A 142114-nucleotide genomic window follows, 5' to 3' on the forward strand; every position below is an offset into this window, starting at 1 on the left:
GTAATTGGTATTAGCAATTTTATAAATGCCCCTTTAGTTGAGCTGCAGATAGATTTTTTTTTTTTTACTGGTCTTTTATTTTTTTGCTTTACTGTTTAAACGGTATTTCCATATACTTAGTCACTCACTGTGCTGTACTGACAATGTGTCAAAATAAAATACAGCGTGTTTAAAACTTTAAATTCTGCCAATAAAAAAATAAGTCCAGTGTTCGGGTGCCCTCTAGTGGCCTAAAATACAAGAGCTGGTACTTAAAAAATAAAAAAAAAATAAAAAATCTTAGATTATAAACAACACATTCCTTGAGGTGAGGTGGGCGTTTTTGCATGCAGTTAAAACTATACCTCCATCTCATTCATCCGCGTCGCACATAGTCAAAATCTTCACGCTACTTGGATTTCCTGCATTGCACAAAACTGAAATAGTACAAAACACATTAATCTGAAGTGCTGTTTACTATTCTTAAGAGTTTGTTGTTGAAGATAAACCTTTAAAAAGCTGTAGAATTCACTAGCAAGATTTTTTTGGTTTTGTTAATGTGCCAGTGTGCAGTTCATAGAAGGCAGGCACTCAGCTGTTGGTTCCAATGGTAATGTTTGAGCAAGGTGACGATAGAGAGCGGGAAGAGAAAATGCAGTCTATGAAGACCACAAGTGATGGAACTTAAACTCATATTCGACTGATTTATTGATTTCAATGGTTAGGCTAATGCATGCAGCCGCTGCCCATATTCACCAACAGATGGGTATGTTTTGTCTCCATAAAGGATGGCTGTCAGAAAGGCTTGGAATTTCCTCCCATGACTGGGTTTGGAGTGGCAAAGGTTGTTTTGTGGGGAAAAAAAAGAAACATTTTTGATCAAATACAATGAGGTCTAATACAATGTTTCACATTGCACACAAATGGAACTGGCCACATACACACTGCTGTGTAAATCTGCCTTAATCTTTTTTTAAAAAAAAATCTTTTTTTTTTTTAAAAAGTTAAGGCGGCGCTTAATGTGAATTGTTTTTCCAAACCCCACAGTTCTGCCCGAAGTCCTGAATTTAGTCATCTGGTCACACGTGTGCAAAATAACTGTTCTTGACACTGAATGGGGTGGCCTCTGAGGAGCCAAATATACAATATTTGATCTCACTTTAACCACTTTCTCACCACAATGAGTGACCAGTCTTAGCAGTCTCTATTGGATAGGGTTACTAGATGGTCATGTACACTAGCACAGTTTGGAACAGTTTGGGCTTTTCAACACATCGCAATGCGTTCGTGTACGTTTTACCGGTCTCAGTTACCTTTCACACACAGGACTGCACTCACTAGAATGTACTGGGATGTGAATTGAAAAGTGAGTTGAACCCTACCACTGGAGAAAACTTTTTCTAGGACCAATAAAGAACAAATGGCACAACCCTATTGTTCTGGTTTTCTAGAAGGGATAACATTTCGGGGTTCATTTTGTATCATTAAATGTTTTCCAAATACAGCATCTGAAGAGGGCAGTTATCTGTTTTGGAGTATAACAGGGCTTAGTGGCGTAAAGAAGATAACATTTGCTCAATGAGAGAAAAAAAAAAAAAGCAATTAAAATGCGAGTTGTAGTACCACTACGCTTGTGAGGCGTTTTGAACTACAGGGATAACGTCCATTATTGGTGACCATATGATTCCTAGAAGTGCAGTGGACATATACACACGATTAAAAGAATTGTATGCAACCGGCACCAAAACAAATACCAGAATGCTCGGGTACACAAAGGCTTAAGCATTTCAATGGGCTGTACTACTACACTTAAATCTTCTTTTGCATAATTCCTCAGTCTTACTTAGACGTGACAGTTTACATGTATTGGTTATCAATGGCTCATATTGGTTAGGGTTATTCATTAATTCGACAAACAAAGATACGCTGATCAACGTGAATTACTAATATAAACGAGTTTTGTTTCCTCAAAAGAATGCGTGCAGTAGAAATCTTTATCTAACTGAAGCTCCCCAGTCTGGTTCCAGCACAGCACTTTACGTCAGTTTCCTGTTCCCTTGGTGACGTGGCGTCGTATTCTGAGGGACAAGACGCTGAACGAAGGAGTCCAGACTTCATTGCAGTAATTGTATATTACTTTAATTTGACCTTATATAAATATATATAAATCAATTCTGGGTGCACGTTTCGTTGCCGTTGCTTGAGTGTGTCTGTCTTCACTCAGTTATTTCTGATTAAGAACAGACGAGGAAGTCAGGCTCGATTGTATGCGGCGGACTCGTTAAACGAGGTTATTGTATCCTAATAATGTGTTTTTTCTTGGACTGTGAATTTTTACTGTGTCTTGTTTTAGCCACCTCTTGGTTGGTGTGGAACCCGCTCACTGCTTGAACAGAGCCCCCTATTCACTAATTGATTGTGATCTTCTCTTACAGTATAATGATGAAAGCCAACAAGCCACTATTTTTTTTTTATGGTTTTTGTTGTTCTCAAGCTAATTATTAATTTGTCATGTTGTTTTTCATTGAGTTTGGTATAATTGAGTGCACCGTATAGTTCCTGTTTTAGTTTCTTCTGTCTGCAGTCCACCTGACTCAGAAATACAGCCGCAGGTGTGAGGTCTAAGTTCAGCTCTCAGGGTTTTTTTTTTTTTTTTTTTTTTTTCTGTGAAAGTCAGCACTTATGTAATTCTCTCTTTTCTCCTATCACAGTTCCTGCTGGCCTTGTGTCCCCAGAGAACTGAGCAGCTGGAGAAACGTAGCCACAGCACCATGAGGTGACAGAGATTGATAGAGGCTCCCCTTTCATTTCTGCCTGGACAGCCCTGGACATATGGCAAGGTAAGGATAATTCAGATTGGGAAAACTGGATGCTGCCAGAGGAACAAAATGTAAAGATGAAAAAAAAAGTTGTAGGATTGTATTTGACTACAACCCTCTTAATTTCCCCTCCCCGTTTTCCATTCTGTCTTGTTGTTTCAGGTTAAATTTTGCATGTCTCCTGCCAGCCTCATGGCATTTCAGCCTGTCCCTTTCCATGCTGAGCGCCACTCCGAGGCAGCGCGTCATTGGCATAGTCATCTTCTTCACCTGCTTCCTGCTGATCTTCCTGGCCTTGCTGCGACATTGGCCCTGGAGCCAGGCCACCAGGAACAGCCATTTGGATAAGTGAGTGCTGAGCTCAACTAAACTGGGATTTTACAGAGTCTTGCACTTTAAAGTGTAAAAAACAAGTGTGAGCACTACCAAGCATTCAAAATAAGATACAGGAAGATGCTAACATTTTGTAAAAGCCCTCACTTAGGAAATGTAGACAGGCAAAAATTTGAAATTAACTACGTCACCTGTACAAAAGTTCCCTGTACTTTTAGCATCAACAGAAACTGATGAACTGCTTCTTCGTTGTTATTATTTTTTAGTGCCGTAAGAACATGCAAAAGACAGCGCCTACCTCAACACAATGGGCCAGATTGCTGGAGGACTGTCTGGCCCTCTCCTATACTAAATCTAGTTTTATATTGCCCTCTGGTGGAAGTTTGTAGCGTAGTATTGTCTCTTCGCCTTGGCAATGACTAATTATTTCACTTTATAACCTTCCTGAAAAGAGGAGAATTGAAACTTCAGGACCTCTTGATCAATTAGCACTTAAGAAGTCCACCTTCCCATTATTGTATCAGGCAGGGAGGAAATTAGCTGATTTTCTAAAGAGTTAATCACGTTTTGTTCCGGAGCCTCTCCAGTTAATACAATTTGCATCACTATCGCAAAACAGTGGTCTCGAGAAAGATGGTGTTGAATTACTGCCTACTGAGGGGCTGACATGTTCATTTTTGCTTACAATAACAAAATTCTCAGGTCTTAATAGAGTTAATGTCGATCCTTTGCTGTTCTGATAAGCATCTTAAATGAGATATAGTCAGCCTCTGAATGAGCTCAGTTCTTCTTTTCTGATTTAAAGCCTTTTAACCCAGCCGATGAGAAGTGTTGGACCCAGCTGCCGAGAAACCCAATCCCTGTAATTGAGGGCTATTTCATTTTTGTGTCGTGGGACAGCTAAATCGGAGGAAGTCAGAGAATAATGTTTCACTGAATAAGCAAAATGCAAGAAATTTAGCAAGGCTGTGAATTGTTTCAATTAGCTGCCCCCCCACCACCCATGTGTGTGTTAGTTTCTTAAACCTGGCTGCCCATTAGCGATGCCCACTGTTAGTAAGAGGTAAGTATTCATTGTGGGGTTACCTGAGAGAAGGCTTTCTAACATTATCAGGTGCTAGAAGTTGCTTTTAAATACACGCACATACAGAGGGTCCTCTTATAATGCATGCAATTTTCGCTAAAAGAGTGAAAAATGTCAAGAAATGTAAATATTAGAAACAAAGAAAAACTTAAGTTAAGTTGATTTTTTTTTTTTTTTTTTTTTTTTTTTTCTTAAAACACTGACCTTTCTGTCACTTCCCCATTCTCCTCTGTCAGGTACCTAGACATGTTTGAAAACATGGAGGCGACAGACACAGAGGACTCCAGCCTGAATTTCGGGGTGGTGGTGGACTGTGGCAGCAGTGGTTCTCGTGTTTTTGTCTATTACTGGCCTCCCCACAATGGAAACCCCCACTCACTGCTTGACATTCGACAGATGAAGGACCGAAACCGTATACCAGTGGTCAAGAAGATTAAACCAGGTTAGGCACAGCCAGGCTTGTATTTATCCAGAACGGCCCGCTGAAAAGCCCCCTTAATAATCAAGGGGATGGAGCAGGTGTAGAAGGATTGCATGTACCCAGTTCAGAAGCCTATTCCTTAACGGGACAGTCTGGAAAATGAGCTGGTAGTAAAGTCTTAAACTTCATCAGTAATTGTGACCAACTTACACACATGCTTTCTGAGCTAATAAAGGCTAAATTCAAAGGCAAATGTTCCATGTGCAGGAATTTATTAGTGTAAAACTAGCTAGCAACAACTTAGCTGAAGAAGGGGCAATTAAATTATTGTTCTGCCTAGTTTCTTGTTGGGTTTACAATGTTCAAAGCATGTTATGTCTATGCTTTTGTCCTTGCTTCAAAGTAAGTCCCTTTATCTTCAGAACCAAATCCTATGAACTAATGTAAAGGTATGTATCTAGCTTTTCTGTGTTATGTGGAAGTTTTCAGAGAACAGACCTGCAATGTGTTATTGGTCTGGAATATGTATGTTTCTTGCATAGATTATTCTTGTTTTCAGGGATCTCCACGCTAGCATCAACACCAGACAAAGCAAGCGACTACCTCCGGCCTCTTCTGAGCTTCGCCGCCGATCACATCCCTAAGAAGAAGCACAAGGAGACTCTTCTCTACATCCTGTGTACTGCCGGCATGAGGCTTCTACCAGAGAGGTACTCAAGCCACTGTTACGACTAAGCCATTGAAACACATTGCCATTGACACAGTAACCCATTACTATAGCTGAACCTAACTGTTGAGCCACTCTGTCAGTGGTTCCCACTGTTTAAATGCAGATTTGAATGTGGTAGTTGGTGAGATTTGTGCTCCTTTCTTTTCCAGCCAGCAGGTGGCGATCCTGGAGGATTTGAACACTGACATACCCCTTCAGTTTGATTTCCTTTTCTCCGGCTCCCACGCTGAAGTCATCTCTGGGAAACAGGAAGGTAGTTAAGTCTGATGGTGCATTTGTTTTAAAAGATGCTTCTAACCCTGCATTGTACTAAAACTGGGATTGGTTCTTTCCTCAGGAGTGTATGCATGGATTGGTATTAACTTCGTACTTGGCCGCTTTGACCACGCAGAGGAGGGTGAGTTTGCGACTGAGGTGGCAGATTACTCACACCATAACTAGGGCTAATCTGCACGAGATATTCCAATATTTGTTAAATTAACAAACTAACATGTAGCAGTGTGGTCTGGATATATTTAAACAATATACACAGTGTGCCATCTGTGGCCCAATCTAAATCAAGGAGCTTCACCAACTTGTCTGTCTGCTTAATCTTCTTCTTCCATTGCATAAAGTTGGGTATCTGGAGCTGTGAAGGTTAGGGTTTGGATCTCTGCTTATCTCCCATATTGTTGATTTCCAGGAGAGGACACAGTTGTTACTGTGACAACAGATTCCCAGACCCAGCACCCATTCTCCCGCAAACGCACTGTGGGTGTCCTTGACATGGGTGGGGCCTCGCTGCAGATTGCGTATGAGGTGCCCACCACTGTCGGCTTTGCCTCTCCCAAGCAGGTAACTTGATCTCACTGGAGTATGAACTTACTGTCCCACCTGAAGCGACAACAGAAACCACCTAGCTGCATAAATCAATCCCGGTAGTAAACTTGCTGACTCGAATGAGACCTGTTAATGTTGTCCAATGAATTCAGAGCAATTGTAGCAGTGTCCTGAGTGATCAAATTCCTGGCAACTGGTAATTCAGTAATGTAGTGTTTGAAACCCAGGACTGGTTGAGTCAGAGTTTCTAACCCTGCATGTGTATTTTAAATATTTTCTTATCCATACGTAAAAGTCATTGGTTAACAGTTTTCGAAACTATTTACACTAATAGATTTGTGTTTTGTCACAGTTTCTTGTTGAATGTTTTACATGCAAGTTATTCTCAGATGCCTTGAAGGTACATTTTTCTTAAGCCATACTTGGTGGTGAGGTGGATGTGGTGTAATACCAGGCAGTGTGGAAGACGGCTTCTTTCTCTGGACCTAGAGGTGAGGTGTGCTGGTAGTGCACCTTCCTCTTAATTCTGGTACTTTGTCTCCAGGAAGAGGCAGCAAAGAGCGTTTTAGCTGAGTTTAATCTGGGTTGTGACGTTCAGCACACGCAACACGTATACCGAGTGTACGTCAGCACCTTCCTGGGCTTTGGTGGCAACATTGCCAGACAGCGCTATGAGGACCACCTCATCAACAGCACAGTCTACAGGAGCAGGTAGTTAAACTTGACACATTTGAATTACTTCATAGTACACGTCTTCCACCTCCATTTAAAAAATAAATAAATACATAAACAAACCAGTTAATAAATAATAATAATTACATTCGTAATGATGTAATTACAACAGACATTAATGTACATGTATTGTAATGCCCTGATTGTGTTTAGGGTGACTGGAGATGGGACAGGCATGAGTGCCACATCCCCATCCCCGGACCCCTGCCTCCCTGTAGGGCTGACGGACACTGTGCAGCGGGATGGGCAGACAGTGTTCCTGCGGGGCCAGGGGGACTGGTCGAGGTGCCAGGAGGTTGTGAGACCCTTCCTTGGGAAGACAAATGGAAGCACCTCTTCCTTAATTGGAGGAGTCTACCAGGCACCCATCAACTTCCACAATAGTGAGTTCTACGGCTTCTCTGAGTTCTACTACTGCATGGAGGACGTGCTGCGCATTGGGGGTCACTACAGCAGCACCAAATACACCAGGGCAGCCACGGTAACGTCACATTTCAAATCTAATAAGTTACTATCAACTGGGACAGTTCCAAAGTTCTTACATCCAACATGCATTATTTATCCACAGGAAAAGATTATAGAATTTCATAATTTAATTACCCAGTGAACTGCGTGGCAATATAGTCAAAACACTTATATCTTTGTGCGGTTCACATCCTAGGAGAGACATGGGAATAGTCACACATTACTTTCATCTCTCCTGACTTCAAAGAGAGTAAAAGTACAGTTTAAATGGCCCTTACTGGACATCTGTTTTGTACTGTAGTATGACAAATGTGATGAATGAAAGTACGAAACCATTAACGCGGAATGTAGTAAGAAAATCAAGGCCTCTTAGGGAGTGAAAGTGGCTGCTTAAATGGCAGCCCTGTATAATTTCTTCAAAGTAACCCAACTGTACAGAAGATTAATGTCCTTTTCATGTCAATGATATACTTATCTTCATCATCGCTATGTTTTCTATGTAGGATTATTGTGCCACCAAGTGGTCAACTTTAAAACAGCGACTGGACAGCAAGCTTTTCACTTCCCAGACTGACCTCCACAGGCTTAAGTAAGTTACTCCTTATGTTCAAGCAATATTGAATAGCTGTGGGACAGAGGCACCCAGGGGTCACTGCTGGGTCGTATTCTCTCATATTTTCAAACATTACCTCCAGGTCTTACTGAATTAGTGACTAAGAGGTCAATTTGATCAACCTGTAACCCACAAATGGGTTTTGTTAAACCCCGAGAGTAACCCAGTCCTCTAACCAGTACGCTGCTGTTTCTTTTACACTCTCAGGTACCAGTGCTTCAAGTCTGCCTGGATGTATGAGGTGCTACATACAGGTTTTCAGTTCCCAAAGGACTACCCCAACCTGAAAACCGCCCAGCTTGTGTATGACAAGGAGGTGCAGTGGACTCTAGGAGCCATTCTCTTTAAAACCCGATTCCTACCTCTCAGGTAAATGGAAGTATGCTAATGTAATCTTACTCCTTGATTTAGCATCCTGAGTCGGTTTGTGTTTCAGTTCTTTCACATCCAGAAGCAGTGAAAGGCTTGGCAGGAGCTGTAGGATTTGTGCAAAACAGCTGTGATGGGATAAAGGAATGAATTCACCTTAAATAATGTAAAGTTTAAAGTCCAAACAGTAACTAACACTGTAAGCTTATTTAGAAATTATTTTTGGATAAGAGGTGTCTGCACTGAGCTGGCGCTGTATTTGTTTGTGACCAGTGCTTGTATCAATGTTGAGCTGTACTACATGAGCAGGTGCTCGTCTTTCTCTGTCTTGCAGAGACCTTCAGGTGGAAACGTTCCGGCAGTCTCACTCAAGCTGGATTCGCTTCTCCTTTGTCTATAACCACTACCTGATCTTCGCCTGTATCCTGGTGGTGGTGCTTGCAATCCTCCTGTACGTCTTGCGTCTGCGGCGCATTCATCGGCGAGAGCAGCGCTCAGCAGCCACTCTGGATCTGCTGTGGGTGGAGGGGGGTGAGCCGCTCAAAGGCTGAGGGGCCAGCAGGAAAAGAGGGCAGGGCACAAGGAGGGCTGCAGGGGATTGGGGTAGAGGAAAGGGATGAGGGATGGAAAATATTTTAGGGATGTAGTAAGAATGTGTCACTTCTTAATCATCATCTCTCTGCAGGTTTTCCTGAAATTTAATGAGAATTACATTCCGTTTTTTTTTTTTTTTTCCCCCATCCTGGGGATCAATTCTACCTCATGGTAGCATTTTTCTAGAGACTAACTGTAAAATTGTTGGGAATCCATTGTAACTGAACTGTAAGAGATGGGTATATATCTGTGGATTAACTGCATGAAGTGAGAGAATATGGAACTAGACAGGGGACTCTGGGCACTCCTGGACTGTAATGCAGCTGCACTCTGCAAGTCTTCACTGCCTGTGTGTTTGTAAAGGAAATTATAAATATAAATAACTATTTTAGTAATTTAATTTTAAATAAAGTGGCCAATTGTAATGACCCTGTTGTTAGTATGCGTTTGTTTGTTCAGGTGCATGATAGACAGGGTCCAGTAGCTTTCCTCCTTGAGAGATGGGTTCTAGCACAGCGTATCAAACAAAAATCATATGCAGAAATAAACAATTGATCTGATCACACTGTATAATCTTCTGTTTAGAACAATTAACCCTATAGAAACAAAGCAGCTTGCATGTGAAAGAGATAGTTATGAGCAAACACAGTACCATATCATTTTGTAAATTTTTTTGGACAGATACCACACATGGGAGAAATTCATTCTTCAGAGATCAGAGCATTGTTTAGTCATCAAAACCTCAATGCTGACTGCTGGCCAGGTATAGGAAGTCATAACTGGCTTAATTAATATTAAGTACTGCAAAAAAAATGTAAATATATATATATATATATATATATATATATATATATATATATATATATATATATATATATATATTACTAATTACAATAGCTGCTTATAAATATTAAAATCTACATTCTACAAGGTCTACAGTACGTTCACAAAAAATAGGAATAATAAAATTAAGATTTTATATTTGCACGTCACTTCCTTTAAGGTGGGGGCCACAGCAGCATCAAAACTGAGCAAACATAACCGAGTCAGAATTAAATAGGACGTCTTAATGTCCTCCAGTGCTTTCTGGGGCGCAGGGAAGGGGACTTTGTACAGTAGAACTTTATCAACATACAGTACATATGGTGAGGCTGTACTTGATACAGGAGTGCAGCTAGTTTTCAGAGAATGAGATCATGGTTCGGTAAACTTGCCACAACCAGTTTCTTTTTCCAGGTGTGTCAAAAACAACTGGAAATGTCTATCCTAGATCTGTAGACAACTCTGATTAAGGTTTGCTGAAGCTCAGGGTTAACTGTAACATCTGGATTAGTAGGAGCACATGTATTCAAAGAGGGGTGTGCAGAATGGAGATAACTTTAAAAAGAGCAGAGAAATAATGCCACTCCTGGCTGATTTTGTTTCTTTGGGGTAAATCCCTTAGTCTATTTTGCCTGCAAAAGCCAGTAAAACTAAAAGGAACGTGATTATAAAATTAGACAAGCATGAAGTGTCTTTTTTGTTGAAATCTAATTTTAAACTAAGTTTCTGTTTAGTGGTGCAGCAAGTCCATGCTCCCATAAGATCAGACAAACTCCTCTTCCGTAAACAAGTGCAAATAAAATAAAGTGAGACAGCAAAAGGGGCTTGATGTAGATTCAGCTTTAACAGTCTCTGGAAAGGACATTCAGACTTGAGCCAGCAGTGGGGACCCCCTGTCCCTTAACCACCCCCCCACCCAACGGCTCCCCCCTCGCTGCGCTCTCCAGCACTCTCTGAACAAACTCTTTGGAGCATCCTGCCACTTCCGGCCCTGCCAAGGCAAACAAAAGCAGAAGAGCATTAGGCTTCCTGACGAGGAGATGAAGCACTATAATAAAATCACCATTAAGCAAAGGGAAGGACAAAATGCTGTTCTTTTTTCCCCCCACACACACTTCATTAAAAGCGTCTGTTTCCTGGTAGCTAATCCTTTCCTGTGGTATAGGTCAGATTTACTCGGTCAAACTGCATATCCTGAAAAAAGCAGTGGAAGGTCTTGAATGGGGCAGTGAAAACGTTACTCGTGCTACAATTAACAAATGGATAAAAACCTTAATGCTACATTTGAAAAACAGCAGTGTTTTAATTATTTAAATATTTAATGATTGTGACTGCATCTGAATATTTATACCCTTCCATATAATGATCTGGGGTAAGAACTGAAAGAAGAAAAAAAATCCTCTGACATGGAGGCATAATATAAGAAGTACTGAAAATTGCTTTAAACAGTTAAGAAATCCATTTCCATAATGGACAAAATATATATTGCTTGTTGTTCTGATGTACTAACAAAACACCCTAATCTAAACGATGCACCTCACATAATATTGTGTGCAGTTAACCAAACTGACAAACAGATTTCATAAACTGGTTTAATCATGATGAATACCACTCAATTCTTTCATAAGGCACTCCAGTATTTCATTCATTCCTTTTTGGTACGGCTCACTCCTGCTCTCCACTCTCCTCCTGATGGCCTCCTTGATCTGCAGTAGCATACCCAGCAGGCTGTCTGCAGGGAACATGAATTAGAGACACTGGCTGATCAAGTCTATGCAAGTAACTGAATGTCTATGGCTGGTGACCCAAACTGAAAAATACCTTCTGAAACCAGAGAAGCTTAAACAGATTTTACCCCCCCCCAATAAAACACTTAGAATGAGTGTCACAAAGAGGACAGTAAAAAAGACAAACAAAAAAAAACTAATTGAAAATGTAGCAATTTTCTTTTCTGAAAATACTAACTAGTAACACTATAACACTTGATAGCAAAAGGTTGTTTTGTCAAGTGTACACAAAGCTCACAAACAATTGCACACAATTTACTCCAAAGCTTATGTTCAAATACATCTATTGTATACCGTTAATGTCTCTGTGTGAAACCTGTGCAATTCACTGTGATGGAAACATAAATGCACAGTCCTGTGCCATTAGATGTTAAATGAAAACAAGGTAATAAAGCCTTGACAGACCTCTCTGGAATTGTTGCACTCTCCCTGTCTGCCACTCACCATGCTCATGGTTCAGCCCCCACAGCTTGATCTTGTTGGCTTCGTGCTGCGCTTTCTTTTTGAGTCGACAAGCCCTGAGATTGGGGAAGAAGTAAACAGCTGAGCAATACATTCACTCCAACTCCTCTCATCCCTGCCAAACAGGCACTACTGCTACTACTCATGTTACCATTCTCTCCAGTACTGCAATTGTGTTGCATTGTGATGCATCAACACCGCCCCTTCTTTTCCCTCTACTTGGGTCGTTCCCTATTCTGGTTACCTTGAGGCCAGCTTGTTTTTCTCTTTCCTGGAGCGGGCCCTGGCAGTGACAGGCAGGTCGTTGGCAGGTCTCATACCCTCGATGGCTCGGTTCAGCTTGCGCAGTTGCTCCCCGATGCTCAGGAGTTTGCGCGGGTTGGGGGTCAGGTCGCTGGCATCAGTCCGCCGAGCTTTCCTTGACCTATTATTGCCTGAAACAATGTGGGTCCAATGTCAGAGGGTACACAGCCGATACAACCAGCTGCTAGACTGGGTAGTAGCAGGAGCCAAGATACAGTGTTTTATTGCAGTTAGGCAACTAAAACAGTGCTCTTGGGAAAGTGAGGTAGTTAAAACTGAATGAATTCCCAAGTCAGCTCACAGACAATATAATAACTGAATCTGAGCAGAGGCAATCATTAACGGGGGGAGGGGGATTTGTGTCATTTCAAAGGTTTTTTTAGTATTACTTTTTATTTATTAAAAGTAAAACGTGGCATTTAATAAACTGACACAACACTTCTCTATATTTACCCCACTAAAATCAATCTGAGCCTTTCCCCTTTCGGCACTATTGCGGTGCTTACCTGCAGCCGAGGCACTCTCTCTCTGGTAGAGGTTGCTGGGGAGTGTCTGACAGCTCCAGCTGGATGATGGCTCGCTGCACTTTCTTTTGTTAGCGGACTCGCACCCGTGGCTGTACTCCCAGAAACACCTGTGTTTCTCTGTCCTCCCAGCAGGATGATCCTCCAGCTCTGGGCCTGGTGATAAACACAGCAGCCTCTAACATTAAAACAACTCCAGGGATAACGTGTGTACTTGGAACAAGTAACTGAAGAGAGTTCATTTTAGAAAACAGAACAAAAGGCTGCACCTTAAGATGCAGCCCTGTGTGTTACTGTTGTTTATGTGGCATTAGAATATCACAGTTTATGTTTAATGTTTAACAATGTATCCAGGCAGAGTAGTAAGAGTTTCCATAGAAAACAGTGTTTGAGTGAGAGAATTAGTGAGGGTCTGCGTTTGTCCAAGAATGTGTTTGAGATAATGAAATCTTGAATATGTAATTATGTTAAAAACAAAACAAAAAAACAACAAAAAACTGCAAAGTGCCAGCCTGTTGCAGGTTCTCAGAGTACATCTCCTTCTCCCTGACTGGAAATATACAGTCCTAGGGACTCACCTGACTCAGGGGAGCTAGACTCTTCTCTCTCTTCATCCTCATCCTCATCAGAGCCTCCAAGCTTGCTGTCAGACCCCTCACTGGAAGCAGAGTCTGGCCCTGCCTGCATGGAGTAGTTGTGCTCCTCACTGGTGAGCTCCAGGGCTGCCTCCGAGACCACGGCCGTGCAGGGTGGTGTGGTTGGAGAGCTGGCCTCGGCCCCCTGTCCTGCCTCTCTGTCCCAGTCAGCCTCCCCCGTCTGGCTGCCTGACTCTTCTTGGTAGTCACGCTGAGACTTCAGTCTTCTCACATCTTCCCATCCTCTAGCTGACTGTATTGGGGCCTTTGGTTTTTCCACCTGTTTTGACTCATGTGGTCTAGCTTTCCACCTCCTGTACCGAGGCCCTGACTCTTGAGCCCCATCTCCTTCCTGCAGGCTGCCAAACTCCATCTCTGCGTCACACCCTCTCTCAGCAGGGTTGTCCAGCAACCCATCTGCAGTTTTATCCGGTTTGTGGGACATCCCCCGGCGCCCCATGACTTCCTCTCCACTCCCTAGCTCCCCCTCCAGGCTCCCTTTTGTGTAAGCAATGTCCTCCAATGCAGACACATCCCAACGCTCACAGCACTGCTCCTCCCCAAAGCCATCGTCCACCAGGTCACTCAGCAGCTCGAAAGGGCCCTTCGGGGGTGCCCCTGGGTACCCCAACATCAGCACAACCCCCTGAGAGCTGTGGGTGAACTCCGGCTGGGGCACAGAGAGGGAAAGGCAAATGATTTGATTAAACTGCACCCTTTTAATAGCTCCATAGGCTTTGGGCTTGTTGTGACCACACACAGTATTGCAAAAAAAAGATCACAATCAATTATGTCTAAAGTCTAGTATGATATTACATGAATTTCATGTGAATAATTCTGCTTTATGCAACCTGCAGGCTATTAATAAAAAACAAACTTGGCGTTTGTAATCCTGCTGTTGATCCTTCGACAAATAATGTTCTTGTAACTGATATTTACCCCCAGTAGCTAGTACTCTGTGATGCTGCCAGCTATTCTGAAGCAGGTTTCATTTTAGTGTGCCCTCTGGTGAACCACAAAATGTCCTTACCTGATCACACACGTCCATCTCTGTCCTGCAGCCTGACAGGGAAGTTGTAGATTGGTCAAAGGTGGCACGCTGTCTACATATTCCTGGCTGGAGAGAGAAACAAATGAGGGATGTCAGTACAGAGAATCACGTGACCGCACATGAGTGTTTGTTACTGTGAATGATCTACCTGAGGCATGACCAAGGCTGCTGAAAGAAGGCACTTCCTCTGGTTTTTGTCACTGACCCTGGTGGGTAGCAATGTCCAGGCACAGTGAATGAGACAGCTGCAATCGTCCTCGACACCTTGACAGTAGGGTCTGGAGAGGGGAGGGGGTGGGGGGTGGGGGGTGTCAAGACCCCATTCACATCACAGCTGCTTGTTTTCAAACCTTAAAATGATGCAAACAACAAACACCATATGTTATCTTTAACAATGCACCCGCAACACTATGCTTTGTCAAACACTGGCAGAATGCTGATAGAGGCAAGCCTGTCGACAGAGGCGAGCGAAGTGGCTGAATTCGTCATTAACGAAGCGTGTTTATATCTTGCCTTCTTACACACAAATGTATCTGAGTAAAGATCTATCTGTTTGCAGCTTGTATGCTTGTTCTAGATCCCCAAAATAGCTGTCTAATCTCACTGCACCCTGTGTCATTCAGTCTAGGCAGCACAGCCTAAATCTCCAGGGTGACTGTGACGCATTAGGTAGACAGAGGGAGAGACACAGAGAGAAGGGATTGAGAGGAGGAAGAGAGGCATGGAAAGAGTGAGAACACAGGGATACCAGCTCCCAAAATATTTCAAGAAAAGCCAGTCCTAGTTATTAAAGCAGTGTTTGTTACTGGTTATCAATCTAAGACAGCTAGTCTGACCTAGAAGAAAGCAACTCTGCATAGTGGTTTGAATTGGAAATGTGGCACTGGGAGTGCTGATGGAGCAGTAGAGCACACTGGTTACTGCTGAGGGACTAGGAGGTTGTGTGCTCTAGTGTTTAGAGCTGAGGGACGAGAGACAGTACTAGTACCAGATATGAGGGACCGGGCGGCACTAAAGGCTAATGTCTGGATCAGATGGACTGAAACAGTAATAAGCAGGTTCAATAAATTCATATATATATATATATATATATATATATATATATATATATATATATATATATATATATATATATATATATATAATTGCACACACAACATTTGTTTTAAGATTTATGAATATGCAGTACACAAAGCAAGTACAGTTCTATAAATTGATTGACACAACCACCTTTTTAAAATGGCCCAGATTTTAAATCGAGTTTGAACTCATTTGAGTATTTACTTTAGCTGGCACTGCAGCAGAATATACACAGTCCACACCTACCAATTTGCATTAATACGGGATACATGGTTAAAAATAACCGAAATAATAACGTGTGACGCTTTTGACACTGTGCTGGCGCTTCTGACTATTGTAATAATTGGTTTCCATTCTTTCACGTTGCAGCTGACGCCCCATCCACTGCATGAACTACAGGTTAACTAACCTACCTGTTGGTGTTGTACACTAGATCCCGGTCCAGCATCGATGACTCCTGTCTCAGTTTCTCCCGTTACCTACTCTTTCAAACAACCACCTCACTTCTTAAAATCAGGAAACTACGTAAACAGCCCAATTCATGGGTGGAGGGATACAATGTGTGCTCATCTGATAGTGTTTATTTCTATGTAAACAACTTAGCACGTCAAGCTAAGCTGATTAAACTTAAGATGAATTTAAGTAACCGTATGCTTCCTGACTGCATTAAAAAAAAATTAAAAAATCACAGATAAGTCACTCACCTCCGACTACTGATGTCTTGTCCCCTCTTCTCTGTTTCCAGATTTCTTTAAATGGTGACTTTATACAGCAGCTGATCAGCACCGTCCTGTCTATGTGCCTCTGACAGTATCGCCTGTGCAACACTGTTGCCGTTTAAAATGTATTGCACCTTTACTGTAACAATTACAAGTTATGGTATTGTATTAAACTAAAATAAATAAAACAAATAAACAAACCCACGCCAAACGCAAACACATTTTTTTTTTTTTTTTTTTTTTTTTTTTTTTTACTTCAGAATGAAGGAAGTTACTTTCTAACAGCTGGCATTGAGCTGGCCTATGTTAACGAATAGGGGTTTCCTTATTTATGCATGCGTATATTTTCCACTGATAATCTGCATTACTTCGTACCTTCATTTCTAATATGCAGAGTGAGGTTTTTTTTTTTAACTATACAATCTCCACCACAAAAGTCTATTTGATTCTGCCGTTTAGTTCACAGAAAATAGTAATACAAATATCCCCAAGATGGAGTAGATGGTACCTCCTGCTTGACTCATCTCGAGAATTTGCAGAATCTTTAAAAAACAAACAAACAAAAAAAAAAAATACATAATGTGGAGTAAGGCTGGATAAGAAGGAAGAAGGAAAGCGAAACTCTTTTCGCGGTTAAAAATAAAGTTATGTAAAAACGAATCTTCACAGTGCATGATGTGAAATGGAAACTATTTAATCTGTAAACAATACGGTGAAAAGGTGAAGCCATCTCACAGCACATTTAGAAACACGAATATAGAGCCCTATTCGCCTGCTTTTTACACTGGCAACATGCATACAATATGATCTATTTTCATGCTTGGAAACGCCATTGTGACACTCACCAGGCACATATAAAACATGCCTGAGATCTGAGTATGGTTAATGTCTTCACTGCCAATGTGCAAACCTTATAGTTATATAGTTTTGAGTGTAGAAATGATACTATATGTAAAACCTGGAAAGCAATTAGCTGTTTGCCGTGTCCCTCACAGTGGTGGCGTTTATTATTTTTTCCCAGTCCTATCCACAAACTGTGTGGTTAATGTACATGTGGGTGCTTGTACAGCCCTAAACTGGAACACCTCACCTGATAAAATATCACTGGGATACTATCACTGTGGCAATCTAGTAGCAAACCACAACAAGGGCAACACAGTATTGCTCCTCTCTATCCTAATATGGGTTTGTTAGATGCTGCTTTAGTGCTGCGATGGATTAGCACTGTGTGTTGTTTCAAACCACTGTGATGGCTGTTGTGTAAAAATAGTACAAGGTTATCATTGTGGGACCATTTTCCTAGGAGCTATACTGTTATTGCTTCCTTCATGATAGCATTAAAAAAAAAGAACAAATACAAATGAAAATGTTTGTGCAATAATGCCCGATTGGTGGATAAAGGTTCTGAGGTTGCTATAGAATACAGTTGCCATGCAACTGTGAGATACTCAAATTAAAATGGAGTTGAATGATTACTGCAAACTAAATGCTAAACGATTAAATGTATTTTCAGGCAGGGAGCACAAAGGGAAAATGTAAACAATGAGAATACTTAGTAGGGTGAATGTTTGTTTTCTAGCTGTGCCTGTTGGTAAACACGCAGGCTCCTTTAAGCTATGCGTTTGACCTACCGACAGTTGAATCATATTACATAAGTTTTGTATATAAATTCCAAAGGAAAGTTTGAAAAAAATCTCACCGATTTAAAAATGAAAATGAAAGAACAGAAAGCTTTTGGCCTGGCCCAGGGCAGACGCGAGTTCATGGAAGTGTGCTTTATTGACAGGTACCTTTGTGATTTTAACCTTTCGTTAAGGTCCTCTGATCTTCTTGCAGGTCGATAGACCTGTTTACTAATAGGATGCTCCAGGTAGTCTAGACCAGGGCTACTCAATCCTGGTCCTGGAGGGCTGGTGTCCCTCCTGGTTTTTGTTCTAACTGTGCACTAAATTACTTAGTTAGACCAATTAACTACTTATTAAAGCTTAATTGGCAAAATTTATCAATTTAGGAGGACATCCCTGATTTCTGATTACCTCTGTATAAAACCATGACATACTGGACCTTCATCTCAAGCCTTTACATTACACACACTAGATTGGTAGGTGGAAGGATTTCCCCTCCCAAACACGTACTGGAGATGCAAATCTTACAGGGTATTGCAAGGCAGGGACACCAGTCTCGAGGGTAAGTGTGTGATTAAAAAAAAAAAAGCTCATGCCAGCTGACCGAAGTACCTGTGCTTTGATCAGGAAGAAGGCAGTTTCTTTTGCTCAGACAGGATTATAAACAGGAAGACCATGTGACCTACCTGTACCAATAAGTGCAGAGATGAAATCCCTGGGCAGATGACAGGTCAGAACGTGTTTTTTGTTGGCAAGGGAACGACGGGCACCTCTGCTCCTGGTTTGAAGTGTGTTTTGTTATTTTGTGGTTATGAAAATGAAGGACATGTGATTAAACCACCTAGCTTGATCGCGTGTCTCTTCACCTTGTTTTCAAACACAGTACTTAAAGGGATAGAGCTCCTATATACAAAGCTGAGCTAGGGAGAGACTGTGCTTTTATCTTTGTTAAATGGTTATGCTCAGTACGTAATCAATCAGTGAGATAAACACAGGGAAAGTATATAGTCACCTATGTTGGAATTAAGGGTAGATTTTGTTAGTTTACATCTTTACAGGTGAGCAATAATAGAAACATCAGGCTGAACAAAAAATGTGTTGTGACTTTTTTCTTAATTATGATTATCCTTTAAATATTTACTTCTTTTAACTATACATGTAGTTTGACACATGGTAGAAAAAAGTTTGTAAATAATTGTTCTTCTTGTTATTGCTAATAAAACAAAAAAAAACTACTTCTAAAACTGTGACCCACAACAAAGTATTGATACAACAAAGTATAGAAACACCCAAAACTGCAGGAAGAAATATCTTTTTTATATATCTTTATTTCACCATTTTTATCTACCATTTTTGCACATGTAATTGTAAAACAAAACCAGCTACTTCACTGTGTTCAAACATGTAATGCTGACTTACCATAAAACCTAAACTTAGTCCCCACTGCCTCCAACCCAGAGATATGTTTTTAAAGAAATCCTTTCCTCAGAATAGTGCAGCAGAGATTCACAATTGGAGTTTATCTGGATTGGGGCACATATATGGGATACTACTGTGGCTCTCTCTCTCATTTGTGGTTAAGCGGTCCTGTCTCTTAATCATGTTCTTAAACCACTAAGCCACTCTGCCTCCAGAACTAAAAATGTACAGAAAACAAAGAGCACAGGTCAGAGGGTAAGAATGTATTGGAATTGGCCCTGTGGTTTGAACAGCGGGACTGGACGGCCTAGAACAGAAATGAGAAACACAATCTATTGGTTCAGTTTAGTCTAACCCACACTGCCTGGGACACTTAAAACAAGTAACGCTTTTACTAGCAAATCTCGCATAACACAACATAGACATGGGGGGAAAAAAAGACATTTCTGAACTGAAATAAATAAAACACAAACAATTTGATCAGAGGTAATGTGTACAAAAATCCCTGGTCACGAATCCGACAGAAAGAACAGGTTGTAAAATATTCAAAACAGGTAAGCTACCCTAAAATCAATCAATCAATCAATCAATAAATAAATAAATAAATAAATAAAATGTGCTCGTTTAAGTCGATTTCATGTTTCACCCTCTACAAGTGGACTGCAAGGAATCATTATGGAAAGTATGACTCCAGGAATGTCAGAAAATCGAAATACCCATCATTACATGTTAATAAAACCAAAATGTTGGTTCTTTTCTCATGCCGTTCGTCGTTTGTCGGTCGGGAAGGAGGTTGAAATAAAAGCGTGATCTTGGCTGAATGGAATGGAGAGCACTGAGAAAGTGGGGAATCTGCAACTCTGTCAATAAAAGGAAATAGTGACAGGGTTACAATAAAACGATCAATTTCCAATGCAGAACTTTGACAAACACCTTTTGAAAATATACGAACACAGTTACAACCAAGGTAAAATCGAGAGCAGTACCTAAAATGCAAAACTTACGCTATCAAAGGTGTGTATAGGTTTAAATGGGGCTTCCATGACAAGAAACAATAGAAATCTTCACTGCAGTTCAATTTGTCACATCACTGCTTACCTTCAGGGACTCACTCCCAGTAATACCTCAGGTACCAAATCGTCTCATTCTTCAGCTGGGGTCCGAATAGAGGGTTTGCCTGGGCCAGGATTGCCACCAGCCAGCTGGGAAAAGAGGCTCAGTAAATATTGTGCAATGCTATACTGCAATGCAACCAAACCACCAGGACACCAGGACAGACTGCCTCCCAGTCTCTCAGCTCTAACCAACAAGGCATGTTTTCATAATGTAGTGTCAACTTTCTTTTCTCTGAATGAATAATCATACATGCCATACTTACAAGAGATAGCAGCACACAGCAGTTGTTATCAGCATTGTGATGACAACTCTACAAGGAGAAAAAAAAAAGAGAAAAGTAAACAAACTTAATCTGGTGCCAAAGATCAAAGCAATCACAAATGATGGTTGATGCAATATCTGGAAGGCACAGAACAAAGGCTTTTGCCTTTTCATCCTGGAATAATTCTGGTCGCTCTTCTTTACACTCTTTCTAGAGCAGCAATATCCTTTTTGTAGCGAGGTGACCAGAACTGGACATAATATTCTAGATGAGGTCTTACTAATGCATTATGAAGTTTTAACATTACTTCCCTTGATTTAAATTCAACACTTTTCACAATGTATCCACGCATCTTGTTGGCCTTTTTTATAGCTCCACATTGTTTAGATGAAGACATTTCTGAGGCAACAAAAACTCCTAGGTCTTTTTCATAGAGTCCTTCAATTTCAGTGTCTCCTACATGATATTTATAATGCACATTTTTATTGCCTGCGTGCAGTACCTTACATTTCTCTATTAAATGTCATTTGTCACGGTCTGCCCAGTTCTGAATACTGTCTAGATCATTTTGAATGACCTTTGCTGCTGCAACATTGTTTGCTACTTAACCTATTTTTGTGTCCTCTGCAAATCTGCTTACTATACCAGAATCTGTCATTAATGTAGATTAGGAATAGCAGAGGACCTAGTACTGATCCCTGTGGTACTCCACTGGTTGCCTCGCAACACTGAGGTTTCTCCTCTAATCGGTACTTTCTGTTTTCTACATGTTAACCACTTCCTAATCCATGTGCATGCAGTTCCTTGAATCCCAATGAATCGCTTATGTGGGACTTTGTCAGAAGCTTTCTGGAAATCTAAATAAAGCATGTCTTATGGTTTGCAATTATCCATTGTCGATGTTGCATCCTCAAAAAAAATCAAGCAGGTTAGTTGGACACGATCTCCCTTTCCAAAACCACGCTCACTGTCTCCCGGGATGCTGTTACCATATAGTTAATTTTTCATTTTAAGTATCATTATAGTTTCCATAAGTTTACATATAGAAGCAACACTGGTCTCTGGCTTGGTTTCTCTCATGACTGAAACTTGTTATGTAAACTGAACCTGCAGTGCCATAGGTTTTGTATAAAGCTGCCTTTCCCTGTTGCACGTCAGTTTCAAACATGATGAAAATTACAACATGGTCTCTGGCAGACTGATCGCAACTAGTAGACGATCGAGAGCCAGATTTTCAATTAATGGCTGTAATCAACTGAGAAACGTCACACCAAACAATAAAAAAAAAAATGTTGAATGACAATGCTGAAAAAAAAAAAAAAAAGCACAGACGCTTGAGACAGAAGAGACTGCTACCAGATCGCTCCCAATGTTTAGCCTTTATCGACAGGGCGGCTACTGTAACATAATGATACTTTCACAAATTAGAACATTATTTAAATTGAAAAATATATATATATATATTATATATATATATATATATATATATATATATATATATACATACACACACACACACACACACACATCGGACAAAATTGCTGCAGCTGCGTCAGGCCTAGGCACTTACAAAAAAGGTGTATCTGCATCTGTTATTTCTTCAGTACGCAAATAACCAACATGGCAACACATGCATTGCAATATACACTTAAATAAACATGCAGTATCTTGAGTGCATTGCGGTGTCTGAGGTTATTTATTATTATTTGGTCTGGCTATATTTACCCTCGATTGGGTCCCTTCGGCACGAACCAGGGCGCTGCAATGCCAACCAGACCCCACAGAGTCGTGAAAATGATCACCGGCACCGTCAGCGAGTGAGACACCATCTTCTCCAAAAAATAAAATTACAATCTGAAAATAACGTTTTTTTTTTTTTTTTTTTAATCCACAACAAATCTCAACCCTAGCTCCGTTATTTTGCGTAACCTTCAACCAATACTGATGGGCAGGTTCACCGTTTTTATTATTGGACACGCATTAGTCCCACTCGATTTTATTTTCATTGGTCCAAACTGCTGTCTATTGTACAAGACACACTGATTGGTGGCATGGAAGAATGTGCACCCGTTGATTGGTCCAAGACCGTGACAATCAGGAATTGGGACAGACAAGTAAACGCATATGATAGTCAGGGAAGAATACACAGCAAAAAGCTGGGACTGTAAATTATATTTCATCTTGCTGTATGGTATACCTTTTTGTTAATAAAGCATTAAAAAAGCACATCTGACACTTCGTGCCGATTTTCATACACCATAGCAATTACTCCACAGTCAGCATACCTTGGAATGATATTTCGCGGGTGGTACCAATTAAATATACCATATATATAAATTATATATATATATATATATATATATATATATATATATATATATATATATATATATATATATATATATATATAATGCAGCCATAATAGCAGTACATCATTTCATGTTAGATTTCGAAAAAATGTCATATTTTGTTAAGCAGTATGGAAAACTACAAGTAATTCAATATGTTAACGTAAAATTATTCCGCAGATTTAAATTTGACTTCATGAAGCAACATTTGTTAATTTTATAGGGTGATGCAAAACTTTTGGACATAGCTGTACACTCAATGGTAAGCACTTTCTTCCACAGCGGTTCTAATTATGAGAGTCCAAAACCTCCTGTGATTTAATAAACCTGACCAGTTCTGGCTCATAACTTTAGCAGAAATCCAAGGAAGGGTGTGTGGCCAGGAATAGGAGGAGCTATTGAATCACACTTTGACCTGGGTTATAGATTTAAAGCACTGTGGAATTTAAAGTAAACAAGTTACAGTACTTACTCAAAGTTTGCTGGTTCGTAGGATTGTTCCAACTCCAGTTTCCACATAATTATTATTTGGTATATTGTACTGGCTAGAGAGTGGTTGCAGGGGAACCAGACAGGCTGGCAGTGGTGCCCCACGGTCGAAGAGAATTCAGGGAAGGGGGTGAGCTGAGTACCTGGGGGAACAGGCAGTATGGCAGGATCGTGGTGCCGGGCTGGGAAGGCTGTCCCACTGCGGGGCTCTCTAACAAGGGGCAGTCACTCTGCAGTGCCCAAACTGGAGTATGAGGCCCTGGTGATCGGAGCAGGTAATTGAGTTAATTTTGGAGGACGCACCTTTCCAGAGCAGAATCATTATGGAATTTGGTGCCAAATTAGAACCTCTTCTGGCCTTCTTATGTATAGAACAAAATTAAAAACGTTATCAAAGAACATTTGTGTAAATTTATAGAAGCTGCAATGGTGTTAATAATTTAATACATGACTTGAAAGTGTAGAATTTTGTGAAATATATATTACGTTGTACTGTACTGTGTGTTTTTATATTATTTATGATGTGCTGTGTTTTTATATATAGTACTATATGGTAAATAATTTTAATGTATTTCGCCTTGTACAACACCCCGATGCCAAATTTAAAATAAATAATGAATAAATAAAAGATGGCGTCTGCTTTTAAGAGTGAGCGGTAAGAAACAGATTTGTGCAGAGTTGTGAGTGCATCCCATGTAAACCCCTGCAGATTTAGAGAGAGAGAGAGAGAGAGAGAGAGAGAGAGAGAGAGAGAGAGAGAGAGAGAGAGAGAGAGAGAGCTTTACAAACGATTTAGCAGTGCTCTTTGAATGCTAGATGTATAGACATGCAAATAACTGATTCAATAATCCTGTTTGACTTTACTCTGATAGAGAGGTAAAATTACATTGAAGAAAGGCTGACCCAAAATCTCTTTGTGAAATCTCTCAACGTTTTCAAAGGCTTTTCTTCATGAACGTTTAAAATGAGGTGTCTTCCTTCTCACTGTTCGTCAGTCAGAAAGCAAGTGCCTGAGCCAGTGACAAACCCCAGACCAATCGGTGCTGTCAGGAGCGATCAGCGATAGGAACAGAAAGGCTTCTGACAGAATTAAGAAACATGCCACAATGCCAGCCCTATCAACTCTCCCGTATTCACCGGGAGCCTCCCGTGTTTTGGACCCTTCTCTCGAACTAGATTAGATTAGATTTTAGATTAGATTTTCTCTCGTATTCTACTGTTAAACCCCCTTATGTCAGCAAACCTTTAATGTCTTAAAAATACATGGACACTGTGTGATTACTGCAGTTCTCATCTGTACATGGCTGGGTTTAGGACCCAGGGGAGTGCATTCAGTACGCGAGGCAAGTTCACAAACTTAGTAACGCACACTTCACACCCCCCCCCCCCCCCCCCCCCCCCCCCCCCTCCTCGATTTTGTATCTTCAAAGGTTGACAGGTATGAGATTTCAGTTTACAAAAGCTCCAGTATTTTGAATGTTGACAAGTATGCAATATACATTTTATTTTTTCACCAAATGCATATCCTAAAAATGTTCTATGAAAGAGTGAGGATATAGCTTGATATACAAGTGAAATAAATGCACAAGTATATATATTTTTTTAAAAGTCTGTAATAATGTTGATTGCAGAGATTGTATAAGGAGTTCATAATCAGTTCCTAAGGACTTTGCAGTGAGTATGTAGTTACTTTTTTATGTTGTATGTTTGTACTGTAAGTGGTAAAGCTTTGCAACAAAAAAACATTTAAAGAATCCTTATCTGTACCACACTAACTATTGTATCTCCATTTCCTCTCTCTCTCTCTCTCTCTCTCTCTCTGTCTCTCTCTCTCTGCAGGACACAATGGTCTGGTAGCTGTAAGTACACTGATTATTTATAGGTACTGTAGCTGTACAGGTGTCTGTAATAGCATCCCTGTTCTGTGTAGTTGTTTGTGTGTCTGTGTTTGCGTCTGTCTTTGCGCGTGTTCTTCAAAAGTTACAAGTGCTGAGTTCTTGTGGTGACCAGTTTCACTGTATAAAATAAATATTAGTGTTGTATCTGTCTCTGCCATTCTCAGTACCTATGTGTTTGTGTTCAGGCTGCCTACCTCCAGAAGGCGGGGGTAAACACTGCAGTCCTCGAGCGCCGGCACGTGATTGGTGGAGCAGCCGTCACTGAGGAGATCATTCCAGGTGAGACATTTCCATAACAAGGGTGAGAAAGATAATAAAGGAGGGAGAGGGGGATGCAGGGAACAGAGAGCGAGGGACAAGGAGAAGGCAAGATATAAAAAAAAAACTAATTTTCATTGTGGTGAGATTCATTCCTGTTGTCCTTCTCAGGGTTTAAGTTCTCCAGGGCTTCCTACCTGCTCAGTTTGCTGAGACCACACATCTATCAGGACCTGGAGCTAAAGGTAAGGAGTCAGTGACTGGGAATGATGGGTAAAGTTGAGGGTAGCCAAGTGGTTTGATCTGAGGGTCTAGGAGGCAATGTGGCAGAGCAGGGATCCCAAAACTTTCTTGGCTCCTGGCATCAGACGGTTGAACCTCTCTTATGGAACAGAGGCAAACTGAATAAACAGGATCTCCGTGGTAAAATTGGACTGAATGAGCAGGCTAATCGTAGTGTAAAGTTGAACACAACACCGTGACACTGCAGTTTTAAAGATAAAAAATTAAAAGAAAGAAGGTTTTGTTTAGGGCAAAGTGCACATGGAATCCTTGGCAATTCCACTGGTCAGCAGTTATGAACTATATACTGAGTAACTATTAATAACTGCAGCTGCAGCTATGCAGAACAGGTGCGATTCATTAACCCTTTCCCATATCTTCTCCATAGATTTAACTGCTGCTTTATCTGTAATAACCTATAAATACTGACCAAAACACAACAGTATACAATATGCAACATTATTTTTTTGTGAGCAGCCTCTTAGAGGTGTAGGGTGGGCTTGAGCCGTGTCTATAGCATTTAGCTGCTTTGTTTAAGCATATCCCTTAAAAGCATTTACTATATTAAAAGCATGGCAAGCATAGTATTTACTGCAGCATATTTTAGGAAACTGGTGTTTTTGGAAGGTGCGAGAGTATTTCTAAATGCATAAGAATATGATAGAATGGAATTATTTAATTATGCATGCACTGTTTTCTGCTGCAGAGGCACGGCCTGAAGGTATACCTGCGAGATCCCCATGCCTTCACCCCTCTGCTGGAGGAGGGGGTGGGGGGGCAGCCACCGAGATCACTGCTGCTGGGGAGGGACATGTCTGAGAACCAGCGGCAGATCAGCAAGTTCTCAGAGAAGGATGCCCAGGTGAGCTCCTCACGCGCTTTCATTTTGCTGCTGTAATTTTTTTTACATTGGAAAGCCTCGTTTGTGAGAAACGAAGGTAATAGATTAGGAGGGTAATATGTTTCCGCAACTCATAAAACAGATCCTTTTACTTGTACCATTACTGATTCTCCATTTCTGTATTGCTGTCAGCTCTGCCTGCCCAGCTGGTCTATACCATCCTCTCATACAGGGGTGATCTTGTTGTTTTGCAGACCTATGCTGCCTACCAGGCCTGTATGGAGAGGCTGGCCAGCGCCATCGAGCCCTTACTGGACGCCCCTCCAGTCAACATTCCAGGAGTCACCACAGGGTCACTGAGGAAGAGGGTGGCAGCACTGAGAACCCTTAAACCACTGCTACAGATTGGTATAGAGACTGAACATTGTCTTTAACAGTTTTGCTGATTTCATAAGATCTGCTGTTACCACTATGCTGCCCCCTTGTGTTTGATTGTATCTGTCTCCTTTACATCCCTGCTAAGACTCCGCACTTATCAGGAAGCTAAATTTGGATTCACGCGACACAATCAAACTAAATATTCTAATTTTCTACTCCACTTGAATTTATTCTGAAACAAGTGTATGGGGATTAGCGCTGTCATTCCACCTGATAATTGATCTGCTTTTCTGAGAGTTATTCCACCCAGTGGCACGCCACAAGCACGTTCTACATTCTATTCTGAATCTGAACAACATTCCACATTTTTCATATCATGTGTGTTCCATAGAATAGACATTCCCTTCTGCTATAAGTCATACAAAATGACGTTTCTGTACTACCGGACCCCAGTGTCTCAATGGATGGATATGTTTAGATCTTTAGAGTTTATGTATCATATATGAAAAAGGACATGCACAGCAAATTGTGCATTAACTTCACTGCCCTCAATATTTCATTATTTTAATTTCCTTGCAATTTCCTTGCAAAATAAGTCTCTATAAATACTACAGTTTATCTAGTTATAAAAATAAAGGGTGTACACTTGTTTTTGACAATTATCTATTGCAGTATGGAGTGTGACGAGTAACAAAGAGGGGCAGAAATTGAAAATGTAGATAGAAGATTTGAAAGCATAACAATTACAGGGAATTATCAGAGCATAATTCTTACAATTTCAAATTTCTAAAAACTAAAATGCATATTTTTTATTTTAACAGGAATAAAACTCGGGAAGCACATTCCAGAATTCTATGAACTTCTAACTGCGCCTACTACCAAAGTAAGTGTTTAATGTGCCTGTGTCAGGCTGGGTTAGTCTTAGTGTTTTTTTGTAATACAGTAAGTAGTCTGATTCCACGTTTCTCTTGAAACCTGTGCCTGTGGAAAACTCCCTTTGTTTCCAGATCCTGAACCGCTGGTTTGAGTCTGAGCCACTGAAAGCCACGCTGGCCACGGATGCTGTGATTGGGGCCATGATCAGCCCCAGCGCCACCGGCAGTGGGTAAGACACGGGGATGCAGATGATTTTGTGGGATCTCATTTGTAAATATAAACATCACTTACACCTGCAAACATTTCAAAATGAAAAGCTCCACAACAGACCAGAGTTATTATCGTATATAAATGTGGTTCATTCAAATGTGAGCCACCAATGATACCTGCTTCTCATATTGCCAAGGAAGGCAGGTGTTTGTTTTAAGAGCTAATATGTTTGACCAGTCCTAACTGCAGTGGTCCAGTCCAAGTCTCCAAGCTGTGTACTGGCATGTATATTCAACTGAGGTATTCTTCAGTTCTCATTACAGTTATTCATTTGACATTATTTCACTATACTTTGGCTGCCAAGTCAGTTCACTTTATTTGAATAGTGCTTTTTTGGTGTAACCAATTGTAAAATGTTTGCCAAGGTCAAACACACTGCATGTTTTAGATTACAATAACAATAACTCTCTGTGCTGTAATTCTTTTTTGTGTGTGTGTGTTCAGGTATGTGCTCCTGCACCATGTGATGGGGGAGGTGGAGGGAAAGAAGGGGGAATGGGGGTATGCAGAAGGGGGGATGGGCGGAGTGTCGAACTCCATTGCCAATGCTGCCCGGTCCCACGGAGCTGCCATCTTCACTGAGAAGGTAAGGAATCCTCATGGTAAAAAGGTTCAGAGCTGAGAGCACTGGTTTATTTTACAAACGTATGTGTGGTGAGGTAGCTTAGGTAGAGCTGAAGGACTGGGTGACAGTGTGGCCTGTTAGAGATCAGGGACTGAGAGGTAGCGTGGCCTATTGCTTTGATCTAGTCATTCAGGCCCTAACTCCCTGACACTCTCTTCCTTCCTCTCTTAGACAGTGGAGCAGATTTTGGTGGGTAAAGATGGGAGAGCGAGGGGGGTGGCTCTGAAGGATGGAACTGAGATTCGCAGTAAATTGGTTCTGTCCAACGCAACACCACATGTGACCTTCAGACACCTTACTCCTCAGGTAAAGGGCAGATGTTCTGAAAGACAGACACAATTGAAGTTTCAAAGTTTCCATGGCATCGAGGGTTTTAAAACGTGTAGTTCATTAGCCTTTTTAGATACAAGAGGTATAGTTTTAAACCATAAATAATAACTAGTACTTTCTCTTTTCAGTGTTTTTTTTTCCCATTACATTTTGCAGATGGTCTTTTTTTCATTTGGCTGGTTTGATTCTCCTGGTAGATATTGGGCCAGCATGTGGATTGCTTTGGTGTGTAACATGAACCATTGCTGCTGGTTGATTGCAGGACTGTCTACCTCCAGAGTTCATCAAAGCTGTTTCTCAGATCGACTATGCCTCTCCTGTCACCAAGATCAACAGTAAGCACTTTGAATCACTGTCCAGAGACGATGGCTTTTCATGTCGGTCATGGAAACTGAGTTGCTGTGTTTTCATACATTTTACTTTTTGTTCCATGGGAACAGTTTGGGGACTTTTGGCCTCAGAATGCCCATGTTTCCTCTAGTAGTATTTATTTATTTATCTATGTATTGTTTAAACAGGATCACTTAAGATCAAGGCCTCAGAAGTGTACACTACATGTTGGGATTGGTTCAGTGTTTTAATCAAGGTTCTTGGTCCTTAGCCCAGATTATCAAGCATTGTTGGATCGAGTTGGAGAGTAGTAATACTGAAAAGAATAAAGGACATCTACCACTATTCCAACCTCACAGCATCTGAATGAGAAGACTTAATCTGTGTCCTTTCCATGTTACACAGTTGCTGTGGATAGACTTCCCAATTTCCTGGCAGCTCCCAATTCTCCTGATGGGAAACCCGGCCCACACCATCAATGCTCCATCCACCTGAACTGTGAGTCCATGGACTTATTGGACCAGGCATACCGCCAGTCTACAGAGGGGCGCCCATCTACCAGGTCAGTGCTGGAGAGAGTGGGAGATTAGCAACAACCTAAACTGTATATTAGAACATAAGAACCTAAGAAAATGTATGAACAAGATGAGGCTCTTGAAGGATCCAACTGTTTTTGCCTCAACAAAATGACTAGATAGCCCATTCCATACACTCCAGTGTCTCCTTCTCTCTGCCCTAATCTATCTCCACTTAATTTCCAACACTGTCCTGGTTTCTGTATTGCACTTAGGTAGTGGTTAGGGTTAACTATAGCAACTCCTTTTAATATTTTAAAGACTTCAATCATGTACCCTCAGATTCTTCTTTGTTCTAGCCTAAATAGATTCATTTCGTTCAGCCTTTCTTCGTAGCTCAGTTGTTTACACCCTGGGTTTAGTCTGGCTGCTCTTGTGTGAACTCTGTCCAGGGCCACAATGTCCCTTTGGTGTTGTGGTGACCAGTACTGGACTCAGTATTCCAAGTGCAGTCTCACCAGTGCATTATACAACCTCATCACAACCTCCTGGATCTGTGCTCTACACTTTAGGTTATAACTTTGTGCCCGTCGCTGCCGTGACTTCTTCAAAGAAGTCTAAAAGGTTTGTCAGACAGGAGCACTTTCTTCTGAGTTTACATGTTATGGAAATGAGACTGATGGATCTGTTGCTTCCTGGTTCTGCCTTATCTCCCTTTTTAATATGGGTCTCACATTTACAATGTGCCAGTCATCTGGGACAGCCCCCGTCTTGATTTGTGAAAAATCTTTGCCACTGGTTTGGTGATGACCTCCCTTGTGTCTTTAAACACTGTATCTGCCATCTGGACCAGAGGAGTTCTTATTTTTGCAAACATCCAGTCTTCTCAAGTTGGTGAAAACTTGTACAAATATGTTAGATGACTTTTTTTGAAGAAGGCTAGAGTGTCATATGCTGATCTTTAATTTGATGTAGATGTGTGGAGCTTGTTCTGTGTCACCAACCATAGTAAAGTATAATTACTGTATTATATGTTTGAGTTTTGGGAAAGCAGTTCAATAAAATCTGCAAGGATTTAAAAAAAAAAAAAAAAGCCTTCGACTCTTTTAGAGGTATGCAGATTATTCAGGGTTGCCGATCCCTTTGCAGCATCGTATTACATAAGTACAGTAAGTGAACTCATAACTAAAGAATGCAGTATTTGTATTCAGTGCTGGCAACAGGTGATGATAAGAAACAGCTTGGAACAATCCTTTATCTGCTCATTCCTCTAACAGTTTCGTAGTTTGATACTGTTATAGTTATTATACAGTTTGGTTCCTCCAGGAAAATTTGCCTTTGTAAATTTGCTAAGAAAAAGATTTATAAAGAGTGGAGAATCAAAGCCAGAGTATTTTCTCCACATCTCCAAGATTCAAGGTCAAATGCCCCCGTGTTTACAGTGTCCCCTCCCTCTCGACAGACCCATGCTGGAGGTGTGCATTCCCTCAGTGCTGGACCCCACACTGGCTCCGCCCGGCTGCCACGTGCTCTCCATCTTCAGCCAGTTCACCCCATACTGGCTGCAGGGGGGGCGGGCCTGGGAACAGAAGGACCGTGACAGCTACGCAGACACAGGTTGGAGGGCGTGGGTTGGGGCGCTAGAGATTTTGTTGTGTTTTTTTTTTAAATTGCATTTCCTTTGGTGATAAGTGCACGTTCCAATAACATTTGCAATGCAGTCTTTGTGTAAAGTGTCATGTTCTCTATTTCTATATGTATATTTTCCTACGATTCCAGAGCTCTGAGGTTACTACTGCACATTTGGCACATTTCAGTTATTCTTATGTTCTGGTTACTTGTCTACTTGAGTTTTGTTTTCCAGAATTTTTGGTTTGTTCTATTCTGACCCCATATATTTAAATTTTTTGTTGTGTTGCTGTTTAATGATCTTTGCCACCTGCTTCCAGTAGGCTGTGATTTTTGTTTCCTGCCCTGTTTGTACGGTCATTTCATCTGTGTCTTGAATTCCCTCAGTGTTTGAGTGGATTGAACGGTACGCCCCTGGGTTCAAGCAGTCAGTGGTGGGGAAAGAGGTCCTCACCCCTCCAGACCTAGAGAGGATCTTTGGGTTGACAGGAGGGGTATGTAACCAGCTTCTTCCTCTGGTATTATTTACTCTGACCGGCTTAGAAGTGCAGAATCGGTTACAATACTGTATTACAAAGAAATCTCTGAATCTTGAATCTCTCAGGGCACCAACTGGAGTAGTAAATATACAGTACAAAACTGAAACAAGAAGTCATCAACAGCTACATGGGCCATATAGCGGCTTTATCTGTACATTCGTTATTTGGGCATGGTATAGTGTCAGTGTCTGGTTCTCTTCCATTGTAAAATATCTTATTAGCAGGGTGTGCAAGTCAAATGCATTAATTGTTATTAGAAGTTCCAAAAGGATACCACAACTGACATAAAGATGTAATTGTATGGTTATTAATAGGACTGAAATGATATCAAGCTGTACTGGAAAACAGAAACAAAAGAAAGAAAGATGTCATCACAGATTAGGTATAAAAAGGCTTGTTTATCAATTGTTGGACCAGAGGAATGAATGAGGACTGCACACTCTGTCACCCCCCAAATTGGTAATTATGCGTGTGACTGCCTTTCTCACATTGCATGCTGATTTTGATGTTTTAATAAAGTATTAGTATTAAACTAACTACTTGTTGTATTGAGCGAATCACTCTGGGTTAATTCACAAAATAAGACTTGCATCAGTGAGCAGGTAACACCTTGAGCAACTTCACTAGCTCTGTCTATACTATGTTCTAAATAGAATCTATTTTATTTTTTATATAATTTTTCATTTATTTCCTGGTTGATTTAGATGAATTTGACTATTTTTTTTTATTTCTAGAATATTTTTCATGGAGCAATGTCATTGGATCAGCTCTATCTAGCAAGACCTTTGCCCTCCTTCTCAGACTACCGTTCACCAATCAGAGGGCTGTATTTGTGTGGGAGTGGTGCGCATCCAGGTGTGTGACTGGACAGCAATGAACAGCCAAGTCCAAGGAGCACTCTTCATACCAGTCTTGGCAGTCACTTTGCAGAACCTCACATTTTGTTGGTAAAACAAAGTACAACTAAGATATCCTACCCAGCGGTTCTTCATTGATAGTAAATGGATAACATTTGGGATACAACCACTATGCTTGTGAGATGCCTTGCTTATTGAAATCTGTTTTTGAAGAGTATCCCTTTAATGAGATGATGGATCTCCCAGTGAACATACACTTTAATCAATCACTAACATATACTGGTTTGGAAGATTTTAGCCAATCTCATTTTTTTCTCTTTTTCTGCCCCTCAGGTGGGGGTGTGATGGGCTCTGCTGGCTGGAATGCAGCGATGGCTGCCCTTGCTGACCATCGGTAAGGCTGACCCGGGTTCAAATCTGCAGCACTGCACTGCCACTGGAGCCATCTGACCTTAATCTTGATGGCCGAAGGGGCGATGAAACAACAGTTGATACTGGAGCCCATCCAGTATCAACACCCCTATATCACTACAATAAAATGCTTTTTTTAAATTGTGTAATACTGTGTACAATTACACCAATATTGCTGTCTTATCAAGTGTTATCTACACAAAAACACAGTCAATACATACAGAGTAATCCCTGGTATCACTTTATAAGTCTCTGTCTGCCTGAGAAGCTGTGCCTAATGGCAGGAAACAACGTCACAAAGCCACTCTGTTTCCATAATGCTGGGGTCCCTCCTTCCTCTCCAATAAGAGAGTTACTGTATAGTGAAATTATTAGGACAGTTCCCACCATTGGTATTCAAATAACAGCACCACACAACGCCTTCAGGCAAGATTAGAAGTTAAAAGTGGAAACTGGTTTACTTCAAAGGAAGAGAGCGGGCCGAACTAGTGACAGACTATGGTACACTGGTACTATCAATACACATTTAAACAGGTCTCCTTCCATTAGCAATCTCTTACAGAAATGAGGCATTGAGATCTATCTTGCAGCTCCAGTTTGGAAAGTATTTTCTACCAATTCAATAAACACTGGGTGAAACGGAAAACAGGTGGGGGGGACTGGGGAGAACGAAAATACAAAATCTAACGATCCATCATTGTGATGGTAGATTATCACGAAAAACAAAAATGTATAATATATCCTTTTCAATAGTGGATATTAAGAGAAAGCAGATGTGCACCGTTGAATAAGAATATATATATATATATATATATATATATATATTATATCTATATATATATATTATATATATATATATTATATATATAATATTATATAAGTCATAACAGTCATATTGTCAGATCAAATGTTTTCCTTCCAGATCTAGAGGTTTCACATTCCGAGTACATTTTTAATTTTAAAGGATTTTCTAGAGGGTTTTGTTTCTGTCTGGATTTTTTTTTTCTTCCCCCCAAAATGTATTCATAATGGTGCAAGTCCTTTATTAAGATAAAGGATGCTCTGTGACATCATGCCTGTTGGCTGTCATGACCTCTGATCTCTCTAGAATTTCTCCAGACTTTAGATTTACTTTGACTGCCTCATTATAAGATCGCTTCCTGTGAAGCAGGTATTAGGGCCCCTAAACCCACATAAGGGCAACAGGTGGGACCCTGGTACATGTTGCAGATAAAGTTAATTTGGTTGTAATGGCAGAGTGTTGTAATCTCCCAAGCTCACATTCTGCACGTTTTTTTTTTTTTTTTCTTTTTCTTTTTTTTTTTTTTTTTTTTTTAAATGTGGATGGAGTTTCCCTCTGTCATCACGGGTTTGTGTGTTCCGCAGTGCAACGTGTTCCTGTTTAAGCTTTACTGTTTACTGTCAGGGTTAAAAAAAAAAAAAAAAAGATACCCGATATTTATTTCGCGTCTAGTTTTGTTAACATGTAGATTCTAAGTGTCCAAGCGAGTTATTTATTTTCTACTACAATAAAGAGCAAGGAATATCAGAATGCATTATTAAATAAGATTATGATATATACACACAATTACCGATATATATATATATATATATATATATATATATATATATATATATATATATATATATATATATATATATATATATATATATATATATATAGTTGTTATAAAAAGGAGGATTACATGTTAAAACGGTCTGCCATAGAAAGTTGGCATGGGGTGCTGCGTGTATGTGATATGTTGTCCCTTTAAGACGCTGTCCAGGGAGGGGGAGCGCACGCCGACGCTAAATTCTCCCAGGAAGCGAAGAAACCGCTGAGATTACCTGAAACAGTTTGCATCCAGATTTTTTTGTTTTTTTAATTTTTTTTTTTGTTTAGTTGACTTTGAGTTAATAATGCGGGATGGTCGTTCCGATGAGATTCACCAAGGACATATGCAGGCTGTTAGGGATCGGCAGCGGTGAGGAACCCGCCTGGGAAATCACTTTTTCTCACTCTCTCCCTACATTCTCTCGCACTGTCTTGTCCTATCTATCTATGCCTGGTGCGCTGTGATCGGCTAGTCTGTACAGCAGAGAGTTCAGTGCTGTAAAGTCAAGAGTCCACACTTAATCAATTATCAGAATGAGCGCATTTTGATATAATATTTTAAGTATGCGATAGTAATATTATTACTATCGCATACTTAAAACTATAGTACATATGCGTGCGTTGTCAAAACTATGACGTCACTCATTTGTGTTCTGACAAAATAGTATAATTGTTTTGAATTAATTTGAAATCTTATTTTATTTGAAATGCTGGTCTATAATACTATACTGCAACAATACAGCTGTACAATACTGTACATTATATTGACTTTGTGGTTCTGTGCATTTTGTGCATATTTGTGTGTATTTGGATACAGTGATTAAAACTGTACTGCATTGTAAATTGGGAAATGATTTGTATTGAGCAATAAAATATAGTCATAGTGTTGATTGTTGGGTTAGACTTTTTGGATCATGCCCTGTGATATATTTTTCACAGTTTGAAGTGTGGATGTAGGCCATTTGCAGTGTGTAAATAGTGATAAAACATACATTATTTACATGGTTGCTGTATGAAGAAAATGATCTCTATATACACAGCAGTGGTGTAAATATTGTACCATTAGTGTAACACGCCTTGATACAGGAATCCTAGGCTCAACCCTAATTGGGTCATTATTAACAGTTATTACTGGCAAAACCAAGATAATTTCAATTTTGATTTATGCTATAAATAAAGCAGGAATTTGCTTTCATTTACACAGCAGTCTCTGTTCGTGTGGTTTAAGTTTTGCTGTACATTTCAAGTTATTTATTGTTATATTTTGCCAGTGTGTGAGAAAGGTGTGTTACAGCCAGTTGTGCTTTCACAAGCCTAGTCATCACTGTGCAAGGATATGAAACCAGTGCTGATTTAGGGTTAATGTGAGATCAGAATCAAAAGGGGAAATTGTTGGTTATTTTCAACACAGATAAATGAAATGATGTCAGTTTAGGTACTGAAACTCAATCTGCTGCCAAGTACTTCTTTTCTGCTGTTTTGAAAGTGCTCTAGGTTTGTTTTGGAGTTTAATTCTGACTTTGATTCGTTTTTAACTTTTAACTTTGTTTTACAAACTTAGTGAGATTCTGGAGCAGTAGTTTTAGTTACTGTTTGGCTGTTTTTTTTTTTAACTAGTTGGTAGTCGTGTTAATTCAGATCACATGGTCACTGTTGTGTGATTTCTGGACAAGTATTTACACGTGGAACAACAAGCACACACCACTGTTAGTTAGTGAAGGTCTGCAAGCCGGAATCACAGCTCTGGTGACATCCTCATGGGTTGCACAATACAAACCTTTCTTAATGTGTTGTGATTCACTACGCTCAAGTCACTGCATGACTTGCAATGGTTTTTCATGATGGTGCTGCACTGTGACATGGGATCGAAATAATTAATGTGTGCTGTGATTTCAGCCAGTTAAAGTGGCAAAAATATATAAAAAAAAAATTGGTTGTCTGGGTTTTTTTTATACTTACTCTATACTGTGTAAATGTGAGGCAAATTGTATCACTTGGACTGGGGTCAGTAGAGAACTCTTGTATGAGGGATGCTTTTCCTAAACTTTTATTTTGCCAGAAGAAACTGACAGGAATCTGCAGGGCAACAAAGAAATCATTTGTTCACTGATAATTATCAAGTAGATCCAGTACAGTTTTAATTTTTTTTTAAATTTATATATAAAGATTGATGAGAGATTATGTGAGTTCATTGAACATTGCATGCCACCGTGTCACTGCAGAGTGTTCTCTCAAGTCAAGCCTGTAATTACGACATGCTAATTGGAACCTGACAGCTTTGGCTGCAGGCGGGCAATTCCACAGGCAGAGAAAAAGATAGAAATCTCATCAAAAATGAAACTTTGAAAAAAAAGGTTGCAGATCTGAATAATTCATGTTAAATGTTTTATTATTATTATTATTATTATTATTATTATTATTATTATTATTATTATTATTTCACAATCTGAATGTGTTGTACTTGCTTCTTTAGATGTCATATGGTTTAATAAAATTGGTTTACTCTTTTAAAACAACTACAAACAGACAATAAACATGTAAGAGAGAGAGAAGGCAAGTTTGAGAGCTAATCTGATCAGATCTGAACTCAACTCGTCTGGCAGCTCTGATGACACACTTGGGAAAAACACTTTTTTTTTTTTTAATATAAACATTTCTACATTCGGAAAATAATCCAGGCAGGGGAGGCAATGACCTTTCAAAAGCTCTCAGTTAATACTGTAAGTGTTACAGCAGACTCAGTGTAAGTTTGATTTGGTGTCTTTCTCATCGGCTGGTGAAAGGCATGCGAAGGAGAGTGAATACGTCTGTCTTTTAAAATCACTTCTCCAGCTGGATTTCATTGCCATTGTTTGAGTTCATGTGTAGAAATGTTGAAAGTGGGACTGGGCCAAAAGTACTAAATCCTCCTTTAACCTTTTATAACTTCAGAAACACAAAACCAAGTTCAAAGGCTGAAACAAATATATTCTGTATAAAAATAACATTTTCACATATGGCTGTGGTAGGGAAATAACTTGCCACATTATTAAGGTCTTTGATATTAAGCCACTAAAGTGTTCCCCAGTTACAATTACAGCAGAATTGTTTGCTAAATTGAATTACAATTACAGAGCTATTACAGTTAAATTACAGTTATGCTGAATTACAATTATAATTACAAATATTCTAAAAAGCAACATAAACAACTACCCACATTTAACATTTTTATGTTTTCTAAATAACCAAGCAATGATGGCGCCAATACACAACCGTGCTATGTACAGTGGCTTGCGAAAGTATTGACCCCCCTTGGCATTTTTCCTATTTTGTTGCCTTACAACCTGAAATTAAAATTGATTTTTATTTGGATTTCGTGTAATGGACATACACCAAATAGTCCAAATTGGTGAAGTGAAATGAAAAAAATAACTTGTTTAAAAAAATTCTAAAAAATAAATAACGGAAAAGTGGTGCGTGCATATGTATTCACCCCCTTTGCTATTAAGCCTCTAAATAAGATCTGGTGCAACCAATTACCTTCAGAAGTCACATAATTAGTTAAATAAAGTCCACCTGTGTGCAATCTAAGTGTCACATGATCTGTCACATGATCTCAGTATATATACACCTGTTCTGAAAGGCCCCAGAGTCTGCAACACCACTAAGCAAGGGGCACCACCAAGCAAGTGGCACCATGAAGATCAAGGAGCTCTCCAAACAGGTCAGGGACAAAGTTGTGGAGAAGTACAGAGCAGGGTTGGGTTATAAAAAAATATCCGAAACTTTGAACATCCCACGGAGCACCATTAAAGCAATTATTAAAAAATGGAAAGAATATGGCACCACAACAAACCTGGCAAGAGAGGACCGCCCACCAAAACTCACGGACCAGGCAAGGAGGGCATTAATCAGAGAGGCAACAAAGAGACCAAAGATAACCCTGAAGGAGCTGTAAAGCTCCACAGCGGAGATTGGAGTATCTGTCCATAGGACCACTTTAAGCCATACATTCCACAGAGCTGGGCTTTATGGAAGAGTGGCCAGAAAAAAGCCATTGCTTAAAGAAAAAAATAAGCAAACACTTTTGGTGTTCGCCAAAAGGCATGTGGGAGACTCCCCAAACATATGGAAGAAGGTACTCTGGTCAGATGAGACTAAAATTGAGCTTTTTGGCCATCAAGGAAAACGCTATGTCTGGCGCAAACCCAACACCTCTCATCACCCCGAGAACACCATCCCCACAGTGAAGCATGGTGGTGGCAGCATCATGCTGTGGGGATGTTTTTCATCGGCAGGGACTGGGAAACTGGTCAGAATTGAAGGAATGATGGATGGCGCTAAATACAGGGAAATTCTTGAGGGAAACCTGTTTCAGTCTTCCAGAGATTTGAGACTGGGACGGAGGTTCACCTTCCAGCAGGACAATGACCCTAAGCATACTGCTAAAGCAACACTCGAGTGGTTTAAGGGGAAACATTTAAATGTCTTGGTATGGCCTAGTCAAAGCCCAGACCTCAATCCAATTGAGAATCTGTGGTATGACTTAAAGATTGCTGTACACCAGCAGAACCCATCCAACTTGAAGGAGCTGGAGCAGTTTTGCCTTGAAGAATGGGCAAAAATCCCAGTGGCTAGATGTGCCAAGCTTATAGATACATACCCCAAGAGACTTGCAGCTGTAATTGCTGCAAAAGGTGGCTCTACAAAGTATTGACTTTGGGGGGGTGAATACTTATGCACGCTCAAGTTTTCTGTTTTTTTGTCTTATTTCTTGTTTGTTTCACAATAAAAAAATATTTAGCATCTTCAAAGTGGTAGGCATGTTCTGTAAATCAAATGATACAAACCCCCAAAAAATCAATTTTAAATTCCAGGTTGTAAGGCAACAAAATAGGAAAAATGCCAAGGGGGGTCAATACTTTCGCAAGCCACTGTAACTTAATATTCAAACAAATGGGGTCACTAAAAGTGGTTGAAAATACAAGAATAATGATCGTATGAAGGATAAATGCATCATGTGAAATTCATCAAATATATGGTTTCAATACAGTTACGCAGGTTGGCCAAGGATCAACTACTATTGAATGAATTACAAATTACACAAAATCAAATTCACAAGAGTAACAGGAACAGGTTGACTCTCATACAGTGTATATGCATGTAAACATTTCAGTTACTGTGCTGACACTCATGAAGTGTTTGTATGTGCACCTCCCTTTCTGTTGTTTCTGTGAACAGCGTGTGCATGCGCACATTGTGTGATACAGTCACTCACTCACCGTGAATCTCCTTTTTCCCCAGGTGCCCCCACTGAGCGCAGGGAGGAGCAGATGGATTATGGGGAAGGAGCTTTGGACAATAGTGCAGGAGACGTGACACTAATACAGGTGAGCAAGGAAGGAGAGATACATTTAGCAATGGGATTTAAATATAAATAAGTTACTGTCTAAAGATTTGGGTTATACCCAATAAAACCCTGATCTTTTCCTTCAAACTGAATTTTTGAAATTGGAGTTAAATATTATTCAACCCAGAAACGGTGTAAATAAGAAACATATTGACTCAGGCAGGGGCAAAATTACAGGCATTAATTAGGTAGATAGGTTATGTTTACAATTAGGCATGCTTAAAATTCAGAGGTAGCACACTGTCACTTTAAAGAATCAAGAAGTGCAGTGAACCTATTTAATGACTGGTGAAATATAATTCAGAGCTGCTGCAGTATGTCCACTGTTTTGTCATTTCAAAAAACAAACATTCAACTTTAAAGCTACAGTGCGCAGTGCAAAAGCACATCATGAAACACCACGTATTTAGGTGAAAAGCGCTCAAGTAAAAGTCACTACATTTACAAAAATATATAAGTACGTGCAATAAAAGCCTTTACATAATCTTTGTAAGTAAGGAATTGGAGTGTCCAGTGTGAAGACGGAAGAGCTTACATGAGGGGCAGGCGTTAAAAAGACCACATGCACACACAATATACTACGTGGGATAACGGCCTCTTCCCTTAATATAATATTACTGTTATATATACAAGGTGTTGAAAGCGTTCCACAGGGATGCTGGCCCATGTTGAGTCCAATGCTTCCCACAGTGTCAAGTTGGCTGGTAGTGGATCTCTACTCCAAATAGCTCATTTCATCTCATCCCACAGATGCTCAGTTGGGTTGAGATCTGGTGACTGGGCCGGCCACTGCAGTAAGCTGAATTCACACTCATGTTCATGGAACCATTCCTGGACAATTGTAGCATTGTGGTATGGGGCATTATCCTGCTGAAAAAAAATCCATTAGCAGATGGATACACTGCTGCCATGAAGGGATGCACCTGATTGGCAATGATGTTCAGATACCCTGTGGCATTCAAACGTTCACTTTTATCAAGGGGCCCAATGTGTGCCATGAAAACACACCCCACACCATCACACCACCACCACCAGCCTGCAATGTTAACACGCGGCATGATGGATGCATGTACTCATGTGGTTTTCTCCACACCCTAGTCCTCCCATCAGCGTGAAACAGCAGGAACCGGGGTTCATCAGACCAAGCAATGTTTTGCCAATCCTCCAGTGTCCAGTGTTTTTGTTCATTAGCCCACTGCAACCGCAGTTTCTTGTGTTTTGCTGAAAGAAGTGGAACTCTTTGTTAGGTCGTCGGTTGCAATACCCCATTCGTGTCAAGGTACGATGAGTTATGCATTCTTTTAAGGGTCTTTCGGCTCCAATGTTGTACTGGACTGTCAGTTGATTAACTGTAGCCCGTCTGTTGCTCAGCCTCCTTTTGGTCTCTTTCATCAATGAGCCGTTTTCGACCACTGGCCTGCTGTTGGCTGGATGTCCTTTGGGTGGTGGACCATCCTTGATACACACGGGAAACTGCTGAGCGTGAAAAACCCAGCAGCATTGCAGTTCTTGACACACTCAAACCGGCGCCTGGCACCTACTACCATACCCCGTTCAAAGGCACTTAAATCTTTTGTCTTGCCCATTTACCCTCTGAAAGGCACACATACACAATCCATGTCTCAATTGTGTCAAGGCTTAAAAATCCTTATTTAACCTGTCTCCCCTTCATCTACACTGATTGAAGTGGATTTAACAGGTTACATCAATAAGGGATCATAGCTTTCGCCTGGATTCACCTCATCAGTCTATTTCATGGAAAGAGCAGGTGTTCCTAATGTCTTGTAGTGAGTGTGTGTGTGTGTGTGTGTGTGTGTGTGTATATGTATATATATATATATATATAACAGTATAATATATATATATATATATATATATATAGATATATATATACTAAATAATAATGTAAGAAAATAGACACTGTAGGCTATAAATGAGGGTCACAGATTACTGTACTGTACTGTTATTTGCTGTGCAGATGTGCACTCACCAGTAATAATATTATGTGTGTGTCTGTAGTAGGCAATAAATAAATACAATTCACAAAATTAACCCACCGATGTCAAAGCAACTGGAGCAAGAACTCCATATAGTGCTGAGGATTCTGGATTAAGTCAGCACCCCTGATGAAATGGGTAACTGGATTGCTTGTGCTTCTTTAAAAGTCTTGAATATGGAAAAAGTTAGCACGGCACAGTAGAACTGGTTGAGTGAGAACTACACTACAAGTAAACTGCCAGTAACTGTCGTGGCTTATTAGTCGTTTAGATCTCTAAGAGAGTTTGGAACCTCAGTGTAGAGAATGGGGTTGGGCTGGGTTATAATGGGATTGTGTTTCTATAATGGGATTGTGTTCTGTGGCTCAGGATGAAGGGATGAGCCTGGAAGTGAGTCTCGGTGTGGAGGAGCGAGCCAGGCGGAAAGCAGAAAAACGGCGGGCCAAAAAAAAGGTGAGTGTGTGTGAGCTGGGTCTCTGTACTGCACACCTGTCAGGTGCAGCGATGCTGATCTGACATGATAACCAAAGAAGCTCTCCTGCTCCAGGTCCTCTGCTAGTGGAGGCCTCAAGACATCATTAGGCTTTCCGGTCAAAGTTAAAAGCAAGACTGTTGGATCCCGTTATCCAGGATTGAAGTTTAGTGCAAACATCACCTTTTTTTAATACTTTGCTTTTCATTAACTTTTGTTTAGTGCACTGGAGTAAAAAATTAAATAAATAATAAGGTACAGTTCTAAATTGTAAATATTTAGGTGACATCCCCTGGTTTTCAAATTGTATTTTTGATCACTCTTTATGACCTTACCCACTATGCACAGCCTGTAAGGTTTCTCTGCCTCCCTGTACAGATTAACACAGGGTTTCTGAGTGGACGTACTTTGTGTACATAGTTGCAGTTGTGATGAATGCAAACAGATAAACAGAGCAGCTGCAGCACAGGGCACCCTGCAGTCCTGCAGTTCCTGCTTTGCTTTGGTAGCGAGGCAAGGAGAAGTGGAAACTGAATAATCCACATTGGAGCAGATGCGTGCTTTGAGTTCAAAGTGTGTGGAAGGGGTACTACACCAATTCACTCCCTTCAAACTCCCTCCTAACGTTAGCCTCAACATTGAGGAACTATTCTAGTAGTTTTATCTCAGAATTCAGTGGTTGCCGTCTCCATTAATAGCAGGGGATGGGAATCCTCATTGTACCACTGTGAGGGCTTGGTTGCTTCTGCTTAGGATAGGCTTCTCAGTACAACTGAAACATTGTATTCGTTTTTGTTTTCAGCGACAGAGGGAAAGAAAGAAACTGGAAAAGGTAAAAGACAACGAGCAGGTAAATATACCTTGCCAAATACATGCATATAAAGATCTAAATAAATAAAAAAAAAAAAAAAACAGGCATGATCAGGAAAGTATTTAAAAAACTGTCCCTTTGACAGTTTCACCACTGTGACCAGTGTTCTCAGCTTGGCCCTGAATCCATGTTACACAGATTTAAATGTGAGGCAAGGTCAGCTGTAATATTGAGTCTGTTTAGTGGCTGAGGCAGGAGCACTAAGTTCCACCACCTCTCACTCTGAGACAGTGTTCTCTCTGGAGCATGATTGTTGCATTGGCGCAGTAGGGGGAAGCCGACAGCGCTAGCTGTCCTATACCTCTGTGCTAACAACACTGTGTGTGTTTGTGTGTTTGCAGGAGGAAGAAGAGGAAGACGAGGATTTGGAGAGTGAGAGTGAGGAGGAGGCTGAGGTGAGCGAGCCGGTCTCGCACAGCATGGGGAGAGCCACACAGCCACTGGCTGCCACAGGGAACAGGAACAACGACCAATCCAACCCCAGCTCCACCGAGGAGGTAAGCTGGAGGGGTCGTGCTTCTGCCAGACCCAGAATTCAGGGTTTATAAAACAGGAAGCTGCACAGGAGATAACTTTTGTAGAATTGTACATATAAACATACATGCATATCTGGTTGTGTTTATAGAGAGCTGTTATTTTATAGTTATTTGTTTTAGAACTTTTTTCTTCATGAATTTAGTTTTGTAGTATATTATTGTGATCTGTATTACATGTATAGAGAATTCAATAATGTGTTAATAATTCTGTTATTTATGTATAATATTTTGCTTCAGTTTAATTCAAGTTGAAACCGTGCTTACTGTATGTGTTCCGTCTTTCTCCCAGGAGCTGGAGTGGGATGTAAACAGTGCCTTTGTAGCCAACGCTGCCAGTCACATCAAACCAAAGAGCCGAACCAAAGCGAGTCACAAGTCCAAAGAAAACAAAGAGAATGAGGCTAAAACTGGAGAGGTTTGTCCAGGGGCAACTGATATTCTCTTCACTTTGCATTTACCTGTTTTCTTTTTAGCAAATATTTGTAGTACCATGTTATAAAAAAATATTTAAGTAATTGCAGGTTTCTAAAAATTGTTCAAAGCAATATTAGAAAAAAGTGAACGAGAGCTCTGGCAGTGGAAGCCTTTCAGAAATTGAGCGCGGCAGCCTTAGGGGGTTAATCCAAACTGACATGTTGCATCTGTTTCAGGTGAATGGTACAGATGCTGATGTGAAGAGGAGCACACCATTGGCAGGTAATAGAGTTTAACGTTTATTGTTATTATTTGGTCATTAGCAGATGCTTTTATCCAAAGTGAATGACAGAGACTGAGGGGGAACTATGCATCAGCAACTGCTGCTGCAGGGTCACTTACAAAAGGACTTTGGTTTTACATCTCATCCAAAGGACAGAGCACAAGGAGGTTAAGTGACTTGCTCAGGGTCACACACAATGAGTCAGTCTCTGGGATTGAACCAGGAACCTCCTGGTAACAAGCCCTTTTCGTTACCCACTGGACCACCAAGCCTCCATTTCCTTTCTGTCTATTGCACCTCAGTGTTTACAGGATGCTCTGTTGTCATGTGGCACAGTAGTGGTGTTTAAATAGTCTACTGCTGTATTTACTGTACAAAGGACACAAATGATATCCAGCAGATCTCATAAAATGACCTGTGTGAAAGATGCACACATTCTGGAAACGTGTATAAGGGTTTTTTTTTTTTCATAGCTCTTAGTGAACAAAACAAGAAACACCTTTTGGTCTCTCTTCAATGCTGCACCTCATAAAGGCATGCAGTCGATGTGTTTTCAATGTCAATAACACACTCGTGGAGTTGACTGCAAGTTTAGCGTTCAAGTATTTGCAAAAAGAACTCGATGCATGTCCTTCACTTATAGCTTAAAATGAAAACCCATTATATTGTCAGCTTGATGTACTTTATGTTCTGAATTATGTATGGGGACAATAGGGCACAGTTACCTACAGTACCTACTCCATAACAGTCTCTACCAACAAACCCCTTGATTAGAGGAAATCCATTAGCCGTTTCAAAAGCTCGTTCTTGGTGCAATGCTGTCAAAAGAAAAAGCAGATTTTTAAAGAAATGTTTGCGCTCTAGGTATGTTTTTTTTTTCCTGTGTTGTAATATGACTCTCCTGTAAGAGAGCTAGCCATGCATCTGGCCTTTCTCACCTCACAGAAGGCCCTTTCTGTAACGTATGTCTTTGTCTCTAGCTGTTTACCAGGAAGGACCATCTCAACGTCTTGCTCTGCCACGACCATGGGCTGGCTTTATGTAGACTAGCCTTTTAAAAATTGCACCTGCTTTCAAGATTCCCTCTGTCGTGACCACCTAATGACTTACTAAAATGGTCTTACTGGGTTGCCAAAGATTTTCAAAATGTCTTTAAATTAAAAGAGCGACAGAGTAGGCCAAGGAGGGAGCCTAACGTTATTATTAGATGGTGTTCATTATGTCTTTTTCTTTTATCTCAGAAAAAGGGATCAAATTGGTGGAGCAAGGGCAGTATTCTCAGGCAGTCGCTATGTTTACAGAAGCAATCAAATATGATCCAAAGGATTACAGGTATGATGCTACTGGTGTTTCTGCTGCTGTATTTGATGCTGTAAAGCACAATGCCATCCGTTTGAGTAATGGTGTAGTATTTAATCATTCCCGCACTGCTCTCTTTCTCTCTGGACAGGTTTTTCGGGAATCGCTCGTACTGTTATGAATGTGTGGAGCAGTACAACTCTGCACTCGCTGATGCTGAAATATCAATTCAGCTCGCTGCTGATTGGCCAAAGGGCTATTTCCGGAAAGGCAGAGCGTTAATGGGAATGAAGGTCCGTTTGACTTATCTTTTATTGTCGGTTGTGAAAAAAAAAAAAAGCAACGCTTAACTTCCGAGCAGATCTTCTGTCTGCTCCCAGTGTCCGTCTGTGAAGGCTGTTAAACATGATTGCAGTTTTGTCACTGGAGCAGTGACAGTGAGGATTGCTTGAGAGCAGAGGACAGTGCTGACCCGCTTTGTGTGTGGGGCTATTTTAGAGGTACGGCGAGGCAGTGAAAGCCTTGAGCGAGGTGCTGAAGCTGGACCAGAACTGCGAGGATGCTGTGAATGAGATCTTTAACTGCAGAGTCCTTCATCTCATGGTACGTCTTCATTTAGTTATCCCGTTAAGACCGGGGTCAGGGTCCATACTACACTTACCAGATTAAACTTGCCAGTTAAAAAGGCTGGCAGTTATATGCTCTATGAAGTACTGTTTGTGTATGAAAAGTAAATTTCTCTTTTTTAAAAAAAAAATTTCCTCTGTGTGTCTCTTAGGAGTTAGGGTTTAATCCACAGCAGAGCGTTCTCCTGTTAGACAGGTTCACCACAGTGCAGGGAGTCCTGACCTCTCCCGAAGCTGCCAAAGGTAAGCACTACTCTCCATTGCCACAGGAGGGAGCCAGAGATTGGTGCTAAAATAAAGCCTCTTGTTTCATTTTTTTTTTTTTTTTGACAAACAATTTTTATAAGTTTTTGCTTTTTAACCCTCATTAAGGATACTTGCCATTATCCTGACATTTACTTTCTTGTGACTTCTCTATTTAAATGACTATTTTTCTTATTTTCCTTTCTTAATATGTATTGAAAAATCAAGACTGACGAGGTTGTCTAAAGACACTGCAAGAGAAAGCAGTCTTGCACAGACTGTACAATGCTTTTCTCCTTGTCAATATCTGGCTAATTGAAATTCCCATTGATCAGTGCCTTCTGTGGAGGCCTTCATTAACTGCAAAAAACAGAGTTATTTTGTACTGAGTCGTTTTATTTGTATTGTGCTGGTTTCCTTATTTAAACAACAGTGCTACGCTGCTTCATCCCAGTGCGCTTTCATGATATCACAGTGTTTACCCTGTTTTGTTTTTAATTGCTGAGTGGGAGGCCACTGTTTACAATTCTTTACATTTCTAAAGATGTGTGGAATTTGTTTTTATTTCTTGGGGAAGGAGGGATATGCTTTGCTGAACAAAGTGCATCCCATAACTTTTGCAGGGATAGAAATAAGACTCCTATTGCATAGCAGTTTCACTTATTCCAGGTTGTAATACAAGCTTGGTTAGCCACAGTGTACAGGCAACAAGCTCAGGTGTCTCATCTTAAACTCATAGTGAAATTGGGAATGGATCAAACAGCTATGCAATGGGAGTCTAATTTGCATGCCTACGTTTGTACTGATTCTTGAAAGGTTATTGTATTCACATTAATTGCCATGGCTGCACAAAGAACATTTGATTGTATTTGATGGTAGTAAAATTATGAGGAAAAATGTGCAGGGGTAAGATATGTTGGACAGGTTACCTACAGCAAATCAACTTTCCAAGTTTTTAAATTTGTTATTTTTTTTTTTATATGGACTTAGGCATTGAGTAAACAGTCTGAGTGCAATCCTGCCTCGCCCTTCTGCACGTTGTGTCTGCTGTATGAACATGGCACAGATCTCTTACACCTTTTTTTTTATTTTTGTCTGAAGTTGTGACTGACCTGGACTCTTTGCTGGACCAGTCTGGGTAAGAACTGTTTTCATATTTAGCATCGAATCATGAGCAATCAGTAAATCTTTATTTTATTTTATGTAAAAACAATCCACGAACACAAATTATGTGATACTAAGTAACTAAATCTAAATGTACATTAACTGTGGGGTGTTTTTCTAAAAAGTAGTGTTGTACACTTGACTCCCTTATGGTACGATAGCATATTGTTGTGGGCACTTTGGGTGTCAAAACTGCTCACTTGCTGCTTTGTCTTTAACAGTATCTGTTCAGTTAAGTAAGTTGATTTCTGGAGTAGGTAAGAGACTCCTGTCTGTTTTCTCCCAGAAACCCTTGTGCCTCTCTCTGGGTGGGGAACGTGACTGTTGATGTAAAGGAGAAACAGCTGCGAGACCTGTTCAAAAGGTAGGGGGCGCTCCACGCCGTTTTTTATTCCGTTTTACAGCTAACCTTTATCCTTCTATAGAACTGTCCCATTCCTGTGTGGCATTTCTTAATTTTGCTGTCTGGGACGCCCTTTACAGCACGCTCCCCTGATACCTGTTCCTTCCTCTCTGCAGTTATGGTGAGATTGACAGTATTCGTGTTCTCCACGAGAGATTCTGTGCCTTTGTGAATTTCGTAAGCGCGACAGCAGCGGCCACAGCGATGGAGAAGCTGCAGGTCAGTCCCTGGACCAAACACTCTTTACTAAAGTGAAATTGTAAACATACATTTAGTTTTTCACATAAAACATTTCAACAGACAGAAAGCAAGCCACAAAGTTAATCTTTAAACGAAATGGAATTGTGGTGGTCTTTCTGCTTTTCCAGGGCAAGGAGATTGAGAGCACCAGGCTGGTGATCCGCTACCCAGACAGACGACCCCAGCGAGACCCGGCTTCACCACAGAGGCCAGCAGTCTTGCCGATACCAGTGCCTGCACAACCTGCCAAACCCCAGTCAGCAGCCACTTCTACCACTGGGTAACCTACCCAGCATGCACTGCATCAAATCTTACTCTAGCCAGGGCTCTGTGCCTCCACTTACACTCCATCACCACTGGAGCGATCACCAATTGTGTTTAATGTCAAGCACATTGTGTAAATGCTTAATGAGATTCTTAATTCTTAGCACTTTTTTTTCAAAGGAGCCTATTGATCTCCCTAAAAGCCGGTACTATAATCTACTTTGAATTTATTGTTGTCTGGTTTTTAAATAAGGGGATCTAGAACCAAGGTATTTTGCATTACTAGTTGTATCTGTCGTGTTGTTTTTCTAGGGGTCTGATTTATTTACCTTTCTCTCTGCTCAGGCCCAGGCGAAGAGGCCCTGTTCACAGAGATGAGTGTTACTTTTGGAGAACCACCGGCTGCCATTTTGGTGACAAGTGCCGCTTCAAACACATTCCTGATCACCGCGGGAGGGACAAGAAGCCTTGGCAGACCTGAGAATCTGTGCTGTGCACACTGCCACAGGGCGGGTGGGACAGAGGGTGGGAGAAGGGTAAAAGAGTGATAGTTGAAGTGTGTGTGGTAGGTGGACACTAATGTGTTTGGAATGGTGTTTAGGGGGGGGTACCCCTAAATCACAATTGTCAGTTTTTAACCCAGCAGCACACTCACCAGCCCATTCTTCCATAATAATAATGTGCCTAAATGATTTTAGAAAGACTTCCTGTTATCAAGACCTCAGTCGCACGGTACAGTATTTAAATTGCAAAGCGAGGTCTTGAAAGACTCTCAAAGGGTTTTAATCTCAAATAGATCTTTTGAGGATCTCTGTTTTTAGAGGCATACAAGACAAGCCCACAGACACACAACAGAGTTGAGTTAGAGTTTGTGGTTGGGAGATCATGGGCAGTAAAGGTATTGACTACCGGAGCAGTAATATTGCACTTTCATTTCAAAAATGTGCTTAGACTTCATGTGGATTCCACAGAACAAGTGCCTTCCTTTATCTGTCTCTGTCTGTCTGTCTGTCTGTTTATCTGTCTGTCTCTATCTGTGTGTGACTGAATGCGTGTGTTTTGGTGTACTGTTTAAGTCTTCTTACGTTATAAAGATGAACTTTATTTTAACCTTGCACTGCTGCAGACTTAGAAAATGTTCTTAAGTTACCATAACTGGTATAAGAACATACTTCCAAACGTTCAAAGACCCAAGTCCTCTAACCACCCCTCCCCTTAAAGGTACAGCAACGTTTGCAGAGTAATAACAATCCCTTTACTAATGGTGGAACTGTAGACTGTTTCATAACTTTGTCACTAGATTTATTTGGCATGTTTTTATCAATATATCAACCGTAGATTTTTCTCTGCACATGGTGTGTTCGTTAATGGCCTTTATTCATCCCAAAACCAATTGGTGACTACCTCAGAGAAGTTCATTTACAGTGTTTGTTGTTTTCTTACTGTTTATGAGGTATTACACAAACGTTTTTGCAAGCAGAGTTTTTCTGAATTCCTGGTGTGTTCCTTCTTTAAAGGGCGGTGGGGGTGATCTGACACTGAGCATGCTGTGTCTAGCTTAGCTAGGTCAGTTACTTTACTTTGTGTTTGCTTCTTGGAGACATGCTAAGAAATCAGATTCAACTTTCCCCACTCTTTGGAAGTAAAAACGCAGTTAATGCAATTTAAAAAAAAACGTTTTTTGCACATGCCTGTTGATTTTTTTTCCCTTTTTATTTATGTATTTATTTTCATGCTTGAAGCCCTAGTTGCCCATCCCATACTGCTGTGGGGTTGTATTGGGGGCTAACAGACCAATCTAGTGGGACGAGCTGCAGTGCAGTCAGAACTGTACCATTACCTCCCACATCTACAGCGGTTCAAAAGACGTTAGACTTCAGCAGTTCACAGAGAGGTGGGACAGTAAGAGCAATTAAGCAAAGGCACACTGCAGGTTCAACAGGAGACCGTGGGAAGGGAATGGTATGTTTGGGCACATATCAAAAAGGGGTCAGTTATGCCACACTTTTGCAGCTGTAAACTAGTCAAGTGAATTTTGAATTGTCCTGTAGACAGAGCTGTAATTAGTGTTTTTTTTTTTTATAGTAACATTGCTACATTTTAGGACCCCCCCTTCCCCCCCTCCCTTTTTTTTTTAGCACAAGCTTTTAGCAGCTGCATTAAAGCTTTGTGGGTTGACTGGAATGCGGGCACTGGCACTGAGTGTTGCATTGTGGGATGGCTCATGGCTGAGTGAAAGCAGATGTCAAAATGGCTGAAAAAAATGAATCAAGCAATGAATTCACCACAGAATAAGAAGCAGACCATGTCAATTGTAGAACATCTTGTAAATTTCATTTTACAGTAGTATTTTTTAAATATAATTTATGAAATAAAACTATGTGAACATTTATATTTTAAAGATACATATTGATTTATTAATTGTTATCAAATTGAAGAAAAACAAGTCTGGGATAGAACTAATGAAGAAAGCACACTTCTCAGCAATGGGTATTCATTTCAGTGTGTTATTATGGAAAATCTAACTTTAAACAATTTCTGGTGCTATTCTTTTTGAAGTTTCAAATTCAAAAATATTTAAAACTCTTTAATTTTCTTCAAAATGATATTGATACTGTGATTGTACTTGAACACAAACAATCAAAACCTAATTTTTTGCTCATGTAAAATTATGAAAATTTTCTGGTTCTTAGCCCATGATTATTGAAGAACAGATTACAGTGATATTTCTCAAACCCCCACCCAGGGGTTTACTATCATGAAGGTTTCTGGACAAACACTGTTTTATGTTTTGTTTTTTATGGTGAAGCTGATATTTATAAGTGGTTTGTTGTGGTAAATTGAGAAGAGAAGAACTCTTCAAACACTGTAAACAGTCAGGCTGCATCGGTTCAGATAGGTACATTCGAGAGTGTTTTTGTCATTCTGTTTTACTGTGTTATTTCATGTGTGTGACTGCACTGCAGCCAAAATGTAAATAGTGCATAAAATGTATTTTTTGTTTTGTATGCTTGTGAATGGTTTGTTTGTTTGTTTGTTTGTTTGTTTGTTTTAAATGCCCAAGCCATCACAAACATGCTGTTCCTGTTAGGCATCTACTAGGCTGAAGGATTTTTTTTTTAAGTCTAGGAATAATAGTAAGGTTTGGAGAGGGATGTTATACTGTCTTTAGGGTTATTATGTGGTCAGCTTGTTGCCAGGGATAGAGAAAAATAGTGTACAGGGATGGCAATGACTCCCATTGCATAGCAGTCTGATGCATATTCTCGGTTTTACTACTAGTTTAATAAGACATACCTGAGCTTGGTACGGATACATTGTGGCAAATCAAACTAATAAAAAATTAATAAAACCTGCAGTGGATATGGTATGCAATAGGAGTCTTACTTCTGTCCCTGCTGTGTATGTATGTGTGTGTGTGTGTGTGTGTGTGTGTGTATATATATATATATATTATATATATATATAGCTAATATATATATATCATATATATATATATAATATGGTATTGCATACATGTCCAGCAGGTTTATCATTTTATATAAATTACTATTGTTTTATATTTTCACTACATTTTTTCACCCAAATTGAAGCCATCAGTTACCTAACATATCCCACTGTTGATTAGATTACATTGTAGGTTATTGCACTGAATTCTACTCTGTGCGGTTTCAGCCTTTACAAGAAAAGATCCATTGTAACTGGTTCAGTTTCTGAGTGGTAATTTAATCACTATTTCAGCTCCACGCTGCTTACTTGCTTTACACTGGGAGCCACACTGGAATCTATTGTGAAATACAAATTTAAATCAAATTTCTAATTAGATGTGTTGTTTTAAAACTGAGTTTCAGCAAGTCTCTACTTGGTTTGAAATGCCTCTAAATAACTTTTAAGTACCTGCCTTGACCGAAATTACCTTCATTATCTGTACCTTCACTTACCTGACTGCTGAAGAAGTTTAATTATTGTATCTGTTTTAGGGGTCCAAGGTCCAAATCACAGGTTCCCTTTAAATATCCTTTATAACACTGACTCTTCATCTTTGAACCCTGGAGAGAGGGATGCTAGCCACTCTACAAACTCCTGAACTGGGGATGACACGAACACTCTGTCATTTGGCAAATTGTTATTTTCCCCATTCTCTTTAACTTGTGAAAGAAAGCTGCAGCTGGATATGTCATAAAATGCTTCTTTTTCAAGTTAAGGAGGTGAAAAGGCTGCTGTTTATCATTGGAAACTACCTATTTATTACATGCAGCCACAAATTGTGGGTGGTGGAAGAGCCAGTACTGCACTGTGTAATTTAGAAAGAGAGGTGGAGTAACCACTGAGCAACAACAGCAGGTCTTAAAGGGACTTTACTTCAAATCAGCCAGCACTGCCTTCCTGCACCTTAATAATGAACACTAAACACTCCATTCTCAGCTCTCCAGCACTGTCCCCTTGCACCTTAATAAAGAGCACTAAACACTCCATTCTCAGCTCTCCAGCACTGTCCCTCTGCACCTTAATAAAGAGCACTAAACACTCCATTCTCAGCTCTCCAGCACTGTCCCTCTGCACCTTAATAAAGAGCACTAAACACTCCATTCTCAGCTCTCCAGCACTGTCCCCCTGCACCTTAATAAAGAGCACTAAACACTCCATTCTCAGCTCTCCAGCACTGTCCCTCTGGACCTTAAGAAAAAGCACTAAACACTCCATTCTTAGCTACAGCACTGTCCCCTCTGCACCTTAATAAAGAGCACTAAACACTTCATTCTCAGCTCTCCAGCACTGTCCCCTTGCACCTTAATAAAGAGCACTAAACACTCCATTCTCAGCTCTCCAGCACTGTCCCCTTGCACCTTAATAAAGAGCACTAAACACTCCATTCTCAGCTCTCTAATACTGTCCCTCTGCACCTTAATAATGAGCACTAAAGATTCCATTCTCAGCTCTCCAGCACTGCCCCACTGCACCTTAATAAAGAGCATTAAACACTCCATTCTCAGCTCTCTAGCACTGTCCCTCTGCACCTTAATAAAGAGCACTAAACACTCCATTCTCAGCTCTCCAGCACTGTCCCCTCTGGACCTTAATAAAAAGCACTAAACACTCCATTCTCAGCTCTCCAGCACTGTCCCTCTGGACCTTAATAAAGAGCACTAAACACTCCATTCTCAGCTCTCCAGCACTGTCCCCTCTGCACCTTAATAAAGAGCACTAAACACTCCATTCTCAGCTCTCCAGCACTGTCCCTTCCTGCACCTTAATAAAAGAGCACTAAACACTCCATTCTTAGCTACTCCAGCACTGTCCCCTCTGCACCTTAATAAAGAGCACTAAACACTTCATTCTCAGCTCTCCAGCACTGTCCCCTTGCACCTTAATAAAGAGCACTAAACACTCCATTCTCAGCTCTCCAATACCGTCCCTCTGGACCTTAAGAAAAAGCACTAAACACTCCATTCTTAGCTACAGCACTGTCCCCTCTGCACCTTAATAAAGAGCACTAAACACTTCATTCTCAGCTCTCCAGCACTGTCCCCTTGCACCTTAATAAAGAGCACTAAACACTCCATTCTCACTCTCCAGCACTTACCCCTTGCACCTTAATAATGAACACTAAACACTCCATTCTCAGCTCTCCAGCACTGTCCCCTTGCACCTTAATAAAGAGCACTAAACACTCCATTCTCAGCTCTCTAGCACTGTCCCCCTGCACCTTAATAATGAGCACTAAACATTCCATTCTCAGCTCTCCAGCACTGTCCCCTTGCACCTTAATAAAGAGCACTAAACACTCCATTCTCAGCTCTCCAATACCGTCCCTCTGGACCTTAAGAAAAAGCACTAAACACTCCATTCTTAGCTACAGCACTGTCCCCTCTGCGCCTTAATAAAGAGCACTAAACACTCCATTCTCAGCTCTCTAATACTGTCCCTCTGGATCTTAATAATGAGCACTAAACACTCCATTCTCAGCTCTCCAATACCGTCCCTCTGGACCTTAAGAAAAAGCACTAAACACTCCATTCTTAGCTACAGCACTGTCCCTCTGCGCCTTAATAAAGAGCACTAAACACTCCATTCTCAGCTCTCTAATACTGTCCCTCTGGATCTTAATAATGAGCATTAAACACTCCATTCTCAGCTCTCCAGCACTGTCTCACTGCACCTTAATAAAGAGCATTAAACACTCCATTCTCAGCTCTCCAGCACTGTCACCTTGCACCTTAATAATCAGCACTGACTAAAACACACCACCCGGATCTGTTTCTGCTTGGCTTTCATAGATGCTGTAGGAAAAGTGAACATGGCTAAAATTACCTGCTGTATAATGTGTGCTTTGCTGCTGTGATGTCACAGGGAGATGTTTTTGGTGTTTGCCAGGTATCCAGGGAAGCTCGAATCAGATCCTGTCAAGGGCTCAGTCACACAGCCTGACACAAACAAGAAAATTGCTGGTTGTACACAAAAAAAAAAAAGTTTAGGTGTATTTTTTCCCAGAACTTCAACAGTTATTTGCTAGCTCCTACAGTATATGAAAAATACTTTCTTACAGACACATTCACCTCTCTGTTATAGTATTCATTGAATGGCTTGACAAGATATTAATAAAGCAGACCCCCTTAGGAGAAATCAGTCACTCTGGAACATTTTGGTCACAATTGGTTGCAATCCCCCACCTGCAAGTAAAAAGAGTTTAGATCTATTAATTCAGACAGATTTAACATCAGTATAGTTTTGAGGCTGTGGTTCATCTAGTGGACCCGATATACAAAACTTCAACTCATTAGTTATATAAAGAATGGATTTTTAAATTCTGTTTATTGGAATAAATGTTACGAATTTATGTTTTTGATGGCTGTTGGCTTGTTTAAAAACAGTTTCACTGATACAGAACTGTATTCAATCGGTCAAAACAGACCTTCTTCAAAACCTAATGAAGAGGGCCCGATGTCCAAGGATTGGATGGGGAAGCTGGCATTGCCACTGCATGTGTGGTACACATTCTGTGGATAAATAAAGAGCTTCCCTTTCCAGGGCCATTGATCCAACAGCTTTCAACAGCTTCCTCTCAGAACAGAAAACAATTTTCAAAGGTATTGGTTAGTGAGTGCTAGAGTTTGTTTAAATAGCGCCCCCTGGTAAGAAGCCAGAGAACTGCTTTGTTCCCAGCTGCACATCTATTACTGACACTCTCCTAGGTGAGACACAACAGCTGGGGAGAGGACACAGAGCCAGGATGTTAGTACTGAGGCTAAGCCTTAACAGACCATAAGGAGGGAGATTTGTTCAGAAAGGTCAATATTACAAGACAGACAGGAGGGGATACAAGCCTGGAGGTAAAACATACACATTGTAATGATATTGACCCAAAACATAAATCATAAAAAGAGTGAATCCAGGAGGGGTAGCAAAAAGGAAATAAAATGGGGGTAAGATTAAAGGTTTTCAGAGAAGCTTCAAAGTCAAATGAGTCCATCAGGAAAGAGGGTGGGAAGGAGGGAGGGAGAGAAAGGGAGGCAGAAAAAGAGAGATAGAGAGCAGAAAGGTTAGCTCACTCCCTCAATCCACACTCTCCTCTCTCACATGCAGTCACAGTGAGGCTGCTCTCTGCATCACTCATCTCAGGTGAGTACTCATTCACTAGCGTGATAGGGGGCTTCATATTCACAGCTTTGAACATTTCTGTTATAATCTTAATTTTTAAGCTTTTTTTTTTAGCTTTTGGGGTTTGTTTATTTTTTACTTCAGTTTCAAAACTGAAATTATTTTTTATTATTGTTGCCTATTTTCAATTAAATGATGGTTTTACATTTTTCAACATTTTTGTTGCTGTTTTTCCAAACTTCGGTTGCTTTCTTAGCAGGATCATTATACATAGATTGTTAATTGCAAAGGATGCTTTTCACAATGCTAGAGTAATACTGATTATTTATATATTTTTAAAATCTTTGTTATACCCTTTTCAATTTCAGGTAATGTATTTTTTTTAAAGAATTTACTTTATAATGCTTTCGTACAGTAATACACTAGTTGTCTGAGACTGGTGATATACCCTGCAATCCACGAGTCAATACATATAGCCGTGTTATGTGGTATGTCTTAAATATTTAATATGTGTTTGATATACATGTTTGTAAAGGACTTTGGTTAATATGAATACTATGTAAATAGAAATATCTTTTACACCGGGATTTGATGTTTTATGTAGTTTATGCTCATTTTATGTAATAGTTTTGTAATTGAAATAAATGAAGGGTGCAGAGAGAGATGGAGACAGAGACAAATCTACTGTTGTGTTAGTGTTCCACAGCTCAGAGAATATATAACATGCACTCTCAGCTGTTGTTATAACTTTTGTGTTGGCTTTTGTATTCTTGTTCTTTAATATGGCAAGCCTCCAATATGCAAACCTCTATTTTTTATATCAAACATTTTAATTGAAATGCTGATATCAGAAATGAAGGATTAAATGTTAGAACTGCTTGCCATACTTTGGGAATTTTCAACACAAAAGCCCAGCTTCAATTTGAGTTGCAGTTTCTTGTCTTCACCAGTAGGTGTCGGTGTTTCCCTCTAGGAGCACTCCCTTTCCCAGTGAGCCTCTCATAGACAGAGAGCCGGGTTCGCTTAACCTAGAGACCCTTCTCTATTGTGGCTGCAATTAGAGTAAAGGGTAACGACTTTCTTTTTGTGCTAATGTGTACCATAGGCTTTGCAGATTACTTTGCATGCACTGTGGGTAATTTATAATTTTTCAACATTCTCATGCTGTAACGTATATATTCTTCAGAAGAAGGTTGGCATGTGGATCTCTTTGGAGTTACTACCTAATAGAGAACTCCAGTCCTCCAGGGCTGCAGGGTCGTCTGGTTTTCATTCCAACTTAAGCTCAAAGTCAAAGCAGTGAAAGCGCAATAAATTGCGAAGCCTCATTGTGAATTGCAGACTGAAATTAAGCTGCACTGTAAAATATTCAAATTTTACAACACAGAAAAGGCTACTTGAATTACAAGTCTAGAAGTTTTGTCTCATAATTTTACATACATTCACCACACAGATGTTTAAATGTTGCTTTTGTACTTGATACATAATGGGGCTCCCCCAATATATTTCTGCGTTCTCTTCCAGGATTCTGTCAGGCCCCTTTGTCGAGATGTTGGGGTTCCTCCTATCTGTGACCCCCCTACTACTTCTGTCTGCCCTGACCTCCCCTGCTGCAGGACAGTCTCGGAACCGTCGCGCACCCCTCATCAAGCTGCGGCTGAACGGGGACACGCGCAAGCCCAACGAGGGTCGGCTGGAGGTCTATTATAACCGAACCTGGGGCACCGTCTGTGATGACGAGGTGGATATCAACCTTGCGAACGTAGCTTGCAGAGAGCTCGGCTTCGAGAATGCACAAACCTGGGCTCACAGCGCCAGGTACGGGGTTGGCAAAGGTGAGTTGCGGTGGCTGAACCAGATCAGGCCACTTTATTTATAACGCAAGTAGATAAATGAAATGCATGCAGTTTTTGGTGAAGACGATTTAGTTAAACGTTTTAAACAAACATCAGAAGCACCCCCTTGCGTTTTATAGACTTTAGTAAAGTATTACAGAAGTTTCCTGATTGAGGCATTCAGTTGAAGAGTTTCTGTTGGGGTGTGTGCATTCCTGTAGAGGCTCAATGCAGTTCAGACTCATTAGAGAGCTACAGACAGCAGTTTGGGACACATGCTTTGACAGGGTCAGCTAAAGCAAGCATTCTGCGACCTGGCCATTTGATCAATACATACAGGTTATTATTAACACTAAAGTGAGGAGTGGAGTTTGTGTCAGACGGGATTGAAACAAGACTCATATTGCATAGCACAGTGTGTATGTGTCAAGCTCAGGTGACATTAAACATAGCAAAACCAGGAATGGATCAGGCTGCTGTGCAATCGGAGTCTTATTTCCATGGTGCCGGGTAATTTCAACTTAGACATTCAGTGTCGTCTTCTACTCTACTGATTTGTTCCCCAAAAGAAGGTACTTTTTGTCAAAGAATTATAGAATGTGTCAAGTGCTGTACACTTCGTTTCTGAAAAATAAACTGTTTCTGTTGAACCAAATAAGGCAACATACTGGTACTGTATGACAAATATGGTGAAATATTGTCGGCTTTCAATTTCAAGAAGAAAAACACATTTTGAACCACTGACACTAAAATAAACCAAAGCAATTTTAGTTTTAACATAGCGGGCCCATTCACTCACGAGTAATTAAGAGTCGATTAAATGCAGTTTATTGAACTTAAACTCTCAAGCTGAATAGGGCACAGTCATCATTCAGTGTTGTACTTTTTCACTTCACTAGTGTTTACCTAATATTTTATTTTAAAATACATTATAAGAAAGTGGGGTGGAAGAGAAACTGATATGCACGTGTAATATAAATAATTCGATAAGTGTTTTACATTTATAGCTTTGGTGATTTCCCTTATAAAAATGGACCACTGTATTTTTTGCATGGTATTTATGCAGTTTTCCCATGCCTTTTCCATAGTTTACCCCAGTTTGCTGTTTTTTTTTTAAATATGCCTCAACCTTTGTTGCTGGTGTTTACAATGCTTAACTATGCTTTATCATGTTTTCACTGTGCTTTATCACACTTTGCTATGCTTTTACTATGGGTAGCTTGTATAAGGGTTAGTATTGCTTTTAGTTGATGCTTAACCTCAAACTGGCATTTTAGGAACACAAACCCTGTGCCTCTAGCTTTGCACCACTGTTTTTCTGCTGCTTCTTCCTTTGCCCTCTAATTTAAACGGAGAATGGCAATAAAATGCACTATAAACATAATGGCAATATAAATCATTAAACTGGAAGGAGCCATCTCAGTGAGGGTACCATAGCTTATTACACACTCAGCAGCCAAGCAGGGCATAATCTGCATACTGAAAAATACCAATTTTGTACACTTCCCTTCATGTGTTCACTTAATTTAATTGGCGTTTTCCATGGAGCACCACAGTAAATGTTTTGAGGAGCTAGAAGCTGGAAAGCTGGAGGTGGAAGCTAGTTTCGGCAATTAGGGAATTCCAAGATGGTGGCACTTCAACAGCAAAAGGTCTCAAGACTTTGGTGACCTAAGACTGTTGTTAATGTTGTGTACTACATGGACATAAGGCTGGTTTTGGTTGTGCATAATGTGCAGTGCAGTGTGGGTCCTAAAATAATAATGCTACTGTTGTTTCCTGCATGCTCCCCGCCTAGGTCCAATCTGGCTGGATAACGTGCGCTGCAAGGGCACGGAGAAGTCGTTGGCGGAGTGCAGCGCCAACGACTGGGGGATCAGCGACTGCCAACACACCGAGGACTTGGGCGTGATATGCAGCGAGGAAAAGCGCCGCGTGATTGGTCAACAAGGGAGTCGTCCTGTCAACACTGCTAACCAGGTAACCAGTCAGAGAGCATTACCACCTGTAGTTGTTAATCTTAGACTAGGTTACAGCATGGCTTAATTGTTCCAGCTGAAGAACAATTCAGACTTATTCTCAGAACTTCAGCTGTTATAAATGCAGCCAGTTCAGATTTCTGAGAAATGAAAGGCATCAAAGCAAGCCTTTCCCATCCAGGAAGTGTTTGTTTATTGAGTGATGGTAGTTGCTGTGATCTCCACCTCCCCTGAAAAAAATCACCTGGAGAGTACTGCTGCCAGGCACCGCCTTGCTGAACTCTGTGTGACACAGAGCCTCCCAGTTAGCATGTCAAGGTGTCTGGTAGCGGGGCAGGACAGAAGCTCTGAGGCATGATTCAAGAAAACCCAAACCAAACTCAAACAGGAGCTCCTGCCAGACAGGAAATGTACAACAAGGCACAGGTCTGCACTAAGAAAACCGCTTTATGAGGCATTTCCCAAATTTAGATTTTAACTGGCAACAGAATGTCTTCTTTAGCGCTGAGTCCTCTGTTCTAGCTTCTGGGCAACATTGCCTCTCTAGTCCTCAGTTCTAATTACAAGACCACGCTGCCTTCTAGTCCACGGTCGCACTTATCTAGACCAAGAGAGTGATTTTCTTGCTAAACAGCCCATGTTCTCTATGTTACTCAGGGTGGCAGCAAGGTGAAGATCGAGGAGGTCCGTCTCCGTCCACTTATGACTAGTGCTAAGGGCCGCGCGCCCATCAGAGAGGGCGTGGTGGAGGTGAAGCATGCTGGGAGGTGGCGGCAGGTGTGTGATGTGGGCTGGACACTCAACAACAGCAGGGTGGTGTGTGGCATGCTGGGATTCCCTTTGGAGACTCAGCACAACACCAAGATGTACAAGTAAGTCTTTAAAAAAAAATGCTGATTACATCTTCAGCTGTACTGGGCGTGTTTGTCCGTTTCACTGCCACATGGACGGACGCTCTATTTCTAGAGGGTTCTGGGCAGAGCTCTGAAGTGTAAATATAGCTGTGCTAGTCTGCTGAAGCTTTCTTCATCAATCTCCATGAGGCCCTGCATGCTTACTGCACTAGTCTCTTTAAAAAGCCTTTGTGGTATCCTTCTGTTACAATGCACCACACACAAAAGCACACACAACTCATGACTGCGGGAGAGTTTAACACACATTCTCCAGGTCTGATCTTCAAGCTCTCTCTGTGAGCTGTGAAATATGGATGGACTCGTGTTGCAAAGTTTTAGCTAGTCCAGGTTTTCCACACCTGAACATGAAACTACTGTTTGTCTAAAGCTCAGGTGTTCTGCGATGGAAGTTTATATCCAACCTCAAAGCAAACTATACACAATGTTTCTGGTTATCTAGTAAAAGGTACAATATGTTTTATTTGGCCAAACTGTGAACGTTTTCTTGGGGTTTTATTCAACTGCTAAAATCAACAGAGGTCAATTAAGTATACTAAAAAAGAAAAGCGAGTGCTTTCAGTAATGACTTTAGGTCAATTTCAAATGTATGAATGCATTTACTTAAACACTGCATTTACTTGGACTACCTTACCAAAAATAACATTAGGTAGTCCAAGATTAGTGAAACCAGCCCATATAATATCCAATATCCAATGAAACGATCATTTACAGCCATGATTAAAACATACATACTCACACACACACTCACACACACACACACACACACACACATGTTTGCATTCCTATACTTGTGGGTGCTTCTCATTGACTCTCATTATATTATTATTAACTATTTCTAACTCCAGTCAGACAAAACTAAACTAAATATTTTTGCATTTTTAGTTTTTTTTAAGGCATATTTAGTTCTTAAAAAGGTGTTTTACAAAGTGGGGATGTCCCCACATCGTCTTTTTTTCAGGAGTTACTATCTTTGTGGGGACATTTTCTCAAATTTTGTCCTGACATTGATAGTAAGACCTGCCCACACACACACACACACATATACCTACACTTGGTCCATTATGTACTTGTCCTCGAGTGTCCATTGCCACAGTAGCAATTAATACAATATAGTGTAGATGCCAGTCTTTAGGGCTGCTTCTTAGGAAATTGCTATTCCTTTGACCAGAGATGTTAAACAATTTTGTGTTTCATAAGGATGTGTAGAAAACAGCTTTCCAAAAAGAATGTATTGTCTGTGAAGGTAAATGATATTGTCTAGCAATGCACATAGTTAGTCAAGCAGGTGCTTGCGCTGTTTTTTTAAAAATAGTTTAGTAACAATATAATTAATGCCAGACAGAAATTTGTTAAAAGCCATTATATATTTTGTGACTGATTTTTTTAAATGTTTTTTTCAGACAGCACAGACATCTCATGTAATTTTCCACAATTACCTTGGCTATACAGAACTGCACAATCCCATCTCAGAGTCTACAGTTTTATAAGGGCCAAGGCCAATTGTCTCAGTTCTAGCGCAGTACTTCTTTACAGTATTTCGAGTGTGGTCTGGCTGCTTTCTGAAAAAGAAACTCCGATGAACAAGCCCTGCCCTGCAGTCACACAGCTGAGCTGCAGCTAACCCAAGACTGTCAGTCTGACGGTCTAATCACCAGCCATACTGCCTCCCATTGATCCTCTCGATGATGGTCCTATTGGAAGTCAGGGAAGCAATACTGTGGCTGTTCAAGAATGGGGTAAAACCTCTATCATGGTCAGCCTTATTTTCGTTAAACTTTCATTAGCTTGCTGAAGATCTTGAACATTAAAACAAAAAGTATGTCTTCTGTAAAATGATGTTACACCTCCCAGAAAATTCCATTCCATTGAAATGGATCGATAGAAACAAAGAAAATGTGGCTGCATTCATTTAAACTCTACCTGCATCAGCTGCATTCTCAAGCATACAAAGAGCTTGGAGTCTTTGAGCATTGTTAATAAATGAATAAGAGTAGGGGTAGAGGGCTGCATTTTAAAGAGAGCTGTTTGTCTGGGTGCAGTCAGTGTGAAATAAAAGGACATGGTTTAGTCTGTAACAAACTATAAAACAAAGGACTACATAAGGACCTCACAAAAAATTTTAATTAAGAGGGAGTTTACATTTAAGCGGTTAAGTTTACCACTGGAAAAGCTGGAGGTCAGTGATAGAAATTGAGGCTTTCTGTATCTGATTGAACCAGAGACATCATGAGTTATTTAGGAGCTATCCACTGGTCTATATAACAGCAACTAAGTAATGATTTTCACATGTTCTACTACCTTTGTATGTATGTTTCATGTATAATATATTATATTATAGATATATATATATATATATATATATATATATATATATATAATATATATATATATATATATATATATATATATATATTATATATATATATACACATACATATGTTATATACATATGTTTTGAAACATAGGGAGATTTCTTAAACCTGGACCACATATAGCGTTCATTTGTCACAAATAGTAAAAACACATTTTTTGTACATATGAAAGTACATGCCCAAGGCAGTACTGACCATATCAGTTACCCTGGTTGGGTGTTACCCCCAGATATTCTTAGACTAGGCATGGATGCAGTCTGGGTCTTTTTTACACAGAGTCACGTCTGCGGAGTTGCGTAAGCATGCAGGCCTGAGAGAGACTTGTCTATCTGTTGAAGGCACACTGCTAGATTGTTTAGCATCAACTCCTCCTATAATTTAACAACCTCTGTCTCTTGGCAGCCTCCTAGAGCTGCTGTAATTAGACATTGAAAAGGGCTGAGCATTTTTCTGTGTTTTTAATTTTTCCCTAAACAGGGTGCAATTACAGCTGCGCCCTGCTCCTGCCTGCTGTGTCAGCAGAACCCCCTGACTCGAACGCTGTACACATGAAGACAGGCCGGGGAGCAGGAAGGCTCTGGTGTGGAACTGACTTGCACACTGCCTGCATTTCACAGCCTAGTGCTGCTTTAGAAGTCACTTCTGTGCTATGCTGTAGGATTGGGATATGGGGTGGGATTGGTCCTGGTTCAGTCTCGACTTGGGGAGTAGCACTTGTTTTGAGTGCTTTTGGAAATGTAGTGACCTTACTGTTTATTTTAACTTGCCAGAAGAGTACAACACTCAGGCGCCTGTAGGGCTTTTGTCACAAGCATGCATCCTGCAATAATAGTAGATTTACATTTGAAGTAAATGCATACAGCCTTTGACATTTAAGGTAGCTTGTGTTATTTATTGCACACATGCTGTCTTGCTGGTTATACCCGGCATAGGTTTGCACACGTTACAAAACCTGTATACAACTGGTGCCCTCCTCAATGAATGCGTCTCGTGTGAGTCAAACCTTCACTCCGGCAGTCCTGGACAGATCAGGGGAGGTACTGCCTGAACCTGCAACTCACTTTCAGACTGACTAATTGATGGCCCTGCATCACTGAATCTACTGACAGGTGCTAAACAAATATATTGAAAAGACACAATATTAAGAATCTATGCTAGTTCCCTGCCCAGCTAGTGTTATTGGATGAAATTGGACATTCGAAAACTCATTTCATAGTGAATGCTGCAAAACAAGTGAGTAGGCACAGAGGGGCCTCTTTTTTGCTCAGATGGCTTTATATGTGTCAAAATATAAATGTTCTAAAATGATTCTACTAGTGCCAAGTGCTTTTATTTTATAGCTTGCAAATGTATATGGCATGCATAGTTTTGAGAGGTTAGTTATGTTGCATAGTATAGGGCTACACAGCTGGCAGCCATTTAAGTTTGATGCAAAATGATCAAAAATGAAACGCCAATATAACAATTATTTTTCAGATTATATGTGAGCTGGTGTTTCAGTGTTGGTGTAATAAATGATCTGGCTCAACAAGGTCACAGTCGCCACAATGAAAGTGCCCTTCTCTCAACGACACGCCCTCTCACAGAACTGCCTGAAATTGATAGCTGACAGGTGCAGATTAAGTAACCTCTAATGAGAGTGATCCCAACCCTGCACTTGGGTGATAGTTAGGAGGCTGAGGAGAAGGGAAGCCTTGCATTGGAGCCAAGAAAACAATTTTTTTTGGCTACCGTTGCCAGGGAAAGCAGCTACAGAAGCAGCCTGAAATGTATCATTTCTCTGAGGTTTGTAAACTTGGGGTGGAACTCAAGCTATAATGACAGAGGCAGGTGGTACTTAGAGAAAAGATTCTCAGAACAAATTAAAAACACATTGCTTTCACAGTTTGTGTATTCTAAAAGCGTGGATATGTACGAATCATTATTGCGAGGTTAGGGAACTAACCCCACATGCCTATCCCTAACCTCTATATATGCATTGCATAATAGGCTCTAATTTTCTGCAAGTAATGGAAAGTTTTTAACTGCAGTTTTTAAGGAGGAAGAGGTGTACATGTGTGTGTATATACATATATATATATAGATAGATAGATAGATAGATAGATATAGATAGATTGTATGTTTGTTTTTGTTTTTGTATGTAAGGGTAGTATTATTGGATGCAGTTAGCTGTAAATTCCTCCCAAATTGGTCAAATTAAGGTGATAAACAAGTGCTGTCTAGTGGCTGGTGCAATGTTAGCAATCATTTTGCAATTGGAGGCACATTGAAATACCTCTCATGGTGTACCCAACCATATTTTCTTGCTTTGAAAAACGGTTTCATCCAGAACTGTCTGTTAAAGGAAGCCCCGTTTGCATGCCAGAGGCCACTGCCTGCTTCTTAAGTTTAGAAATGATTTTCCAAAAGGAGATGTACTGGATGGAAGTTGGGGTGCAATCCTACTGGTTTTACTCAGGGTTGAGTGATTGGCCTTGTTATGGTTAGACTGTGCCGAGGCTAGGGTTTGAACCCAGGGCGTTGTTTCTCTATTACCTCACCACAAGACAGCGTTGTCTCTGTGGGGTGGATGCTTACATAGATATACCAGTCTGGCGGTCCGGTTTAAAACTAGGGGACATTAGAATGTGGAGTGACCACATTGAAACAGCTGAGGGAAAACCTCTCCGCTATAAACAGACTTTTCCAGTAAATAAAATCAAAGTTGAATGCAACTGTAGGAAATTAAAAGCATGAGGTTTAACCAGACAGACAAGCATTTCCTCTTCCAACCCTTTACTTCTAGTTATATGTCAAGGACATTGAGCTTGTCTGTAAACTGTATAGTAACCTGAAGACAGCAACAACAGGATAAATCACGACACGGGCTGGGGACAAGTGCTTCCAGTTGTTTCATTTTGGTAGTCTGTGTGCTGTTGTTCTGTTATGAATATTCAGTGCATGTAAATAACTTTTGTAAAATGCAAAGATTATTATTGTTTTCATCGTTAAATTATTCATAAGCTACGAATAGAATTACCTACAGCAATAACAAAAAACTGACACTTCTCTGTTACAGAAAACTTTGGGATACCAAGGTCAACAATCCAACTACCAGGTAACTTCTACTATACAGTATTTGCAACGCAAACAAGTGTATCACCTCTATTAAAATGATCGCAGGTGTAAACTTTATACTGTGTTACTGTGCAGTTCTATCTAATCATAGTCAATCTAAATTAATTTACAATGTACAGCTGAAAGGTATAGTGCTGTTGAACTCTTAACTCTGTCTAATTCAGTTTGGGGAGGGAATAAGCTGATGGGGTATTCAATATGAGGCCTTATATACCTTTCAGTTCATCTTGCCTAATTTAAATTAGAAATTAAGATTCCTTAATGATACCATGTGCCCTATTAACAAAAACAAAAACAAAAAAAAACATCATCAATTAATAAGGTTACATTCATGAAGCTGTTCTAGCCCATTGATGATCTTATAACCAATCTTTGTCACTCATGAAAACAACCACTAAAAGTAAGTATTTTTTTTTTATCTTAGCGGGTCAAAATGTATACCCTGAGTAAAATGATATAGCAATCAATTACTTACTAAATAAAGAATTCTTGTCGAGTGCATGAATGTCCCCTCTTCCCAGACTCAGCACAATGTCCCGGAAGAAGAGTTTCTGGGTGGAGAAGGTGAGCTGCCATGGCAACGAGCCCAGCCTGTCAGACTGCCGGGTCCAGCTCTCTATTTCCCGCAACAGCCCCCCCTGCAGGAAAGGCATGCACGCCATCACGCGCTGCGTCCTGGGAGCAGAGCTCAGCAACACCCTGAACACCGGCCGCCAGACACACTCCCACAGAGAGGTGAGAGGGGGAGGAGGGGATGGGGGGGTGCAGCAGAAGGAAGATGGAGGAGTGGGGAGAGTGACAGGGAGGGAGGCAGTGAAGGCAGTAGATGAGAGGCTAACAGAGGTACCACAACCATAAAAAGCTCTAACAATCAATAGTGGACACACAGGGTATTGTATCTTTACTAAAGAGGAACCCTGACTCTGATATCTAAAGCAAATAATAAATGATCATATATTCATGTTTTGTGTCACTGACTCAAGTTCTCTACAGTGTGGGCCATATTTTCAAAGCGTTTACTCCAGTCTTGAATTCTTATTTTTTGAAAGTTGAAAACCCAAGAGCAATGTACAAAACTGAGAAACAAACAACTTGAGAGTACTTAAGAGACCTTATTTAGATGTTTGATACTAATTAAAGACTGGAGTAAGCTCTTCGATAACATGGCCCGGTGTGTCTGGGAGGGGATGCTTCATTATCAAAATCTAAACTGAGATTTAATGAACTGTAATTAATGACTTTATCATAACCTCATTCCATTTCTCCACCTCTGTCTTCGTGTCTTCCCTGCAGCCCTCAGTTCGGTTGAAGGCGGGCTCTCGGTTGGGCGAGGGCCGCGTGGAGATGCTGCGTGAAGGGAAGTGGGGCACGGTGTGTGATCACCAATGGGACCTGGTCTCTGCCAGCGTGGTGTGCCGGGAGCTGGGTGAGCCGGGCGCGGTGCAAGACTCATCCGCTAGTACGGCACAGCAAAGGAGGCCCTGAGAGGAGCGTACATGGGGCAAGGTCAGCCAGCTTCTCTGTGGGAGATATGTATTACCAGCTTAAGCGACATAGCAGTTGCTCCAACTGAAGTAGATTTCTAATTTACAAGCAATTTATACAGCGGGGTAATTAGAGTTGATAGTTTGTGTGATTCAGTATCAAGCACAACGCTGTGTTTTACTGACTTGATTCAGCCGGAATTGCTGACATGGCCTGTGGGCATGTGAATTGTTTTTATAACATCTCACTCCATTAAAAAACGGGACATGTTTTACATACACACACATTTGCCTCTCTCTCTCTCTCTCTCTCTCTCTCTCTCTCTCCTCTCTCTCTCTCTCTCTCTCTCTCTCTCCTCTCTCTCTCTCTCTCTCTCTCTCTCTCTCTCTCTCTTCTGAGAAGTCTGAACGTGTTGAGATAATCCTGAACTTACGACACGTTTATGCCTCTGAATACTTGAGATTTGCTCAACTTTTATGCTTTGAATGCTGAAATATTTACTAAATGACTCTATTAACTTGTTGTCCTTATCACAGACTCTAAATGCTCACATTTGAATCACGTTTAAATCAAAAAGGGGGTTGTTTAAATTTTTTTCTAGTAAGATCCCTGTGTTTAAAATGCCCCTCCCTCAGGTGCTCATCTACCCCCTGTACCTCACTGAATCTGAGTCCCTAACTCTCCTTATATCTTTTCCTTACTGTTAAAGAGCCCCAACTCTCCCTCGAACATTAAGTCTCTGTATTCCTGTAACAGATTCCCCAACTATTTCCTAAATATCAAAAGAAGCATAGCAGATGGAATCATAGCCAGGTTACCATTGAAGCCGATCTCTATCGACCTGTTTTGATTGCTATCTTTATTGTTGTGAAGTGGAAAGGAACGGTAATCCTTCACTGCCTAGGATGCCCACCCAGTGGACCACAGCACGCTGTGGGGGGTGCTAGTGTGATTGGAAACTGTGTCCTTGATCTGGAGCTGCTGTAAAAGATCAAAGTTTCTTGTCTGTGTAGAAAACCATATCCAGTTCAGAAGCAGTTCCACTTTATGTTTTGAATCCTCAAGTCCAAAGGCAGCACTAAAAACACATTAGCTTGAGTAAGCAGGAGTGGCTGCAAAGAGTCACGTCATAGCGGAAATCGCTCTGCCATTTTAGAGATGTTCATTCACACTATTATAGGGGAGTCCAATTTCACTTACTACACTTTTTCTTTCATTAATTTTTTTTAATGTGGCTGCTATGCTTGCAGGATTGGGCCCCATCCACATGAACGCAGTGCAGTGCAGTGGGCATGAGCGCTCCATCACTCAGTGCTACTTCCAGGACCTGGCCACCAGGGAGTGCACTCACTACAATGATGCATCTGTCAGATGCAACGTGCCTAAGATGGGACTTGACAGCAAGGTAAGGCCATTTAAGCATTTTCCTGACAGTATCTGAATTGGTTCACACCCACTCCATCCTTCCCCATTGACGTGGCTTTCTCATCCTTTTCATTCCCGCAACAAGCTATAATTTTAAGCCTTTAAATCATGGCAATTGTTTTAAAAATAAAGTTTGGTTCTCTTCTCATTTATCCCAGAGCTGCATATCCTTGTATGACCTTCCAATGGCTCTACAAACTGCCATAAGCCGTGTTTAAAGTTAATCTAAACAATTCTTTACCTAAGTAGTGGAACTATTTTTATTCCAGACCCTGTTTGGGAATATGCATTGGAAATGTAATGTGCAATGCGATTCTTGTTTTCTCTCCTCTGTGCTGCTGTGCAGATTCGCCTGGCAGGGGGGCACAGTCCTGGGGAGGGTCGTGTGGAGGTGCTGATGGAGGTCAGAGGTCGGCAGCAGTGGGGTGCGGTGTGCAGCGAGTCCTGGGGTCTCAACGAGGCCATGGTGGTGTGTCGACAGGCGGGCTTTGGATTTGCCTCACGTGCCCTACAGGTGGGTGTCGGCAAAAATAATGTTTTGTGCCCTAGTTGTACCGATTAGACTACCTAGGTCTGAGAGAATGTGATAACCACTTATGAAATAAAGCTTTAAAATCAACAATTAGGACCTAGCTGTAACATTGGGACTGCCTCAAGAGATAAGTTTGATCTGCAGAACTGATATGCGGATGTACGTCAGGCAGATCTGCTTTTGAATTTAATCTCTGTTCTCACTGGGAGGTTTTAAAGGGTCAGTTGGATCCAATCTCATTTTGTACTGTGAAAAGTAAATGGAAACAATTGGCATCACACTCAAGAAATAAACCTTGTGATGCAATAAGAAATAAGAACGTTACGATACAGTGATATGAAACACCTCATTGAGACGTGACTGGAAACAGCAAACTGCCCTGTTTACTGTGTTAACCCTGGCAGCTGTAACTAATGGGCAAGCTGGTAGCTGTAATGAATGGGTAACACCCGACTGTGGAGACAGCAAGTTTTTGGAAAGCTCTTGTTCTTTAAAATAAATAAAATAAACATGGTTTTATATATACCACTGCTGGACGAAAGCCTCCCTAAGATTCTTGCACAAAAGCCTTGCTGCTGCATCCCTCATCCACATTGCTCTTGCATTTTTCTCTAATTTCATCTTGCCATCTTCCTGGAGGTCTTCTTCTTGGTTGCTTTATATCTCTTGGGATCCAGTTTAATATCTCCTTGGTCCAGTGATGGTCTGTTCTTCTTGCTACATGTCCGGCTCACTGCCATTTCAGTTTTTAGCGTTGCATGCTTTTGTTTGTGCTGCTATCTATTCCTTCCTTTTCCTGTCGTCTCTTGTTATTCCCAGCATGCATCTTTCCATACTCTGTTGAGTCATTTGTAATTTTGGAGTCATTTTTGCAATGAGGTTCCAGGTCACTCATTGGTCGAAGACTTTCCTCTTCAGGTATAAGAGTAGTTTCCCTTTTAGAACCATGCTTAATCTTCCAAAGGCACTCCAGCCCATTTTTGCTTTTCTGTTGATTTCGCACATTTGGTTCTCCGTTGCCAAAACTAACTGGCCTAAGTATACATAGTTATTGACTTCTTCAAGCTTGATCCCGTTGACTTCAATTGCCTGTGGAATGGTATTTTACTGAACATGACTTGAGTCTTCCTCAGGTTCATTTTCATACCCGCTTTGATGCTACCCTTGTGTAGTTCTTGTATTCTTGTTTGTAATTCTTCTGAGCACATTGTAAATATGAGGATGTTGTCAGCAAATCATAGGTGATTCAAGTAGGCTCTATTGATCATCAGCCCCTTATTTTCCCAATCCAGTGTTTTGAAAATGTCTTCTAAGGTGGCCGTGAAGAGCTATGGGGAAATTGTATCTCCTAGACGAATTCCTTTTTTAATCTTGATTTTGTCGCTGTTTTTATGGAGTCTTACTGTGGATGTTAGAAATCTTTATCAACCACGTTGACGTCATCAATTCAATGCACTAAAAGACACCGATCTGTAGTGCTGTCTGGAGATAATTTGTCCCACAGTGATCTGCATGAATCTTTAAAGTTTCCCTTTAAAGTTAAAAACTAGATTTTATCTGGTTTAGGCAGTGTGAACTGATGCAAGAATCTTTTTTATAAAGATACAGCACAGAACTGCATATTTCATTATGCAATGCTTGTGGCTTTGACAGTGACGCCCGTGTTTGTCCTTCCAGGAGACGTGGTACTGGCAGGGGGACCCGAGTGCCAGTGAGGTGGTGCTAAGTGGGACGACATGCTCCGGGACGGAGCTCTCGATCCAGCAGTGCCAGAAGCACGGGCAGGTACACTGCCCTCAAGGGGGCGGCTGGCATGCTGCAGGGGTCACCTGTAGTGAGAGTGAGTATCCAGCAGGAGAGTGAGAGGGAGAGGGGATTGGATGACTGTGTGGTCTTGGAATAGGGGAATGGGAAAGACGTGCATCTTTGTTTCCAGTTTTGCTGTTCGATTGTTGGTTTGAGGGAGTGGTTTCCCTCTTCCCCCAGCGGCCCCAGACCTGATTCTGAACGCTCAGATGGTCCAGGAGTCTGCGTACCTGGAGGACCGGCCGCTGCACCTGCTCACCTGTGCCCACGAGGAGAAATGCCTCTCCTCCTCCGCGGACCACATGAACTGGCCCTATGGGCAGCGGCGCCTGCTTCGCTTCTCCTCGCGCATCCACAACCTGGGCAGGGCTGACTTCCGCCCACGGGCAACTCGAGAGTCCTGGATCTGGCACCAGTGCCACAGGTAGGGCTGCACACCTTGACAATGACATGCATTCAATATCCCTTAATTTCACCTCTGAACCTTAAAATCGACTTGTCTCCTGATTCCTAACCTCTTCTATAGAGAAATAAAATCACCACAACTGAATGCTCCCATTCTTTTTCTTTGCAGTTGTTCATGATCAGTTTTTTTCATCCCCATGTTGAATACAAATGTGATCATGTCTTTCTGACCTCCTTAGTGCAGACCATTCAGCAGTTGTCCTTGCCATGCCCTGTATCCCCAAACCCCAGGTCTTACAGCTCCAAATGAGTTTCCTGAACTCATTACAGCAACACTCTTTGGGAACAAGGCAGTGCCTTGTGCCACTGGCAGCCTTCTGAATAATTGAGTTCCAGTCCCTTTGTTGATCTCTGCAATAACTGTGGCCTGTTAAGATGTATTTCAAAGTGTTTAATTGAACAGTTAAATAAACGGCTTCCCAAATCGACCTGCCTAGAAACAAGAGGTTATTGTCAAAGGTTTTCACTAAAATGAAACACACCTTACTTACTGCGTGCCCCATGAATGAGATCATCTCTTTTAATCCCCTAGTGACTTTCTGGGCCAACCAGTTGCAGTTGGGGGGGGGGGGAGTGTTGTTTTATATGGTAACAAGCTGTTTATTATAGACTGCTACTGGAAAAAGCCTGGAATATAGCTGGTTACAACTAAAGCTCTTTGTGCACAACCCCCCCCCCCCACCACCACCTTGCAGGCACTACCACAGTATCGAGGTGTTCACACACTACGACCTCCTCACCCTCAATGGGAGCAAAGTTGCAGAAGGTCACAAGGCCAGCTTCTGTCTGGAAGACACCCACTGCCCGGATGGTAAGCCCTGAGCAAGACTTACTGTCTACATTCATAGTGAGGCATTGAAAGGAAAGAGGGTGCTAAATTAAATTCTATGCACCCTACAACAACTTCTTAAATTCAGTACCCTCAGTCTAAGAATAACCTGCTGAAGAAATGTTGCTTCTACTGGCTTGCTAACCACTTCTATAAATCACTATTGTCTAGAAACTATTTCATTTGACCACAAGGGAATAGACAAAAATCTCTACCGACGGTAGTTTTACAGGCAAATATCAGAGCCAATATTTGTTAGTAACCATCTGGGTAAGTGCATGTGTTCATTCCTCTTATTTAAATGGGCAGGGCTGCAGAAACAGTACGCTTGTGTCAACATGGGACAGCAGGGCATCTCTATGGGCTGCTGGGATACCTATCGACACGACATTGACTGTCAGTGGATCGACATCACGGATGTTATTCCAGGGGACTACATCTTCCAGGTAGGAGAGTTCAGCTGTGCAAAAGCAAGTTTGAATGATTTACAGTGTTCATGTTGGGGACAGCATGCAATGTGTCAGAACGAAGTGGGACCAAACAATCAAAGCACTCTATTAAGGGATATTCTCTCTCAAACAGGTCATCGATATACACTCACTGACACAATTGATTCTAGCTTATATGTTGTACGCTATTAACATTTGCTATTCTAATTAACTGAATGAATTCTACTGTACAATTAGTTTACAGTTTGAAATGACAGCTACAATTCAAAATTACAGTTAGAGATAAACAATGCAACTCAGCAGCAGGCAGATGAAAGTAGGTGTTGAACACATCAAATCCATTGGAGACAGAAAGACAATGGAGCAGGTCAAATTTGATCTGTCCCGTTGCTAAGGATTAATCTATTTCAATTCCTTGAAACAGCTTTTACATGCATCGTCTCATTCAAAAGCACGTCCTCTTGGCAGCTAAAGTAACCGACAGAGATAAAAACATGTTCTACACTGTAATAAAAAACTAAAATTGGCAAGTCAGAGCGTTTACAAGAGTTGTTTAGTTTGATGTTGGGAAAGTTTTGGAACATATTTTTTTTGTCAGTGATGAACTAGTAGTTAAACAGAAGGTATAATTTTGTGAACTGCCATTAAGAGCGCAGTGAAACAGCATGATAAACAACCTGGCATTTCTAAAGAATGACATCACCACTTATGCAATGCATTTTAACCATTTATTTCCTGTTTTAGCACTGCTAGAGATTAAAAAATGAGAAAAAAAAAAAAAAACATTACTATGCAAAAACAAAATTAGGGCCATTATAGACCACCACGGAAATACAATTGAAGGTATTTAACGCCTTTTAATAAAATTAAGATCTGTACATTTTATAAAACAGAAGTTCGGTGCTGGGCACACAATTTCCTCACTAATCCATCCTCCTGGTCTGTCCAGGTTGAAGTAAATCCCCACTTCGACATGGTGGAGTCTGATTTCACAAACAACGTAATGCGCTGCCGATGTAAATACGATGGGAGTCGGATCTGGATGTACGGCTGTCACACAGGTACAGTATTGAACTCACACACTGCAAACCACATATGGAGTGGCTGTACACTGCAAAACAATAAAATAAATAAAAAATGTATTTCTGTAACTTGGGCAATCAAGCTGCAAAAGGAAAATGGTTTTGGCTATAGCCCTCCTATACAATGATGCTTACTATTCCATTCTTGAAGCCTATACATTGCCAACTAATTTTAAACTTTGTTTCTTTTAAAAATCCCCTTATTGTTAAATCGCATCTAGCCCAATGTTAAATTTCATTCTTCTCTAATCCCCCCATATTCATCTATCAGGAGACGCATACAGTGATGAAATTGAGGATCTGTTTGAGCACCAGAATCGGATCTCCAATAACCTGATCTAAATTTTCACCCTGGAAATTCCTGGCAGAACTTGGAATCAGGAAATGGAAGAACTGGAGCTTGAATTCGGGGCCTCGGACAAGTACTTACCTCACGCGTGCAACACTAACACAAAGCACAGCAGTCTTCTTGAGATCAGTGGGGAAGTCAAGTGGATTTAGTGACAAAGGTTGCTCCTTTGGGTTATAAAAATCCATTTGAATCCCTTCTGTAGGATTTGTAAATCTTTATGCCAGCATCTTTCAACTTGAGTATTCTTTATTTTTATTTTTGAATGCATACAATCCTTTAGGACAGAGTAACTATATATATATATATATATATATATTATACTTGTTGAAGTATTTTATTTAAATGTTGTCTTGTACAGAACACAAGGAACAGGAAATAGACATATTGAATGAAAATCTGGATTTTCTTTTTGATTTATTGGATCAGAGGACATGTGTAAAGAACACACTTTATACTCAAAATGTAAGTGTTCACCTAATTCCATTGTTTCAGTTAAAAGCTTTTATGCCCAGATTGGTGGTGAAACAAAAACACATATTGTATATAGTGCAAGTATTATTTTAATATTTTCTCAATATGAGCTATTGCTTTACTCAGAGCACCATGATGTCAGTACAGCCTAAAGCTTCTACAGTATCTTGAAACAAACTACTTTTATGTGTCACTGTGAATTCCCTAACAAAGTCTCTTCACACAAGTGTAGCAAGAAGTGGGGGACATTTTCAGGAATTATACTCTCAGGAAGTGATGTCATACTTAAATCACTAAAGCACTAGAATGGCAACATTTTGCAGTTCCTCATGGAGGCAAAGCAGAGAATTGAGGGAAACAAATGAGTATAGCCTGTTTTGTAAAAAGGAAAGCTAACCATACTTTTTATTTCAATGAGAACTATTTTACTTTACTTGATCGGCAGACACTTTCAGTACCTGGACTTGCTTTATAAGAAATAACATTTGTTTAAAAGAGCTAAATTGCTGTTAAAACAATAAAATGTGCATTTTATGAAACCACAAACAGCCTGGTTGTAAAACAAACAAAATAAAATCCGATTCTACACCAGTGTGGAAACTCTCTAAAAGCATATTATGATTTATATGCACTGCACATCCAGGCATCCTGGTAATATTAAATTATACAGACTTGGATAAGGCAACATCAAAACAATTTTCTATTATAATTTTTACCTTTTTTTAGTTGATAATCTGTAGCAGGAATCCCACAAAATGTTTTCTGTTTTAAGAGAACCATGTTTTTAACTTAAATACACTTTCTAATTTGTACTTGCTTTTGCTTCTTAATCTGTGCAAACATACTTTAGTACAGCATAAACACTTGACAGTTTTATAACATTCCTCGACTTGAAACCCAGCTAACTTGTTTACAGTTTTGTTTATTATATCAACCTTTTGAATGATACAATTTTCACTGTAGCTTAAGACATCATATTTTATTGATTTTAATCAAAATACATTCTGGCAATATGTTGGTCCATTTATGGCAAATAGCGTCTACAGATTTAAGTTTAGGCAAATCCTTTTTTTTTTTTTTTTTCATTGGCTATTACCTTACAGAAAACCTATATAGTGTATTTTTTTTTAAACGACTCGACCTCGCCGTTGAAAGTTATTTTCAGAAGTACATATTGCAGCGTAAAACAAAACAAAAAAGTAAACTCTTGATTTGTCCTTCCCTGATGTTTCTGAAAAGCAGTAATGTTTATGTTAAGCACCACAGTTCCGCACTTAAAAATCACTTCTGCGCTGTAGATTAGACAGAGATGTCCAGTACTTTATGCAGGTCCGTGGATGAACCACAACACCTCCAGGTCAGTGATGACTTATCCACAAGAAGTGATGCAATCCTTTCTAGAACAGATTACACTGGTACTCGTGCAATAAAATAGCTTGCTTGACATGAATGCCAAATTTTTTTGTTTTTCCTTTACACAAAGCTTGCTTAATGCTTAAAATTTTATTATTATTATTATTATTATTATTATATAAAGTTTGGTACTAAATCAATGTGATTGTTTTTGTACTGTATTAAGGACTTTTTTTTTTTAAATATGACTTCAACTAAATACTTTCTAAAGTGCTACTTAATGCAAATAAATAAGTGTTTTTATTTTTTAAAAAAAGCTCAGTGTTTGCTCTTTAGTATATTTTAGACTGTGTTCAACAACACTTGGGGAAAATGCTAAGCACTAACTCTACAGTACAATAATCTCCTAAACTCCATTTCCACTGCCCAGTGTTGCCCTGTACAGGTGCATTCATGTAGAACCCACAATTAAAAGGTAAGAATTTACGCTATTAGGAATATTTAATTTGTGTTAAAAATACCAAAAACAACTACCAGAACTAAGTCTGGACAGTGGAAACGCAGCTTCAGATTCTTACCTGTTGTAGAATAATCTTCCAGTAATGATGTCCCTACAAAAACCTACTTTAACAATGACTTGTAATCAATAAAATAATCTGAAGCACTTGGAAAGTCTGTGTACTTTTGTTTAATCATTCAAAGTGTCCTGGTTAGCGTGATGTGTGAAATGCATAGAACCATCTTCAAACTAACAATCCCCCTTTTTTCACAAACTGATATGTGTACCCAGCCACTCAATGAACGTTATGTGTATACTGTAGTGTAGACTGTGTATAATCAGCCAGCTATATGGATTGATATGGTGATCAAGTAGGAGTCAGTGTGGCTTAGTTTTTATTCGGTATGGCCTGGTGACTGGAGAGAAGTCTTTGAGGAAATGTAAGATGCAGTATGACCTTAAAGGGAGCTGAAAGACAGAAGCAACTTGGACCAGAGTCTAGAGCAAAGTGATTGGTTGGGAAGTGGGTAAAACTGGACTGTGCTTCAGGATAAAACATGTGCAAATCCCACCTAACTTAATATTGGATACATGCAACCCACAACTAACCAACCTCCCCCCATGAAAAGAAAAAGGAGTCATCTGAGTTCCAGCAAACCAACGTGTATCTGGAAATCCTTTCCCTAGAAAGAAAAGCAAAATTAAATTTCAAAGACTTAAAAGCAGTTCTTGACTTACCGATAATAACTTTCCAAAAAAAAAAAAGTACCAAAATATCCACAAGTGTAAACAACCAGCCTCTGTATTCTCATTTGATCTAGGGAGGCCTTCCTGTTTACAAGCTCACCTTTTTATTTGTGGGTTAGTCTACTTGCTCCCGTGCCCCACAATGCCAGCTATGTGGGCTGACATGAATCATAGCTCTGTCTTGGCTCCAAAACTCAGGTCACACCTCTTACTTTATACATGGCTACTATTCAGGGGAACAGCAGGCCCACTTCCTCTGGGAGATCAGTGTTCTGTAAGTTCTAGAAGTCTATGTTCAGTTGGCAATGGACCAGTGAAAAACTTTGTATACCCCACATTTTTAGCTTTATGGCAGCTTTGTGCTGGATAAGCGAAGTTAGTAATCTGAGATGGGGAAACATTGTAAGACTCAAGTACACATGAACAGTGTTAAGAAGCTAATATTACAGATATTAACAAAAACATTTCAGGCACCACACAGTACCCCTGGGTAGCACTGTACCCTGGTCTCTCTCATTCATATTACATCATGAGAATATTACTCATGTAGACTGTGGCATAATAAATCCAACAATTTACTCCTAGTGTTAGTATACATTTAATGATTTTGCTATAGCTCTGTGCCATCAATAAATAATTAGATAAACATGGCAAATTTGCATGGGGTACCGTGTTCAGTCTCCTTTGCCTACTTGGCTTAGTCTACTGTTTAATGCAGGTGCATGTAATTGTCAAAGCCAAAAAGGACAGCTGAAAAATGAAAAGCATATTAAAAAAATTATACTTATCAAGAGGCCAAGACATAAAAATGGTGCTAACTTTGCCATTTTTATTGCAACAGGAACTTCTGGTAACAAATACAGTTTTTATAATTTCTACAACTTGTTCTTGTATATGCAAAATGTTTTGGGTCAGATCATAGTTATAGTACTGACAATTAACGACTCCAGTCCTGACCCTCTCTTGTGGTTTTCACAACTAAAACAAGACTTTCTGTAATATACAGATCTACCGCTGTAAATACAAAATTAGAACTACAGTAATCCGTTGCGAATCTCCCCATACATATCTGCCATGATCAAGCTCTTCAGCAACGTTAGTTTATTTTTGAACAGAGAAGATTAGCTCAAATATTGTAGATCCTAACAAAGATTTTGTATGTGCGCCATGCATTGCCATTGCTGGTAGTGTCACGTGAGCTGTTCAGTATGTTGATACGTAAATAAAATGTGTTCGCCTGCGGGCTGTATCAACTGCAACCTCAGTCTCGATCACCTGCCTGTCACTCAGCAGCGAATGATCACATCTATCCACATGGCAGATGGCTACCCTGTCACAAGTACTAATACCCTGTACCTTTCTAAACAAGGGATTTAGTCAAGCTCCCTAATAAAAGCTGTATCTCAAAACAATAATTGTGTGAATACAGTAACTGTTACAGCTGTGTATAATGGTATTTAAAACGGGATTCACTTTTCCACCTTTTTACGTATTCGCCCTTACTCTGGACCCACCACAGTCGGAAATGATTAGGATTACTGTATCAGTAACGTGAAAAAGCTGGATTACGATGACCCACATTTAAAGGACACGCCACATGCTTTATAACGCTGTAGTTGAGAGCCAGAGCTAAGGGGCCATGCATTTGTGTTCTACCTTACAATGAGAATACAAGTGCCAGTGTAATCGCATCAAGGGGCAAAAGGGAGCCTTGACTACAGCGACTTATAAACTGTTCTGTAACGAGGGAGCACACTATGCATGTAAAAATGTAGATATGACGTAAGTATGTATGCAGTACACAGGGACAGATGGGCTCCATCAAACATGAATGGATGGAGTTTTAATTCTGCCCATTAAAAAAAAAGTAGAGATATTAAAATCAAACGCAACTTTATTTCTGTCGATTACTTTTTAGTAACTTTATCAGGTTGATTTTAGTTAACTTTGAAAATCGAAAGACTACTGCATATATAATTCCCAGCATTACAGACCTGTCAGCAAACACATGTCTACTTAAAGACATATAAAAACATTCAGTTGAACACCCCGGCTTTCGAAAAGACGCTACCTTGTGTGAATATCTTCAGTTCCACACAGCATCAGACTACTAATTTCTTATCAAACTCAGGTCTTGCAGAGAATGTTATATATCCTCTGTTACTGGCTCAGATATTTATGGCAGTGTCCAAGACAAATTCCCAGCATGGAAACTGGGCCGCTCTAGAAGACAGCATGCCTGCTCAATATGGCTGCCCTGTTATATATCTTCAAATACAGCATATCCAACTGAATTCAATGCACCATGTATAATACTGCTGATCTCTCACCAACAATCAGCCATGTACAAAAAAACTGGTCATTTTCCCTCCCAAGCATCCTCACGCTGTTTGGCCGCCAATCGCTTTTGTTCTGGGAAAAAAAAAATAAGCAAGGGTGGCGTTATAGTGTGGGTCAACCAAAAAAAAAAAAAAAAAAAACACACACACACACACACAACCTTCTTTGTTTGCAATAAATTCAAAACGTCTTAATTTTTTTGTTATACAATTACAGTATCTCCAGGCCACTTTAATAAAATAGTCTTTTTTAAAAAAAAAAAACAAAAAAAAAACACAGTACTAATTCTTAACACAAAAGTAGGTCTACTAGTGAAGTTGTACCACCTTTTCCCATCTGTATGAAACATACATGGCTACTTTTGAGGAACTGTTTATAATAATAAAAATAAAATAAAAAAACACTATTATTTAGTTTCAAATCACCCAAACAACAATTCCATGAAAACAAAAACGCTGGTGTTAAATGTAGTGGGAGTGTTGATGACATTGGTATGAACGTTCAGACCCCCAGTTCACACCCCCAGTGTCACGACCATTCAGGAATAGCGTTTACATTAATATTTGTAAGCGCAAGAGAAGCAAGACTATTTCATTATTTTATCAATAGGTAGCATGTTGTAAGAATTGATGTAATTTAGATTACTACACTGTTTAGAATCAATATGTTTCTGATAACACTGAGCCCTTGTTTCGGACATCAATCCATGCCAGAAGTGGCAGGGGACAATGCCTGGTTAATAAGCTGTGTGCCGCTTTTAAACTTTCATCATGATGGGCCACTGCATTATTTTTTGGGGGGGGGGGGGAATCCGTACCATTAAGAATACGCAGACACTTGGAAATGAAAGCTGTTAATCCACATGATTAATGAATTGTACAGAACGAATGATTCTGCTGCATCAAAGATTGCCCTTATATGTATCATTCTGATTTACTGTTTTTGTATACTTGTGTTTTGTAAATCACTGGAAAATACAAAAAAATAAATGAAGAAACCAGAGAGAAGAAGTCACAAGGGAAGGTCTGGGTTGGAGGGGACTTTAAATAGCCCCTGGGGGATGCCCTAATAGTCTCACCTCTACGCTGGTATTTAGTAAGTCCTTTTCATACATGCTTGCATGTTATTATTTACCACAGTATAGCCTCTGTTGAACCACACAACATCAGGGCTACCCTTGTGTGCACACAATCTACCTTTTTATTCTACTGGTGAATTTAATGACTGTGGGAGACGACAGCCTGAAAGGTAGAGCACAGGCACAGAGGACATGAGGAATGTATTGCCAGTGGAAAGACTGGCAATATATACCCACTGTCTGTCCTTCTGTCTACAGTGCTAGTACAGACCAGGGATCCATCATCCACAGAGCAGGAACAACTCAGGAATTGTGCTTGTTCGTGGTGATGGCTTCCAGCTCTAGGAACTGATCACTTTTTCTGTCACCAGGAATTATAAGAATACCCTGAAGCCAAAGTTTAAGAAATAACTTTGTTTTTAATTTGTATCTTATTGTATCTTTGACAAACACAAATCTTCTAAACACACCATCCTTTTTAAATCAATGTAAATTAAAACAAACCCATATAACAGTGCAAGTGCTTTCCTTAATGTAAAACAGGTGAAAATTGCTTGGAATGTAAAGGGTTAGTATCTAAACTCTGCTAGAGAACATACAAGCATTACTTGAAGTACATCCTCATCTAGTGGTAGAAATAGGAAACTACACGAGTGACATTTAATATAGGAATATATACTGTGTTCTCACCATGGGCCTCCTGCAGTTTCTTCTTCTCTGCATCCTTATGCTCTCGGCTCTGGGGGCTCCGGATGCCCAGCGCCCCAATAACCAACCTTCTGGCCAGAGCCGCACTTGTCTTGGGGCGCTCCTTTGCAGGCAGGAGGTAATCTGAATGAGGGAACAAAAAAAGATTAAAAAAAACCACAGACAATACTCAATTACTTATTTTATCATGCAGTTGCCAAAGAAATAACGTTCCGAAAACATGACCTGGAGTAGGCCTAATGTGGGTTTGTAACACTGTTTTACACTGATTCTAACAAACCAACACTGCAAGTGCACTTTTGAATTTGTCTTCAACGCCAACAGACACTCAGCTAATTGCATCCTGATAATAACATCCCTCAGTCCAGATTAGACAGACTATATGCCACAGGAGGTCTTTAAATGAGAATGACCTAGCAGACCGATAATAGAAATACTGGCCAAAATACTGAATGAATCACAAAGGTCTCTTCTCCTGTCACTAACAGGAGTTTCTGTCTCCAAGAAGAAAAAAGTGATACTGCTTTATTACTGTAAATTGTTGACTAAGCTGTTTAGAACCTACCTGAACATCCCCTGGCCTTAGCTTTGGTCACAGCAGACGCCTGTGACAGCGGGCGGACCTTCAGCATCGGGTGTTTTGTTCTCAGGGCGTCTCGTGCTGGATTAACAAAGCAGGGTTAGAGGTGTGAGTGTGTATGTATGTTACTCTTTCCTGTTGAGGAAGAATCACTAGTGTGGCATAGTTCTCACTGTGCCAAATTTTTTCAAAGATGGACTTTGAAGGAAGGACTGCGTTTAATATGTGATGAATTTTTTATGGCACAGGAACAGGAAAGCACATTGGTACATTACTGCACAATGTAAATGTAAACATTGTTTATGTTGCATGTATTACTTAAACTACTAAATACAAATACAGGTACAATGTTATGCAAGAATTTAACCCTGCATGGTTCCGCATCAATATTGAATAAACAAAAATACAAATCTATGCAAGTGACAGTAAAAGAGGTGTAAAAGCATATGGACATTTTTTAATATCACTAGACAACTCACCGGCTATGGGGCTAGAAAAGAGTCCCAGTGCGTGAGTGTCATCCACCCATTGAATATCAAAACCCTTTTGCCTGCATATGAAACCAAAATTAGTGCTCAATACAAAGGTGATATTTACTCCAGTTTTGCACTAAAAGTATCTTCTTCTATATTAGGCTATTAACCACTATGCTACACCATAATAAAACCCTGCTATCTAGTCACACTCTTATTCCTGGGAATAAGAGTGTGAACCTGCAAAGAACACGGGCATCTATTTGAATTAACTAAACAGCAGCAGGTACACATACCAGAATCCTAGAACTCATATTTATGTCAGCCACTACTTGGATCATTAGAATAGATACCACATCTCTAATGCAAGGCTTCAACAATCTCTCTTTGAAGCTGCTGTTTCTTATACTGTCCACCTCAGCCTCTCTGCCCTACTACTGTCTCAGACAGAATGCTCCTTTTACTGCAGCCTCAAACTGAGGCTCTCTGCTTACAATTAATACCCACTGGAAGCTGTTGAAAGAACGGAGCAGATCCTCAGTTTTGAACTCTGAAGGAAACTCGTAGATCTCAACAATGTGGGACAACTCATCCTCTCTGAGCTCCACCTCAGATTCAACTTCCCAGTTGTAATAATCAAATCGGGGCTCCTGGACGGATTTCTTTACCTTCCCCTGATTTTGTGATATCTGAAAGAAAGACTGCAACCAGACAGGACACACCATCAGAAACTAGACAACATCCCATCATGAAAATCCAGCTCCTTCTTAGAACAGACTATTAAGTTTTTAAAAAGGAGGTAGTATGTTTCTGAATGCTACTTTAGAGTCAAGAGCAAGGGTTTTAACTGTACAACTGGTTCTGTTTTTATCTGGATAATTCAAGTGTTTTTGGAATTATAAAAAGGTTTCTTGCCCCCTTCCACCCATTCATCAATCTGAAGAGGAAAACAAACGTTTGTCACAGAAACTTGGATGAACGGAGGACCTAATTTTTATGTACAAAACTGACAGAAAAAAACTTAAGACATTTAACCTTCCAAGTTGTTGTTCTAATTGTGTATCATTCACTACGAACACAGACAGTTACCTCCTCTAGTAGATGGGGGTCCAGGCAATCTCCCTCATCGTTAAATAGTGTGTCCCAGCTGTCTGACTCCTGGTCACTGGGCTCCTCCCTCAATGCTGTACTGATAGAATGTGAACTTTGTTCCAAAGTTCCCGAGTCTCCATTCAGTATCTTCTCAACAAACCAAGTCTCCTCAGTCTGCAAACCTGTCCCTTCTGTGCTGGAACAATCTGGAGTACCTTGGGAAGGCTTTGTGTGTATGTTACTCTTCCCCCCTTCATCTTGTCCTTCTTCCAGCCCTGTCCCAGGGCAGACACCCTCTTCCTTACCTGTACTCACTGCTAAGGGCTCCTTCACTGTCAAACCCATACCAGAGTCTCTCTCTCCTAGCGGGCTAACTACAGCTTCACCAAGTGAAAGTTTAGAAATACAGAGTTCAGTTTGGATGTCCTGCATGTTTTCCTTATGAGAACAGCTCTGAGGTCTGTCCAAGACAAGGTATTCCAAAGGATCAAAATAATTTCCCTTCTTATTTCCTGCCTCTCCCTCTTTCAATGCCATCCCTTGATTGCTTGTTTGTTTTTTTTCTCCCCATCACTAATCCCCTGACTCACCTCTCTCTCACCGTCCAGTTGCTTCTGACTTTCACTACCTTCCCTGTCCCTTTTCATTTTGCTTCCCCCAGTACCCTTACCCTTCTTTCCCTTATCCTTGACCTGCCTCCCTTTCCTCTCACTCTGCTTTTCCGCCCTCCCTGACCCATCAACCTCAAGGGGACTTGCTCTACCTTGCCCTGAGCCTGCCTCTTGGGCTCCTCGCTAGTAAAGGGGCATAGGGCCACTTCCTTCACCGGCTCTCCTTTCTTGTCCTGCTCCCCATTCACTTGCTGCCTTCTAGGGAGTGCCCTGCCCCTGTCTGGCTTTTTGGAGTTAATTCGCTTCCTCTCCCCCTCCTGGTCCATTACCAATCACGGCTCAGCCTGCAGAAAAAAAATCATTATTTATTACCACCATTTAAAAAGACGACTTTCATCATGAATCTTAACTCTCAATGACTAGCTTGTTGGGAGAAAACACCTCAATGTAGGGAAATTTGATGAACACCAGACACTGGCAAGGCTCTGATGATCAAACTTCTGTGTATTAGTAAAAATCCATCACAACAAAAATCTGTTAATCCTAAATATGCAATTCCTGTGCAACAAACTATATAAATGGAATGGGTAGTATTCTCTGCTCCAGCAACTCCCTTAAGGAACAGGTAATTGCTTCCAATGACAAAACACTTTATTTCTGAAATAGTCTGTGACTAATTTAATGTTAAAGTTTTTTATTTGGAAAATGAGACTTGAAAAGGGTGGAATAACTTGCTAGCAATTGTGTACAGTGTGAGCGAGGGTCTGCGTCGATAGTCAGCAGTCAATTTGAACGCACTGTTTTATATTCTACAGGAAAACAAGCCAAGCATAAAGGTAACAATTGGCCAAAATACCTCACAATAACCTATGTTTTTTCCTGAATTGCATTTAATGCAAAATATTTTAATATACTTTGTTTAAAGAAAATCTAGATTTATTTTTTTCTCTGTCAAATTTATGGCTGGCTGTAGGGAGATCAATCCAACCAGGAAAGCGCAGTAATTAATAGAGAGAGATGAGGGATGGGGCTCTACTCTCTTCCTCCCCCCTTTCTCTCTGTCTTCTCTTTTATTTATAACCCTTGTCAGTCTGTTGTTGTGATTATGGATGTCATAAGGCAATAAACTGCTCTGGGATCAATAAACCTGAAATTAAAAAAATGTACTTCCGCAGCTAACTTTCATCTTCAAGAAAGCAAGTGCCCCATGTCTGTAACATCACTGGAAACAAAACCAATAAAGAATAAGGAAAAATAAAAAAAATGACATGGGCAACAGCACAAAACACATCAACTTCTTTAAGCAAACACTCTGCATAACTATGATACAAAACTGTATTATATTATCCACATTTATGTGTAACACTGGATGTATTACATGTTGACACAGAAATGATCTATTTTAGGTTATAGGTCAGTTACACGGTTCGGAAATCCAAATCAATCTGAAGGGGGGGGGGGGGGGGGGGGGGGGAATTAAATTAATAATTAGCATTATCAGTTTTTTGGGTTTTTTTTTTCACATTAGCCTATTACTTCATATTATCTGCTTCATTTGACCAGCTGAAGATCTCTTGTTATTGTTGGTGAGGTGGGATGAGGAGGGCAGGGTTGATGAATCACCTTGCACACACACCCCATCTCAGACAGAGCCTGCACTTCCCTCAGCACCCCACCCCAGAGAACAGATTCATTGTTTATCTCTCATTTTACTCAGGGAGTAGAATCAGTCAGAAATTCATTTTTGTACTCTATGGGTCTGCCACTGAGCACAATGATACGAGGGAAGATCTGGCTCCACAGTTGTTTCAGCACTATTTGACCAACACATTTTCCCTGCATCACTTTGAGATACTAAACAGTCACCTGGAAAATCAGGGTACAGTGGCCTTAGCACCCACTCCGTCCTGTATGGGCCTCATCTATAGAAAGACGTTGACGTTAATAACAACACTTACTTAAAGTCCCTGAATAAATCTACAAATCTGAGTTCAATGGCAGACCAGCCTGTGAAGCTGCTACTTATTACGTCCAGACAGGGGTCTAGGAAGGCTAATGAAAGGGCTTGACACCATTTTACAAGTACCTAGTTTAAAATGTTTACTTTTTATGTTTGTTTCTACATATTTTTTCAATTAAATTTCATTTTGAACCGCTACAGGCCTATAAACAGACAAATGAAGAGTTTCAGACAGAACCAAAAACCAGGAAGCGCAAACAAAACGATACAGAAATAAACACAAATAAATAAATAAATAAAAACCTCCTTCGCTGTTTTGTTTTTAGGAAACATTCAGCATGTTAAAAGTTTTTAAGAGTACCTTGTCCGTTGTTATTTTTTCTGTCCACACTCAACTCGTGAACAAGTACGGCACAACCGATGTTTGGCATGACGCGTTCGTGGGGCGTCATCACGCACTTCCAAAATAGGAATTCTGGGAGATGTAGTTTTTTGTTTCCTCCAACACGTACAATAGCATTTTAGGTCTCTAAACTGTGGGCCCACCAGCATTTTACCAGGAACCCAAGCAGCCTATTTACTGGATTCCAAATTAAAATGGAAACCCAACCAGTCGTGTTTTGTTACAGGGAAACATGTACCCTAAATCGGCTTGTTTACTGACAATACAAGCCAAGCATATTGGCTAATCTGCCCTATCATGTGGAGGACAATCTCTACAAGAAACAAGACCAGTCTTTTCATTGGAAGTCACTGTAAATGTACTCCCTTGTGAGTTTAAAGGAATATGCTAGTCTACTAATCAGAAAGTCATATATTGATGAATTAAGTAGACCCTCCAATGGGAACCAAAAAGATATTGGCTATAAAGTAGCCTTTTCACTGATTAAACAATAAAGAGCCTTTACTGGGAAACAAAAAGTCCCTTACTGGCAACCCGCTGGGGACTCAAAAGTCATAAGAATAAGCATTACATACAGACTACATAAGATTCATAATGAACTCCAAGATATAATTTGTATGGTTATGCTAACTGTACATAATTTAATGTACTGAATATTAACATTAATTCACAAATTTAATTAAAAAACAAACAAAAAAAAAAAAAACCTTCTGTGAATCAGTGCATTTAAATGTATTTGTCTGGGTTTATTCTCTGAGGTCAGCTATAAAACACAAGACTGTTATACCAGCCAATCAATACGTGAACATCAGATTTTTTCTTTACAGTCTAGATGTATTGTTATAGCCAGAAGAGCATAAATCAGATGTTCATATGCTAAATTAAAAAATGATTTATAGCAGTTAAAAACACATTGATATTCCAGGGTTATTAAAAGAGTAAATATTTGTTGAACTGTTTGCCGGAGACATCTAATACTAATTTCTTATGCCTTTTATGTTTAACCAGCTATGATTTTTAAAGCTTCCGATAGTGTGTAAGGTGACAGCAGCGCTGGAAAGACGAGCACGGAGTAAAGTTTGAGTAATTATTGTTGCAAGCACTGGAGAGCTGCATGTAGAGGATGATAGTGCTCATTGTTAAGATGTGTTCTCTAACACTCAGAAAAGGAGTGACTTTATTTCATTCACAGTTCCATTATTGTGTGACCCCTCGCTGGTCGATCTCTGGTTTTGTTCCACCTGTACATGTCATTGGGTTAAAAAGTGCTCAGGCTTCCTTCTATTTTACTTGAATTTCAGAATTTTTGAGGGCAGATCTCTGTCTTATACAATTAAACATCTTTCACATTAAGGATGTATGGCGCAATTTCAAATCAGATTTTTGGTGAGTACAATTTCACTGATATTTAATGCAGCCTCACTCTCCCTCTCTGCTACTCCCCTGCAGAGAGGCCATGCAGGCAGCAGCATTGCAGGGGATGGGAGGAGATTCGACTTGCTAAAAATATGTATTCATATAAAATAAATATTGTGTTCCTCTTAAGTTTTTTATTAAATATGCAGTGTTCCCATGCAGTACAAGAGATATGCCATTCAGATAATATTTATCATTTGATGCAATTATTTATTTATCTAAAAACTGACCAAGATAATATTTGCAGCATGGTTATATGAGGGAATTGGAACATCAAGGTCATCAAAAACTGTGGGAAACTGGTGCCCCTACCTTTCTTTTAAAAAATAATCTGAGGACTGTAAACAAACTGGACTGCCAATAATCTGTTTTTTGAAGGATTAATTATGGATTGAAGAATTAGTTAACACACATCACATATTTTTATCTGAGGGTAAAACTGATCTTGGCAAATTAAGCCATAACAAAGTTAGAAGACAATTTCAACCAACCCTTAATCAATTTGAAGGCTGAAAAAGTCTGTCAATTTGAATAAAGTTTCACCATTTCTTTATGTTGTGTGTCATTTTACACTTGAGGATGTAACAGTACAGTCCCATTGAGGTTCACATGTGGGCTGTGTAACTGGGTAACTCAATGACAGTCTATTTTGTTATTAGGTAAAACATCAATGTGGTTTAATGGAACATGCATTCACTGCAATAAATCTGATTTATTCATCAGGCAAGAAGTACTTGAAGATTTGAAGAGGTGCCATGATGCATAAACTTTCGATGAAGTGGCATAATTCACCAATAAACAATAAATCTTTCACCATGATGATAAGGAGGCAAAGAGGTTGAAGGAGTACTTCTTTGAGTTCACTGAGCAGGGACTCCACGCAGTATCTTGAACTGTGGATTACCGCAAAGGTCACAGATCAGGTCCCCAGAGCTGTGCTTTTACATTCTCCAGAGGAGAACATTATGGATACTGCATGATGGAACTGCAGAACAATACACTTAAACCCCAACATGGGGCAATAGATTGTTAAGTTTTTATGGCTATTATTTTAACTTTGACTTGCATGAAAGTGATTTATCCTAATTCCTGCTGCACATGAAGTGAATTTATAGTGTGGTGTCAGGATACCTCAACTTCATCTGATACAAAGCAAAAATAAAATCTGGAAAACTTGCAAAGTACAAGGAACTTGTGAGAAAGCTGCAACAGACAACTCATGAAATGTAAAATCATTTTGAAACCTTCTTGCTACTATACTACAGCAGTAGGGAGTTATAATTTATAAATAGTGTTTTACATGAAACACATACAGAGCTGATAGCATTATGTTATTAAACTTAGTGGACTTTTAAAATGATAAATTCAATTCAGAAATGACAAAAATATAGATTTTCATTATAAAAATGAAAATTCCCTTAATTTTTGTGTGACCTTCAGCCATTGAAAGGAGGTCAGCTGGAGTATCCTTTGTGGTTGATTAACCAGAGAAATGCTAATCTGGGAATAAAAATGAATTGATGAAGGACTTATATTTACGACTGAGGCTGTGCTGTGCCTCACACATACTCTTTATATGCTAATACAGGTGCTCCCAATCCACCAACCAAATCACAAAAAAAAAGCAATGGAGACCGTTGCGGTTTTGAAAATTTGAATTCATCCAATAAGTTGAAAGTATAAAATATTACTATTTACAAATGGTCGATATTATGTGCCAATTGCATAAATATTGGGCCACATTTTCAAACCATTTAAATCAAAAAGATAAACAAAGAACTAAGTTATATGTATCAGGTTCTCTTCAACACTGTGTTTTGTTTTTCATTTTATAACATTAACATGATTTTTTTTCTTCTTTAAAAAAAAGAGTTCATTAAAGAATAGAGGAAAGGCTTTGAAAATATGATCTATTGTATCATGGTTCATCAGCAAAACTTCTTGGCATTGTGTTATGTGCATGTATCGATGCAGCTGCTGAAACACATGGCGCCTGTTTTGTAGTGCTCTGCCACACATTGCTTAAGGATGAAGTCCTAGAAGAGAAACCTTTGGTAACCCCATTCTGGAGGTTTACTCAAAACAGACACTGCTTGTAATCCCGTCCTGGAGGTTTACTCAAAATATCTAGTATTTCTAACAATAGGCTTTCATTTTCCTTTCAAGCTAAAATGTAATTTATGAATAACACCCTCTTGGGTGGAAACTTATTTTGTAAGGGGTCCAGGGAGGAAATAAAGTAGCAGTGTGCAGTGAACAACGAATAAAACCTAATGCAAACAAGACATCATGCCAGATAAACAGGCAACAATTACACTGGGGATGAAGTGAGGAGCTTTGTTTCGAAGAAACAGCTGCCCTTTGGGAGAATGTCAAAACACCAGACCTATTGGGGTTTCATTTTCCTGGTGTATTATTTAAAAGGGGACAGCAGACAATCATTTAGCATTTCAGGCTCCATTAATTCATACACGTCATATGCTTGATTCACATATAGTTACCACAAATAGACCATCTTTGTGTTTACTCCGGTTTTTAATTAACTCTCTGTTACAAAGCAGTGAAACCATGAAAGAAAGCGGACATAACAAAAGCTACATTACTTGATTATGTATATTTAGAATGGCTACAAACCTTTAAATAATTGGAACTACTACCAGAAAAGACCAAATACTGTTACATAATTATAATAATAATCCCTTCATAAACAATACAAGTACAGCTATCCATCTACAGTACAAAGAGTAACTGTAGGCTGTTACTGTCAATTTAGAATGTTATACTGAGCTGAAATTGCAGGTATGGTGTAGTTAAAAGCACCAAAAACGTTTAAACTACAGTTAAACTAGTTGGATGTAGTTGGGTGTATTATCTGAATGCACTTTCAGTTCCACTGCAGCTTAATAGAAGCAGGACAACCCTTATTAGTCTACTACATTATCTTATAACAAGTTATAGATATGGATCTGGGAGGTGAAATCAAATCCACCTATAGTCAGCAGAGGACTAGACAGCATGAAGCTGAAATATACTGAAAACATCCATCTGTTGTGATTATATTGATCTCTCCCTCTGTCTGTCAATCCCTCACTCTATCAAGCTTTCTTGTGTGCTGTACTGTACTAGAAAAACACCAGCATCAATCAGAATGCCCCAGGCAGGATAAGCCCATAAAACCTCCTCATTGGTCAAACCAACTCATTAATATTCACTGTTCCCTACTACGATTGGCTAGGCTGTTACACAAGAGCTTGCATGACACAGTAAGTCCTGAGAAGTTGTATAAAAACTAGAGAATTTTAGTGGCTAGAAAAACACAAAGCTGAAATTTTGGCAGCAGGCTGGTAGAAGACTGATCTTTCAAATCTGTAAGTATCAGAGCTCTTTATTGCTCTTAGACCACTGCTGGCAGGGCTGTTACAACTACTGTAGATAGAGAGGAGCGTGGACTGGGCTGGGGGCTCACTCCAATGCAGGTGCACTCTATTGCAAAGTTCTCATTCCATTTTAAAATGTAAGCAGCAGTATACTTTCAAAGCATGTTTAAGCCTGTACAAATCATGTGTGTAATTTATTTATCTATTTATTTGAACCCTTTTTTTTATCCTGCTGTCCACCCCCAGTGATTGTAGTGGGTTTGTTATTCTCTATTTGCTGTTTTGACTGCATGACTACCAAGAGTCTCCTACAGCGGGTTTTAACTCCAGAAAAGGGTTAGGTACAATATTAGAACCATGTAAATTGATTTATTCTGTGCTCTATACAAATAAACTGCTCTTCATGTAAGGGGTAATGTGGGGTTACCCCTAAGTATTATGTTATTAATTGAAATATTTCTGGTATCTGTACTGCACATCACTGGATTTTAAAATGGTCTCGGTAACACTGAATTTGTGATCTATGTTAGGTTATGAAACTCTTGAGCCATTCGGGTGTTTTCAGTTGCATTGCTGTGTTGTCTTTTGATTCTAAGCAATCCTTAAAAACTATAAGCACACGTTTCTTGGTGTATTATTGGCACAGTGTTTTAAAATGAACTATTATCTCACAGTTTGCAGGCTCTTTCTGGGTCATTTGTAATAGAAATTACTAGTATAGGTTTGAAATTATAGCCATAATTTTAAAATCTGCTACAAGTAAAAATCCACAGTTCAAATTAGGAAATGTTATTATCAGCCCATGCAGGAGTGATGATATTCTTTGTTGTGTGTGTGTGTGTGTGTGTGTGTGTGTGTGTGTGTGTGTATATGAGTATAACACACACATTACCCAATGACTAAAACTGGGACATCATTAGAAAGTAGTATCTATTTTAAGTAATATCTATTTTAATGATCCAAAACAGGGTTCTCAAGGTCAGTTTTACAATGACTATATTCTTGAAATTTCATATAGATTCTGAGGCCAGAAAAAAAGATGCAATATATCAAGCGCATATTACTGTACATATTGTGTAAATGTGCACTGTAATTGCTTGCAATGTGTTTTCCATGCTTAGACCGTACCGTGCCTTTACTATGCTCTGCAGTGGTAACCTTGGTGTTTTCCAATGCTTTATCATACTTACCTCAGATGTAGCTTGATCACCTATGCCATGATTTCACTATGTTTTTGTTTTACTGCACTTTGCAATGCTTTCACCTTGGTGTACAGCATTAATAAGGTTAAGCTATAGTGCTTGGAGGGGCGTATAAACCTACATTGGTTCTGATTCTGCCCAAAAGGTCTTAGACTCCTATTTAAACGGAATCAGATCTAAATACCTTCACCAAACCCCATGACAAAATTAGCCTTGCCATTGAAGAGAACATAGCTTCAAATGACACTTTCAGATATGTCTCTACTGTCATCTTATCTCTTTATGATGGTTACGTTCAATCTGAGTGCTTCTTGTTTCTTAAACTTCTCCAGCTCTAGTTGTCAGTCTTTCACCATACACACATACAATGCAGGTATTGTGTATCGGTACTTTGCATTGACAGCAATCCAAAAGTTCCACTGGCTGGCTCTGGCTTTTTAGCAGATACGTTCCTGATCTAGCCTGTGTTACTTACATATGATCAACTGTTATAACCCTGCTGTCCACCTCAATCTTCATTCTTATGCTCCCTGCGTTATAAGCACGTTCCAGTTCATCAGCCATTATATACTCAGTCAATAGGCCATTTTGAATATAAATGGAAAACGACTGCAATACGGTAGATCTATTAATTATTATATTTCCATGTGGGTTTGTCATCCTTTTCTTGTTGTAAATAAGCTGTCTCATTAAAGGAGTAGAGATAGGTGGTTTGGGAATATGTGCTTAATAATTATTACTTATCGACAAAATAAAAGTCCAACAATTTAACAAAATGATAGATAGTGAGCTATTATTATATCATATCAACCCTATGCATTTAGTACATTTTACTGTGGTTTACTGCACACTGGTGTTAATCCATATTCTTTTCTTGATTATTTTTATGGCCTTTTTATATTATTTGTATATTGTGTCAGTTCTAACAAAGAGGCCGCACAGCCTCCCAGTGCCTCAATTCTGACCACTAGACCACACTGCCTCCCAGTCCTTTCAGCTCTAATCACTATACCACACTGCCTCCCAGTCCCTCAGTTCTAAACACTATACCATACTGCCTCCCAGTCCCTCAGTTCTAACCACTATACTACACTGCCTCCCAGTCCCTCAGTTCTAACCACATAGACCACACTGCCTCCCAGTCTCTCAGCTCTAATCACTATACCACACTGCCTCCCAGTCTCTCAGCTCTAATCACTATACCACACTGCCTCCCAGTAACTCAGTTCTAACCACTATACCACACTGCCTCCCAGTCCCTCAGTTCTAACCACTATACCACACTGCCTCCCAGTCCCTCAGTTCTAACCACACAGACCACACTGCCTCCCAATCCCTCAGTTCTAACCACACAGACCACACTGCCTCCCAGTACCTCAATTCTAACCACTATACCACACTGCCTCCCATCTCCTCAGCTCTAATCACTATAAGAACATAAGAACATAAGAAAGTTTACAAACGAGAGGAGGCCATTCGGCCCATCTTGCTCGTTTGGTTGTTAGTAGCTTATTGATCCCCAAATCTCATCAAGCAGCTTCTTGAAGGATCCCAGGGTGTCAGCTTCAACAACATTACTGGGGAGTTATACCACACTGCCTATACCACACTGCCTTCCAGTCTCTCAGCTTTAACCACACAGACCACACTGCCTCCCAGTCCCTCAGTTCTAACCAGTATACCACACTGCCTCCCAGCCTCTCAGTTCTAACCACTATACCACACTGCCTCCCAGTCCCTCAATTCTAACCACACAGACCACACTGCCTCCCAGTGCCTCAATTCTAACCACTATACCACACTGCCTCCCAGTCCCTCAGTTCTAACCACTATACCACACTGCCTCCCAGTCCCTCAGTTCTAACCACACAGACCACACTGCCTCCCAGTCCCTCAGTTTTAACCATAAGGCCAGTCCCTCACCTCTAACAACCAGACAACACTGCCCAACTGGGCTACACAGCCACAAAGATTCTCAACTATAACCAGAATGTTTCCTTTTTTTATTCAAGTCCATGCAGCTTTAGAGAAACCAAAATCTTTCATTTTTGACATTTTTTTTTCAGTCTGTGTTTGAAATCGAATGACAGCGGTCTTTTGCCTCAGATTTTCTTCTTTGTGATTATTTCCTCTCCCTGCAGATTGCTTTAGCTTGCACCTTTCTGTCTTGTTCTGCTGCTAACCCTGTCTGCCGTGGCACTATTTATGTTCTGTTTCAGTTTAAATGTTTTTCTTTACAGGTAATTACTTTTGCAAAAGAAAGAGAGACAACAGCAGTGCCGTTTGTTTAAACATCAGGGAGTATCTGCTGGTTTAGTGGAGCCACTGTTTATTACTGGAATAATCTTCTTGCTCAGCCCCATACCTTGCTTGCTAGACAGAGGTGGGTCCTCTAGCAATATTATAACTTGGGATTCTCTGGTTGAGGAACATTTACTTGAACAGCCCCTATAGAATACTTGTCTGAATGACTGCACAAATCAGAAAAGGGAATTCAAATCCAATGCCATGAGAAGCGCAGATCTCACACTCTATGCCAATTGTTGTATAGTTTTCTAGTGGAGGGGCAGTGTCAGTACACTTTAGTGATTGCAGGCAAGCTTGATGCACTGTTCTTGTAATGCACCTCATGCATCATTGACAGTGATCTCCTTGACAGATTCTGTTTGTGTATGCAGGTGAGGATGATGCAGACCTGGTTGCTGGTTTCTCTCCTGCTTTCTCTCTCCTGGGCCCAACGTTCAGAGCCCATGTTCAGGGCAATGACCAAGATGGTGCTGCCCCCAGACTATGAGAACAACCCCACCCAGCTCAACTATGGGCTGGCAGTGACGGACGTGGATGGAGACGGGGACCTAGAGGTGCTGGTGGCAGGGTATGTACTGGACCTGTCTTGTCTGTCTAGTTTAGTCTTCTATGTGAAATATATACGTATTATATATTTTCTGTGATACATGTGTAATTTGTATAGTGTGTAGGACCAGTCATTATTTAAGATTACCAAGATTAATTTGTTGTAATTTGTATATTGTACAGTACAAACCCAGTCCATATAAACATTTGATGTAAAAAGACTTTCATCAGTACACACTGAGGAGATAAAATGACTGAAATATGAATTTGTTTCAAATATTGGGAACCACCCTTGGGGGGTGATGTTGTAAAGGGTTGGGGGAGGGGAGCAAGGTCTTGATTGGCTGAATGCCATTTCTTCTTTCTAAACATTTTTTATTGTACATATAATTTGTGGTATCTCAACGTGCCTTACCTGGTGTAAATAGTGTGTGCGTGTTGGGATGTAAGGTTGGCAGGGATGGGGTTAAATATGTCCCTGCCAGCAATCACAGGTGTGGCCATTCCCCAATAAGCACCAATTACCTAATTGGGCAACGGCCACACCTGTGATTGCAGGCAGGGACAGATTTAACCCCATCCCTGCCAACCTTACATCCCACACACACTATTTACAGCAGCATGGCCTCTGCCCTGCCGTACCTGGGTACAGTGCTTCGGAGAGAGAGAGACTGTTTCCACAAAAGCCTGATTGGCTTTATTCAGGCCAGCTGTGATGTAAATCAAGGTAATTAGACAGCACTCTCTAAGTCGTGCAAAAAAGGCAGGTCTGCTTTAAAAGATCTCCCCAGGGACTGAGACTTTGACGGGATGAGACTGTTGTGGTGTCTCTCAGTCCCCTGGGTCCTCTGTTTGGTGGCTGCCAGGATGGAGCAAGAAGCCTGGGCCCTCACAGCTTGAAAATTCACCACCCCTCCATCAGTGTCAGTAGTACAGCGAAATTGCTATACAATTAGGATTACTATGGGATGTAAAGTAATTAGATTGTAGTTCACCTGCTCTGTAATAACATTGTGTAGCAATACTAAAGGTAGCTTCAATGGCAAACTTTTCAACTACAAGCGTTTCTCTCATCTTCAATTGAAGCCATTGCGAAAGACTTAGAGTTGAAACATTTGTCATTGAATTTGATAGTTTTCTTTTAGTATTACTACAATAATAATTGTAGTATGTTTTGCAGTTATGGGTTAAACTCTAATAAACTATTTAAGTATCTTTGTTGATGTTACACTTCACTATTATTGAAATAAGATCCCCACACAGTTTCCCCTGTGATCCTTGCTCAGATAATGGCACTCGTTAAATTTAAAGAGATAACATTAAGGTAGAGTCACAGACTGTATGACTACATTTTTGTGCCACTGACATGGTAATTAAAAGTGAGTGCAGTGCTGCATTGCTGTATGAATATAGTGCAGTTTTTTGGCAAGTTGTCAGGTTACACAAGTATCAGCATTATATATGGAGAGTTCGATATGGTGTTTGCTCATACTTGGTGGTGAATAAGAATGCAGATGAATATCAGCAATGACAACTCTTTTTTGTGACTTAGCTTGGCTTACTGTAAATGTACTTTTAACTGAAACAAATATCTTTGCCAGGCTTTTTTTTAAAAGCAACTACTGAGTTTATCTTCATCTTAATTTTTAAGATAGGAAGAAAACTATAGCAAGAATCAATATTTATCTGCTTCTGCATGCATTAAGTTCTTTTGGGTTTCATGATATCATTGAGTTGGGGGCAAAAGTTCCAGTTTAAAGAAAGCATGTATGAGATGTCTAATTTATTTTGTTTTTCATAAACACATTTTTGCAGTGTAACTTCTGCTACTATGTGTGGGTTGCAGGTATAATGGGCCCAATCTGGTGCTGAAGTATGACAAGAGGCGAGAGGTGCTCTATAACATTGCTGTAAACAACAAGAGCTCGCCGTTCTATGCGCTACGTGATCGCCAAGGCAACGCCATCGGAGTGGCAGCCTGCGACATTGATGGGGATGGCAGGGAGGAGATTTACTTCTTGAACACCAACAACGCCTTCTCAGGTAGAGAGGGGGAGGGTAGGGTGTGGTGTGGTGGGGTGGGGAAAGGATAAGGAAAAGATAGCGGAGAGTCAAAAGAGAAATTGGTGGATGAGAGAGAAGTGGGAGAGATATTCAGTAACAAGGGGAGAGAACATATCTATTGGGCAGCTTACTGGAATGTTAGTTCCTTGTAACCACTTATAGTGCTGAAGTGGATCAGTGCCAGTACACAAAGCAAATTTTGTGCAGGAAATATCTGCATCCATAGACTTGAAGATATGTACAGTATCAATTTCCGATTTGCTCACTTCTGCAGTTCCCTAATAGTCAGATAGAGAGAAAGATAAGAGGAAACCACTCACTTCAACAACTGATGTTTTTTACTGATGTAGCCGAGACAATCAGAGTCACAAACTGCTGGCTCGGGGCTTTGTCTCTCTCTCCAGCTGTCTCTACACCTTCTTTCCTTTCTTCATCTCACACGATGTCCTGTTCACAAAGCTTTCACTTGAAAATGTGAACCCTTAGGCACTGACCGTGACAGCCTGTATGTCTGTCTGTCGCACTGTACATGGTGAAAATGAGGATCCCCTTTAATTATCTCCAAACTTTTCAGTTATGTTTTAATTCTTTAAATAAACTCTTGTATTCATGAACCTTCTACTGCTGTTAAGAAAAACAACCTAGTTCTTGAAATGCTTCCTGAATATCAAACTCAATTGAACTTGGTTTAGCCAAACACTTTGCATAGAGCCTACTTTTCTTATTATCACTTCTATTTCCTTTTATCCCTCCCTCGCACTCCCTTTCTTGAGAAGGTTAACACAAAGAGAGGGTTGAGAAAAACACAACAGGGATCTGACGGTTGCTGTTGCAGTTGAGCTATTGAAGTTTGTTATTAATGAAACTATTTTCGACATTAAAAAAACAAAACAAAACAAAAAAAAACAACGAAACAAAAAAAAAAAAAAAACTTTATTTTATGAAACCTTGAGCCATATTTTCAAAGTTGTTCAGTTCTAGCTTCGTCAAATTAAAAGATATTTGTCTCCATTTAAAAAAATAGGGGTTTAAAGACTAAATACTCTAAATATGAATAAAAGCTATGGGAAAGTACTGAACTTCAATTAAGTGTCTTAAATCTGTTTCTGATGGTTTTGTTGACCCTGATTAGGACCTTGGACTACTTTTACCTCAGTTCTCTCTCTCTCTCTCTCTCTCTCTCTCTCTCTCTCTCTCTCTCTCTCTCTCTCTCTCTCTCTCTCTCTCTCTCTCCTCTCTCTCTCTCTCTCTCTCCCAGGTCTGGCCACATACTCTGACAAGCTCTTTAAATTCCGGAACGGTCGCTTTGAGGACCTCCTGAGTGATGATATCAATGTGCGCCAAGGAGTGGCCAATCGCATGGCTGGGCGCTCTGTGGCCTGCTTAGACAGAAAGGTACCCACAATCCTTCATTGCTAGTGAAATGTGCTAGTTTGCTTGTTTATTAACTCTGCCTTCTCTATGCACTACCAAGATGAGAGAATTGTGGGACAGGTGTGCCTATTAGGGTTACCACTGAGTTCAGGATCATAAGACACACATGAAAAATGTACTAAAACTACAGTTGCTGTTATACATTTACAGAAACTAGAGCTTCGTTACATAATTGTATAATGTTTGACAGAACTAGTAGTCACTTTTCACTGTTTGAATATGAATTTGGGGGAAATAAACAAACATCGTTGCCTAGCAGACCAATGTTATGACAAAATATCAAAGATGTTTAGTTTTGCTGAGTCTTGCTGCATTACTTTATATTGTGAAGTGGTTGTCAGTGTTTTATTAGTTCTATAGCACTTAATAAAGGGATTATATTATTCTAATATGATAGTTTCAGGTTTCATAATCTAGTCCGCTATTAGATTTTTCTATAATTACATTTCATGCAGGATAGTACATTGGATATTTCTGAAATAATTTATCAAGCCTCCATGTCGTTGTAGAACTGATCTAAATCCATTTTGTTTTGGATTAAAAATAATATATTTGCGACTGCAGTTATTTAGTAGAAAATCTTTAAAAATGGATTAGGCTCTTTGAAGCACAATGGGTGGACAGTGTTATTATTCACAGGGTCATCCCACACTGGGTGTGAGTGTGTAATGGACTGGATTTTCAGTAGATTTAAAGGGTTTTTACTGTGCTTTTCCAGTCCTTAACCATACATGTCTATGACTGATTTCACTGTAGGTTTACTCTGTTTCACAACACTTTTCTATGCATTTACCGCACAAACTGTTTTAAAAGGGTATATGTTAACCATGACAAAAAAGGATTCCCTGCAAAATGGAAAAACTGCCAGTGTACCTATATAGAACATATGTGTCAACAGTCTCCAGCACAAGACCACCAGAAAATTTGGCAAAATTCTTTGAATGACAGGGAGCGTTCAGTTGAAGGATGAGGAGCTGTGTAATCACCTAAAAAAAAAATCACAGCAAAATAATACAGACGTTAATGTTGAGCCATGGTTGGTTTTAGTTATGAATATCCTTATTCAGAGAGAACAATTGTGAGGCACAGCGCCTGTTGAAAGGCAATTGCACACCTCGAACAACACTCTAACATCAGTTTGCTAAATTATAGGCATCAAGAAATGTGCAAAATGCTTGTACAGGTGAGGGTCAGCCTGTGCTTTCTGGATTGAGCACTGTGTGCAGCCTGGCAGGTAAACCAACTCGTTGTCAGATTCCACATTCGGGCTGCAATTTAACAGTGGTATGCACCAAAGATTTTGCTGACAAGGCGGTAAAATAGTTCTGAGTGGAGGTTCACCACACAGATTGTCGGTAGCTACTGACTTTTACATGTTGGCTGGATGCAGGGTGCAGCAGAACATCCTCATTGGACTGAGGGGTGGCATGAACCTAAACATGAAACGATCAATGAGACCCTCATCCCCCGAGCCCCAGTCTTACAGTATTTACACAGGTGAGACATACAACAGGGTCCCCGTCCCCACACTGTCACTGTATCTGTAATACAACTGTTAGAATGCCAATCTTTCTTTCTCTCTCTCTCTCTCTCTCTCTCTCTCTCTCTCTCTCTCTCTCTCTCTCTCTCTCTCTCTCTCTCTCTCTCTCACTCTCTTTCTCTCTCTCTAGGGCACTGGTCGCTACTCTATCTACATTGCTAACTATGCCAGTGGTAAAGTAGGTGCCCATGCGCTGATTGAGATGGACGAGGCTGCCAGTGACTTGTCCACAGGGATCATCGCTCTTTCTGATGTGGCTGAGCAGGCTGGAGTCAACAAGTTAACAGGTAGGTCCTTTCTTCACCTCTCCCTGAGGCTCTAATGCCAGACCTGCTGCTGTTTAAAATTGCAAGACCTCAGTATGATCGAATTAAAATGAACGTTATGTATCATACTGTATACCTAGGGCTTGAAGTTTTCGGTTTTAAGCGATAATAAACGAAGACATATTTAGATGTTTAGAAGACATATTTAGGATTTTTATTTTTCTAAATGATAAATCTGGGTTTGGCAATAATGACAATCATGCACTACTGTCTTTCTACATAAAGAAAATGGCTTTCAGAAAGCAAGCAGTGTGCCAAGACATTACAACTGACCAATCATCAATTTTGTGCACTATGTAATAAGTGGAATTTGAGTCAATCAGTCGTTTGTTAACAAAAGGCTTAGAGACCATCCAGAAAAACCAGCAACGTGGCGTTAGCTAGTTTTTTGGCTTTAAGGTTTTATTCAGTGATGAACTGAAAATGTTGTTGTAAATATAAAACTGCTGTACAGTTTTGCTTCTACTAATGCATATTAAAGGTTTTTTTTTTGTGTACAACGACTGCCTAATTATTATTATTATTATTATTATTATTATTATTATTATTATTATTATTATTATTGTTATTATAGCTACATAAATATCAAATCTTAATCAGAGTACCATGATGAATGTTTAATGTTTAAAAAAATGTAAATGACTTCTTGTATGCTATAGTACACTATAGTCATACAATGGGGTAAGCAGGAAAAAAAAAGTGTCTGTAGTGGGATAGATACGCAGACGGAACAATGAAATCTGTTACTTCTCACAAATCTCCAAAATGCATGCAGAGTTCCCTTTCAATTCGAAGACAACCACCAAAACTTTACTTATGGGACATGCCAACCTATTGGTAGGTATTCACTGAGTTCTCTGTATCAGAGCTGCTGATAGGCCCCTTCCTGGAAGACACGCCACAGACACACCTATTTAGAGGATAAAACCTTCATTCCATGGTAGCCATTTCTCTTTTTGCCTCTCAATGGTAAGATAAGATCTTTGTGTTGATACTGAGCATTTTGTGAAAAAGACCTGCTCTGATTCGACTGCAGTTCCCCTGCATTTGTGCTGAAAGCTGGCTTGTCACATTTCTGGAATCAATGGTTCCGTGCCTCAGTTCTGTTTGGGATTTCCTCCCTTCGAGTGGTCGGGAATACTTTCATGACAGACCCTCTCCAGGTCTTGGTACTTCAGAATGAAGTGGCATCATTGCTGTGCCAGTGAGCCATTCGTCTTGTAGGCCCCACCTCCCATGGAGAGGGGTTCTACTCAAGGTATTTCTGGTGCCCAAGAATGGGCCTTCACCCCATCTTAGACCTGAGTTTCCTAAATGGGTTTTTGACTGGTTCACCACCATGAACTTACGGGACGCGTATTTTCACATTCCCATTTGTCCAGAGCACAGGAAGTCCCTCTTGTTAGCTCCTCATACGTTTTCAAAGTGCATAGACACTATCCAGGCCGCCTTGTGGTTGCAGGGGACCAGAGTAATCTCCACAACTGGTTGATCTGTTCCCAGTCGTGAGAGGGAGCACTGGCTCACATGACGGTTGTGAAAGAACACCTGGCTGGGCCTCACCATCAACAATGTGTTTCGCTCACATCCGAAGCAGAACAGACATCCTCGGCTGACAATGTCTTGCACGTGCTTGGCAGCCCGATGCTGGTGCAGGACGACCTCACATCTGAGCGAAGTTGTGCGGATGGGAGTGGTGTTATACCGTCAAATGGAGACGACGGCAGAACAAAAAATAAAACCTGAAAAATTCAAGCCCTAAGTATCATTTACCTATAAAACATGTTGAATTATTTTGGACTCCACATATCAAACATATTTAAATTACATTTTTGTCAATGTAGCACCCGGGAGGGGCACTCGTTCTTTTTGATCAGGGTGGGATCAGTCAGAATACCAGAAGGAAATAAATTCAGACCACAACAATATACAAGGTAATGAACATTGTTCTATAAAATACAGATGTTTAACTCTATTTAACAAATAGGACAGAATACACAGTCATGGCATGGGTTTTGCTCTGTTCAATAAAAACAATACATGGTTAATTATAATTAAAAAAACTAAGGGCAGAGCTGCTCAATACCTCGCTCTAAATGTCGGTGGCTGTTTCTTTCATTTCTCTTATTTCCCCAACCCACCGCAGAACAAAAACCAGTCCAATTCCTTTTCTGTGCCTGCTGGCTGTGCGTCCAACCTCCACTCCAGACAAACTCGGGTTCACCCATGCTTTATAAACTTGTTAAAATAAAGCAAACTAACTAACATTAAATCAAATCTGACAAATGAAAACATAAATGTACTACAATAACAAAATCAGACGTTCCTAAATAAAGTGACATGAGTTACCCCGTACATCAGCCCGAGGATCTGTTTTATATCTATATTAAAAAAAGAGATGCTTTATGCACAAAATATAAAAAAAACCCTACGATTTAGAGATACAGAGGTGTTATAGTATGCGTGACAGGTGTTCCAGCAGGTTTAGTGTGTCCGAGGAGATGTGATTTTCTCTTTGTATTTACATGTGTGTGTTTCAGAGTATGAATATGGATGTGTATGTTTATAGTCCTCAGTCCCACTCCCTTTCCCAGTGAGCAACGGCAGGCGAGATTTACACCACACTCGGCACATTCGATTCAGGAATCAGCTGATTTATTGAAAGTCTTTATTGGAGACAGCCACCTCTAATGGGTAGATGCCAATCCAGAGTGCAGCGAGTGTAGGTTTTGACCCTGTCAGCTGCTTATACAGCTGAAAGTCACTGTGAAATGCAAGGACAATAAAGCCATATTTCAGCTCTGACTTGTTCAATGGGCCAAACAGTCAATTAATCAGTGGATTCTTAGGCTCTGGCATGTCTCTTCGGCAGCGGTTGCCTTCACTTCCTTCATTGGGTCTCAATGAGACAGTGGAGTACACGGTGGCTAGAGCTGAGGAACTAACAGGCAATATGGCCTTGGGGTCTGAGCTAAGGGACTGGGAGGCAGTGTGCCCTAGCGTTTAGAGCTGAAAGGCTGGGAAATGTGTTGTGTTCATAACTGGGTGAGGCAGTGTGCCCTGGTGGTTTAACTGGGAGGCAGTATTGTTGTTATTGGGATGGATTAGAATAAATAATTAATAACCTTTCCTTTAAAAGCAAAGGCTCTGTGTTTTTTTTTTTTAATTAAAGAGACATTAACATTAAACATTTAGGACTTTAAAAGCAGAGTGTTCTCTTTATTCAAAAAAACAAAATGTCTTGACTTTGAAAGATTTGTGGGAACAGAAATCTCTCGTGTGAATGGGTGATTTATTTTTCCCAATAATGCTCAGGCCCTGGAGTCAGGAACAGCGCCAGTCTGAATCCAAGAGAATTCACTCTCAATGCAACACTTGCCAGCAGTGCTAAAGTTCAGTAGATGGCACCCTGTGAGGCAAAAATGGTGAAAGAATGGATAAATAACATGATTCCAGTGATGCCCATCTTATTGGACTTTCAGAACTGAATGATCAGTGGACGTCTTCCGATCCAATGGGCGATGAACAAGACATTTTCCTTTTTTACACCCAGGAACTCGAGCATGGATGTAAACTACTGGCCTCTGGAGGGCAAAGGTCAGCCCTGCAGGTGTTTGCCTGAGCCTGGCTGGTAGGGTGTGATATAACGGGATGATGAGAAACAGTCCCCGCTGGTTTTGCCTTACTAACCTGTGGAAGTGCCAGATCCAATGCAATGCCCCCTCTGGAATGCCCTGCAAAGACTGTTGGCTTTGCACAGCCAGGGATAGGGTTAGGTTTAGGTTTCTTAAGGCGCCTATGTCAGTTCTCAAGAGGAGAGTTGTAACCCAAAGCAGGTAGTTGGTGCCTGTGTCTCTTGCTTGAGCTATGTGGTACTGGAGGATGCAATGGGAACAGAACACAAGCTCTGGTCAAGGATTAGCATGTTATCTGTTCATTCACTCATGCTTTTAACTTACAGGTCTTGCTTGATTCTCACATGGTCCTAGAGTTCGTATCCTTAGAAGTAAGGAGTTCACAGTTTAGATTCTCCATATCTCTGCCACTTTTGTCATCTTTGACAAAAACAGTGACCTTTCAAGGCAATTGGCAAAGAGATAAACCAAATCAAATGTGTGAACTAGACACACCTTGTTCTGTGTTAGATAAAACCGTGAATGGTTTAATTAAAAAATAACACTGTAACTAGGGTTGCCACTTGTCCCTGTTTTCCCTGGACTTCAATATACCTTCCCAGGACACTAAATTCCATTAACATAAATTGAGCAGAGTTAGAGAAATCAGGATACAATATTACTACAATAGATGCACAATATTAATTGGTTGTCAGTACTACAGTAGTAATATTATCAATGTATCCAATTGGAGGAATATTGGATTTCTAAAAAGAGTTTAAACTTTGAACAACCCCGTTCTGGTCGGAGGTCCCTGGTTTTTGTACCTCAGAGGTGGCAACCCTAACTGTAACTGAGCCAGCTGCAGTGGCTCTCGGGAACGTTGGCAAGAGATTTAACCCCTGTCCTGTTGCGCAGGCGGCCGTGGTGTGGTGGTGGGGCCCATCGTGAGCCAGATGCAGTCCGATATCTTCTGTGACAACGAGTACGGACCCAACTTCCTGTTCAAGAACAACGGAGATGGCACCTTTACTGACATTGCTGCACAGGCGGGTGAGTGCAGGGCTCGGGAACATGGGCAAGATGATCATGCAGAACTGTTAGAATGCTTACATTATTGTCTTCTTACAACAAGACTTCAAACTGAGGTGTGCGGTAATCACTTCTCATGCTCACTGCTGTGTTCATTAAAGTCAGCCCCCAGGATATACTCTGTGTTGAGCGCGGCCAGTAATTGCCACAATAAGCATCGTCATCTAGGATGTCGGGACAGGAGAACACACGCTGTTCAGGAAGTCTACTTGAACGATGGTTAAACACACACGACCACAGAGGTGTTAACATGTCAACCCAGCGCTCGTCTGAGAGAGAGAAGCCTGAGCACAAAACACCAATCCGGGGAGCTCTCAGATTCACTTCCATTGAGCACATTCTACAGGCTTCTTCTTTAGACGCATTGCTTTTGTCGAGCCATACTTTATGAGTGGACATGCTTTAACCACATTATCAAACCACATTTCTGTTTCAGGCTCAGAATTAAATGACAGGGGGTGTTCGGGTCATTCACCTTATACAAGTTCTAAATCTGATATGTTTTCCTGGCTGTGTTTTGGTCAGGTGTTGACGACCCCTATCAGCACGGCCGGGGGGTGGCGCTAGCTGACTTCAACCGGGACGGCAAGACAGACATTGTGTACGGCAACTGGAATGGGCCACACCGGCTCTTCCTGCAGACCAGTGCCAACCGCAAACTGAGATTCAAGGTATGGGTCAGGGGCTTGGATCCACTGGGGGAGGGAGTCTGTCTCACACAATTCAATTTAGCTCAATTCGATCCAGTAATACATCTCCCTTTCTTGTATTGCCACACACTTTTTTTTACTATTTTACCATTGTTTACCATGCTTTCATTTACAGTACCTTTTTGCACCTCCCACAGATTCATATTCAGACTCATTCATTTCTCTCCCAGACACACTCATTTGTCCTCTCCCTCAGGTTCTCTCTCTGTTTCTCTAGCCCCCTTGCATTTTTTCACCTTGAAAGATGCAGCTCAGACATTTCAATTCCTTTCCTTTCCTTGAGTACTGATTGTTGGGGGGGGGGATGATGCTTTGGGAGCTTGGGAGCAGGGCCTCCCTCGTTTCTCCCCTCATTAACTCAGCCTCTGAAGTAGAGGAAACAGTAATTACAGGAGGATGAGAATGTGCTGACAGGGAGTGTGTCGTCCTCATCACACTGCCTGACCTCTCCAGAGACTCAAGCACACTGGATTGTGCCTGCACCTCAGCATGCACAGGTTCTGTTTTTGTTTTTAACTAGTACAGCAGCCCATCAGTCTCCATGCATCTGACAAAGAGGTTTCACATTGTTTACCAAAGCTATGGGACCGAGGCGCTACCGATACAGTTACACCTGCACTCCTATAGCTATTAAACCAATGGAGGCCCCCTCCTCAACTCTCAGGAATTGGGGAGATACTTTATGGAACATAGTGGCTGGTGTGAGTTTCTGGGTTGTATTGCATTAGGAACCCATCTTCTCTCTTCTCTCTCCAACAGAAGCTCTGTCTGTGAGGCAAAGTCTTTCTTAAATATAGAGGTAAAATTACTGCTTCGACTAATGCCTTAAAAAGTCCTATTGCAGACAGTGACAGGTCAAAGGATTTTTGATTGTTGGCAAATTAAATCTGGAAAGCGCAGGTGTGGGTTAATTTCACTGTTAAGTATTTGGCAATATGTTTATAATAATACAATTAATTAATAGCGTGAACCTGCCACCTATAATTAGATTGTAATGTCTCCCTAGATAAATTGGCAATTAAGTTTTGGCTCATTGGTTGACTGATAGCACATGTACATAATTAAAGCCACCACAATGTAGCAAGGGAGGAAATCTTTGGGATTTTAATTAAAAGTAATGGATCATCACCTCCTCGAAAGATGTAGCAGAGAGACCAGTGTGTGTGTGCATAGCTACGTGTGCATCAGTGAATGGATGCACAGGTCTGCCTTAGGGGTAGTCCTGAATATTTGAATAGAAAAGTGACAGTCACAATAGTCAACTAATCACGTTACATGATTGTGAAGTAATTGTGAAACATACGATTTCATATGGACAGAAGTGCAGTTGCAACTGCAATCCATTAACATTACAGATCACGTTTCAGAACATCAACAAGCAGTTTTAAAATATAGTACAAACAGTACATTCACAAATAGAGACCTATATTTTAGAATTTTAGCCTTAACTGTTCGACTCTGTCAAATCAGTGGATGTCTCTTTGTAATCATGCTGTGTTCAATTTTTTAAATGCAATGTTCATGGTGTTAAACATTTCAACCCTCATATCTTGTTTGAAAGGACACATGTATAAAGTAATAACTAATATGTTTGATGCCTGTAACTGAAGCTGGTAAATATGAGAACACTAGAGCAGCAAATAAACTGATTACTTAGTGCAAGTATCCATGGGTGATTATGTTCCCTCAATGATTCCAAATCCCTTATGACTCCTTTCTCAGTAACGCTGTCTGTCCAGTTCCCTTAACTGGTCATGCCCTGGCGTCCCCTCAGGTATTTTCAGTGCTGTCCCAGTAAGACCGACCCCACCTCTCCCCTAAACCCATTGAACGTCACTGTGGCAGCAGATTTAATGAGGCTTGTAATTAAAAGCTGGAGTAAACAGCGAGAAACATCCTATAGCCCTCATTGCAGTGCTGCTGCAACACATAAATATAGGTGACATACATAAAAGTTATGCCCTGTTTGATCACAAAATGCTGAGATGTACCTGGGGAAGTCAGCCGTGTCCCAAGAAACTGCGTCAGGCAACTAACAAAGGTGAGCCTCTGAATCTTATTAATATCAAACATGGAGAGTGATGGCTTTATCACAGTATATACTGGCACGGGACCTGTAAATGGTAACTTTTCACAGTGTAAAATCTGTTTGTCAATGCCTTAAGTATAGGTCAACGTATAAGGCAGATGACAACAATTTTTAGTTTTTTTGTACTTCAAAATAAGGACCATAATAAGGATCTCTCTCTCTCTCTCTCTCTCTCTCTCTCTCTCTCTCTCTCTCTCTCTCTCTCTCTCTCTCTCTCCCCCTCTCTCTCAGGACATAGCCACTCAGAAATTCGCCATGCCCTCTCCTGTCCGTACCGTCATCGTGGCTGACTTTGACAACGACCTGGAACTTGAGGTTTTCTTCAACAACATTGCGTATCGCGACTCGTCTGCCAACCGCATCTTCAGGTAATACAGCCTGGCTCCACCAACTTTGCTCACATCATCGCTGTTTCTTTCTCTTCCCTCACCTTCTTCTCCTCTACCACCCATCCCTCTCCTCTCCCCAGACACACAGCAGGTGGAAGGTTTATGCGAACCAGTTCAGAGTGAGCCTCTCAATTAAATACATATCATTTGCAGTGTTAAATTGGTTTAAAGGTTTGATTAAACTGGTTGTAGACATATAACTCAAAATATACAGTATTTATTCCCCAAAACTGTTCATGTAGGTAACTAAACAATAGGTTACAGAAATATATAGCATTTCAGTAAAAAAAAAAAAAAAAAAAAGCATTTGTAAAATGAAAGAAAATAACTTCTAAAAACATTTAAGTAGCAACATATTTGAGCCACTATAAAGAAAAGAGAGTTAACAGATGTTAACAGATGTTACCCTGCCTGGCCATGATGAGACTCCCGAGTCTGTTAACAAAGGCAGCTTTTTGGAGTTGCGAGATCTTCTTCTGAAATATGACACAGAGTTTAAGTAAAAAGAATGTACTCTGAAGAACAGACAGAAATATGTGGCTGGTCATGTACAACAAGGACTGTGCAAGTGTGCTTTTACAGGAACTGGTTCAGGATGTCTAGACTGGTGCTGTTACAATCTTGGCTGATGTGCCTCACCATAATGTGTGATGAATCTCAAGAGCTGAACCGCTTAGTTTGTGCATTAGATATGTTTCTAAGGAATTGAAGATTTGTGAGGCGTTTCTAGGTTTTGTGCACCTGGAGGGTTTAGATGCATATTCCTTCTGTAACTGCATCATAAAGGAGCTCAAACTGTTTGGCCTATGATACTGCAGTCCTGAAGCAGCCTGTAATCACTGTTATGCACACCGACTAAACCTTGTTTTAGTTAACACCTGCCATGAAGTAAGACCTGTAACAACTTGGTTTTCAAAAGACTCAGAAGACTATTGTCATTCCTCAGCCCCGTGATCTGAAAAGGCTTTGTGACACAGTGGTGTTGCAGATATGAGGCAGTTGAAGCTATTTACCAGACACTGCCTGCAGTGATTGATCTTCTGGGAGAACTTGCCTCTGCTCATAATGCTAATGTATCGGTTGAAGCAGAAGGTTTACTTTACACAATATGTTCCATCAGCTTTATCTCCAGTCTCCAAATTTTGTTGATTCTCCTAGCAACTGAGCAAAATCTCAGCACCCATCTACAGAACCAAAGCACAACCATTGGAGCTGCTGTTTTCCATATGCAAGCAGTGAAGGATACATTGAGGGAGTTGCGTACGCAAGGTTGGGAACAGATCTGGGACACAATTACATCAAAATGAAGAAGTAATGGAAACAGCAGGCCAGTAGGGTTGGTCTTCTGAAAAGCCAGAAGAGGCTGTGCGAGCTGACTTTTTTTTCTGTGTTGGACACTGCTATTGCAGAAATGGAGAGATGTTTCTCCCAGGAAAACTTGGCAGTTGCACAGACAGCAGCAGTCCTGATTTTTTTGTGTTTTTATGCTGTCAAACTGCTTCTATCTAGATACAAAAATAACATACCTGTGGGTACAGCCATGCTCCAAGCTGAAATGAAGGCATGTGCCTATATACCAAGAAAATACCAGAGAATGAGAAATGTCATTGAAAAGGTGAAGGATGTGTCACCAAATTTAATTAAGTGTCTATGCTTAGCTCTGACTCTACCTGTCTCAACAGCTGCTTGCGAAAGATCATTCTCTGCAATGAAGTACATTAAAAATTATCTCCGTTGAACAATGGGAGATCACTATTAGTCAGGTCTTAGTGTACTTTACTGCAACCAAGAACGGAGCAAATAACTGGATGCTGACAAAGTTATTGATGCTTTTGGCCAACACAAACACCCTCGTTTGGCATTTCATTGAATAATAACACTGCATTAAAGTGCTTTCCCTAGCTGTACAAGCCAGGGTCAAACTCTCCAAGTTTTCATTTTCATTTAGTATTTTTAGTATTATTTAAGGCTTCTTCCTACCACCAGCCAGTGTGTGAACAGTCACTGTGTATTTATAGAGGTTCAGAAGTGATCTTGTATTCGTATTATTTTTGATATCTAGCAGTGGTGGAAGGGATGACCTGGGCTGCTTTTGCAAAGAGCTGCCCCTTGAGTGGGCGGGTTATTGAGGATATAATTTATTTTTTATCTGATCATTTCTGGCAGTACCCACAAGCCATGTGTCAGATCTATGTTTAAGAGCTGATCAAACCATATTAATCAACATTCATTTCAAAATTACAGACCTTTGGCTTGCCTGTTGTAAGGACCGTACCATCTTCCTGGGTGGGAGGGTCAAGTTGGCCCTTTTCACAAAGAGATCCAGCTTTTAATAGCAGACAAGTGAAAGGTTTTACTTACCTGCTTTATCTGTTTCCTTAAAAACTCTGCACCTCGCTTTGAGTAGTATCTATACATTATGAAGTATTCATATAATAACAGAAGCATGTGAACAGAGCACTGCCTTATTTCTGAGTCCCGATACATAAGAATACACCATTTTGTTTGCCTAAGCAGCTTTTTTCTAATGGATTTGGTGGACACTGTATTGGTTGAGCCCAAACAGAACTTATTTTTGGATAAAGGGTAGGTTAAAGACTAATCGAAACAACAGTGTGAAAGCATCGCTGTTCAAACATGCAGCGCTGAGGTTTCTCCTGCTAGTCTCCAGTATAAACCTGGTCTGGGGTTAAAAGACACTTTCTGCTCATATCCTGCCAGTGGCTAGCATTGAGGAAACACTTTGTCTTTAATCATTATTAACCCATTTGTGTTTAGATTTCTAAGCAGTTTTCATGGTTTTATAAACTATTGACCCTGAAAGAATAAGCGCAACAACGTTCTCACCACGCCCTTGTAGTTTAGCTGTTGAGTTTATGTCCAGACTTTCATTTCAGTTGAACACAGCGCAATGAGTTCACCTCCTGTGTTACATGTAATAGGGTCCCACCTGAGCCTGACACCTGCTTCCAAAGGAAAATATGAGTGATCAGGTACGGTATTATCTGTAACACAGGAAGTGAACTTCTAACAACTTATAACACACTTATAACAAAATGAGCTATGATCACCTGTGTAAATAAAGAGAAAAAAAATATTGACAGCAAAATAATTTGAGGTAATGGTTTATAAAGCCTTGGTTATCGCTGTGCTAGTTATTTTGTCATTGCTGCGTGATTACTTCCCCCTCTAATTAGATGAATACACATTAAGGTATAACACAAGGATAATGTTTTGTTTGAAACCAGCAACTCCAGGGCCACAATACTTCTGAAAATAGCATTTACTCAATAATCTACACCCGATAGCAGTCTGTATTGATGGGTCAGGAGTCAGGACACAGATAAATAGCTGTGAAGGAAGCATTCCACACTTACAAATACCTTTGGTCTCTGTTACTTGACCCCTTGGTTTGCATTCAGTGCTCATATTGATCAGATTGCTCAGAACTGGAGATTAAAAACCTGGGGAAATAGTGTACTGAAATAGGAGGCAATTTGTTTCTAAGGACATTGCTGGCAGTTCAAATAATGGATGCACAGTATATCACATACTAGTTTATTTAATAAAAGATGCCCTCTAGAGGCAGACTGTAGTACTGCACTGATCTGACTGGATTGGTACTTTGCCTTTCAGATTAACTGGCCTTTGTCAAGTTTTGAAAAAAATGTAAAATAAAATACGCTTTTTGAACGTGTAAAAAAAAAACAAAAAAAACAAAAACGAAACAAACAAAAAAAATTCAACAAAAACATGCAAGAGGCAAATAACTTGAAATAAGTCTCCACTAAAACGCATAGCACAGCATGGAGCCAATTGAAGAAACATGAGCTTTCCTTGCATTGGTAACACATGCTTGAATCTAGCCTCTGAACTCCTGTAGTGTTAAAATAGCTTTTTAAATGAAGTACTGCATTACCAAATAATTAGTATGTTTAAAGCATCAGGCATTATTTAGAACCGCTAGTTTACTGTTTGGCCATTCTAGGCCATGTCCCAGCACCCCTATACTGTACGCTGCCTGTCATTGTAGACAGCACACCCGTTCAGACCCTCATTCCGTGCTCTTGTTTCAGGGTGTCTCGACGGGACCACGGCGACCCCCTGATCGAGGAGCTCAATGTGGGGGAGGCAGCCGAGGTTGACGGCCGCGGGACAGGTAAGCTGGATTGGGGAGGCGGGGGGGGTGGGGAGTTTGGGAGTTAATGAAAAGACTAGCAAGCAGGCAGACAGACAGACAGACAGATCTGTTTTCCACAGAGCGTGACTTCAATGCATTTCAAGAAGAAGCTGCTGAGTGCAGTGACTAGAAAGGCAGACTTTTACACATGATATCATTTAATACAGTTGTGATACAGCATTTGACTCAAATTCGATTTGAGGGGGTGCAAGTTAAAACGTAATACTTTATAGTCATACCACAGAAGATCATCCACAGGTTGGCATCTGACACCTCTGTGTACTGCATATAGGGGGTACTGGTCTGGTCCCATTGGTGCATCTTAATGTCATTCCAATAACCTCCACATGGTGGCTCTAGAGATCCACAGTAAATATTGATTTGAAATCCCTGTGATGAACTCACTCCTGCTTTTGACTTGAGTACAATATAAAGTCATGTCTCAGTGCTGTGCAAAGCTGGATCTTTTGGTACAGAAGAGAGCACTATGATCACTGAACATGGGGGCTCAACCACTACCTCAATATTGTGTCAAGGATGTTGATGCATTAGTTGCTTACACTATCTGGTGCTAAAATCTCCAAACCTGCCACCTTGGAGCTCCTTTCATCCTTGTCTCTCATTCATGCTCTGGAGCGGATGCAGGCTCCCCACAGGCTCTGTCCTTGTGTCAGTCTCACTGTGTGGCTGTCTGACCTGGCTACGTTGTTTCCTAGGAGCTGCAGTGACGGATTTCGATGGGGATGGAAAGCTGGATCTGATAGTGTCTCATGGGGAGAGTGTGGCTCAGCCCATCTCGATTTACAAAGTGAACCAGGTAAGAAAGGGAGCCAAGCTGCCTAGCTTTTATTCAGTTCATGGCAACCGTGACATTCCCAGCCATTCATCTCAGGAGACCTTGGCAGTGGGTAGTTCACACTACACCACATAAGTCTCCAAAATCCATTTCAGTTTGCTATGTTATATGTTTTAATTCTGACTGCCTGGCTTACTCTGGATACGAGATGCTAGCCCTCAGTAGAATTTACCTGCTCAAAACTGAACCTATGTTCACATCCTTTCCTTTCTTTTTTCTCTCTCTGTCTCCAAAGGGCTCTGCCAATAACTGGTTGCGTGTGATCCCTCGCACCCGGTTCGGATCTTTTGCACGAGGAGCGAAGGTGGTCATCTACACAAAGAAAAGCGGGCCCCACACACGCATCATCGACGGGGGGTCCGGCTACCTGTGTGAGATGGAGCCTGTCGCTCACTTTGGACTTGGTACTGCTGCCGTTTACTCATTAAAACCATACTGTGTTTGAGTGTGTATTTCTGGACCAGCTTAGCCCCTGTAATACAGTCAATTGAAAAGTGTTTAAAAGCACCTGTATAATAGGACCACCTATCTAGTTACCACTCTGATGGATCCCTTGTATCATATTTCATGTTAAATCACCTGGATATAAAGACTATAAGGTCCGTATCGACTATATTGAATTTTCACTGTATTATGTGTAATTTTTCCGGCTAGAATTCTGATATATGTGCTAAATTCTCACTGTGGCAGGTGCGCAGGTTTGTGTGTTTTGGTACAGCGGGAAGGTTTCCATGATGGCCCGCTGGTTAATCCTCAGGTTTCTAGAGCTGTGCTAGCTGTATATACCGTGCCGTGCCATGGATTTGCAGTGCACTTAGAGGAACAGACGGGATCATGATTACTGTTAATTCACCTGGAAAAACAAAAGCCTTTTGTGTAGAGCGACTGCAACACTCTTTTCCAAATGAGCACAGGCCCACTCTGCTAGGGCTGGCATGCACAGGTTATTATTAGGCAGAAGTTAAATGTTTTGATGACAAGTCTTTGCCAATGGCTTTCGTGTTATAATAAGCTATAACATTACCAATAGGTTTGAATTATGAGTCAGGTATTGGGGAGACAGCCACTTCACTGCCTCTTTAATCACAGTGCTGCTGGGCCTCCTTGGTTACTTCCTTGCCCCTCTGCTGGAAACACATAAGGATCTGTTTACCTTGGAAAGGGCGATTTAATTAAGAGCAGGAGACCCTTCAAAGGGTTTTCACGCTTGATAAAAATGTTTAATTTCAGGAAAGACGAGCCGCTCTGGGGCAGAATCAGCCCTCTGTTTCTCAGAATTTATTAAGAGAAGAGATCCTTGCAGCAGAGATTTGTTTTGCTTGGAGCGACATCCTCTTTTCATCTTCTGAACAACGGCAGGAATCAGGATTAACCAATCCCTCTGTCCATCTGCCTGGTTTGGTGTATGGCGAGGGACTGACAGCAGAGCCAACTGTCTGTCCCTCTGTTCGCAGGATACAGCATAGTGGTGTAATTCAACATTGTGGTCCTTAAACTGAAGTTTCAGTGACATGATAAAATCAAGAGAGGATGATTTGTCTGGTTAACGCAATTTATTGACTTCTTTAACCAAGAATAATACTTCTTACAAAGTTTTTTTATTCCAGGACATGTTATAACAAAAAATAATGTTAAAGAAATAATAGACATAATCTTTGTTCATTTCGAACAAAAGCTAAAACGGCTGAAAATAGGTCAGTTATTTTTATTTGGAACAAAACATATAGGGAAATTCTAATATGTAGCAACATTTCTATGGATTCAATTAGAACTTTATTGATGAAGTGATATCTGAGTTCAAATATTGATGTTCAAAGATTTGTTAGTCATTGGTCCATACTTGCTCTGTTAAAGGCACGATTTTATGTCCTAATGCAAATCTATCTGATTTTGATCAGCTTCTGGTGAAAACAAACAGTAGGTAATTCCAAGGGGACAGTGTTAATGATCTGAACACTTCAACAGCTGTCCCGTTCTGCACTGATGAGTACTGTCACTCCTTTTGGGTCTGCAGCGTCGACCTTCCTCTCTGATTGGTTCACAGGCAAGGACTCAGTCACCACTGTAGAAGTGAGGTGGCCTGACGGAAGCTCAGTGGCTCGCCCCCTAGTGGCCAGCGAGATGAACTCAGTCCTGGAAATCGCCTACCCACAGACTGAGGGCAAGGAGCAGCCTGCAGAAATTGAGGTAGGACAACCACCCTTTCAATCAAATATACTATCTGATTGAAAATATACAGAGAAGGGAGAAATGAAAGAGGTGAGGATAACTAACATTACAAATATCAATAATTAACAGTCTTACCCTCAAATTAGAACTACACCTGAGAGTAAGAGCTTTCGTGACTTACTGTACTCAACCCTAACATCTCCTCATTTTATTTATCGTAACATACGTGTGCTGTTTTTCAGTGTGGACAAGGATTTGCTGCTAATGAAAAAGGCCTCTGTACAGGTAAGATAGCTCTTTATAGCACGGAACTGGTTTTAAGGCAGTGTGGTCATGGCTAGTTGTAAGACTAGAGCATCATAAAGGAAGCACTGTATATTGCTCATTATTAGGCAGGGATGCTGCTGCACAATTCTGAAAAGCACTGTACCACTCTGGCATCCTTCCAGGCCCCTCTTCCCTGTTGTATCCATGACTGTTCTATGTTATCCGAATCTGTACTGTACCCTATGTTGTGTTTTGTCCCGTACCTTGCACTGTTCGCTGTTGTACCCCATCTCCTATTTTATTTGTTGCTCTCCTCTCTTGTAATGTGCTGTAAAGCTTTGTTATCCTGTGATACAACCTCTATCCTGTGATATACCTCCTGTCTTAATATGTGCTACAGACCCTGTCTGTGTACACCCGGTCCTGTCCTGTGTTGTAACACCCCGACCCTGCTGCCTTCTCTCCCTCAGACAAAGACGAATGCACCGAATTTCCCTCTGTGTGTTCTGGGGACAAGCCGGTGTGTATCAACACCTTTGGAGGGTACAAGTGCAGGCCCAACAAAAGGTGTGGCCATGGCTTTGAGCCCAATGAAGACGGCACAGCCTGTGTGGGTGAGTGCGAACAGAACTGGGGTCACCGTGGGGTAAGGATTAGAGCAAGTCTTCCACATTCTCACCCAGTAATTAATAATGAACATGAGCATATTCTCAGCTCTCCAGTGCTGCCCCCTCCATTAGCACTAGAATGCTACGTTATCACTCAGTGCTAAAGGCTGTTCTGGTAGATTTGTAATAAACTCTTGCCTGTTCTTTGTTGCTCTGCTTACAGCTCAAGTCGCTTACTTTGGGGGGAATCGTTCCTCGTCTTCCAGGCCCTCAGCTGGTCTCCCCCAGGTCTGTGTGGCTCTGCTTGGCCTCGTTCACTGGCTGCAGGCTTGATCCTCCTGTCTCCTCTAATTTTTTCTCACCAAACTTTGGGACTCTCGGACAAACTCCATCCAACAGTGAAAGACCATTAAAGACAGCTAATCTTAGTCCAGCAAAAATGGCTTCACTGTTTCTGAAGGGCGAGATTCTTTCATTTCTCTTTCTGTCACTCACTTTTTCTCTCACTCTCTCTAACTCTCTCTCTGTCTCACTGTTTCAACTGAGCATGCCAGCTGTCTGCAGGGATCTCTGTGTTTTTTGGGGGTGATCGAATAATGCAAAATCATATCACCTTGACCTGCCTTACCTCTCAATTTAGACAGACTGTACCTCCCAACTGTCAGGTCAGTGAGGGACACACACACTGTACCTCTCAGTGAGTGAGTGAGTGAGGGACACAGGATTTCTCTCAGTGAGTGAGTGAGTGAAGGACACAGGATTTCTCTAAATAATTGAGTGAGTGAGTGAGGGACACACAGGATTTCCCTTAGTGAGTGAGTGAGTGAGTGAGTGAGTGAGTGAGGGACACGCATGATTTCTCTTAGTGAGTGAGTGAGTGAGTGAGGGACACACAGGATTTCTCTCAGTGAGTGAGTGAGGGAGGGACACACAGGATTTCTCTCAATGAGTGAGCGAGGGACACACATGATTTCTCTCAGTGAGTGAGTGAGTGAGGGACACACAGGATTTCTCTCAATGAGTGAGCAAGGGACACACAGGATTTCTCTCAGTGAGTGAGTGAGTGAGGGACACACTGGATTTCCCTCAGTGAGTGAGGGACACACATGATTTCTCTCAGTGAGTGAATGAGTGAGGGACACACAGGATTTCTCTCAGTGAGTGAGTGAAGGACACAAACTTTAAAGCCCCCCCCCCCCAAAAAAAACCCCCCAAAAAAACAAAGTGATGCAATATACCTGCTTTGCTGTATAAATGAAAGTTTACAACATTATGATTTGTAGAACTGCAGTGTTTGAAGTTAATTTGTAAAGCTTGGTAGTGAGTTAGATTATATGTTGAGTAAAATTACTTAAACAAAGTGACACAATAAAACCAAAAAGTAGACTTGCAAAACTGAACCTTTACTCTAAACTGACCTTACTCATTTGATGCCCAGGCCTAAAATATATTGGAGTACTTCAAAATTCAGATAAATGTTTACAAAAAAAAACCCATCTCCCAATAAAGCTTAGTTGGTTTTAGCCTTGGACTGTTTGTGGGGTGCAATAGTTGTTCAGTGCGTTATTATAAATATTGCCTGTGATGTGTCCCTGACTAACCAGACTGTACAGGAGTATTGGACATTTTTCCATAGCTGAAGGAGTGAAAGGGACCCAGCTGGCATAGTGACAGCGTAATTGAGGCATTGGACCCAGTAGAGTAAATGCAAGGCCCTGGATAGACTCCAGTTTAACTGCAGTACAGATACTGAACTTTGTATCTGCGATTCTTAACATTATAATTACAGTTACTGTACAGTGCAAAACTATAGTTTAGCAATTGTGGTGTTTGTAGTGATTCACTGTGCTTCATTACAGATATGCTTTGCATGCAAGACAGCAGGGACAGCGGGTCACCCTGCTGGCTAGACACAGCTTTCAGGAAATACTGTAAATCATGTTCTGTAAATATTCTGGATCTGTCTTTCCAATTCATCTTATTATTATTTATTATTTTTATGTTTATTTGGTATACATTTCAAAATTGAATTTAGCAAACAGCTGTGTTTTTGCTGAAGCTTGTGGTATGTGGTGTCTATGTGTAAAATAAAGTGGGAAATCTCCATGGGCTGCCTCTTTACTGCTCAGAGGGTTCCTCTCTCTTCACTGTCACCCGCCTCGCTAGATACTAACCAGTCTGCCTAATGCCCTATGGTTTAATATGTTCACTTTTACACTCCAGCAATGTGGTGGTTAGCCCATCGAAATACTGCCACTCAAATCTATTTCAGTATATTTTTCAATGTCAAATATGGCAATATTGAGAGGAACGGCAGTTCCTCGCGCCAAGTTATCACAGAGAACTGCCAGAGACTCTCTATACAGCAAGGATAGTTTACAGGTGTTTTTCAGGGTATCAGCCAAGAGCACCATTTCACTTTTAATTTGTAGTTCCCAACACTCTCAGCTGAAATGTAGAAAAATAAGTCTGTCGTACAGTAAGAGAAATAAATAGCCAAAGTAAGGTATAAATGTGCTCCTTTTTTTTAACAGATTTTTGCAGACCTCAGGCACTTTTATCCATGCATATGTATATTACAGGGCATCAGAGTTTAATGACAATTAACTTAGTTTGTCAAAATGGAAATATACTAGGGAACACACTTATTGTGACTTCTATATCATTTATCTTAAATGATTTATTTCGGTTTTAAAATGGAACATTTGACTTTTTTTTTTTTATAGAATATAAAGGTTTCATGCACTGGATTTGAAACTATAGTTACTTTTTTTCGAGTCATCTCATCATTCTGAGATTCTGATCCTGATCTCTGACAAATGTTGGTTTCCGGTCAATGTAACTCACATTATGGTCCCTATTGGCTCAAGGAAGTACAGTTTCCTCGCGATACTGGTTGATGAGAGTAACGCTATTTGTGGTCCCACTGGACAAAAAGGAACATTAATTTCCGAGAACTAGCTATATGAAGGATAGCCTATATATTTGGTAAAAGTAAAACATAAAAAAAAATGCATTAATAAATATTGAAATAAATTAATACATAAATCAAATGTGTGTTGTTGTTTTCGGGGGTTGCAGAGCATGGATGTGACTGGTTGATGAGCCGGACAGCAACGGGAAATGACGGGAGGTTATATAAGGGGATGCATAAGCCTGTGGACTGGAGACAGTCCAGCGCTGAACTTGAATGAGAAACTGTGTGCGATTGAGTGAACGTGTGAGCTGTGATCTGAAAGAATATGCAGTAAAAGTGCCAAGACTAAAACATAGGGTTATTATTTTGTTGCCGTGAATTCCAGCACCTGACAGGAATACTCTGTAGGTTTTCGAAGAAAACAAACATTTTTAGAATTCAACACCATCTCCCTGAGTAATACTTCCTAAACATGAACGCGTTACAATGAACTAAATGAACAGGTCAAGCTTATTATGATAGTCTGCAGAATAAGATGAAAGCTTTCGATATAATCGGGATAATACATAATCATTATTTACAAAATGTACAAAATTGTTGTTGTTTGTCTCGTTACTTGTTAAAAACTGTAACTTTACTGCTATACTACTTGCAAATGTTGTAAAATGGAAGGACAATCTAGGGTGTCTGCATAGCAAACTGCATGTCTTGAGTTCGATTCCCACACAGGGTTTATATTGCAAACTTGTTGAACATGCATACTTTTGCACACATAACTTTAACTTGCATATATATATATATATATATATATATATATGTGCATAGATTTGAACCCTAACTAGTCATGCTTTCACTCCAACTACATAACCGCTACGCTACACAGATTCACATCTTAACCCTTTCAACAGACTAGGCTACTATTTACATTTACCCTATCCAAATGGCAATACATTGCCTGAACATAGATTGAACAATTTTGCTATTCCTGTAATGTGTGTGTGTGTGTGTTATTATGTTTCACATCATTTATCAAGTGTGCTTGAGAATGCTATTTTACCAGACATAACATGAAACTTCTTTGTACTGTTGTTATGTTTAGTTTTGTTGGCTTTTATGTAAATACCAGCTGTTGTTTTAAGATTCATTCAGTCTATCACCAATCTGTCCTTTGGATTATATTACAATTGATCATTGGTTCTTCTATGGGATTAATGCACGCTTTGCAAAGTTCTGAATTGCACACAAATTCAACGAGGAATGGCCCTCAGAACCAATTGGGCCAGTCGTACAGTAAGTACAAATAATTATACGTTTTTACTTTGCTGCATTCCAATCTGATATTGCAATGTCGTGTTATACAACATTTTGTTAAATATACTGTAACAGTACAGGACAGTGCTTAAAGAAAGGGGCTTTATACCAGGAGCCTGGTTCAAAGCTCAGCTCAGCCATTGATTCACTGTGTGTGTTCCTCATGAGCAAGTCTCTTAACCTCCTTGTGCTCTGTCCTTCGGATGAGACGTAAAACACAGGTCCTATTGTAAGTGACTCTGCAGCAGCAGTTTCTGATGCATCGTTCATCCACCCTAATATCTGTAAGTCATTGGATAAAAACACCTGGTAAATGATTAATTATCATTCTATTGAAACAAACCAAAGCTCCAAAGTTTTTCAATTATATATTATTATTTCTTCTTCTTCTTCTTCTTCTTCTTCTTCTTCTTCTTCTTCTTCTTCTTCTTCTTCTTCTTCTTCTTCTTCATTTGCTTAGCAGACACCCTTATCCATCATTATTGATGAGGTTTTATGATTTCCAATGTCATGTTTTTATATATCTTCACCTATGTGAGATTTTCCACTACCAACAAAGACAATGGCTGGTTTGGAAAAATCAACATCTTGTTTGGAAAAATCAACATCTTACTTCTGGGAGATTTGCGCAGCTTCCATCTGTGCATGAGAAACCACCTTTTATGCCACTAACTCAAGAGGAATTGTACAAATTGACTGGCTCTATGGGATCTGTGGACCTGTGGAAATTGGTCATGTATGATGAACTTACAATTAATATGCACCAGAAGCAGGGCTGGGTTTATGCCAATCTGCTTAACCATGCCAGACTCGGGGGCACCAAAAAAACTGATCACATTTTGTTGAGTAAATGACTGATACCAATCAAGCGAGGAGATATTTACAGCTGCAAATAAGACATTATCCAACACATGAAAGATTTAGATGGACAAAGATGGAAGTTCAACCTGTCTCATACCTACAGTAGACACCAGTAACCAGATACAGACCACTGTGCTTGATAGTATGCCTAGGGAGGACATTAATCTTGTGGAAATGGATACTGTAGGCTGCATTCCTTCCCTCTGGAAAAATGTGCTGAAAAATTAAAAGCTTATAAGGCTGACTGCAGTCATACAGTTTGACTGCAAACTAGCATATGAGTGAAAATAGGCTGTAAGCTGATGCCTTAGAAAAATATTCACATTGTCAGTGGTCTCATTAATGGTGCAATAGGGAAACTTCAAGCAGTTTCCTATTATCTAGAAAACCCATGATGGTGAAAACCATAACCATTCATTTTAACAAAGGACACACACATAACTTTTAATGCTCAAGGTCAACATTTGAAGTCATAGACAGAGAGCAGTTTCCAGTCATCGGTGCTCACACAATCACCATTCATAAATGCCAGGGCATGAAAGTCTAAGCAGTGGTGATGGACCTGGTAACTCCATTTTTTCCTGTGGCCAAAGTTTTTTGGCACTTTCTAGAGTCACTTCCTTAAGTGGCATCCACCTTATAAACTTTGACCCCACCAAAGAACAGCAGGCTGAGAAGTCTTTACTGCCATGAGTTGATAAGCTTGAAGGAGACCAACATGCACAAGTGAGCCACAAGTGATCCGCAAGGATTGTGTGTATTTCATACAACAAAAGCTAATGTTCAATCAGAGGCTTGAGCAACACTCATCACACCTCCTGCTATGCAAACACCATGTTGCAATGTCTTCTTCATTGCCAACTTCTGAAAGAGTCATTAAAACAGAGTTAACAGCAAGTCCTCAGGACTTTTGATTCCAACTATGATCAGTTGTCATCCATTACATCTCTCAGTACTGTGGACATTTGTCACTTCTTAGGAGAACCCTTCAGTAGAATTCAGCAGGAAGATGTTGTTGAGTTTCTCACCAAAGTGTGTCAAACTTGTCCATAAATACATGATCTGGCTTCGCAAGGCACAACATGCTATGTACACAATGTTGGTACTGCACATCAAATCAAGAGCTGGGGCATGTTTACTCTCTGTATGTACCTGATGGTACACATTCGATGTGTTTGGAAGAACTAATTATGTAGCACATGTGGGCACACATTGATGATGGCAGATGTGACCACTGCCAGAAATCTACACTACTTAAAGGCTAAGTCCTTCAGTCAGCAGGGAGAATGCTTGCAGTACAGCTTATGCTTTGGCAAACCAAACCAAAAGCCAAAAGATGTGAAGTTTAGTGGTGTGCACATGAGTAAAATGAATATGGACAACTGCAATTACAAATTATCTTCCATTATTATACACAAAGGAGGAGATGTCACTTCAGGACACTACGTGTGTGTCCTCTCAGTTCTTGGCACTACAAAGTGGGTGCATGCAAATGATACACTTATTGAAGTCAAACCATGGCCAAGAAATGAAAAAAACACATGCATGGCTTTTTATGAACAGATGGAATGCTTTAAGATTGGACTACATTGGACTAAGTTGATCAAATCACAAGATTAGGAGGAAAAAAACAGAATAATTTATACTATTAATATGTTCATGTAATTCACTTTAGCATTCGTATGTATTTGTAAGTTTGTAACAAATTAGTAGAATGTTGAAACATTTGAGAAATGTACATCATTTTTTTTACCATTGCTGTGCTTTTGTACTTTTGTGCCAAAGTAAAGATCAGTAACTAGCAAGAAAGACATGGATTTCAATACTTTTTTACTACCCATTTGTATAGGTACACACACTCACACACTATATACATATCCATTAAGTGAAAAAATAAGTGATATCTGAAACAAAAACACATTGGAAATGTGAAAAAATGCCAAGTTATCAAAAGTGTCCAACCATTTAAAGTGGAGATATCAAAAACACAAGCCAAGTTTCAAGAAATCATTAGGGTAACTTTGGCCAGCACCAAGCAAATAGGCACAAATGCAAAAGCAGTGGGGGTTAAGGTTGCCCAAATTGTTTCTACTAACTTGGCTCAGGCATAATAAAAGCAGATCCAACTTGCATCAAAAACAATATGTGCATCCCTGGCACCACAATCAGCCTTTCTAAAAAGTTTTATAGCAAGTGAAGTTGAATCAAAACATATGTACTGGTGTGATAAGAACATTACTTATTGAATAAAGAGGATTCGGGGTGCAATAATGATTTGTAAAGGCTATTTAGCTCCAGAAGTAGGTAGGTCTTTATGTATAGTGGAATATAGTGCCTGGCAGTTTTGTATTCTGTAAGAGTAGCTCAAGATTCAGCACAACAACCATATTGAATTCCAGAGTTTTCTGGTGCTGTCAATCCTAATAGCTTGCAGAGCTGACCTGTTGTGTGCAGTTCTGATGAAGAGCAGATTAAAGAGACAGGGTGCTCATTAATGCAAGACTGGCCTGTGTAGCCTCAGGGTCCCGTGTGACTGACTGACTGAGAGACTGAAGAACAGAAAGGATTCTCTTATCTGATCTATCACAAACATGCAACAAAGACAAACATGTCTCTTTTAGTAACGTCACTTCTTAAGAGAGACGAGAGATGTGGAGACAGTTTGTAGAGAGACAGAGAGGCCCATACAAGTTGATCTTTAGTGGCACTACTATACTCAGGGGTGATTGTAGCAAAAGGACAGCAAAAATGATCAATGAGTCACTGTTAGAATGGTACCACAATGTTAACATTTCCATTGTTTGACATACCAACTCTTTGAAAAGTTAATTTGCAGTTTTTCCATTGTTATACTTAGTTGGTTATAGTTTGTAATGTTTTTTAATGTGCTTAACTATATCTCTCTGGGCTTTGCAATACTCCCCAATGCTTTCACTATGCTTTATTACACTTTGCTACGCTTTTACTACAGTAAACTTTTTCTAAGGGACTGTTACCACAATGGTGAATGTACACTGATTATCCATCGCCATACCATGGTAAAGTATCTTCGTGAAAGACGAGAGAGATTAAACCAGAAGCACGATCCAAACAGAGGCTGTGTTGCCGTGTGATGCAAAGCTGTTGTCTGTTTGTAGCCTTTGAACATACAACATTACAACATTAGTTTCCAATGGCCGGCTCCCAGTGTATGAAGCATCTGTGGTTAGGAAAGAGATTTTCTGGTAAAATGTTTGATTCTCAGCCTCTGGGCTGTTCTCTCAATGGGTCAGTGGAACCAGAACAAGGGAGCACACGGTCTATTTATACAGGTGCACTCTGGTCTTGTCTAATCGCAAGGCTGCACTAGAATGGGGTTCAGGCACAGCCAGCAGAGAAACATATTATTATAGCACTCAGATGCTTGTTGTGCAACACCTACCTATGAAAATTACTTACAACAATAACATATTGCCTTATATTAAGGTACATTCATTCAGTGGGATGTCATACAGTGTACTAAATGTCTGACACATATTTGTGTATATCCTTATTATCAAGGTTTGGTTAAATGAAGAGTAAAACAGAAAGAGCTGATGGGAGCAATTCATTACACATGGCTGGTCACTGTTTATTTGCGTCCACAGCATTTCTCTGTATAGTTTATAGTTTATAGTTTATGGGTATTTCCTTGGCTACGCCCTCATTCAATATGTTACTTCAGGGTTGTTAGGTTACACTATTGTTCAGGTGTATCACAGCAGAGCATTGGATCAAATGCTGGCAGCAAACGGACCACACTACCCAAATAGATGTTGTTTCTAACAGGGACTTAAAACCTTTTTAGGAACTGACCACAGATGCGGTACTGTATAGGGAAGGCAAACGAGAAAGTGAGAGTGAGTGATAGAAAGGATAGGGAATTATACTATGACTTCCAGTGAGGGCTGTAATCATATCTAGCTTTAAAGCTGCCAGTTGTTTGATCAGAGCGGGATCAGAGCATGCTGATTGATTGGCAGTGACCCTGGAGCTGTGGTGAGACCCAGCATGTATGAAGCCGCTCTCTCCACCCACCCAAGACATAACCTCCCAGAGAGTGCAGCTTTCAGCATCTCTCTTCCATGAAAAACTACACGGGGAGTGCCCAACAAAAGGGATATTACATGCCAGGACATATGTTTTATCAGTGATATCAGTGATGAAGGTGAAAAAAGAGAGCTCATTTAATATCAAACCCAGAGTTTAAGGGCTTCAGTTTAAAAGTAGAACGCAGCTAAACATGTATTGGAATGTATGTAGTCATGTCAGTTGGAACAATGATGACCACCTCTTTTTCTCATGTGCTCCTTAAACTCTTGTTTAACGTGTATATATAAAATAGACCCAGAAAGATGGCATTGCCAACTGTACTATCATGATAAAGGTTCTTGGTTGGCCCAGGCACTGGTATGTGGGCAGAGTATCTCTCTGCTGACACTGTGTCCTGTCTCTCAGACATTGACGAGTGCTCTCTTGGGCTCAGTGAGTGCATTCAGCAGTGTGTCAACTTAGAGGGCTCCTTCCCCTGCCAGTGCTACTCTGGGTACCCGCTCTCCAGCTCTGGGGAGTGTGCTGGTGAGTTGACCCCACATGCCCTGAGACATGCTCAATGATAGTCCTTGAGAATCTAAATGCCAGACATATAATTAAAGCTCAGAGGTCTGATTGGGATGAGCTTCACAGTGAATTCACTGACATTCTGCAAAATATATTGGACTGTACTGAAGTTAATCATGAAACATACTCAAACATATTCGTCAGCCTCAAATCAAAATAAGGCAAATCTGAATCTGCTTTAACAAAAATCACTTGAAAAACTGTTCCTTTTTTCTGAAAGCCTTTAACAAGCTTAAAGTTAATACAATCTAATCTCTCTACTTTAGCTGAACACAGACTGTGTGTGCGCTGCTCCATAATTTATACCTCTTCTGGGTTCAACAAATCTTGCTTGAACTGCATTGAAAAAATCAAACTCTCTTGTATTAAGCAGATAGATAGAATACCGTGGAGAGGCAGTAACACCAATTTACCATACACACCTATAAAAGTGGTAATAAAACAAGGAACTATACAAGCACTTCCAAATTCATAAACTTCATAGTATAGAACCTCACTGTGTGTCTTTTTATTTCACTGTTTCTGGACCCTAGCAGGCCATGATTACCTGACGTTTCCAGCAGTGAAAGTCCCATACCCCCTAAAGGAGGGGATCCCAGCCCAGTTCTGGTTTAAAGCTGCTCTATCTTTTCATCGTGTGTTTTATCTCCACAGCTGCAGAAAGGCAATGGCAGGTGATGCGTTCAGAGCACGAAGCTGAGCTCTGAGGCTGATAATGCAAACAAAACTTTCCTTGTGGAACAAAAAGACGCCATGCAGAGAGAGAACTCCAAACAAATACCCTCAGACAGTCTGACCTTTCCACACAGGTGTTTTATCATTAGTGTTGCGTTTGGTGTTTTCTTAAACACTCCTAGTTTATAAAGTTCCCCAGTAAGCGATGGCCTATCTTTGTCGGGGATATGAAAAGGCTTTGATTGATATATGGGTTGTATTTTCTCTTCTTATAATCCTGCAATAACAAGACCTTTTTTTCTTTGATGAATTAAGCACTTGTAAAAGGTATGGTATAAGCATTCCTTCATACTAAAGTCCTCAATTTAGCCAGAGCAGCCACAGAGCAAACCTTTCCCTTGTGCTGGAGACAGTGTTGTTTGTTTCATGGACCCCAAGCTATCCACCGCCTTCAAAACCTTCACAGTTCTCCCCTGGAATCCTTCTTTTGCTTTATATCCCCCTTCACCCCTCTTCAACTCCTTCCCCCTCTCTCTCTCCTCACCCCTCTCCATTTCTTATCTTTACCCCTATCTCTTAACCTTACCCTCTCCACCCATCGCTCTCTTCACTATACTATTCCCCCCTCTCTTTCTCTCTCCCTTTCTGCCTTCGGTGAACCTGTTTGACGTCAGCAAAAGAGAAAATAATTAAATGCCGTCAAAGTGAGAAGCAGTTTAATTAAATAGCAACACTGAGAATCCATTGTCTGTTGACATTAACTCCTTCCTTGTCCAATTCTTTGATGAGAGCTTTTGAAATAACTCATAACAGCAGCAGCTATTCATGAGTCACAACATGTCAAAGCAATCAGAATAGAATGTCTCTATGAATTGAAACCGGGGGAGGTTGGGTTGGCGCATAAAGAAAGGCAATGGAAAATGAATCCCACAGCTGATCTATTATACTGCCAATGCTATAATTGAAATCAACTTCAACATTAATTCATTTTTCTGTTGAACCCCTGGTGGCTAAATGTTGTGACTGTGCTTTCCTTCATTGGGGTTCCAATTTTCTTTTCCATAAGATGTGAATTAAAAAAAAAGCCCTATCCAGATGTTCCCCACAACGAGGATGAAGATACTGCTGTTGTTTCAAAGGCAACTCTAATCCTGGTTGAATAAGTATGATATTTTCGGTTGGTTTCACAGACCGTGATTAGTGCTAATCAGGGTTTCTGAAACTAGCCCTAAGTTTTTTTTGGATTGTATTGGTTTTTAATAGATTCAGTTTAATATTTAACATGGCATAGGGTCCTTCCTGGTGTTTTACTTACAGACAAATATTGTATAAAAGATACACATGTGCTGTGATGCTATATTCCTAACCTTAGTACAATAGTTTTCAATAACAAGCTATGACTCAAACCCAGATATTCCTGAAAGCTGTTATTCTTATGAGGGAGTTTAGTTTTTGATGAATAGTTTTAAAAGATAAAATGGTAGACCTGGGTTCCCAGTCGGAATATCCTCCCACCAGGATTTACACATTAACACTTAAAAACTGAACAAGTGATGACAGACTTATCCGATCTGACACACAAAAGATCTGCTGGCTTTCAGCAGCCAAGCACAACATACTCAGGCTTTTAAACTTGAAGATGCCAGGGCGTGTTTAGGCTGAAATGCAGCAGATTCACCACAGAGTTTGCCTGCTATAGAAAGGTGAAGCATTTCAAATGTACTGGAATCAATTCAGCTTTCAGTCACAGAGTGATATAGTTTGTTTGTCCCTCAGTCATTTACTGAGCAGTTTGTGTGTCCCTAACTCACACACTGAGAAGTCCAGTCAATGTGTCCCTAACTTGCAGACTGAGAGTCACAGTGTGTTTTCCCTCACTGATGTTATTGAAGCTCAGGACACCTGTCAGTTATTGTCGAGAAATAGCTCTCAGTAAACTACACCTGCCCAGTTCTCCATCATTAATCTCCCACCGCTGGAAAATCAATAACTGTTATCTACAGTACCGGAGCTGTGCACAAAGCTGAGAGATCAAAGATGGTTTAATTTCTCTTAAAACAGAGGAGCAATTTTTACCGCCCAATAAAGACACCTTTGTTCGTGTGCACGTCTCCCTATCGCTGCCTTCTCACCACTTTGTGATTTGGCCCAGAGTTGAGCCTGGCTTCAACTGTGAAGTGTCCTGGTCTGAAAGACTGCAGGTGGAGAGAAACAGGGATGCAGCTGGGGATTAGAGCAATAGCATTAAAGCCCATTCTTAATCAGTGACACAGAGAGAGAGAGACAGCAAGAGAAAGGGAGAGGTTGTTTTTGCTTTCAAATTATTTGAAATCTAATGTTAAAGGGGTCTGCAAACTGTTTTCAGTGCCGAGGGTATTCCTGCACTTGTTATAAGAAACTGTCTGTTTTAATACTAAAGACCAGTTGGCTATATAAAAAAAATAAAAAATACTTTTGTTGTGGTACAGAAAAAAATATTTGCCAAACATCCATCAGTATTCTGTGCTTTAGTAATCAGATCACTTATACTATTTGAGTACAGTACCTATATGGAATGCCCCTGGAAAAGTTAGCCTTTAAGCCTCTTTAAATTCTTTGGCACGAGATCAAGACACATTTTAGACTACTGTAATGGAATTCCAGTAAGGTTAGGCTGTACTATACACTTTCTGTATAGCTATACACTTGTGTGGTGTTAAGATGTAACTAGTGTTGAAACTGGCTACTTCACAGTAAGCATCTTACTGGCTCTTGTATCCTGTCCCATTGCCTTCTATCACCCACAGGGGCAAAATCTGCATTTCCACTTGAGGTCTTTGTCCCAGCCATGTACTTATTTATGAAATTGTATCAAATAAAACCCCAGATCAGGTCAATTATTTATATAATTTAGTTGTACTTTTGTAATATACAATATAATTTCCATCTGAGTCAAAGACATTTCAGAGAGTCATATCACATGATTATTAGCATCTACCATATATTATAAATATAAAAATAACATAGAGTATTCCAATATGAATCTGTTCAGTGGAATGATGGTTGTGTATGATAGATGGTAAGATGTAGCTACACACAAAATGAGTTATTTGAACAAATCCTCAGAGAGTTAAATATTGGGAGTGAAGAGTCTGGATTCTCCTTTCCAGTGAACATCTGGCTACTAGAACCTCGTTAATGAAAGAGGGGGTGGAGGGGTGGAATGGATTCCATTAGAGGACACGCACCCTGACAGTGAAATCTGCAAGGGAGAAAGACTGCCTGCTTCCGTTCCAGGAGCTATTATAAAAGATGAGTCATTCAAACTAAAAATAAGAGAGAACAGCCTTATCTTACATGAATCTGAATAAACTAATAAACACTCATGAACTACAATCTAGATTTAACTTATCAGAATGGGCTTTATCAACATGTTCATTTAAACAGTCCCTACAGTTTTTGTGAATAGAGCCCATTGTAACTTTTGTTTCAGTTTTGCTTAAAATGGGAAGTTCCATCTGTTGTGTACTGTGCTGGTGCTCTTGCGATAAATAGAATACAGTTCAAAGAAAAATGATATAATGTACACAAATATAGTGGTAGGTAAAGCCAAGAAAATATCAGGATTTATTTTTAAACATGCTCATATCACAAACAGATGCATAGCTGTTGAAAATGTTACTGAATAAGGCTTGAAACTGTATCACAATCCATTTTTTTTATCCCTATAGTATATACAAAACCAATGGGGGGTGGGGGGGGTGGGGGGGGTGTACAATTCTGGAGGGCTTTCCTGTGTGATGCTATGATATTCATATCTGGCATAGGCAGTATAAAGGCAGAGTAACTTTACTATAAAATAAGCACATATCTAAATATCTAATCAGCCATGGTGTGAACAAATAGACATGCAGTCACCAATGTCACCATACCACAATGTTGTTTGAGTATTCACAGTCAGTCCAGATCAATGAAAGCAATGTAAAAAGCTTGCTCTTTTCACCCATGGAAACTGATTCTTGCAAAAGGCAGACAACTGCCTGTCTCATTCATAAAGCTGTCCTCAATCAATGTGTCCTGGGGCTCTATTAAGCATAGAGATTTCTCCCTCTTGAAAACAATGTTGACATCTGATTTCAAGAACTGCTTAGAACAGTCTGTCTACCTGACATGCAGACGAGACAGTACTTACACTGACGGCGTAATTTTCATTTTCATCTCTCCAGATTGGTGTTAGTCAGTATTTTGAGATTAAAACACAACATTTATCCCGTTGGGAACATGCTCCTCGGATAGCTGAGTTGACGCCGCTCATGTAACTAACTTTCAGGCATTAAGAGCACATGTCACTCATTTAACAGCTATTATCCGAGACCAGGCTCTTGGGATTTGTCACTTAATTGGCGAATGACTGTGTGCTTTATAGACACTGTATAAACTCCATTAAGAGTTGACATTGGTTCAAATGAACAGTCAAGTTATATCTAACCTTTTTCTGCTCCACTTGACACATGTGCAGAGGACAGATTTTCACATGTCGTTTTCTGGTGAAACATAAATCTTGGAACTTCTTACAGTCTGCTTCAGCACCTAATACCTATTATCTATTCTCATCATCCATATGAACCAGTCACTACCGAAACAAAAAAATCAGGAGCGAAAGCGAGCAAGGGATGGAGCTCATCACAGCATGATGCCATAAACTGACTTCCTAATACGATTCAGTCTGTTTACTAAAACCCTCGCCTAGTTCTTCTAAAATGGCCCACCATGACAACTTTCAACAGACAGAAGTTGCAGCATAAAAAACCTCAAAGACAGCTTGACATTGATGATGTGCAGTATCAGCCCCTCTACTACCCTTTACATTGTCCTGTGCTACTGGCTTAAAAGGTGAGCTGTGCCCACTTCTCAGCTCTCTCATTGTCTAACTATCGGAAGAGTTGTTTTCCCCCTTCTCTGTGGGGTGCTACATCACCATGTGCATTACAAATACAAAACGGATCATACTTAATCTGTACATGAAAAGGGTAGAGGGTACCCTTTGCAACCATTTTAAATAAAGTTTGCCTTACCATAACTGTCCTGAGTTCAGCTACAAAACTACCATAACACACTAGAGTCCCACCATTCTCTCTCTCGGTGTTGTCTACCACACTGTCACGTTTTACTTTTTCCACTAAAACCCTGATCTTCCACCCACATTCCTCTTAGCAATTCAATCTGCCTGTCCCTATAATCCTCCACCATGTCATTTATACCAGAATCCCCCATTGCCCCACCCTCATGATTGTATGGGGAGGGAGTTCTATGTAACATCAATATGATTCCAACTGATTACAGCACATTCACTTCTGTACAAGAAGACTCTCATGCATTTCAGTGCTCATGTACAATATACACTGGCTCAGTGGCTCAGAATCTATCGGTCAGCCCCAGGCTGGGTATCCACCGCAATGAAACATGAAGGCATTGTGTGCTACTAATGTGGGGTGCAGATTGAAAAAGCCCTTGAAGCCAAATGGGCAACTAACTAAATTTTATAAAATGTAAGAAGCCTGAGGAGTTAGCCAGGTGAAAGAAAATGTAAACACTCACACAAATAAAATACAAATAAATGCAAAGACAAAAAACAGGATCTGAATTAAGACATGCAAAAGGAAACAAAATACTTTTTATTAATAGTATTATGGAAAACAAAAGTTCAGATCATACAGGAGGGAAATATTTCCAAATATAGTGTGCAAACTTGTAGGTGCCCTAAACTGGGAAAGCCAAATAGACAAAGGATCAGATCCTTAGGGTTTCAGCCGGGTCCTGGTCCTGGTCCTAGTGTGATCCATTTCACAGAACTTCAGTGTGGAGGAGGGATGTGCTGAAGCTGAAGGAAGTTTAAAACTTGTTGACCCCCTGTGAATTGGTCCTTTTTCTTCAAGAAGCTTCACTTTGCCGGCGGGGGGGTCTCCTTAACAATGAATTATAATGTGCACAGGCCTACCCTAGTGATAGTCCTGACATTTTAAATAAATAAATAAACAGATGAACAAATGAATAAATTAGTAAATAAATACACTTAAACATTAAATGAAACAAATGAAAGATGTTTCCATGGGTACACCGTCATATGACTGCCTTGAGCTGTGCCTGCCCCGAAGCACATAAACAGCATTGTTTCCAAAGCTTTTAATAAAGTGTGTCTGTAGAGGAAATCCATTAGTTGACATCTATCCTTGTTTTACAATTGTTGCTACTTTTACTGCTATGGCCTTAAGCAGTGGCACAGTCAAAGCTTCTACAATGGCAAACTCTCTAAAACAGTTATCCATGGGAATGCACAAACTAGCATGAAGGCACAAGGCAAGATTGTGTGGCTTAACAGCTTGTCAATATGAAGCCACTGATCAATAGTGACCTAAAGCCATTGTAATCTATTGACCATTTTGGGGCTTGTGTGAAACTACTCCGCATGTTCCTGGAGAAAATGGTTCAAGACAAAAATCAACTTCAAAATTGGCACTTAATGGCACATTGCTGGCAGTGTCTCTGAGAAGCCATGGATTGGGTGGGCACTAACACTACCCTCTCCCTTGAGGCACATTGGCAGAGGAAATGTACACCTCTGTTGACCATTTTGTCTGTAGATAGCTGTCAGTGCAATACAGTTAAAAAAGAGATTGATGTGTGCCCATGGAAACATAATCTAAGAAAGAGTGATGTGCATGTGAGTGTGATCCCCTGGCTGTGACTATGTTCCCCTCAGAACCTGGTGCTCTCATGTTTCAGCATGCGGATCTTGGGGAGCCCCCCAGCACCCTGATACCCGTACCCCTGGGGCCGTTCCTCCAGTCACCGGCCACTGCTGCTGGAGGTGGAACTGGAGCTGGAGCTGGAGCTACTGCTGCCACGGTCCTCGAAGATGGAGATCTCAATCTGAAGGAGCAGCGGAGTTAAGGAAACACACACCAGAGACAGCACTGTGAACAATCACTCTAAAGCTGTTCCTGTAGACTGTGGTTAATACATTCATCCATAACTTCAAACACTAAATCATACATTTAAACAGCTAGTGTCTAAGCACTGTAATGACATTTATCTTGCTACTTAGTTACTTATACATTTTAGATCTGGTTAAACACAATCATATTTGATGTCAATATGGCTCTTATAAATGTTTACTGCCGTTTATGTACAGTTTTCCCATGTTTATTAGTATGCTTTACCAGAACTCCTGTTCTTTATAATGCTTACCTATGTTTTACCATGCTTTAACTGCTTTATGGTTGTATTTTACTCCTATGTTTTTAAGTAGAAATTATTATTACAAAATTAGAGAGATGTGGACTACTGAGTGTTCAGTTTGTAAAACTATAAAAGAGCAGGTGTTACTCTCCTGTTATACTGAAGACCCTATTTGAGTTTAGACCCATCCATATATGCATATAATGTGTCTCTAAATCTTCATCAGCCTGCACATGCTGGTACTTACTTAACAAACATAATGCAATTCATAATTTAGAGTAGTAGTAATCTTCCATCCATTCCACTATAAAATATTTTAATTTAGACATCTGATGTCTTTAAATATGACACGGCCCCCCACAATGAGCAATGAATGCACTTGGCATAAAGGCATGCTTTTGTCATTATCCTGACAGTTTCCTGTTACTGTAAATGGAGTTTAAATAAAATAAAGAAACAAACTCACTCGCATTGCTTTTTAAAGTGCAGCTCCTTAAGTACCTGGGGCCCAGTCTGTGAACAGGGTTAACAACATGAGAACATCTCATCTGATATTAGCATGGGCTCCACAGTGCATTTTCTTATGGATGAGTCATTAACAGGAATCATGTGAGGCTGGGCTGGGATTACTCACGCTGGGGATTTGCACCGGACACACTGATCTGGAGGAAAAAGGGGGCTGTGACGTGGCCGTCCCAAACAAAGAGCAGAATGGGCTGTTTATAGGGTGCGCCTGGATATCTCTGAGCTGTGTGAAAGTGGGAGAGATGAGAGAGGCTCTTTATAAAGCTCCTGGACATCCTGTCAGTGTTTCCTAAATGAAAATATATTTTTTACAGACTTTGGCTTCCTTCTTCAGTTTGCCAGGAAGTAAGGGTGCCTCCTAGTGAGAATGTATCTCTTTCTCCAATGCACACACGCGCATGAGGTATTGCTATGTTGTTACAGCACAATAAAACCCTACCCGAAAAAAAAAAATGAACACAAAGACACATAGTATACATTGGTCAATATTCAAAAGCCAGCTATATTAATACATGAACTGAACAAAACAAGAAACTTGAATTAGCTCTAAAAAATACAGAATCTCATGCAAAATATGGTAAAGAAACACATGAATATTTATATAGATATACTTAAACACAGTACTGTTCTTTCCTCTTTGAAAGGATACAACCCTCATGCCCCTCTCAATGGGGTCTGTGATGAGCAGGCCTCGGGGAGCATACATCTTCTCATTCTGCTCCTGGATGTACCTGGAGATGTTCTTCAGCACCTGGAAGCACAGCCCGTGACAGCAGCGTTAAATCCTCTCTGAGATAGCACAGAGCGGCTGGCAGCTGCACACTCACTCAGCAATGCACTATACCTTTCCAGGACTGGGTCTGGGGCTCCAGTTACAGTAACTTTGCTCCAGTGCAATTAACATTTAAGCAGACAACACTAGATCCATTTACTGCAGCTACAATTAAACATCCCAAGCCAAAGATGATTATTCTTCAAAGCCATCGGTGCAAGTAAATGTTATCTTAGTTTATTACACTCTTGTGCAGAGAGAGATAGTGGATTAAACGGCAGGCATAGTGCTGGTGTTTCTAATGGCAAGGCATCAAGCAACATGTATTATACCAAGTGTAATGAACTCTGAGTCGAGTAATATAAAGATGTGTCTGTCTCCTCCACAAATAAAGCCTGGCTTTTAGCGCAGCATGTTGGAGACTGGGGTTACCCCTCAGTCTCTATCACTACTTCTACAGTATATGTTAAATGTGCTAATGTACATGCCTAACTTGTATTATAATCTCATCCCAAATATTTCTTAGCTTGTCTTTTTCTGACACAAGTCATCCAAATGGCATTGGTGAATATTCCTTTAACCGATTCTTAAGGTCTTGGAGTACAGCGCTGTTGGTTCAATCGTCAGCAGCTCCTAAAGGGCTATTCTTACCGACCATATTTACATTTTGTATTGGTATAGTTTTGCTGCATTAACAATGCAATGCAACAATTTGCAAATGGTTTACATTTAGGGACAATTAGGAAATAAAAGCCATGTAAAGAAAGGGTTATTTATTTGTATCAAGCCAGTGATGCCAAATCCATTGATCCAGTACTGCGCACCCCACTGAAGTGAAACTGTTTGTTCTCCAGTCCAGAAAGTTTTATTTTTTTTGATGAATACTAAAACATATCACGACTGAGTGAAATACATCTGAGACTTGCATTGCATATATCTGTTTGCATTTTTAGACAATTTGACCACCTGCTATTTCGTGGAGTGTCTCCACTATATAACTATTCTGTGTGTCGTGCTGGGTGCACCATCATTTCTTATGGTAAATTTGCATAAAACCATCTGCATGCTTCTGCAATGAATCATTATGCCTTAGATGTTCTTCCATATATTTTCCCATGCTTGTTTATGCTTTACCATGTCCCCGTCCTGAACCCATTGTTGGCTTGCTTACTGAGAGAGTTTATTGCTGTAGTATTCCTAATCCTGACTGTGTCTGCTTTTATGGGCTATAAACTGCGGAAATGCTACAATTGGATCCTTTTGACAAAGGGTATCGATGGTTTTAGATGCTCTCTGCCCTCATCTGACTGTACTCACCCAGGACCTGTGTACTGCAAGGCCCCAGCTGTGCAGAGCGGACATACTGAGGGATCACTCTGCCCAGGTAACCCTAGCCTAGCTAACCCTGGGATGTGTGCCCATGCAGTGAAGGAGAAAGTTCCAGGGCACTGAACCTTCACTCTGCAACCCGCAGTGAGAGAGGGCGAGCGGGCGCTGGGGGATGTGCAGTGTTTCTCATGCAGATACAGTTCCACCTGAAACAATAACTGCCTGTATGGAGCCGAGGGCAGGGGGCAGCCAGGCAATGAGCTGAGTAGGCTTTGTTACACCATGCTGCTCCACACTCCGATACCAGTTGGTCACCCTGCCAACCAGCTATCTCATAATGCACCCAAAGAGAGACAGAGAGAGGGATGGAGTGCCAAGCTCCAAGAGAAATAGTTAGGGGTGGGGGGTTGTGTCCCCTCTTCCAGAAATAGAGCAAAACAACGTATTCTCTCCCTCCACTGAATCTCCTTCTTCCTCTCTTTTATCTCTTTTCTTCCTCTGTCAACATTCTGACGTCACAATGCAGCACGTCTTCCTGTGTTACAGGTAACATGGCCCCATTTGACCTCATATAGGGCCATATTTTCAAAGCGTTTACTCCAGTCTTTAATTAAATCCTATTTTCTTTTTAAAGAGGTAAAACGCCTGCTAATTTTACAAAAGTAGGACCAAACAACTATTGCATGTTATATATTTAAAGTCCTCTTCAGCACTCTCAATGTGTTTTGTTTTTCACTTTGTTATGCCAACATTTTTATTCTCATAAAAAAAATAGTTAATTAAAGAATGGAGGAAATGCTTTGAAAATATGGCCTATAGTGTCCTATTGGAATCAAAGAGCACGAATGTATGACTCAGGGTTATTACACAGCTAGAGAACTTCTAAGGCTGCGAACTTGTGGCAGAGCATTTTAAGTTGGATCAGTAAAATATCAACAGCAAAACAATAAAGTACTTTGAGAATATTGTTATTTTTAGAAGATGGTAAGAAGATGTTGAAAGCCTTGGTATTACCGTAAAAAAAAAAAAAAAAAAAAAAAAAAAAAAAACATTGAATAAGTCGTTGAAAAACAAATAGTTTCTAGCAGTTTAACTAAAAACTAAAAACAAGACTATAAAATGGATTCATGGAATAAAATGTTGCAAACAAGGATTATTTCGAAACTAAACCTGTGTGTCTTTCTTTATTTATCGGTATGGCGCATGTAGGGAAAAAAAAATTGTAAAAGAAGAATTTTAAACACAAAAAAGGTATGTTCCTAAAATTCTCAAAAAAAGGGTGGGGTGGGGTGGGGAGACTTTTACGCCAATGCGACCTATAAAACAATTTTCACGGTAAGTAAGGGAGCCCCACCACAGCTGCAGGGCCTCACCTTCTCGTAGCGCGTCTCCATGCACATGAAGATGATATAGGCCGTGGCACAGGCCAGACAGGCCTCTAGGTATGACTGACCCCCAATCTTCTCGGCCTCTGCGTAGTAGTTGTTGAGAGTCTTCACTGTTTCCTCGAAGAGCTGCCGCTCAATCTGCAAGGGACAGCCAAAGGGAACACTTTACAATATGCAGGAGGGTATTCGAACAGAATTAGGTCCAGCTTTGAAGCAAGTGCAAACGCAAACTGCCTGAGCAATTTCTTGTTAGCTCAATACCTTTGTTTTGTTTTTATTCAAATTTGCTTTTGTCTTATGCTTCAAAGTACAAGTAGTTTTTTTTTCAATTAATTTCCAATAAGGAATTAATCAATCACAATCAAGTCCACATATCCAATAGTTTTATTCGAACCCCTGTTTTTATGAATTGCAACATTGGATATAAGTCACGTCCCCATTGGAACCTATTAGCAGTAAAACTAGACAAAAAAGTTTAGAGTGTATTATAGCTTGCATTCGGGGGTCTGATAAAGCAAAGAATGTGTGAGAAATACACTCTCAACTTGATAAGATTAAAAGATCATGAAACAACCTGTTTTATATTCCTGATCTGTATTTCCCTGGGTTTTTTCCAAACCCCTCAATTATCAAAATAATTAGGGGCTTCAAATTTACTGTATTGCATAGTGTTGAGTTATTAATACTCCAGCAGATTTCATAAAACTCTGCGGCACTCCAAGGCAAACCACTTGAAGGGGATGATTCAATAAGTATCTCTGAACCTAATTCTGAGCGTTCCAGCACAACCTCAATAACAAATCCGTAACTGCTACACAGCACTGCTACTGTAAGAGTACACCTTAATAATGAGCATTAAAGCACTCCAATGTCAGCTCTCCAGCACTGTAACCCTCCACTTTAAACCTGAAATATGTCTAGCTTGTCTGCCTGTGTCCATGTAGGATGTTTTTAATTAGCCAGTAAGATTCCCTGGGTCAGTGTATGTTTTTCAGATTAGAGATGATGGTATTGCCAAACTCCAGAAATGCCATAGGGTGAAGTAGTGTAAGGTACTGCATGCAGGCAATAAAAATGTCCATTATAAATACCATATGGGAGAAACTGAAATTGAAGAAGGAATCTATAAAAAAGATCTAGGAGTTTATGTTGACTCAGAAATGTCTTCAGCTAGACAATGTGGGAAAGCTATAAAAGAGGTCAACAAAATGCTCAGATATAGTGTAAAGTGTTGAATTCAAATCAAGGGAAGTAATGTTAAAACTTTACAATGTATTAGTAAGACCTCATCTAGAATATTGTGTTTAGTTCTGGTCACCTCGCAACAAAAAGGATATTGCTGCTCTAGAAAGAGTGCAAAGAAGAGCGACCAGAATTATTCCTGGTTTAAAAGGCATGTCATATGCAGACAGGCTGAAAGAATTGAATCTATTCAGTCTTGAACAGAAGACTATGCAGCAATCTGATTCAAGCATTCAAAATTCTAAAAGGTATTGACAATGTCGACCCAGGGGACTTTTTTGACCTGAAAAAAGGACCAGGGGTCACAAATGGAAATTAGATAAAGGGGCATTCAGAACAGAAAATAGCAGGCACTTTTTTACAGAGAATTGTGGGGGTCTGGAACCAACTCCCCAGTAATGTTGTTGAAGCTGACACCCTGGGATCCTTCAAGAAGCTCCTTGATGAGATAATGGGATCAACAAGCTACTACAGCCAAACGAGCAAGATAGGCTGCTTGTAACCTTTGTTATGTTCTTATGTCGAAAAGTTTATGATCCTGAAGTCAATTAAGCAAGGCTATGGAAAATAATGGAGAAAACAAATAAAATGTGCACATTAAATAAAGGAGAACCACAAAACCCTTCTATCCCACTTCAATAAAGCATGTAAGAGTGTGCTCTCACGCGGCTGTCGAGCTCGGCTGGGAACTTGGTCTGGAACTGGCAGGTGGTGCCCTCGGTGTAGTCTCTCTGAATGAACACTTTGGTGGCCAGCGAGGCGCTCCGCCGCATCTCTTGCAGGTTGTGAAACTGTGGAGAGAAATAGCAGCTGAAAGATCACCCTCTGTACAGATCCCCCCAACTCTTTGTAGATGTAATCTGTGCACAAGTCTTACTCTAGTCACATGTCATACATTAAGACATAGATCATCGGAGGAAGGCATTTAGAGAGATTTATATCAGTGAGAGTGTTTAAACTCGGTTGGGCACTGTAACAGGGCGAGATCTGTGCCGACTATCAGGCACATGGGGGGTGGGGGGTGGGGGGGTGTCAAAAGCC

At 40.4% G+C, this 142114-nt stretch overlaps 9 protein-coding genes across 16 annotated transcripts in view; 5 read left to right on the forward strand and 4 right to left on the reverse strand.

Moving 5' to 3' along the window:
• Positions 1-2013: 2013 nt before the first annotated feature.
• On the forward strand, positions 2014-9755 carry LOC121322043 (ectonucleoside triphosphate diphosphohydrolase 7-like). 4 transcript variants are annotated; one of them, XM_041261497.1, is made up of 13 exons: positions 2014-2107; positions 2691-2819; positions 2961-3146; positions 4452-4657; positions 5196-5346; positions 5516-5619; positions 5704-5763; positions 6049-6200; positions 6730-6896; positions 7071-7398; positions 7886-7971; positions 8203-8364; positions 8699-9754. In XM_041261497.1, exons 2-13 carry the CDS (start codon positions 2812-2814, stop codon positions 8913-8915), a joined length of 1827 nt encoding a protein of 608 aa, XP_041117431.1. In that variant the 5' UTR covers positions 2014-2107; positions 2691-2811; the 3' UTR covers positions 8916-9754. The 4 variants fall into 4 exon arrangements, with proteins under 4 accessions (XP_041117431.1, XP_041117433.1, XP_041117430.1 ...); XM_041261496.1 differs by having other exon boundaries at positions 2019-2101; XM_041261498.1 differs by lacking the exon at positions 2014-2107 and adding an exon at positions 2151-2269.
• Positions 9756-9860: 105 nt separating this feature from the next.
• Positions 9861-16580, reverse strand: LOC121322467 (CREB3 regulatory factor-like). 2 transcript variants are annotated; one of them, XM_041262504.1, is made up of 9 exons: positions 16327-16580; positions 14691-14892; positions 14522-14608; positions 13435-14161; positions 12839-13012; positions 12274-12463; positions 12012-12085; positions 11390-11512; positions 9861-10771 (listed from the first exon to the last, which is right to left on the reverse strand). In XM_041262504.1, exons 2-9 carry the CDS (start codon positions 14697-14699, stop codon positions 10623-10625), a joined length of 1533 nt encoding a protein of 510 aa, XP_041118438.1. In that variant the 5' UTR covers positions 14700-14892; positions 16327-16580; the 3' UTR covers positions 9861-10622. The 2 variants fall into 2 exon arrangements, with proteins under 2 accessions (XP_041118438.1, XP_041118440.1); XM_041262506.1 differs by lacking the exon at positions 16327-16580 and adding an exon at positions 16036-16139.
• Positions 16581-19827: 3247 nt separating this feature from the next.
• LOC121321498 (V-type proton ATPase subunit e 2) lies at positions 19828-22727 on the reverse strand. Its single transcript, XM_041260477.1, has 4 exons — positions 22489-22727; positions 20764-20811; positions 20484-20587; positions 19828-20245 (listed from the first exon to the last, which is right to left on the reverse strand). The coding sequence occupies exons 1-3, from the start codon at positions 22590-22592 to the stop codon at positions 20494-20496; spliced, it is 246 nt and encodes an 81-aa protein (XP_041116411.1). The 5' UTR covers positions 22593-22727; the 3' UTR covers positions 19828-20245; positions 20484-20493.
• Positions 22728-23517: 790 nt separating this feature from the next.
• On the forward strand, positions 23518-34223 carry pyroxd2 (pyridine nucleotide-disulphide oxidoreductase domain 2). 2 transcript variants are annotated; one of them, XR_005950935.1, is made up of 16 exons: positions 23518-23875; positions 25440-25459; positions 25684-25777; positions 25928-26001; positions 26745-26900; positions 27134-27287; positions 28079-28140; positions 28265-28362; positions 28848-28989; positions 29200-29334; positions 29621-29693; positions 30094-30250; positions 31666-31820; positions 32220-32326; positions 32686-32830; positions 33106-33198. XR_005950935.1 is itself a non-coding variant. In XM_041260332.1 (16 exons), the coding sequence occupies exons 1-16, from the start codon at positions 23761-23763 to the stop codon at positions 33624-33626; spliced, it is 1728 nt and encodes a 575-aa protein (XP_041116266.1). In that variant the 5' UTR covers positions 23518-23760; the 3' UTR covers positions 33627-34223. The 2 variants fall into 2 exon arrangements, 1 of the variants encoding a protein (XP_041116266.1); XM_041260332.1 differs by lacking the exon at positions 32686-32830 and adding an exon at positions 33562-34223 and having other exon boundaries at positions 33106-33226.
• A 1128-nt stretch (positions 34224-35351) lies between these two features.
• LOC121321440 (hsp70-Hsp90 organizing protein 1-like) lies at positions 35352-51838 on the forward strand. Its single transcript, XM_041260389.1, has 16 exons — positions 35352-35624; positions 40538-40623; positions 43010-43093; positions 43915-43962; positions 44325-44480; positions 44809-44934; positions 45170-45215; positions 46458-46548; positions 46667-46808; positions 47014-47118; positions 47294-47384; positions 48486-48522; positions 48835-48912; positions 49068-49170; positions 49320-49471; positions 49801-51838. Exons 1-16 carry the CDS (start codon positions 35567-35569, stop codon positions 49934-49936), a joined length of 1539 nt encoding a protein of 512 aa, XP_041116323.1. The 5' UTR covers positions 35352-35566; the 3' UTR covers positions 49937-51838.
• A 6564-nt stretch (positions 51839-58402) lies between these two features.
• LOC121321789 (lysyl oxidase homolog 4-like) lies at positions 58403-77035 on the forward strand. Its single transcript, XM_041260993.1, has 15 exons — positions 58403-58889; positions 60688-60869; positions 61526-61740; positions 67213-67251; positions 67793-68006; positions 68565-68698; positions 68731-68777; positions 70007-70161; positions 70528-70695; positions 72391-72553; positions 72700-72943; positions 73680-73795; positions 74123-74259; positions 75212-75323; positions 75616-77035. The coding sequence occupies exons 1-15, from the start codon at positions 58541-58543 to the stop codon at positions 75684-75686; spliced, it is 2346 nt and encodes a 781-aa protein (XP_041116927.1). The 5' UTR covers positions 58403-58540; the 3' UTR covers positions 75687-77035.
• A 96-nt stretch (positions 77036-77131) lies between these two features.
• LOC121321788 (coiled-coil domain-containing protein R3HCC1L-like) lies at positions 77132-88052 on the reverse strand. 2 transcript variants are annotated; one of them, XM_041260992.1, is made up of 9 exons: positions 87970-88046; positions 87515-87570; positions 85035-85992; positions 84453-84646; positions 83952-84022; positions 83458-83553; positions 82875-83015; positions 81097-81178; positions 77132-78702 (listed from the first exon to the last, which is right to left on the reverse strand). In XM_041260992.1, the coding sequence occupies exons 3-8, from the start codon at positions 85572-85574 to the stop codon at positions 81126-81128; spliced, it is 1095 nt and encodes a 364-aa protein (XP_041116926.1). In that variant the 5' UTR covers positions 85575-85992; positions 87515-87570; positions 87970-88046; the 3' UTR covers positions 77132-78702; positions 81097-81125. The 2 variants fall into 2 exon arrangements, with proteins under 2 accessions (XP_041116926.1, XP_041116925.1); XM_041260991.1 differs by lacking the exons at positions 77132-78702; positions 87515-87570 and having other exon boundaries at positions 80155-81178; positions 87970-88052.
• Positions 88053-92711: 4659 nt separating this feature from the next.
• crtac1b (cartilage acidic protein 1b) lies at positions 92712-119046 on the forward strand. The gene is made up of 15 exons (XM_041260599.1): positions 92712-92795; positions 96685-96881; positions 98706-98902; positions 100182-100318; positions 102028-102184; positions 106756-106890; positions 107455-107600; positions 109960-110096; positions 114194-114276; positions 115014-115114; positions 115389-115557; positions 117198-117340; positions 117565-117607; positions 118060-118203; positions 118421-119046. The coding sequence occupies exons 2-15, from the start codon at positions 96691-96693 to the stop codon at positions 118528-118530; spliced, it is 1893 nt and encodes a 630-aa protein (XP_041116533.1). The 5' UTR covers positions 92712-92795; positions 96685-96690; the 3' UTR covers positions 118531-119046.
• Positions 119047-134230: 15184 nt separating this feature from the next.
• The window catches only part of LOC121321530 (golgin subfamily A member 7B-like), a 14128-nt gene continuing 6244 nt past the window's right edge, over positions 134231-142114 (reverse strand). For both annotated transcript variants that reach the window (XM_041260517.1, XM_041260516.1), the window contains exons 2-5: positions 141739-141864; positions 139817-139969; positions 136992-137093; positions 134231-135508 (exon numbers count right to left, since the gene is read on the reverse strand). In XM_041260517.1, the coding sequence (XP_041116451.1) occupies positions 135425-135508; positions 136992-137093; positions 139817-139969; positions 141739-141864 (465 nt within the window). In that variant the 3' untranslated portion in view covers positions 134231-135424. The remainder of the gene's footprint in view (positions 135509-136991; positions 137094-139816; positions 139970-141738; positions 141865-142114) is intronic.

The sequence above is a fragment of the Polyodon spathula genome, chromosome 10 (genome assembly GCF_017654505.1).
Source record: "Polyodon spathula isolate WHYD16114869_AA chromosome 10, ASM1765450v1, whole genome shotgun sequence".
Classification (NCBI taxonomy): Eukaryota; Metazoa; Chordata; class Actinopteri; order Acipenseriformes; family Polyodontidae; genus Polyodon; species Polyodon spathula.

Coding starts and splice junctions, on each gene's coding strand:
- LOC121322043 (XM_041261497.1), top strand. Junction 5,347..5,515: donor ATGAGGCTTCTACCAGAGAG/GTACTCAAGCCA, acceptor TTTCTTTTCCAG/CCAGCAGGTGGCGATCCTGG. Junction 5,620..5,703: donor CATCTCTGGGAAACAGGAAG/GTAGTTAAGTCT, acceptor TTCTTTCCTCAG/GAGTGTATGCATGGATTGGT.
- LOC121321789 (XM_041260993.1), top strand. CDS start 58,541: ATGGGGCTCCCCCAATATATTTCTGCGTTCTCTTCCAGGATTCTGTCA. Junction 61,741..67,212: donor CACAACACCAAGATGTACAA/GTAAGTCTTTAA, acceptor TCTCTGTTACAG/AAAACTTTGGGATACCAAGG. Junction 72,554..72,699: donor AGGGGTCACCTGTAGTGAGA/GTGAGTATCCAG, acceptor CTCTTCCCCCAG/CGGCCCCAGACCTGATTCTG.
- LOC121322467 (XM_041262504.1), bottom strand. Junction 13,013..13,434: donor GTCTAGCTCCCCTGAGTCAG/GTGAGTCCCTAG, acceptor GTTTATCACCAG/GCCCAGAGCTGGAGGATCAT. Junction 11,513..12,011: donor GGGGCTGAACCATGAGCATG/GTGAGTGGCAGA, acceptor TGTTCCCTGCAG/ACAGCCTGCTGGGTATGCTA.
- pyroxd2 (XM_041260332.1), top strand. CDS start 23,761: ATGGCAGGATCGTGGTGCCGGGCTGGGAAGGCTGTCCCACTGCGGGGC. Junction 26,002..26,744: donor ATCAGGACCTGGAGCTAAAG/GTAAGGAGTCAG, acceptor TTTCTGCTGCAG/AGGCACGGCCTGAAGGTATA. Junction 27,288..28,078: donor TAAACCACTGCTACAGATTG/GTATAGAGACTG, acceptor TTATTTTAACAG/GAATAAAACTCGGGAAGCAC.
- LOC121321498 (XM_041260477.1), bottom strand. CDS start 22,592: ATGGTGTCTCACTCGCTGACGGTGCCGGTGATCATTTTCACGACTCTG. Junction 20,812..22,488: donor CCGAAGGGACCCAATCGAGG/GTAAATATAGCC, acceptor TTCTCCTTGTAG/AGTTGTCATCACAATGCTGA. Junction 20,588..20,763: donor GCTGTGTGCTGCTATCTCTT/GTAAGTATGGCA, acceptor CTCTTTTCCCAG/CTGGCTGGTGGCAATCCTGG.
- crtac1b (XM_041260599.1), top strand. CDS start 96,691: ATGATGCAGACCTGGTTGCTGGTTTCTCTCCTGCTTTCTCTCTCCTGG. Junction 115,558..117,197: donor TGTCGCTCACTTTGGACTTG/GTACTGCTGCCG, acceptor ATTGGTTCACAG/GCAAGGACTCAGTCACCACT. Junction 118,204..118,420: donor AGACGGCACAGCCTGTGTGG/GTGAGTGCGAAC, acceptor CTCTGCTTACAG/CTCAAGTCGCTTACTTTGGG.
- LOC121321440 (XM_041260389.1), top strand. CDS start 35,567: ATGGTCGTTCCGATGAGATTCACCAAGGACATATGCAGGCTGTTAGGG. Junction 46,809..47,013: donor GAGCGTTAATGGGAATGAAG/GTCCGTTTGACT, acceptor GGGCTATTTTAG/AGGTACGGCGAGGCAGTGAA. Junction 47,119..47,293: donor GCAGAGTCCTTCATCTCATG/GTACGTCTTCAT, acceptor TGTGTCTCTTAG/GAGTTAGGGTTTAATCCACA.
- LOC121321788 (XM_041260992.1), bottom strand. CDS start 85,574: ATGGCATTGAAAGAGGGAGAGGCAGGAAATAAGAAGGGAAATTATTTT. Junction 84,647..85,034: donor ACCCCCATCTACTAGAGGAG/GTAACTGTCTGT, acceptor GTCTGGTTGCAG/TCTTTCTTTCAGATATCACA. Junction 83,016..83,457: donor TAAGGCCAGGGGATGTTCAG/GTAGGTTCTAAA, acceptor TCCCTCATTCAG/ATTACCTCCTGCCTGCAAAG.